Source organism: Chionomys nivalis, chromosome 12 (genome assembly GCF_950005125.1).
Source record: "Chionomys nivalis chromosome 12, mChiNiv1.1, whole genome shotgun sequence".
Taxonomy (NCBI): domain Eukaryota; kingdom Metazoa; phylum Chordata; class Mammalia; order Rodentia; family Cricetidae; genus Chionomys; species Chionomys nivalis.
Window position 1 is genome coordinate 42,426,846 of NC_080097.1, and position 144,179 is coordinate 42,571,024.

Sequence of the window (144,179 nt, forward strand, 5' to 3'; positions counted from 1 at the left end):
GAAATGGGAGTAGATAGTAGAACAGAGGAAGAAGTCAAGCTTCTTTATAGACCCTACCCAATTCTTCAGAAAGCATGGAAGTATGGATGATGTCACCGATTATACAGTATCAGTAGCCTGTCAAGAACTGAGCCTTGACCCATACTTAGGCTTGGGTGTAGCCTACCAGTTGTTCCCATGCAAGATGGCTCCTCTCATGCTGGAGATGTTCTCTGAAGAAGGCAACTATAAAACAGCACTCACAGCAGCCAAAAGGTGGATGCACTGGTTTGCTGACTGGAGTCTGCACTTTCTGTTGCCTGTTCTCCCCCTGTAGCCCTCAGTCAGTCCCTGGGATGGCAGTGGTTTTAGGAAAGAAATAATTTGCTTTCTTGTTTCTTTAGCTATCCCAGGATATAAGGATGTACTCTACAGGGACTCCCCCATCCTTCTGGATTCTAGGCAGTATTCATAGCATGGTCTATCATGATGGAAACGCTTGTCTTGGGGAAGTCTGCATCCTGATCACAGCCCAAAGCATAGAATAAGCACCATCTGCTCGGTCCAGTGTCCATTTTTAATGGAAATTTCATGTTTTGTGGGAAGAGGTGTGGTGGGTTTTTTGTTTCTTTCCATATGACCTGTGTTTCTTTGTTTAGAGATGGTATCTCCCGTAGCTCAGACTGACCTCAAACGAACAATGTGGTCAAGATTACCTTGAACGTCTACATCCGGGGCCACCAAAGTTCTGCGGATCAATTCCAGATTGTGGTGCGTGTTTAGCAAACACTCTGCCAACTGAGTTGAATTCCAGCCATAGTGTGATTTTTCTAGTCCCCTTTATGTGATGCTTTAGAGATGCTTCAGAAAAGGTTAAGGGCAACTCACAGTCTAAAATAGAAACATCTCCCTCAACAGATCTCTTTTTCTTACCTTTGTACACTGAGAAATGTACCATACACACAAAGTACGGTCTATAAAGCATACATAAAGGAATACAAATTCTGGAAAAACACTGTTTCATTTTTCCTGGCTTTATATAAATGGAACTGTGCTCAATTTATTCTTCTGCCAACACTTCTTAGACTCAATAGTGTTTGATACTGCTGATCCCTACATGTTTGACCTAAATGCAATCCACATACATTGCCATCACTGTACAGAATTCCTTTGTATGACCCTAGCACAAACGTGCTTCTCCATTTTGCTAGGCCCACATTTGGTTCTTGCTCTTGTTGTTTGTGCACCTTTGTACTATGGAAGTAGTGCTACCTGTGATGTTCTTGCTCATCCTCCTGGTGAACTCTGCAAGGGTTTCTATGGGACATACATAGAAATGGAATTTCTGGACTGATGGATTGTAAAGCTTTCATATTGTCAGCCTTACTAGGTGTTTTAGTCAGGGTTCTCTAGAAAGACAGAGCCAATGGAATGTGCTTATAATGGGACTTATTAGATTGGCTGCCATGATCAGAAGCTAGATAGTCACACTAATGACTGGCTATAAGCCAGACAGTCAAAAGAAGCTGATTTCTGCTTTGCTCGAGAATCTGGAAGACTGAGAACCAGAGGAATTAGTGATGTAGCCCAAACTCTAAGCTGAAGACCTCAAAACTGCCTGCAGGGTGGCTTTTGTTAATCATTGCTCAAAAGTCTGATGTCTACGGGTCTTCGTGGACATAAAAATCACCAAGGCACTTGCACAGAAGTTGCAGGCTTCCTCTTTCTGCTTTTACTTCCATCCTGGCCCCCAGTCCATTAGACAGCTACTACATTCAAGGTGAGCCCCCAACCCAGTTCCCCAGCCCACATGCCCATTGGAAACACTCTTACACATCCCCATAATTGTGTCTTTCTAATTTTCTCAGTGTCTCTCAACCCAGTCAAGTTTGCAAGCAAGATTAATGATCACACCAGCTAATGCCAAGCCATTGCCCATGCAAGTTTTCTTCTGTTTAACATTCTCTGCCCCAATTATCGTGGTATTTTCAAAATTTTTAATTATTGCTTATCTAAGACAGAAACAAATTATATCATGGTATGATTTTAATACACACTCCATAATTGCTAGAAAGAGACTGGGTATCTTTTATAAAAAAAATTATATATTGGCTTTCAAACTCTCTACTGTAAAAATGTCAGTTTATTCTTTCATCCCATTTTTGTTTGGACTGTTAGGTGTTTGCTGTTTATCCAGGGGCTCTTCCCTCTGTTGGGGACCCTGAAGTGGTACCAGTTAGATGTGCTGCAAGTTTCAATTAGTGGCTTATCTTTTTATTCTCTCTGTGGTCTTCCCGTAACTAGAAGTTATTAATTTTAATGTGCCCTGCTTTTATAATCTTTTTCTTTATCATTGGAGTTTTTGTGTGTTGTGTTTAAGAAATAACAATCCTAACAGTCATAAAGAGATCCACATTTCATAAACTTTTATCTTCTGCATTTAAGACTTCAAACCATCTGGAATTAATTTTTGTGTGCGGTGTGAAGTGGGAATCTATTTTTCACATGTTTTTGCATTTAAAGGACGAATTCCGCCTATTGAAGACCTGAGTTTTGCCCACTGATTTACTCTGTGACTTCTCAATTGCCACATGTGCACAGGACACAAGAGCACTTACATGCTTTTTGTTGTGCTCTGTCGGTGTGTCTGTCTGTCCTTGCACCAGGACTACATTCTTTATTTCTACATGTTAATGTTGTATGTTGTTATCTGACCAGTCACATGCTTCTCACACTGTTACCCATATGTTTCAAGAACGTATTGACTTTTCATGACCTTTTTATTATCCATATAAATTTTTTTTATGATCAGTTGTTCAAGTTCCATGAAGAACCTCTTAGGATTTTGTTTGGAACTGGATGCAACAATTTGGGAAGGACTGGTATTTTTATGGTATTAAATCCTATCCACAAATGCAGTTTAGCTCTCTAGTTTTCAAGGTCCATTTTTGTCTTTCAGTAAAGCTTTGCATTTTTCTCAAGAAAAATGAAATTATATAAGTTAGCACACATATTCTGGAACGCAGATGTGAGCTGCCAATGTCTTTCTGTTCCTATGTATGTATGTACTCCAAAGTGTGAACTGTTTACACGAGTCTCAGCTTTCTCCACTGCCAATGGAATTATTGTAGCTATCATGTAAGTTTGTTGCAAGGATGCACAGATACACAGATATATAGGTGGAACATATATGCGTACACAAAAGTGTTTAGAATAGTGTCGATCCCATTATAAATATGCTTCCTCCTATTATCCTAAATATGTTTGTTTTCTTAACATACACAACATTGCTAGCTGTATTTGTACATTTAATATCTTCTCATATCTATAAACAGAAAACACATGTTCAAAATTTGTGTCAAAATGTGAAATCTAACAAATTATTTTATTAATGCTCATAATTTTGAGTTATTTTGAGATTTTTACTTTTGCATCTAGTAATACTGTTTTTTTTTTCCTTTTTAGATCTTCTGTATTTGATTTCTTTTTCTTGCCTAATTGCTTTGGCTAAGACTTCCAGTATATTATTAAATAGAAGTCATCACAGCAAAAATTCTATCTTGTTGGGGGGAGGGGACTCACAAGTTCCCACTTCTCTTTAAAGATCTACAAGTAGCTAATGGTAGCTGAGGAGGGGAGGGAGAGACATTTTCTTCAGTCACTGGCAAGTTTCTCATATTTCTGTAAATCATAACCTCGTACCTATCCTCCTGAAAGCAGACCTAATGAAATTCATTGCTTCACCAAAGGAGGAAGAAGAAAAGGAAGAGGTGGCATGAAAATAGAAGGTGACAAATTGGGAAAAGCAGGAACGGAGGGGTTCAAGAGAGTGTGATGGAGATGATCAAATACATTATACAAATGAAACTGTTATAGCAATGTACATTGTTGTGCATAAATAATATTTGGTAATGAAAAAACTTAAAGTTTTGATTTATATACTTTCTCCATAATTTTAAGCATATTTGTCAAAAGCTCATTCACTTCTGATGTATTTTATCCAATATTATTTACATGCTTGAAATTTCATTGTTTCTTAAGAATGCTGTTCGTAAGACATAGATTCTCTGAAATGTACAGTGTCATCTAGTATTTAACTGTGCATTCTTTAAAAGAATGTGCCTTCTCCAATTGTTGCAGGTGTCCTGCACATACTTCTCACACTGGTGTTAATTGTGATGCCAAAACCGTCTCCATCACTACTGATTTCTCCATCTCCTCAGCCTCTCAGTCACTAAGAGAGCAAGAGAGGAAACTCTCCAAGCTACGTGAAAGATCTATCAATTTGTCTGTATTTGGGTCAATTTTTCCTCTATATACTCTGAAGCTGACTGTAAGATGCATTGAAAGATAGAAGTGTTACTGACAGAAAATTAAACCTTTATTGGTGTGTAGTGAGTTTTTCTTCATCCCCCAAAGCATTTTAGGCCTTAAAGGCCTTTCCATCTGAGATATAATTATGCCTATAATTACATCCTATGCCAGCTTTATTTTGGCATTTGCCTGCTTATGGTGTTCTTGCTCTCCATTGATTTCAACCTTTTAATATCATTGTATTTTAACATATGTCTTCTAAATGGCATGTATCAGAACTTTGCATTGTTCCAAGTTTGAACCTCTTCTGGCATGCTTTATCTTTTAGCTGAAACATTTAGTCTTTATGCATTTACTGTGATTTCTTATATATTTAAGGCAATGTTTATCATTTTTTTAAACTTAAGAAAAAAGTCTTTCAAACTGGGTTCTTCCTCTATTTCATGTTGCTTATACTAGTTTTAGATGCTATTCATTCCTCATTCATGGTTGTTAAATATGTTCAGTTAAAGTCTAACAGTCTAAGCATAAAGAGGAAAAAATTATAACTAGAAGTTTCTCTCCTGCCCGCCTGTTCCCACATAACCACTCTGGGGCTAACTATTAATTACAAACTGTTTGGCCTATTAGCTCAGGCTTCTTACTGGCTAGCTCTACATATAAATTAATCCATTTCTAATAATCTAGATGTCATCACATGCCCTATTGTTTTACTGGTAAAATTCTGGCATCTTATTCTTCAGGTGGCTGGCTGCTGGCATCTCTGCCAACCCCACCTTCTATCTCCCCGTATTCAGTTTGGCTTTCCCACCTGGTTATATTATGCCTGGCTATTGGCCAAATCAGCTTCTTTATTAACCTATGGTAATAAAACATATTCACAGTATACAGAGAGACATCCCACATCAAGAAATATTGGATATCAAGATGGGATGTTGCTGGCATGGACTTGAGACACGCCCCACCCCCACCCATAACTATACTACAGCAGGCACTTCAAAGGAGGGAGACAAGAATACCTGTCTTCATCTCAAACAACAAGTATTGTGAGTGTTTCAAGCCCTCCATCCTCATCCTGATTTATAAGAACCTATGCTGTCTTTTGAAACCCCACAGATCAGGAATAATGAACATGGATTTTTACAGTCAATATTCATTTAGATTTGGCCATCTTTTGCACTTTTTGCTCACCAGCCCTTCTAGTATTGGAACTTACTTTGAAAAATCATTCTTCCTAAATTGAGGACCCTTAGATGTTCCTTTAGTAGGGCATTTGCCAATAAACACATGATGATTTGATTGTCTAGAACTTTTTTTCTGTGGTCCTCATCCTTAAAAGAAGTTTCCCCTGCATTCCGTGCTTGTCAATCATGCGCCAAGAGAAAATACAAGTCTCATTCCCTGAGTTTCAAAATCTGATTGCTGCCTTTGAGAAACTATCATCAGTCTAGTTCTCACCAATTTGTGGAAATATGTGTTTTCTTCCTGGATGCTTTTGTAACTCCCTTGTCTTTGGAATCTGTTTTTCCCCCACTGGAGCAAACTGGGCATGGGTTAAATGAAGCTGGGCATTGTTGTCATCCATTAAATGTGAAAAACTCTCTGTCTCTGTATTTATAAAAACAAAATGGCCTCTCTTTTTTCTTTTTAGTTTACTTTGATATCTTTTTATATTCCAAGCTCTCTCTACCTCATATCTGTCTCGGAATTTACTTCTCTTCTCTTCCGATACTCACTAATTTAACATTACATAAAAACTTTTTTTTTGTTTCTGAAAGTTTTATTTGGTTCCTTTTTATCCTCTCTTCAATTACCATAATTTTGGAGGAAAGGCATTAGCATACTTCTTGCTGCTTCTTTTACTCTTTCAAGTATACAAACATATTTGCTTTGATTTCTCTATCTATTCCTATATCCTTATTCCAATATCTGGGGTTCTAGTACATCTGATTCTGCTACTGGTCATTGGTGCTAACTTGGACTAATAGCAGTTGGAGTCCTCATGAATTTATAGATTTCTTACTGTGAACCCATATTGGATTGTGAACTACAGGTCATCTACATAGCCTGTGTTAGGGCAGCAGAGATCACAGGGATGAATAAGGTCCCTGACCCCGGATGCTCACACTTCACCAACAGTCTTCAGAGATATGCATAAATAATTAAAATCCTAGCAACCAGATGGCCAAGTGCCTTTCAGAGATTATGAAGACATTTTGCAAGTTGAAAAGTTGGAAATTTCATGACTCAACAGAATCTTCCCATCACACCTAGCAGACATTTACTATTTAACTTTTCCCAAACCTGTGAGGGTGCAATTGTTCCACTCTACATGGATGAATTTCTGTTTGCATAGGCTAACATCTATGTCATTGTCCCTATTTTCTTATTCTTACTTCACAACTAATCCTGTAGGAAACTTAGTTGGTTCCACCCTTGTAGTGGGAGCTGTGGGCTGTGTTCCTGCCGCCCCAGCTCCTGGTCGCCTGGCTAGCTTATGCCCCGAAATAACAACACACAAACTGTATTCTTTTAAACACTGCTTGGCCCATTATATCTAGCCTCTTCTAGGCTAATTCTCATGTAATAATTTAGCCCATTTCTAATCATCTGTATAGCACCCCAAGGTGCGCTTATCGGGAAGATTCTAGCCTACGTCCATCCTGGGTTGGAGCTTCATCACGTCTGCCCCAGAGAGGAGAGCTATCGAGTCTGAGCTCACTTCCTCTTCCTCCCAGCATTCTGTTCTGTTTACTCCACCCACCTATGTTCTAACCTATGAGGGCCAAGCAGTTTCTTTATTTTTTAACCAATGACCTTCCTCCATCACACCCTCAGGATGCATCCCGAATATAAATACTCTTCCGCCTTCCCTGCCACACAGGGTAAGTAACCCTCCCCCACCTCTGTCTTACATCACTGTCACTGTGTCCTAAGGCAATCCCTTCCCTCAACCCTTCCACCCCTCAGGCTTTGTTGCACATTATAGGAGATATGACCTTCTCAGAGCCCAAGACAAGGCTGTCAAGCCTGACGACTTAAGTTAGATTCCTGGGATATGTATGGTAGGAAGGACCTGACTTCCAAATGTTGCCCTCTGTCCTCCAAATGCACACACCAACTTAAAAGAAATAGATAAGTCAAAACAATAAAAGGAACCCAAGGCAGATATATACCCTTCGATTCAATCCTGTTTACCCAGCCTTGAAGGACGACTCATAGTACCCTTTTGCTTTGCTCTCTCTTGTGTTCTGGTTATCTTTCAGCCTCTGCACCATGGACCTGCCTCTCTCTCTGCTCACACCATTCTTTAAGCAATGTGGTGGTTTGAATAAGAATGGCCCCCATAGCCTCAAACATTCAAATATTTGATCTTTAGAGAATGGCACTATTTGAGAGTTAGGAGGTGTGGCCTTATTGAAGTAAGTGTGGGCTTGTTGGAGGCAGTGTGGCACTGGGTGGACTCTGAGGTTTCAAAAGCTGAAGTCAGACCCAGTGGCTTTCTCCCTGCTGTCTCAGATCCAGATGTGGAACTCTCAGCTACGAGAACTGCCTGGATGCTGTCATGCTCTCTGCCATGAGACAACAGTCTAAACTCTGAAACTGTAATTAATCCCCAGTTAAATGCTTTCTTTTATAAGAGTTGCTGTGGCCATGGTGTTTATTCCCAGCAATAGAAGAATGACTAAGTCAGGCAGATGTGATCCTTGAATGTCCTACGCATGCTTGTGTTGTCGCTGAAGATAGAGAATACCCACTTCTAATTATAACTCCCTCTCTTTGCAGTCTTTTACTCTGATTTATAATTTTCTCCAAGACTTAATGTAATATAACACTAAGTAATCCACTTATCATGTGTCTCTGGCTTCTCTCTCCCATTGGAATCCAAACTCATGAGAGCAAACACAATACTCGCTTACGTCTCATTCAGCCACTTTCCCCTGCACAGAAAATAGCACCTGTCTCTTAGTTTGATAGCTACTTACAGAATAAGAGTTGGTCTCTGCAGGCTGAAGGCACTGGGTATGGCTTCGTAAAGAGGGTGGCTTTGGTCAAATGGATGCAGACAAAGCCTCCAGAGTAGTTTTCTAACACTGCAGCTTTGCGGTGGCTGGTGGCTGACCTCAGTCAAGTCTCAGCCCCCCTCCGTCAATGTATGAGCTTCGATAATTCATACATTTCAGGCTGAGACTATCAAAAGGGTCGCCTAAGTCTAAGGAGCAGAAGGACTAGGTGGTAGGCCCCTAGTTTCGTAAGTCACATGTAGACATTCATTTTTCTGATAAGGTTTCCCTCAAAAGCATGTGTCACCAAGAATGAAAAGTTCCAAGACATTGTTCATGGTGGTTTGTTGATGGTGCTGCTCCTTATGGGGTTCTGGGCACTGAACTCAGGGCCTGTCAAGTGCCAAGTGAGTGTGTCCCCCCTGGACCATATCCCTAGCCCTCATCTTGGTGGTCTCTAAGGCACTCGTGACTCACTAGGCATCAGAGAACTACAGGCGTAACCCAAGCAAAGAACATGAGGGCCCATGGGCCTTCCACTTGAATGAAAACACCTGCTTAGCTTACTCTGATTGGAAATGGAATAGATAAAGCCCACTGTCTTCAACAAGAAACCTGGTCCGGAATCCCAAATCTGGCTGCAGCCAGTGGCTGTCCTTAGCAGGCAGGTGTGGGAGAGCTGTAAAATCTCCGCACACTCTGGAGTTTAGTGGATGCAGAACGGAGCCGACAGCCAGGCTTGGAAAATTCAGCAGGTGTCAAAATGCAGTTTGTTCAACTTCCCGGACAAATTAAGAGCCAAGGATTCCAGCCTCACACTAATTAAATCATAAGAGAAAATGATGGAGCGGAGAAAAGAGACAGTGGAGGAGCTGAAAGCTGCCGCGAGTCTGTGCTAATGATAGCTGATTCCGCATTAGCATGAGCGCCTTCGGTTACCCGCGGAAATGTGCTGAAGCAGGAGCTTTTGTCAGGGCAAACGCATCTGCGAATAAACGAACAATATTCACGTCGAAGGAGTCAGCAATTTGTCACCCGCTCGGCCTCTGCTGTTAGAGAGCGTGAATAACTTTTGGAGTGAGGAGATTAAAACCGTGTTCAGACACATGCAACTCTTGGGACCAATGAAAGTTCAGAAGCCTTAGGTCCGTGGATGTGCCGCTCTGAGAGCCCCGGAATTTAATGTTTGCAGTATCAGGGATCAGTCGGACACTCTTCTCCTTCGGACTCACACCCTGAGGGAAGCTGTTTTGGCGGGACTCCCCTCAGCGTGTCCCGGCTGTCACTCTGTAGGTGCTGTGACACTGGGGACTCATCTTGTCACGCACCGACCACACTTCAGGCTACAATGCTCACTGTCTAGATCCTGAAGTTTCTTCCTGGAGTATTATGGTCCATGGTGCCCCATGGAAAGCTTGAGTCTTAGGACACATAGGCAACAGCTAGATCAGGGAGTCTTAACCTGTGGGTCGCGACCCCTTGGGATCAAACGACCCTTCCACAGAGGTCACATATCAGGCATATCAGATATTTACATTACAGTACATAACAGAAGCAAGATTACAGTTCTGAAGTAGCAACAGAAACAATTTTACGGTTGGGAGTCACCAAGGAACTATATTGAAGGGTCTCAGTGTTAGGAAGGTTGAGCACTATGCTAAAGGAAGAAGTGGATGATTTTACTCTGAGAGTGTCAGTGAGGTAACCTGACATCCATCATGCTTTGCTTCTCTGTCTTGCATTTCTCTCTGTGTCTTGCCTTGCCTCTAGGCTTGTTGCCCCTTAATTATCAAAGAGACCTGGAAAATAAGATCTCTCCTTTCTTTGAGTGGGGGAAAGTAGCCTAGAACACCTCAGAAAGAAAGGCAGGAGGCAGCAAAGTCAGTATCCCAAAGAACACATATGCCTACACACACACACACACACACACTGCGCTCATACACTATGGAGTAGCTAGTGCACTCTGTGCTCAGGTCCTCAAAAGTATCACCAGTGTTAACCACTATATGATACCTGTGACCAACTCGTGTGTCCTGGTCCATGAGTCCAGAATGTTGAGACTGTCGGAGTGAAGGCCTCACTGCCTGACTCCTTCCTTCTGGGTTCCTCTCAGGCTTCCCTCCTGCATCTAGAGATGATCACAGCAAGGGCATCAAGGTCATTCTCTGCCCCTGAATGAGTAAATCTGAACAAGGAGGAAAAAATTTCTCAATTCCACATCAGATGCAGCCTTTTGCCCAAGAGTCTCAATTTGTTTTCCTGGCAAACGCTACAGTTTGTAAATAACAGAAAATAAATATATGTTGCTGTTTTTACACTGAGTAGCATGACAGCTGAATGACGCTTAGAATGGCAGCCTGCGTTAGGCCGACAGCTTCCATTTAGAAAGCCAAGGAAAAGGCAGAAAGAACACTCAGCAAATGGATGCTGAGCTTATAGAGCGGCCATTGTCACCCAACCTGTCTACCCTGGGTGCCTACCCCCCACTCTGACTCTCCTCTACACACACACAAAAGCAAGCATAACTCACACCTTCTCCTGACAAAATGTGGGACAGAGTGGTGAGCTGCATCCTGTCCCCTCTCGTGTCTCTGCAGGCCAACACAGCGGCTCCCATGCCCATCCCTGCGCGTGCATCAGTAGTACCAGCTACCTTGTTCACTGTTGTGGGGAAAAAAAACTGACAGAAGGAATTTAAAGGGGGAGAAATTCATTTTGCCTCGCAGTTTAGAAGACATAGCCCATCACAGTGGGGGGTCTTGACTGAGGGAACCTCTCCTAGCCATGGCGGCAGAACGTTGAGGAACAACTATCGCACATTTCAGTGGCTCGGGAAGCAGAACTAAGCGTGGCCCTGTAGCAGAACCAGGCTATAACCCTCCAACCCCACCACTACAGCCCTGTGTCTGCAGGCAAGCTCCATATTTGAAAGGTTCTCCAACCTCCACAGACAGTGCTTCTGACCGAGTGCCAAACCATAGTATGGTTTACGTGTTGGTACATATAGACAAGCATGTGCCTGTATCTGTACATGATGTATGCTCATACATGTGTGAATGTACGTACACAGAGATGCACATGTACACAGGTGTACATGCTTGCTCTCACTTTCCCTGTAACTGCATCTGTGATAGTTTCACTCTTCCTTTGCTGCAGTTTAAATGTGAAATGCCCTCCACGGGCTCCTGTATTGGAACGTTTGATTTATAACAGGCAGAGTTGTTTTGGAAGGTTGAGGAACCTTGAAGAGGTTTTAAAGGTTCCTCACTGGATGAAACGGTCGTGGGCTGGGCCTTGAAGCCGGCTAGCCTGGCTGTATCTCCTGCCCATGTTCCATTGCCTGGAAGCAGTCCCAATGTGGCCAGCCATCTCAGACACACTGTTACGCCTTGCCATGATGGGATGAACCCTTGAACTGTGAGGAACAAAACAGAACAAAACAAAATATACACCGTTTCTTCCCTAAATTGTTTCTGTCAAGATTTTCTCAAATATTTTCTCTCAGTGACAAGAAAAGTGCTGTCTTAGTTAGGATTTCTGCTGCTGTGGTAACGTGATCAAAAGCAACTCGGGGGACAGGGTTTATTTCCGCTTACACTTCCACATCACTGGCCACTGACCAAAGAAGTCAAGACAAGAACTCAAAGCAGGATCCCGGAGGCAGGGTTTGATGCTGAGGCCATGGAGGAGTGCTGCTTACTGCCTTGCTCCCCATGGCTTGCTCAGCTTACTTTCTTGCCTTCCAGAATGACCTTCCCAGGGGTGACATCATGGCCCCCAGTGCACTGAGCCCACCATCTCTCTCATAAGTCACGAAAAGCCATTATAAGCTTGCCCACAGGCTAACCTGGTTAGGGCATTTTCTCGATTGAGGTCCCCTCTTTCCAAATGACTCTAGCTTGTGACTAGTTGATAAAATTCCAGCCAGCACAGTAGCTAGACTATCACACTTGGTATGTCCCTAATGAACCCTGTGCTGTTTTGAAACATGCTCCTCCATGAAGAATCAAGTCTGGATCCATTCACCCCAGGAAGCTTCTCAGGAGCGCCCACTCCCTGGGAAATAGAATGCCACTCATACACCATCATATCTGTTCCCTTATGTTCCGGTCCTTTAAGAACAATGGTTCTCAACCTGTGGGCTGCAACCCCTCAGGGGTTCAAACAACCTCTTCATAGGGGTCACCTAAGACCATCAGAAAACACAGCTATTTATATTACAATTTATAACAGTGGCAAAATTACAGTTATGAAATAGCAACAAAAATAATTTTATGGTTGGGGGTCACCACAGTATGAGGAACTGTGCTAAAGGGTCACAGCTTTAAGAGGGTTGACAGCCACTGCTCTGGGAACACACAGTAGCTGATCAGAGGGCTCGCTAAAGGCCTCTGACCCTGCCACTTGATAGTTCTCACAGTTACTACTTTTTCTGCCCAACTGTGCATCGGTTTCCTCACCTGTCATGTGGGGACAGTGACACTGGCACTGTCTGCTGATGGGCTGTGAGAAAGAGTCACAAGGGAGTGCCCATCAAGCAGCTCCAGAAGCCTGTGGTGGTAAGATCTGTTTCCACACCCCCAGCCAACCCTTCAGCTTCCTAAAGGCCAAGACTTTCACCTCTGTCTGCTCTGTGGAGCTTCACAGACAGCGTACACACAGTTCATGGTTACTGGATAAACGATGAGCAGCTGCTAGGTAAGTGGGAGAATGCTTTAGACAACATGGATGTGGGACTCACTGCACACGATCTCTTTTCAACCCTACCCTAGATGACTCAAATATTTGCCTATGGTTCTTTTGGGGAAGCATGTATCTTTAATACTGCCTAATGGCTCCAGAACCTTTCAAAGCAGAATGTGTCTTTGTGATACTTTATGTTAACTGACTTCTAAGTTTTCATCAAGAATATCAAGTAGCAAAGACACCTCTGAATGTTCCTCTTTTTTTTTTTTTTTTTTTTTTTTTTGGTTTTTCGAGACAGGGTTTCTCTGTGGTTTTGGAGCCTGTCCTGGAACTAGCTCTGTAGACCAGGCTGGTCTCGAACTCACAGAGATCCGCCTGCCTCTGCCTCCCGAGTGCTGGGATTAAAGGCGTGCGCCACCATCGCCCGGCAAGACACCTCTGAAAATGATCAATAGAGATAGGATTCAGGGCATCCCAGTGGGAAGGCAGGAGATAAATGACGAGATTTAAGCTGTATGTCATGGAAGTCCTAGAGCAAGGAAACCAAGGAGCAGTGTTCTCTGGCTGCGCACTCTCAGAGGCTGGTTCCCAGACCTCTTAGCAAGGATGTACTGTTAGTGGGTAAAGAGCTGCAGTGAGCCAGGGGAGTAGCTAGTACACTGGGGAGGAACACTGAGGCAAGAGGAAAGACAGAGTGAGACACAAAAAGAAGGGAAGATAAATTTTAATACTGGGGTGGAGAGAAGTGCATAAATGCGGGATTCCTCTTTTCCCTGCAATTAGATTGTAAAATAATGGAGAGCAGATATGACTGGGAGACGGAAGCAGGGACAGAAAGAAGACAAATATGGAAGCAATAACCTGCAAGATCCTGAAAGATTCTTAAAACTCTTAAACTCACCGTGATGTTTCAAATGCCCACAGCACACAGTTAATGCTATTTACTCATTCATCCTTATTGTTGATACCCATGCTCATTATAGACTAACAATTTGACATCTACACACCAAAGGTATGATATCCCTTTATTGTACTAGAGACCCGTATCCAGGATACACAAATGGGATGAAGCCCAGACATTGATGAGAGGCAGGTGAAGGAGGAGGTGCAGTGGTGGGAAATTCCTTCTCTAAAAGCCACTTGGGGGTCAGGCTGCTTCTTCATCTATGCAGACTGAGGCCCTGCTGGTTGGCAGAGATGCTAGGCTAACCTGGACCAAGAGGACCTACTGTACCCCCCACCCAGTCCTGCAGAGGGTAGGCAGGAACAAGATGCTCCAGCCACACAGGCTGGCTCTGTCTGGCTCAGAGCCAGCCTGATTGCCCCCTTGGGCGGGGCTTCCACTTACCAAGGTCGCGTTGGAAACTCTGCTTTCAAATTGTTTCCCTGGTTCAATCAACTTTCACATTCATAATACAACAGAGATCTGCAGGCCACCGAGCTGAAAGCGTCTGTGGCTTTTCATTTCCTGGCATGATTAGGGGGATAATCACTGTGCTTGGAAGAATAATAAAGCCAGAGTCTGACATGGGATCAAAGCTAAGAGTCCAGCCACACACAGGCCAGGAGTTGAGGCGCACTGACACAAGAGCTTAGGCCTTCCCTGGGGGCAGGAGAGGAAGAGGAACAATCCTGCCCTCTGTGCAGAAGGCTGCAAATCAGAGCCGTGGGCCTAGCATCAGCACCAACTGAGCAATGTGGAAAGTGGCTCCCATCCCGGTCTTCCGGCAGAACACACAGACCAGAGGGAACACCAGAGACTCTTCCACAGGAGAGGAGAGAGAATGGAGATGGGAGGAGCCATCTGCCATCTGCTTAGAGCTAGCCTCTGGCCACTGGGGAGCTAAGGGGTTCAGACAGCAGACAGACAAAAAGCAGGATGTCACTCAGTGTAGACACGCTAAGTTGGAGGTATAAAGGAGAGAATCCTGGGATAGAGCCGAAGGAAAGAAAGAATGTTGTCTCTGATCTCAGGCTGAGGGGCTGAGAGGCTAATCTGCTTCCTCACCAGCCTGATATGGACACAATCCCAGCCCTACCTCTCTGACAGGGCACAGCATGAGAGGTGTGAGATCCTGAGATCCAAGTACAGAGACATTCTAATCATCCCGAGGATCTGCCAAGCACATGACTCTAGCTGGACTTCTGGACTGGCTGAGTTGCAACAAGAGGAACCCAAAGGAGTGAATAAGAAACAGGGATCATTGCAAGAGATGGGGAGGAAGGCGTGTAAGAACCAGAGGCTGTGGATGAGTATAAAAAAACATCTTCTGAGCCGGCGGTGGTGGCGCACGCCTTTAATCCCAGCACTCGGGAGGCAGAGGCAGGCGGATCTCTGTGAGTTCGAGACCAGCCTGGTCTACAAGAGCTAGTTCCAGGACAGGCTCCAAAACCACAGAGAAACCCTGTCTCGAAAAACCAAAAAAAAAAAAAAAAAAGAAAAAAGAAAAAAAACACCTTCTGAACACATCAAGACAGATGCACACATGAATTCACAGCACTCAAAATATCTGTGCAAACCCAATCCAGACTAATGCCAGCATGGAGAGAGGGCACACAGACCCACCCTTACCCATGGAGTATTTGACAACAGTTAGTTGTTAGGAAAGGAAGGATCAGCTTTTCCCCAAGAATGTGGCCACCTATAAGACATTTAATATTAATAATAAATGCTTGTCTGATGGTTCGGGCTTATTACTAGCTAGCTCTTACATTTAAGTCAACCCATTTCTATTACTGTATTGCCACGTGGCTGTGGTGCTACCTCATTTTCTGCATGTCTTGCTTCCTTGGTGGATGGCTGGCATCTCCTGACTCCACTCTTCTTCACTTATATCTCTTCCTGCCTGGCTCTATCCTGCCTTGTCATAGGCCAAAGGAGCTTTATTTATCAACCAATGACAACAACACACATTTACAGCATACAGGATCCCACAGCAGATATCTGTGTAGGTGATCCAGGTACAACAGACTTCAGAGGATGGAGTTTGCTCTATGGTCATCTGAGGGAAACAGGTGGATCCTTGTTCTGCTTGCAAGTCCTAAGGCAGAGGACTTAGCCATAAAGAGCTGCATCTTAGGGTGTAACCCAATTGGTAGAATGTTTACCTCTACGTATAAGGCTCTGAGTTTGGTTCGCATCATCACATAAACCAGGCATGACTATATACAGGTGCAATCCCAGCATTCAGGAAGTAGAGACAGGAAGATTGGGAGTTGAACTACATAAAGAATTTGAGGCCAGTCTGGGCTACCTGTAACCTTGCCTCATCAAACATAAAAGCAAAAGGATTTTCTTGAATCTTCAGTTTTCTCATCCATAAAATGCAGATACTAGCTAAAACATACCTCTATGCATGACAAGTGAGGGGTGAATGTCATGAAGTACCAAGAGTCGGACATTCTAAACATGAAGCCATCCAAGTAATTAGGATGCCCCCGCCTCTTCTTGCCAAAGGCAGGTGAGATGTTTTTATGTACCATTTTCTAGGTTTCGTGGAAGAAAGAAAGGCCAGGATGCTTTACTGTATGGGGCAGGGGCATGAATATTCACCTCCCCACCTCTGGCAATGTCTTCTTTCCTTTTTCCATAGGAAAAGAGCCCCTCCACAGCACCCACAGCCCAACCCTAAGTGTATTCCAGCCCCTTAAAGGCCATGCTTAATTTCCTGCTGCCTTTTATTGTGTGATCAATAACTTCCTAAAATCTTTCAAAATTTGCTTCAAGGCAAAGCTGAGGAGCAACAAAGTAGGGAGGATGACAGCAGCAGAGCCTAAAAGGATCACTGTTCATGGGATGCAGGCACTGCCGGGGATATCAATATTAATAGGAATACGACTGCCCCAAAGCATCAGCCTCGATATTTTGCAGTTCTTGACAAACACCCTTAATGAGTGATGACAGATGAGTGTTTTCTCGGTAGAACTGAAATACATTGCTACTAAGGCTGAGAGATGGGAACCAGGAAATGTGCTGAGGCCCAGCCTTCCATTGTCACTTGCTCGCGCATCTGCAATGGACAGAATGGCCCTGGTATTATGATCCTTGAGACCCAGGAACTCTTCCCAAACTCCGGCAAATAGAAGGAAAACAAACAAACAGCTATATGAACTCTCCATGTAAGCGCGACATCCATTACTATTCTACAGGTGATGTGCATGCCCACCTTCCTCACAAAAGTGATGGGAATGAGGTCTATTTGAAATTGCATCTCTTCCAAACACACCAAGGGACCTACCCATTCAAAGGATCCTTTGTCAGTAGAAATTATATAGTCAGCCATCCTTTTGCAAAATGAATACAGGTGTATTCTCCCTTAAGAGAGCCTAATTTACAAATTCAATTGAATCGAGCAAGTGTTCGCTGATAACTTTTTTCTGTATTCATGGCTCAGTGCCAGCACAGGTGATAAGACAGATATTTCAGTACAATCCTTGCCCTTAGCAAACTCATATTCTGGGGTATCAAATGACTCGGTAGGTAAAGGCTTTGCTGACAAGCCTAAGTACATGAGTTCGATCCCTGGATCAACATGGTAGAAGGAGAAAATGTAGCTCTGCAAGCTGTGCTCTGACCTCTTCAAGTAGGCCATGGCATGCACAAGTGTACACACTTAAACATACAAATCGATAAACAAATGAAATTAAACTTAAAGAAACCTGTGTCTTTTCTGAATGTAGCAGAGCCAAGTGTGCTGATGGGGCTGGGTCCACACCCTAGAGTTGCAGGGTGCTTTCATTAAGGAACAGAAATGACCCGGTGTGTCCCTCAGTTGATAGAGTGCTTGCCTAGCTCTGGGGTTGACCGCCAACACCTCATAAGCCAGGAATAGAGGAACTAAAAGCCCACATTTTCAGTGTTTCTCTCACCTTCATTGAAAATCACCTGCTGGAAAGATCTGACCTAGGGTCACCCCATCACAGGTTCCTGTTCCACCCTGTGAGTATCTTCTGTCCACCGGCCATTCTTGCTCATTTACTAGTTTCTCACTTGTCTGCTAGATCCAACAGAATCTTGGTCCCCATGATCCTCACCACCAGCTATACATAACCCTAATGAATAGTATGAAATTGGGTATATTGAACCTGGAATGGGCCTCAGTGAGAAATACAGGCTGCCATCTCCACCTTCCAGAAGATCCATCTGTGGTGATAGTCTCTTTGTGTTCTAACAAAGAAACTGAAGATCAACTGTAAAGTTGATAACTTCTCAAAAGAAAATCTTTATGTTTTACAAAAAGTTCAAGTTGGAAAGGGGCCTGGATTCCTTATGGGGGCTATGGTGTTCCCCTAAAGTGCAGTAGACACAGAAAGAAATGCTCAACCCTATACCAAGTCTCTAGAGACGGAACATCTTCAGGCTGTCAGTGCACAAAAGGTGCATTAAAAGGTCCCAAGCGCTTTCCCTCTTTTTGCTACTCACACATAGTAATCTGGCTGTGCCTGTCTCTGGTACAGAATGGCTGCAGAGGGTGGATCTTGGTGTTTTCTTATATTGCTGCAATCATAGGAGACAAGTGTGACTTTCTTTCATGACATTGAAAGAAATGGCTTCTGTTGCCTCTTACTAAATTACCCCCCTAGTCCTGAACTGCTATAGCAGGACTTTACAGCAGTTTCGGGCAGTCCTGGCTGAAGAATTAGGATGACCCCCAATGGCTTCATTTGGTTAGTTTTCTTCCTATGGCCAGTCCCTGAATAAAAGGGAGGGGTCCAAGAAGTAGAAGGCAGAAAGCATCCCCAAATAACTAGCTCCATCTCCACCAGGGCCCATGGTCTCTGAAGGAAGATGGATTTCCCAGCTCCTCAGAGTCTCTCAAGCAGCTGATCCTGTCCACAAACTGCCACAGGAAAGCTATCCTCAGCTCCATGAGGGGTTGGGACCTGAGCTTTGCCATGCCTCCAGCTGTTAACAGTGCTCTCTTAGTGCTCACTGCCCGCTCTTCATCGTCCCCAGGCTCTGATGGAAAGGCCTGCTGTAAGTCATCTCAGCAATTCCACCTCAATCTCTAACTGACCACAAAGTATAGGAAGCACGAAGCTCTGAATGACAAGTGACAGAGTTCTAAAAATGATACCCCCAAAGTACAACCCCATGGTACACTGGGAGCTTTGAAGTGAAAGAGATGGGGGCCTTAGAGACCAGGTGTCTCCACCTCCTCCTATAGGTTGGGTGGGAGTCCCACAAGAGCCCATTGTTGGATAGTGGTAGAACCTTTAAGAGAACCTTTAACCTGTGGGAGGACTTTAGGTCCTGAGTGCATACTCTCAAAGAGGATTGTGGAACCTCCATCACCCCCATCTCTCTCTCTCTCTCTCTCTCTCTCTCTCTCTCTCTCTCTCTCTCTCTCTCTCTCTTTCTTGGTTTATGATGCAAACGCTTTGCTCCATCTTGAACTTGGAAGTGCTGCCCTCCTCAGAAGCCAGAAGAATGGGGCTGTATGATCTTGAACTAGAATGTCACTGGAGCAGGAGCTGAATAAACCTTTGCCTTGTTTGAGTTAACTGTTTCATGTATTTTTCTATAGCAATACAGAGTTAACAATCACACTTCTCTTGCTTTCCTGCCTGCCCCAGCCCCCAACCCACATGTAGAAGCCAGAACTCTTTTCCCTGAGGCAAAACTATAGAGCCTAGCTCCTTCCTCCCATCAAGGGAGGATATAGACTCTAGAAAAGAAACCTTTCCCTTCTTCCCCTAGACCCTAAGTTCATAGAGGTTCTGTTTTCAGGAGCAGGAAACAATATAGAGAGGGCAAGAAGAAGCTGAGTAGACAGAACATGCTAGGTCCCCTCTCAGGCTTTTGTCTAAGGTCATTCTACCCACGTCATCCATTCTTTTTTTTTTTATTCTTTTTTAATTAAAATTTCCAACTGCTCCCCGTTTCCCATTTCCCTCCCCTCCTCCCACACATTGCCCCCTCCCCCCACTCCCCTCCCCCATCCCCACTCCTCTTCTCCTCCCCCCAGTCCATTCCCACTCCCTCTCGATACTGAAGAGCAGTCCAAATTCCCTGCCCTACAGGAAGACCAAGGTCCTCCCACTTCCATCCAGGCCCAGGAAGGTAGGCATCAAAACAGGCTAAGCTCCCACAAAGCCAGTTCATGTATTAGGATCGAAACCTAGTGCCATTGTCCTTGGCTTCTCATCAGCCTTCATTGTCCGCCATGTTCAGAGAGTCCAGTTTCAACCCATGCTTATTCAGTCCCAGTCCAGCTGGCCTTGAAGAGCTCCCAATAGATCAGTTCCACTGTCACAGTGGGTGGGTGCACGCCTCGTGGTCCTGATTTCCTTGGTCATGTTCTCCCTCCTTCTGCTCCTCATTTGGACCTTAAGAGCTCAGACCATTGCTCCAATTTGGGTCTCTGTCTCTCTCTCGATCTATCGCCAGTTGAAAGTTCCTGTGCCATTCTCCTTGGCCTCTCGTCAGCTCTCATTGTCCGCCACATTCCGAGAGTCCGGTTTTATCCCATGTTTTTTCTTTATAAAAACCAAAGGCTCTGGGTCTTTGAGTGAACCTGCACCTATGAAAACCCCATATCATGCAAAATGCTTTGCCTTTTGCTTTGGTTGCGATCTGAAATGTTCCCTATGTGCTTAGGTATTGAGCACTTCCTAGATTGTAGCAATATTTTAAAGGCTTTAGGAGGCAGGCTCAGCTGGTAAACGTATGTCACTCAGGATCGGCCTTTGAAGGTTATCCCCACCCCTGGTTCTGCCACCATGTGAACAAACCGTCACTTCCCACCACAGCAGCCACAGGCTGAGCTTTCCTGCATTGATCTCCGTACTCTGACAGATGGACACATCTGGAACAGTGAGTTGAAATAATCTTTCCTCTGTAAGCAGATTCCATTGGATACTTGATCGCAGCAATAAGAAACTGCAGGACATCTTGCTTTCCCTTGTTTCCCTGTCTTTTGTTATGGGAAGCGGTATTGATCCTAAGATCACTAATTTTCGAACCCTATCATAGATGGGTGGGGCTATGTAGACAGGGAACTAGGCATGAAAGTGTCAGAATGACAGCTTCAGTGTGAGTTGTCAGCCTGGTGTAGATTTAGCAGGAAAAGGGAGCCGGAGGTCACTTCAGCTCACTGGCACACGTCCCAAGGTGGAGATGGAAGCTAAGCAGGACGATGACATTGCCTAAATATTCAGATGAAGTGATGTCAGACTCAGGGGCTTTGCAATACCAAGTGTTCTGCAGCAGTTGCTCTCAATGAGAAATACTTCCACCAGTAGCATCAGTGAACCCCAGCCAGCCCTCCCCTACCGTGCATGTCTTTGCAAGGGATGGTTCCCTCACCTTCAGAGAAGCATGCTTCCTAATGCCAACATTAAAGACTAGGATTGGAGAATGAGGCATCGAAGTTCCTGGAACTCTCATGAGAACATCCAATCACAAGCTATTCTACTTTACTTGTGTGTTTTAAATTAATAGCAACAATAGACTCAAAAGATAGCTAAGTCCAAAGATTACTTGAGGTCTTGAGTTCAGTTCCCAGGACCAAGACTGGGTGAGGGGAAGCCCTGATTTGATAGCATTTGCCTGTATTCCCAGCACCAGGAAGGTGGAGACAGGCAGAACCTCAGAACTCACTGGCCAACAAGCCTCACCTATTTGGTGACTTCCAAGCCAGCAAGGAACTCTATCTCAATATATTTATATTATATAATTATTGATATATATTGTTAATTATTTATCATATATTATATTTATGTATATGTTCATCCATACTCACACACATGAGCACACCCACAAACATGCATGTACCCATCTGCACACACATACTCGATAATAACAATGAGCAGCTATAATAGCCAACCAAGCATTACTTCTTATTCAAAACGTTATCAGAGAAGCTTTTGCTAAAAATATGTAATAAGTGCATAACTTAATTTTATTACAAACCAAAAGGAATGATCTTGCCCTGACATAGACATTTGAGTACCAGAAGCATTAGGAGAATGGAATATTCACAGAAAATACTTGGCAAGTAAAAGTCATTTAAAAATTCAAAGACTGTAACGCAAATTCAATGTTTAAAAGGCTATTATACCTAAGAAAAAAAAACATTTTAAACACACAAAACATTCATTGTTCCCACTCAAAGTAAAAATGTTCTTTCTTTGCAAGGACAGTTGTCAAATTTGGTAAGTTTATGTCCAAAATCAACTTGAATTGACTTTATATAAGCTCACTCACTTCCTTCCTTCCCAGCCAGCACATTTTCCCTGCCTGATCTGATTTGGTCTTCTTCTTTGAATTTGTAATTGCTTCTGCTAACTTGGAGTTTTAAATCAATTTCTGCTTTAATGTTCAAATTTTCTCCCAACACTCACATCTTCTCTTTGTATTTCACTACTGAAGTATTTGCAAACAGCTGCAATGTACAGAAATATATATACATATATATTTTAGCCATAATTGAAAATAACAATATTCGGATCTCCTAAAATGCTCCTTACAGAAGCACAAAGATCCATGTGCCAAAATTGCCTTTCAAATGACTTACTCTGATTCCAAATTTATTATTTCTCAGGGCACCATGCACAGAATATTTATAAAAAAAAATTTTAGAAATAATAAAAATATTTTATAGAAATATTCCCCATGGGTAAGTGCAAGGATAATCTGTAACTTGGACTCATCAGGAGCAATGGATAGGATAGTGAGCATGCGCTCGGCATGCAGCATGGTGACCATGCTGACAGCCTCACTCCTTCCTGCTCCTATCGTGTTCTGGGAACTTTGACCTTTCACCTTGCAATGTTTCCTTTCTTGGATTCTATTTTGTGTTGGCGGATGCTTTCATGGAAGCATCATCTCTATGCTGATTGTTATGATATAATTCTCCCAGGAGAGCAATAACACTTTTTATCATTTCTGTGTTTCTCTGATCATTTTTCCTGGGGATTGTATGAATATAGACACTTTCTAAGACAGTTCCAGGAAAATCCCTCCCACCGATGAGCATCACACATGAGCAGTCTCCACCAATCAGCCCCTAAGTGGGGCTGTCCTAAGAGTCACACGCGGTCCCAGATCAGAAAGCCTTCCACTGCTGCAGCTGAGAGGGATGCGGGACCATGCACCACTCCACTTCTGCCTCACTGCCTCTCTTCCTGCCCGACTCTGTGCCCATCTCATCAATTCATGCCAAGGCTCGTGCACACCCCAATGCCCTCCTTGCCTTTTTCTTGGCTCTATTTTACCTTCTTGTTTCCCTCTGTGCTCCCAGCCCCCACACAATCACCGTCCCTTCTACTGCTCCGATTTTCTGAGCAAAATCCGTACCAGCCACAAGAGTGGCCTAATCACCACGATGACAATTTAATTAAAGCCATTCAGACTAAGCTATGAATCATCCATAAATTTCCACTTACTATCCACACGATATGGAAAATATTACTTCATCATACTGAACCTTAATTTTTTGGTCTATAAGATGGAGATAAAAATTCCCAGCTCATAATATGTTTTGAGAACATGAAATGATACAGGGACAGCAAAGAGCAGTTAAGCACTGGGAAAGTGTTTCTTTTCCTCCTTCTCGGAAGAATATACTGTTTGAGAGGTAAAGGAAGAACTTTTGAGTGCAATGATTTGTGTCTGAGACTGGAACAGCAGGCGCTATCCCCAGGAACAGAGTAGCTGTACCTACAAATCTGGACAGGAGGCGGTGTCAGCAAAAGTCTTTCTTCTTGTTCTCTGCAAAACTCCATACATGTTCGATGTGACGGCTCAGAGAGTAAAGGCACCTGCTGCCAAGCCTGGCAACCTGAAATCAATCCTATGGCTCCACCTAGAAGAGGGAGAAACCCCACCTGAACATCTTGTCCTCTGATCTCCATTCAAGCTCCATGGCATGCATGCCTTTTCATGTTTTCCACTCCCCATTCATAGTCTCTCTCTCTCTCTCTCTCTCTCTCTCTCTCTCTCTCAATGAAAGGTAATAAAAGTGATTATTAAAGGTTTTTTAATTATTCTATTTTTTGTGTGTTTATGAATGTTTTGCCTCATGTATGCTTGTGGGTCACCAGTGTGTAACATCTGCAGGAACCAGAAGTTGCATATGATCTATGAGAACTAGAGTTACAGACAATTGTGAGCTGCCATGTGGGTGCTAGGACTTGAACTTGGGTCCTCTAGAAGAGCAGCCAGTGTTCTTTATTGCTGAGACATCTTTTTTTCCCTTTTCTTTCTTTTTCTTTTCCTTTTGAGTCTCAGAAACTTCCTCAGAGAGAAGTCTCTACCATAGGGTAAAAAGGAAGGTTCCAGAGGCATCAAGGTTGATGAGGAAGAAATCAATGGCAGAGGAAAACAAGAAACCCTTCCTTGACCTACCTGCATACATAGGACTGCATATAATAAAACAGAGCATGCTCAGAAAAAAAGGTCCGTGCTCTGCAAATGCAAATTTCCTCTTTCTCCAAAAAAGAAAACAGGCACCATGTAAATGACCTATAGAAGCAATTAAAACTCTTGTGGCTCAGGTCCTTTGAGACTCAGACATTTCCAGCTTCTTCACCCACCTCCATTCTCAAATGTGCCTTTCTCCTTGGTTAAAAGTCTCTGTCTCTCCTATTCATGTTTCCTTCTTTCTATTTTTTGCTCTGAAACACAAAAGATGAAAACTCAGTGGGTGACCGCAGGATTCTTATCCGTGCCTATCACATATCCACTAATCCTGGGCTAGTTCCAATAACTTCCTACCCTACCGTGTCTGCAAATAAGGCTTGCCCTGAGAGGGATAAATCAACCTCACTGCCCCCAGTACCCGGTCTGAAGTAAATGCTCAATAAATGTTTGCCAAATTCAATTTCCCTTCTCCCTGGATTAATTGGTGGCAGACACGAGGATCTGGGCCCTCGGAGATGGCTGTAGTGCCCGTCGGCTTTGTGAGTCATGTCTTGAAAGGTTGGGCAGTAGCTACCCTCTCCTTTGCCTCTGACCTCTCCTGGTTCTTCAGCATGTTTATGGACATAATTACTGCGTGCTATTGATTTCCTGACAGTTGCCTGATGTAACTATTTTACAGAATCAAGCTAATTTCATACATTGAGGCTTTTATGGTCTTTGGCAGACTTGACCCAAGAAGTAATTCCCTCTCCTCCCTGGGCGTTTCTGCCCCTTCTTTGAACTTCACTTCCCTAGAGCCTTCATGCCTAACGCCACTGAAATGCACTGCCTCTGCCTGCTCCTTCCAGTGGTGATGTCATAGGCAAGCAGGGAAGTGTTGGAGGATCAGGAAGGTAGAAGAGTTCTAGATAGTAGGGGATCCCTGTAACTACTAAAGTCTGCCCTATGATCGCCTCTTTCCCCTTACATATCTGAGTTTCTGAAATGCTGCTTTCCTGCATGCATTGACTCCCTCACAATTTACAGAAGGATCTAAGGCACACATCGTATCATTCACTCAGGAGATCAATCCTGTGCTGACATCGCTGTCCACTTCACAAGTATGGAAAACGAAGCTGGGACAGGAAGGCCGTCTTGTAATACAAAGTGTTCACACCTGACCTGCGTAGCCCTCACTTGACAGCATCCTGGAGTATCCTTCCTACTTAAGATGAGGTACAGAGCCAAGAGAGAAAACACGCTTGGCCAAGCCATGCTCCAGATTTCCTGACAGAATGATGTCGTTTATGATTCTCACAGGCTCCGTGTCCTCCACACAGCTCAGTTCACCACACTGTGATCACACGCCCTCCCCTTTCTGCTTTACAAGTCGGCACTACCCTTGAGGGACTGTGTTTAGTCCTCTCTCCACCAGGTAGCTCTCCCTTGGAAGTCCAGCCATCAGTGACCTCTCCTTACTCTGGGCAGTAGATAATACTGTCTCGATTATGAGGAAACAGATATACACAAGTGGGCATTTAAGAAAGATGAGTACCATCTCCATTGTCTCTGAGAGTTATAGCCTTGAATGTGTTGAATAGACACCACATGCCTTTCGATGACTGCACGTTTTCCGACTTCCCAATTGCCCCCATTCCCTCTGAGGAATAATACGACTCCAAGGAACTTGAACTTATCCCAATCCAGAGATGGGATCCATGAAAGCCACCAGAATCAATGCATCCATGTGACTTAATGATGGTCCAATCCGAGTGACAGTAATTACACATAGGGCAGGAAACAGGAAGGAAGACGGGAGTTTAGAAATGAAGAGAGAAAGCCGCTTAAATGTCAAACCCTCTGAGCTGGAAGATCAAGTCTTGCCTGAAGCTAATGAAGCTCTTTTGTCAGATATTTCAGCTACAAGAGGCAATTGGCTTCTCTTTGTCTAAAGCACTGTGAGTCAGGATTTCTGCCCCTGAAGGGATGTTAGCACACACACTTGAATGGTGGTGTTTGTTCTAACGCATAACAACTCAGTAACAGCCTGACCCTCTATTCAGTCTTTGAGTTTTTATATGGGAGTATACCAAAACACAATTAGCTCCATTGATTTTCTTATATGACTTATTGGATTTTTGTTTTATCTGATAACAAAATAATACATGTCCATTAAAAACAATTTAGAAGCCCTACCATGGAAGATTACTACTAACAAACAAGATATATTTACTTTTATTTAATTATGTATGGTATGTTATGAAATTGGAATGGATGTGTATGTGTGTTAATCTTGGATTTTGCTGTAGTCATTTGTGCCAGCAGGCTAGCACAGCAGAAAATAAAGCGGGAAATCTCTCATGAATATCTATGTGACTTCACGTAGGCTATGCCTTGCATGTTTGGATGACTTTACAGATAAAAATAACATAATAAGGGCCAGTGAGTTGGTTCAGTAGGCAAAGGCACTTGTCAAGCAAGCCTGGAGGCCTGAGTTCAATCCCTGGAATCCATGCAAAGGGACAGGAGAGAACTGAATACATCAAGTTGCCCTTTGACCTCCACAGGCATGGGATGCCACTAGCATCCACACATGTACCATGCAGCACGCAAAGAGAGAGCAATAAATAATGATAGTAATTAATTTATAGAGGTGTGCGAAGATTACCGCAGATGAAGGGCACAGTTTGAGAACTGGCATATACCAGGAGCTCAGTTTTGGATTAATGAACTTGAGATATGAGGGCTAATCATCAGATATTTTTGTTGCTGCAGGAACCAGTCTGGGGCATTGAGGATATATAGGCTCATCCCCACCCTGTAAGCACTGGATGCCACCTCATCCCAAACTACTATCACACCTTTATCTTCAGAACGAAAAGTATCCAGACATTAGTAAATGGTCCCCTGGGGAACAAATCATCCTCCTGGAAGCTACGCCTGCAGGATGGTTCGCTGTGTAACTACACCACAGTTTGTTTTAACTCATTTTTGTGTGTGTGTGTATTTAGAATGCACAGATCCTTCTTGGATCACAGTCACATTGCATCTGTGGAATAAATTACTAGAATTCCTACTGCTCATGTATTTACATTAAAATAATTTCTACCTTTCAAAATAGATTACACCTTCTTAAAACTAGGGGACCCCTATATAAAGTCACATGACTGAATGTAGAACAAAAAGTGAATAGAAAACAGTAAAAGGATCTTGAGGTACGTTGACTCCCAATTTCCTGAGAAACCACCACACTGATTTCCAAAGTGGTTGCACAAGTTTGCATTCCCACCAGCAATGGATGAGTGTTCCCCTTACTCCACATCCTCTCCAGCATAGGCTATCAGAGCTGGGCAAAGGCTCATGTCAAGAGTAGTTGACCAACAGAAATTGATGTTGTGCGTGCGTGCGTGCGTGCGTGTGTGTGCCTGTGCATGTCTGTGTACATGTCTGTCTGTGTGTGTTATTGTTGTTTTGGTTTGGTTTTATTTTAAAGAGAGAGAAAGAGTATGAAGTTGGGTGGGAGGAGTTGAGGGAGTGGCAATGATATGATCAAAATGCATGAAAAGATTAAATTTAATTTAAAACTTAATTTATAATTTGTTAGTCGAATTTTATTCCTATACCTAGTTCATATAAGAGCATACCCAGAATAATGCAAACATTTCTCAGATGAAAGTGGCTCATAACTGGAAACATTTAAGAAGACCCAAAGTGTTTCTCAATATCAATGGGTGTGATGTGATAGCTCAAAACAAAGACTACCCTTTCCATTCACAAAATACACTGAACATTATTTACTATGGCTTCATTATTAGGGTTATGGTAGTTTCATAAAATGACTTCCAAAGTTTTATATTTTCATATAATAGGAAATTATTAAGTTTCCCTTATAAATTAATATTTCTTAAAATTTGGTAAACTAAACTACAAAATTAGGGGAACTAAGGAGAAGGCATTTCATCAGCAATTTTTTTTCTTACGAGTTATTCAAAAATATAAACTCTTTAATTTGTCAATTTGAAAGGAGTTCTATCTTGATGCAGAATCACGCCTTATAACCCAAATATTTAAAATCATGCAAAAATGTTATAATGAATACCATGCAGCATGTTTTATTTCTGGTACCTGTAATTACATCCATTTTCCAGGATCTGATTTTGTATTTGTTTTCTCCTTTTTCCTGTTAAACTTTCTAGATCTTCTACTGGCATTTTAATTCAATTTAATTTAATTTAACACAGCTCCTCTGTGTTTTGTTTGGTTCGTTTGTTTCCTTCCATTTTGTTTTGTTTCTCTTTTGATTATTTTCTTTTATAATTCATTTGTTTCTTTGCCTGATGGTTAGTTGATTGAGATAATCCTGCTGTGTCTTTGTAGCCAAGCCCCAGGCTCATCCGGTCCTTGAACTCATAAAGTTCCTACCTTGGCATCCTGACTGCTAGGACTAGAGGCACTCACCTCACCACTATATTCTATATTTAGCTTATTTTGTTGCTTATTAAAATATCTAGATTAAATATTTAATTCTAACTGCAAATCACACACATTTAGTCTATGAAAACCACATTTTTTTTCCGGTATGATCTGTCTGTGGGTTTCATTTCATGTTTTTATTGAACAAAGTTAATAACATTCGTGAATCCTTCACCCTAGTTAATTCCATGATATATCACTTGCCATTTTCTGAGGAATATGTTGTCATCCTTTTAGGAATTACAAACTGTATCTCCTTATATTTTCTAATGCTTTTGCTATGGACATTTGATATTCAATTATTTGACATCACCAACTATTTGGTTTGTGGGTATGATGTTTTTATTTTGAATTATCTCTTTCATGAATATTGCATAATTTTTTGTGCTTCCAATTCTATTATTCTATTATTACCACTATTGAATTTTGTATACCTTTTCTTGGTACCTTTTACCCAGCCTGGTTTTTTTTTAATCTTTCTTTGTCAATCATGGCACATAGATTTAAATCTTATAACAGCATGCAGTTGACACTTTTTATCTGCCCTAATTTGAAGCCCTACATTAGGACTGTTGACCCATTCAGTTATTGTTGTGAATTAAATTTCTGTTCTTGTTACCATGAACTCATTTTATTATTTCTGCCCATGGGACTTCTTTACTACTTCTGATGTTTGCAAAATACTGTGTAACCCTGGCTGGCCTAGAACTCACTATGTAGGTCAAGCTAGCCTCAAACTCACAGAGATCCACCTGCGCCTGCCTCCTGGGTGCTGAAATTAAAGGTGTGCGCCACCACACCCAGCCTTCTTCTGATATTTTTATTCATTTATTTTTGCTTAACAGTTTTATTTCTTTTTTCATTTCTATTTACTAAAGATGTTGCAAATTACTTTTTAAATTATCCCCCCTCTGATAGCGTCGATGGTAGAGAATATATTTTTAAGATGTTGGTGGCCTTCTTAGATCTCAGAAAATAACTCTTAAACTTTATTGTCTTGTGAGCAACTTGAAAAGACAAAATATTCTTTATCCTCTCTCCCTTTGAGATGAAGAAGTTAGGATATTTGAAATTCTTTCTATTGGCCCCCTTTCTCATAACTCTTAGACTAAAATATTATCAGAGCCACATTTTCTTGTTTCGTTTTGTTTTCTCTTTTGAGGACAACCGTTACTTCATGCCACCTTAAGCCATGTTAACAAGAATGATTTAGACTTTACTCCGTGCTCAGTCAATCTTAGTGCTTAGCACCAAGGTCTCTCTTAGACAAGCTTCTCATGCTTACATTCTTTATTGCGGCACACATCTCTATCAATTGGAGTATATCTGAAGTACTTTTCTCAGGAAGAAAATAAGACTGTTCCATGTTATAAACTCTTACGTTTTTAATATAAGTTCCTGTGTTTAGCTCTCAGTCTCTATTTGACTAAATTATAAAATAAATTAAGTTGAATCACAGTTACACCTCTTAAAAATTCTAAAGTCCTTTGTGCAAAGCAGGTTATAAGATTATAATAGCTTGGTTTTTACTTTGTTCAGATTGTAACTGTGCTCTGGTTCTTCCTTCATGAAGTAAAGAAATGTTTAATTTATTTTTTAATTTACAGGAGACAACATCTGAAAGATTGAATTAAAATTTATTTTTATGTGTAAAAAAAAAGATTATAATAGCCCCAGAATCACAGAGGCTCAGTATTTGTCAGAGACCCTTGCAGACTAGCCTAAGGAAGATGGATCAGGAATCCAGGTTCTGTGGCCATTGAGGGACCTCTGAAATACACCACTTCTGGCTGACAATCAGCAGAGATAGGGAGAAAGAGAACGGGAACAAGAGATGGATTGGGATGAAGGAGAAAAGATAAAGAAAACAGGAGAGAAGAGGGGAGGGGATTAGATTAGAAGACGGTAAGTAGCATAGCAGTGCTCAGGAGTCAGACTGGTAGTGGCTTGTCACTTCTGCCCGAGTCCATCGGACAGAACCGTTCACAGTGACCACTTCCTCCAGGTAGTCCCACGTCCCACAGGTTCAACAGACACCCACTCACTCCACAGCACAACCAGCTGAGGAACAAGTGTTCTACTACTTCAGTGTGTGGGAATTTCTTCACATGTAACCACAGTGATTTAGCCACTTAATCACTTAACCATTTAACCACTAAGAAAACCAAGCGGTTTGATGAATGGGCCACAAGATGTTCTATTGTCTTGGTTATTAGCAGAGAAGTTAGAAGGCATTTTAATTAATTTCTTTTTTGTGATTAAAGTATTCGATATTTTTTTTCTTTTTTTCCTTTCCCAATATTTGCATGCGTAATCTCTTAAGTCAAAAACCCAGCCAGGCTTCCTCTGAACACATGTTTTGCAGTGCACTTTTTTAGGGTTGTGACTTTGATCTTTGTGTCTATGTTCCTTGTCCTCATGGTTTATTCCTTAGTAACACTGATGCTTTCTAGGCTGCCTCTCCTTTCTCTCTTGTCTATCTTAGTAGCTCAATGTCACTTTCATCTCTTTATTATCTTCCCTCTGGATATAAGGAGAATCCATTTTTCCCCTTGGATTTGGGTCATAGCCGGCTTCCCTCCCGTGTACATACTATATATTTGCCTGTACCCAGGCATCCTTCACTCATTTGCATCTTCTACCTTCTTTTCCTTCTGTTTTCATCTCCATGTGTCCCTTCTCCCCTGGTTTTTTCCTCTTCCTCCTGCTTTTCTTTGCTTAGACAATTAATAGCATTTTCTTAAATTTAACCATTTAATTCTAAACATGAGTCGCCAGGCAGAGTGGCTGTGAGAGAGGTCATTCGCTTTGCCCCCTTGACCTTACACACTCCTGGGTGGAGTGCAGCTATAGACTCTCTGTGCAACTGCCAACACGTGAGACCCACAGGGCTACCCTGGCAGAAGTAAGCAGAGAATTCTCAACAAAGGCTTAGGAGGCATCAGGGATCTTCCTACAGGACTTGTGGCATGACTGGCACAGGTATCCGGGACAGAAGCACAAGCTCTGTGGTTATTAACAGGTGTGTAACAGCCAACAACGCTCGAGCATCTTCCTAAATACAGAGTTGTAAGGCAGACGTGTGCCATCCGCTGCCACTTCTAGAAATTCCAGAGCAGGGAACTGGGGAGGTCCCTGGGTCCAGGCACATATAACCATGGCACTAGCATCCTCCTAAAACTTCAGCAGAGAGGTATGGGGGAAAAAAATCCCCCAGATAACAGTGCGTGGATCTTCAAGGCAGAGGCAGCCTTTGATGGATCTTATGGGGATTTCTCTGGCATCATAAGGTTGCCATGCAATTTACTGAGCATGGTCTAATAAACAGACCTACTGCATGAATTTACACTAGCAAACTATGAGTTCAATTATCACAATAAAGGGTTTTCAGTCTCCATATTAACTATCTAAATAAAGCCTAAGTCCTCTTTTTTTCTGATTTCTGGATACTGATCATCTACTTTCTTGATCACTAGTCAGGCAGTGTTGGATGAATGAAGCAATATGAATTGATTCTTGAACAGAGTGAGTGACTAAGTATTAGGAAATGAACCAACAGCTAAAACAATGTCATCCTGTCTTAGTGTGATCAACAAAAGCGTTTTCCTGTGTGTTTTCCTTCTTTCTGGGAGGAGGAGTTCCTCACACTGTAACGTGAAAACAATCCCGCGTCCCTCTCAGCTGGAGCTTGCTACAGGAGCTGTAAATGCCCTGTGCCTGCTGCTCAGCTGCTCCCCTACCCGTTCAAGTTTCCCCTTCTGCCATCTCTCAGTCCCCGTGATGTGATGCAGCCCCTGTCATTAACACAGCTCTGCCCCATCTTGCTCCCAGGGTATGAGACCTCTTATCTTTCCCCACTGCAGTGATAGCTAACACATCTTCTCTTTACAGCTACCCATCTCCTCCTCTTAGGGAGAAAAGATGGGAGCAGTGGACTTGCTGCAGATGTAAACACCCCCCTTCAGATGCAGAAACATGAAGAACAGAGCAAAGATTGAGGTCAGGATCAGAGGCCTCCTGTGAAGAGTCATGTGTTCTGTAAAAATGGCAGAGTGTCAGCCCCTGAGTATGTGGATGTGGCAGCTAAAGGCATGATCAAGGTGCCTGAATGACACAGTGACAGGTTCCTCTGACACAAATACCAGTCACAATGTAATGAGGATGTACCCTAACCACCACCAAAGTCCCGGACAGGATGCCCTACACTTTACAAACTAAAGATCAGAAGAGCAGCCCTGGTTCTGATCAAGGTTGCCTCTGCACAGGAACAGGTTATGAATCCAGAGGGCTGGGGACGATGGAGGTTTCTGAGCAACCAGAGGAGGCTCTGACAATGAAGTGGGGAAAGTGACAAGTAGCCCCAGGCCCTGCACTAACTAGCTATTCAACCTCAGACCTCCATTAACCCCTCTCAATCTCGCTAGGTGGCCCAGTGGAATGGGATAATAATAATGGCTTGTTTTTCTTTCCTAACTCTTTCCCCAGAACTCGCTAGCCCACTTAGCCCACTGCTTTTGTGCCCAGCTCGCTTATAGGAGAACAATTTAACAAGCTGCAAATGGAGTCCTCCCCAGGGCTGTCAGCCAACTGGATCTTCAATTGAAGTGGATCCCTACTTTTGTAATCCCTCCTTCTAACAACAGCCAGGTCGCCCTGCTCTAGTCCAATTGTTTTGCATATAAAACAATGTCATCCAAGTTGAGGTGAGAGCTTAGCTGGGAAAGTGCATGCCTTGCAAACATAAGGACGTGAGTCTAATCTCCATAGCCCAGGGGAAATAGCCATGAATGGTAGCATGTGCTAGAAACCTCTGCAGGGGAGAGGGGAGACAGGAGGGTGACTGGGGCTCACTAGCCATGAAGCCTAACCAAATGACCAACTCCCAAGCCAGTGAGAGGCCCTGTCTTGAAAAAAATCCAAGGTAGACACTACGCTGAGGGAAAACACCCAAGGTAAACCTGTGACCTCCACATGTATGTATACATGTATATATACACACCTACACATGCATGTGCATGCACACAAAAATTGATAATAATGCAATCCCACAAACACGCTGCAGAAATAGATACAGTAACATCATCTAACGATGTTACACTGATAACATACAACAAAGGATGACATACACAGTGTGGCCCCATGAAATTATAACAGAACTAAAATATCCGTATCACTAGCACAGTGCATTGCTTGTGTCTTTGTGAAGATGATGCTGGAAACAAGTCTACTGAGCTACGAGTTGTAGAAAGGTAGTGTACATCCGATTACAAGCAGTGTGTGATACCTGACAATAACAACAGTGATTGTCATTGGTTCATGCGCTTGGCATAGCGTCACCATTATTTTACAGTGGACTTATTGTACTTCCTTTGGAAAACTTACTGTAAAACAAGATGTTGTGCTATGCCAGCAGCCACTTCACACATCGGCTTATGTCCCTTGGTAACACGAAGCGGCTATGTGGGAAGGTTGAGACTGTGTGTGTAAACTTGCTGTGAGGCTCACACCGCGAAGCAATCACCTAATTGTGCACCTCTCGGAACCCTTCGCCACTCTGAAATGACTGACAATTGTATCGTGATTATTCCTCCCACCCCGTTTTAGACGACACGTAGGATTGGTCCTCAAGCACAAGTGCGCACTGGAACACGTTGAACCGCACCGATCCAGTGCCCCCGAGACTCAGATGACTGCAGGCTTTCTGATAGCTCAGTACTCCCCTCCTCTCAACAGTCTCAACACTACTCTCTGCATTTCTGGCACTGCCTAAAACCACCATCCTACTTTCTAGTAGGACTGGCCAGTTACTAAACTCCATCTTTATTCCCTGCAGTGGAGACTCTAGCATGAGCAGAAACTCTGTTTCTTTAACATTATGACCCTCTTCTGTCCTTCCTGGTATTGAACTAAGATCACAAGACCCTCACAGTCTACAATCCTTAACTGAGCACAGATGGCATCTGTGATCAGCTACTGTCATGTGAACAGCTCCTAACCTGAAGGATGTTTGAACCTAGGGCTGAGCCAGCCCATCCATCTTCCCTGCTGGCTGGTTCTGTGGCACTCAGATCAACCACACCTGTGGTGATATTTTGTTTTTGGTTTTTTTTTTTTCTGTCAAATAAAGCTTGTCTGGAGATCAGAGGGTAGAGCTAGCCACTAGTTAACCATAGAGACCAGGCAGTGGTGGCATACACCTTTAATCCCAGCACTTGGGAGGACAAAGCAGAAAGATTGGGAGTTCAAGTTCATCCTGGCTATAGAAGAGTGAACAAATCTAAAAGAGAAACAGAGCTCACACCTTTAATCCCCGCATTAGTGAGATGGGGACAGGAATATAAGGTGGGCAGAGACAGGATCTTGGTGCGTTCAGTCTGAGGACTTGTAGATACAGGATACCCCATTCAATCTGAGGATTCGTGGAGACAGGATCTTGCCCCCTTTGGTCTGAGGACTCAATAGAGGTAAAAAGTCTCTCTAGTGGCTGATTCCTTTACTTCTCTGATCTTTCAGTATTTACCCCAATATCTGACTCTGGATTTTTATTATTAAAACCAATTAAAATTGTCACTACTCACTCCCATACGGTCAAACCACTCACGTCACTTCTCCCCCTGTTTTCACCTATAAACAGTTCAGTCCGAACAGTTTTCCTGGACACCACCTGTGACTGGCTGCACAAAAACACTTTCTATCTCAACAGCTGGGGAATCCCAGGCATTAGAGTCTGACAGTTCTGTCTGTGAATCCTCCTCTTCTGTTTCATCTGGCTACTTGTTTAGAGATAAAAACCCATGTGCAGAGTTCAAAGTCTTTATGAAAACAACTCAACGAATTTATTTCTAATGTATGTAGCCATGTCTTAACATGCCAATCCGCATATAAGACATTTGCATTGCCCAGCAACTGCATGCAGTCCCCTTTCCAGTCAGTTGCCAGACCCCATAAGCAGGAATAGTTCTGAACATCATCGTTGCAGCACTGATCTGATTTCGGACCTCGTAGACTCCTAGGAAAGTAAGTGGTCTTGTGGGTCGGCTTCCTTCCCCTGTTGCTTCTGGCCTTTGTCACCACTTTTTCTTCAGTTTGCTTATGGTCACGTCTTCCACTGTGTATGGGAAGAACAGACTTCGTTCCCTCTGAAACCTTGGAAGGGTTGCAGGGCTCCCCACTCATTCATCCATTCATCTAACAAGAACTTACCCTCTACCTCCGACTCCTTTTCCAGAAGATGCTGCTGATGACTCCTGCTGCCGTCTGAGTGTTTAATCAGGATTAGAGAGGCAAGAGGCACACGAGTGAGGTCTGGAGTCACAAGTTTACATTTAAGTCCCTGCTGCGTCCCTCGACAGCTGTCTAATCATTGAGAAAACACTCAACCTGTCTGCGCTTTTGTTCCCTTCTCTGCTAAAGGATTAAGTGAGGGTTGAACAAGGGAATGTTTGCCAAGTGTTTGGGTCGGTGTTTAGTACACAGGAAGTGCCCCGTGTACATGCAGGCTGTTATTGCCAAACATGCACCATGCCCTAGAGCTCCATAAACACTTGCCGAGTCGTAGGCTGTCATTTCATTTTTACCGTGTTGGTCTTCATAGACGGGGATGGTATGAACACACTGGCAGTAACATGGAGTCTTTAGTGTCATGGAAGGAAATCCAATCCCTAAACCATTGCAGAACATCAGGAGAATGGTATCTAACCTAAGGTGGCCACTTCCCAGTTAGCACTGAAAACCCCAGGAATATACCCTTAATCTGAGGTAAACAGAGATGGGGTGCTACTTGCTCTTATGTGTTAAGTGAGAATAATGCTCTATGTGCTGTCTTTCCCATGGTTTTCTAAAAAGGCCAAATGAAGTGATGTATGTGAAGGTCCTATACAGGCAACAGAGACCTTTGTGTTTTCCAGGGTGTCTTATTCTGCTTTCTGCTGATGTAACACCATGTCTGAGACTAGAGACGCCTAAGCGAAGACAGGTTCATTTGGCTCAGAGCTCTATTTGCAACAGGGTAGCTATACCCAGTTGACTTTGTGCATCAGTTCATAGTGGAGAAGTAGGAAGCACAAGCAGGGCGTGAAGAAGGAGCCATTATGCAGAAGAGATGAGAGGCTGTAACCATCTCACACTTGTCCTGAGAGAACTAACTGCCCCCCTTCAGCAAATCTGATTCCCTAGACAGAGTTAACCCAGTTTCTACATAAGACATTAATCCACTCCTAAGGGTGGTGTTCCGCAACCCAGTCATCTCCCACAAGGCTCCCCCATGTTTTAGGATTACAATCCTTATTTATATTTTGACCATTGTAGACTATTACGACTCACTCCTTACCAGTGTTAAGAGTTTTTAAAAGCGTGCATTTTGAACATTTTTTATTACTTTAAATTATGTCTATCCCATGATTTCTTGGTTTCTAATGGTCCCGGCAAACTACCCAGGCCTGAAGGGATTCCCTACACTTAGCCTATAAAGCTCCGACAGGGTCCTGGTCGGAAACCGGCAGCAGAGCCTGGAACCACCGCCAGAATCAGGAGGTCTCAGTGGCAATCAGTGGCAGAGGCCTGAGGTGATAGAAGAACTCTGATGCAATTAGATATTGATTGCAGGGCTTGCGGCTGTCCTGATTGCTCCTTATTGATACAAATATACCAGGCTGCCTATTTGGATAAAGCTGAGTAAGAATTAGGACAGACAGGCAAAGAAATGGAAAGAAGGAGCTTAGAAAGGAGGAGGTAACATTGCAGAAGAAATGGGCCACAGGACTGGGGAACAGCAGCATCATGAGGTACCCTCAGTCTGGGGCTTTTTCCACTATGGTGACTCACATGGCTATGGGGTCTGGTGTGTTCTGTGACCAGATTGATACACCTGGAAATTAGGACTCTCAGTTGAAGAATGGCCACCATCAGATGCCCTTTTGGTGTGTCTCTGGGGCATTTTCTTGGATGGTGATAGGCCTAGGGGGACCCAGCCACTGCGAACTCACCTCACATTTAAGCAGGTGGGCCTGACTATCTCAGAAAGGTAGACAGATGTGAGCTCGGAAGAAAGGCCATAATCAGTGCCTCCCTGCATTCTCTGTTTCAGTTCCTACCTCGTGGTCACTGCCTTGAGCTGTGTACTCCCTTGATAATGAGCCCTGTACTCCCTTGATAATGGATTGTAATCAGTAAGCCAAATAAACTCTTCCATCTCCTGAGTTACTTTAGGTGAGTATATCACAGTATCAGAGGAGTGAGTAGGACACGAAACTAAAAACATAACAACACAGGTGTCATCCTCACAGTCACCCCATCCCTTAGAACTCCCAGATGCAGAGGCCAGGCACTGGCCACACAAGTACAATGACCTTAGCTTGATCTCCAAAAACTCAGGTTAAAAAAAAAAAGTCCAGGCACAGTGAAAAGTGCTTGGAATCTCAGCCCAGAGAGGCAGAGACAGGTAGATCTCTGGACTTACTGGCCAGCCAGTCAGCCTAATTGGTGAGTTCCAGGCCAGTGAGAGACCCTGCCTCAAAAGCAGCATGGGCACAGGTGAGGAAGGACAGTTGAGGATGTCCTGCAGCTTCCACGAGCACACGTACTTTCACGCAGTCTGCACATGAACCATGCATGCACACAGAGATCATACTCATGAAGAACTTCTGGATGATTCTTCTGCCTAACAAAGCTGCACCTGTCAGGGACTGGAGGGGAGGTCAGAAGCCGTAACTGGCTGCCTCTCCCCTGAAGCCATGGTGTGCTGGAAGAGAAACTAAGTCAACAAATCACCTGTGGAAGTCAAAGGACCACGGAGAGCTACAAAACAAAGGGATCAGAGGTCATGATGTAAAGCTTATTGGACCACAGAGAGCTAGAACAGAAAAACAGGAGGTCTGAACATGGACAGAAGTTAGTTCACTACTAAAGGAAATGTGATTCTCCTAAGTGAACCACAAGGCAGTTTATCCCAGAGGAAAGAGGACCAGTTATTCTGATCGCAAGATAAATATTTGAGAACCTCAATCATGCATTTATCTTAACAGGAATAAACCTGATTACCAGAGCAGTGACATCATCCATCCCAGAGACTCTGGGAACCTCCAGTCTGTGCTTCTGAGCAAAAGAGAGGAAAAGAGCCAAATGACAGTTTGCATTTAGGAAAATAATTTGAATATCATGGCTCAAACAAAAGTGACTTTGGGGGTCAGAGCCCCTGAACTCTTTGTTGGGAACCACTGACCTAAATGTCCAGCCATGTCATCACATGCTGGGACTAAGAACACAAGCATGGAAGCAAACACGCACCGGGATCCTCACCTTCTATAGGATAGTGTGCACACTCCACCTCACCTAGCTTGAACTAGCTCCTGCTTTCCCACAGCCCACAGTTAGGGGAACAAAAGTCCCCTGCCTTACCAGAGAAACCAAAGTATGTGCTAGCACACACACACACACACACACCAGGAGCTATTCCTTAATGATCACAGATGATAAACTCACTCAAGTTGGTTTATAACCCCAAATCAACACTCAGAACACTTCCTGGATTTGTGAAAAGCTCAGAAGGTTTGAGTTGTTGACATGTGCACACTAAGATGGGTGTCGTCCAACAAGGTAGCAGATACTCTACCTTCTCCTGCAGCTCAACACATGCTAACGAAGTCGGTCCATGTCAGGATCTGTGACACCTCTTCGTGGTACTTTCACTGCTCAATTGAGATGCTCCCCAAGTGTTGTTTGATGCTCCCAAGAACAAGAAGGCTGCCATGTGACCTATAAAGAAGATTCAGGCATTAGAAAAGTTTTGTTCAAGTAAGATCTATGGTGGTTGTTGGCTGTGACCTCACCATTCATAAATAAAGGACCCATATTAAGCAAGGCTCTTAAAAGAGAAACACGCATAGAACAAAGTTGCATGTTGACTGGATAATGAAACGCTAAGAGCAGAAGCTTGTGAAAGACTAACCACATATTTAACCTCAGGACCATGACTCAGTATCCACTTATTCCACAATGATTGACTTTGCAGAGCGTGACTGCTGTAATTAAGGCAGACAAGCAGTGAGGCTGGGCTTCCCTGTCTGGTGCTGGCTCTGCAGCTAAAGCAAGGGCGTTGGCCTTTGTGGGCTACTGACACCTGAGCAAGAACATCCGCAGCCCCAACTTTCCAAGCTACAGTTGGAGATATGTTATGCTCTGGAGAAACCTGACGCTCGTCTGAAACAATGATTCTTTCCCCACAAGGAACAAACCATCAACAGAAACTTGGGGGCTGGCGGGGTTAGGGTGCCTTTTTCCTCAGAATAGTCACCATGTTTATATTGGGTAAGCCAACCCTTTGAATATCTCTGCAAAAAAAGGGGGGGCGGTAATTTTCTCTTCAGAAGTATCGCATGCTTGTGTTTCTGAGTCTTCTTTTGGTTCTGAGGAGCTTGGGAGGGGAGGACAACACAGTGGAGAGTTCACATCACCAGCCCAAGTGACATTCCTGACAGCAGTGATGGAGCTTCCGTGTTGCTGATGGTGATAGTGCCCAGGAGGCCCCAGGCTAGTGTGGTGTTGCTTTCAGCAGAGCAGCCTAAGCTTGTACCCAGTAGGGATGTACACAGTAGGGCTTTCTGTACAGAATGGCCTACTCGGAGCCTTTGATTACAATGAACAGAAACTAAGCCGGTCACCAGGTCTTGTCTATAATTTCAGCATTTGGAAAGCTAAAGCAGGAGGATTGTCACATGTTTGAGGCTGACCTGAGCTACATAATGAGTTCCAGGCTACCTGGAGCTTCAGAGTAAGACCCTGGTTCAATTTAAAAAAAAAAAAAAAAGAGGGAGGAAGGGAAGGCGGGAGGGAGGGAAGGAAGAAGGGAGGGAGGGAGAGAGAGAGAGGAAGAAAGAGGAGGAGGAAGAGGAGGAGGAGGAGGAGGAGGAGGAGGAAGAAGAAGAAGAAGAAGAAGAAGAAGAAGAAGAAGAAGAAGAAGAAGAAGAAGAAGAGAAGAAAGAGGGAGGGAGGGAGGGAGGGAGAGAGAGAGAGAGAGAGAGAGAGAGAGAGAGAGAGAGAGAGAGAGAGAAGAGAGAGGGACAGGAAAGTGAGAAAGGGACAAGAAAATGAGACAGGGAGGGAGGGAGACTACTCCAGCTAATTTAAAATCAAGTATCAGGTTTTGCTCTACTTGTTAGCTCACAGAATTGGCACAGGCAATACACAAAAACTGAAGTAAAAAAGATAAGTGAGCCAGAGCCCACTTGCAGCTAATCCACACAAACAGGATGCTTCTTACATTGCTGTTGGCTAGAATATTGCACATCTCCTGTCTGCCCCCTGCCTCACTGCCTCACCAGGAAAAGCTTCTGCTGCAGCCAGTGTGACTCAAGAGAGTCAATCCCAAACACTGTTTCTTTGCAACTCTTTCTCCACATTGCAAGTTCCAAATGGGAACGCCCGATTTCTCAGATGTCAGTCACCAAAGCCCAGGGGACAGGATGCCAGGAGCAACCAGGTGCCAGAAGCAGCCAGGCCTAGAATGGTCAGTATCTATGTGGATGCTGAGTCTTACCTCACACCACTCACCTATCCCTAGGGATTGCAAGGTTAGCATTATGAATGGGTAAAAATATAAACATTGGGGAAAAAAAGATACCCACTTCATGTGGATAATGCCTGGGTATATGGGGTCAGCCTGAACTCTAGGGTAACCACAGGTATCTTTCTTAACATCCAGATCAAGGATGGTGACAATTGCAGGGTCAGGGCCAACACCAAGGAAAGGAAACACAAAGAAGCTAGTTCAGTTTGAGCAAGATGATTTGAGAAGCCTGTGACTGTTGCATGGCAGTGTTAACCTTTCTATAGCTATTGTGTGATTTACAGGACTCTCTGCAGACTGCCTAATCATTGAAAGAAAGAAAGAAAGAAAGAAAGAAAGAAAGAAAGAAAGAAAGAAAGAAAGAGAAAGGGGAAGGAGGAAGGGAGCGAGAAAGGGAGGGAGCGAGAAAGGGAGGGAGGAGAGAGTAGGAGAGAGGGATGGAAAGAGGAAGAGAAGAGAGGAGGGGAAGGGAGAAGAGGGGAGGGGAGGGAAGGGGAAGAAAGAGAATAAAAGGAAGAATGCTTTGTTTTGCTCCAAAGTATTGTCCTTGCCATCCCTCTATGGTCAGCACTGGAGTGTTTGGGCAAGACAAGATGACAACGTGTTGCTTAAAGATGGAAAGTTCTAGAATGTCTACCCTCAGAGGAGACAGACAGGAAACTGGGTGGTAAGGCAGGAGGCTCTGTCAAACCCCTGACCTTGTCCTTTAGGAAAGGCTGCATCCTATTTAAAAGCTGTTCCAGAGACAAACTTGTTTCGTTATCTGAAGTTTGGGGTTTTATCTTTTTGTTTTTCTTTTAATTCAGTAAGTGTAGCCTGCAGCCTCCCAGTAAGCAGAGTGTGTCTTTAATGAAGCCAGTAATAAGTTTCAAAGGAGGAGGAAGAACAGGAAATGAGTGCTGCAATCTACTGGGAAAGTCTTCAACTCTCCCTACCCATGTAGCTTTCAGCCCTCTGTGCCCCACCCTTGCTGGAAGTCAGTTCAGCAGCCCAGTTCTCTGTGATTAACAGTAGGGGCCAGGATACTTCCAAATCGCTCTACTTAGACACGCTTGACTGATTACCCATCAGTTAGAGCAGGCACCAAGACTCGTGGTCAGTCGGTCATAAGATGACTTAGCACACAGTAGGCATTCAGTAAGTGCTTTGCTTTTCCATGGCTGTGGTTCCAGGACTGTCAAACCTGGAGTCACAGCCATGTGAGAAATCAGGCATTTTCTCTATATTTGTATATATAATCTTTCCATAGGCTAAATATGAGCAAATCAGCTTTTGAAATTATATATATATATATTATATATATGTATAATTACTCCCATTTATTTTTCAAAAGATTTGCTGACAAGACACTGGTAGCATCTGAAATTTCATCTAGACAAAGGCGGCAGGGACCAGGGGCGCTGGCAGCTCTGTTTTCTCCTCCACGCTCCCCACTGCCTCCTTTCTACCTTCTCAAATGCGCCCACATCCTTGCACATGTGCACCACGATGATAAGACATTTTCAAAGCCCTGGCCTCGGCTCCAGGACGTGGGTGGGTATGAACCTGTGTCTGCGTGCTTGTGTGGCACACACTCACACGCGTGCACCTGGAGAACATTTGGAGCTCCCGGGACAATGAAGCCGAGGCAAAGAGCTAACAAAAGGGAGGGAGAGCGGGGAAGCAAAGAAAGCAAGTTGCCTGACTGCCTCCCTTCAGTTCTGCCTGCAAAATGTGAGCCAGCTAACCAGTTAAGGGTTTGATAAAGGACAGCAGGGAAGGAGGGAGGCTGCCAGCCCCAGGGCCCTGATGGGGAGTGAAGATAAGCATTAATCACACAATGCCTTATGGGAGCTGAAGTTTTTCCTTAAGCATTTTGGTGGGGGATTTATGAAGTAGGTAAATGTGGATGGTAAAGCTAATTTTTACTCCTACTATCTTCTGGGACCTTCATGCTAACTCTTGGTTAGTCAGGTAATCACACCCTGATCCTAGTGTGCACAGTTCAGTCATTTGTATACATGTGCATGCACATACGCACATACACACACACACACACAACATACACACACACACCTTCTCTTACGATGAAGGGAGACTGGGGGTGGAGGAGTAGAATTGTGTATTGGGAAAATAGAAGATAAACAAACATCCTTTTATAGAAACCTAGTTTGTGGCAGGCACTTCTGAACAATGTTTTTCTGGTGTTTAGCCCATTTGTACAAATGAAGGAAACTAAAATGTTGATAAGTTATTTGGGCTTTGTTTCATTTTCAGACCTACACAGCTGGTAAACAGTGAACAAGAACTCAAGCCTAGATCTTTTTTCTCTTTTTTTAAAGATGTTTAGCATGAAAAATATGGCCAATTTTGACAGATGTATACAGTCATGAGACGCTCACCAAAATCAAGACAATAAACATCCCTAATACCCCTGTTTCCCCACTAGCCTTTGCAATCTCTCTCCTTCATCCTTCCCATTCCCTCCCCCACCAGGCCAGGCTGCAACTGGACTGTTTTTCTGTCACCAAAGAACACTGCATTTTTTGAAATTTTCAGCATATTTGGACTCACAGAATGAATGTTTTTATGTCATGTCTCTGGCAGTCAGCATGTACTAATGTACCCTATTTCTAAGTAGACTCTGTTCTCAGATATACCACAATTGAGTTAAAGCACAACTGTGTTAGTAAATATTTGGGTTATTTCTACTTCGAGGTATCACACACACACACACACACACACACACACAAATGTCAGGTGCAAACTCTCCAAACCATCATCATCATTCACCTTCACATTATCGTAATCATCAGTATCATCGTCAGCATCAGCATCACTAACACCATCATTATCACTCCCATGATGTGTGTGTGGGTATACTTTAGTATATACATGTGGAGGTTGGAGGACAACCTTGGACAGTCGGTTATCTCTTTCCACATTGCCATGGGTTCTGATATCTAACTCAGACCACCAGGCTTGTGTGATAAGTGTCTTTATCCTCTGGCCTATCTTGCTGCCCCCTCCACTCTTAGCTAAAACCAAACCAAAACAAACAAAAACAATACAACATAAAAACTGGATAAAGATTAGAACAATTTACTGGAAAGTTACATAGATGGAGAATGACCCATCTGAGAAGGTACTTATGAATATTGGTCATTAGGGACATTCAAATGAAAACCACAAGGAGACAATGCCTCATGAAGGTTGGAATGACTAGAATGGAAAAGACTAACTAACCACTGCAAGTGTCAGGAATATTGTGGGTAAGCAGACGCTCCGGCTCTGCTGGTGAGAACGGGAAAGGATAGAGCTGTTTCAGGGCACAGCTGGGCAGGTTTGCACTAGATAACCATGCTTAGCAAAGGACCAGGTACACTGCTAGGTATTTACCTGGGAGAAATGAGGCTCATGCATGCACCTGATCATCACCGTTCGCTGAAGCTCTCCTTTGGAAGAACAACACAGGTGATTCTGATAGCGACTCACGTTTGGGCCATTGTGCTGAGGGTCTTGGATGCATTGATAGCTGAGAACATCTCTTACCACTAGACTGTACAGTCAGCCCTGTGCTAATGGGCCCTACACCTGCAGATTTAACCAAATGCGATTTGAAATTACTAGAGATAATATGTCTACGCAGAACATTTACAGACTTTTTCTTGTCATTTTCTGAAGAAAAAAAAGTGACAACTATTTGTACAGATTCTCCCTGGTGTTAGCTTTGTACGTCAGCTAGAAATGATTTGAAGTATATGGGAAGATGTACCCAAGTCATATGCAAACCTTGGTTTTTATATGGACTAGTGCATCCTGGGATTTCAATACCTTAGAGTGTCCTGGCTACAGGAATGACTGTACAATTAAAGACTTAACCCATTGATGAGGGACTTCAACTAATGAATCTGTGAGGTTGAGCAATGCATTTAGCCTTTATAAACACTGTTTTGTTCATTTGAGCCATGATTTACAGCCTTCAGGATTCCATACTTTGTTGATCTCAAAGAATTCTTCCATAAACCTAACTCATGGAAAGGGAGAATGCCATCCTGTATCCTGCATCCCGCATCCTGCATCCTGCAAGAGGGCCTTATCAAAGCCCATTGGTGCACCCTTATATCCTTATTGACAGAAGTTCAGTCACACAATTAGGTACACAGGTATGCACACACGTGCACACACACACAAACACTCATGAACACCTATGTCACACATAGGCACTCACACACAGAGGCACACGTATTCTCATATACAATCACACATACACACACACACACACACACACACCTTGAGATTTTGAAATGTTAATCTCTCTAACATTGAGGGCACCACACTTGCCATTCAGCTGCTGGAAACACAAAAGCCGTCTGCTGCTTTTGGCCCACAGGAAGCTGCCTCTCACTTACCAGAATCCATTTTGTCTAAAATGATTTGCTCATTTTGAATAACCTGTAGGAAAAACAAGCCAGGGACAGAATCATTCACCTCTGTCATTTGGAGATGAACTTGCCTTTTGCAGGCTTTGTCTGTACCTGGGGCAGTTTGGGTCAAAAACTGTTTTCAAGTCTTCATTTATTGTCACTCTTTAAAGAATTCATTTTGTGATGGAAAAGGGGGGGGGATTCCATGTTTCGTCCTCAAAAAAATGTGCCTCCACCCCCACGATCCCAGAGCTCTCTTTGAAAGCCCTGTTTACTTCGGGAAATTCAGCAGCTGCTCCCAACGTTCCTTTGATGTCTATTGAATTAATATGTTTCACTACATTATGGAAAAGCCATTTCAGCTAGGGCACCAAAATCTTCTTGATGTTCTAGGGGGGCTTTCTGTTGGATTTTGTGTTTGTGGTTGTTGATTTGCGTGGTTGAATTTTGTCCTTTTAAAAATTATTTGAAGATTTCTGTCTTTTTTTTTTTTACTTTTTTCAAATACTAGCCAAAGGGTGAGCAAGCAAGAAGATTGACAGCTCCATGAAGATAGAATTCTCACCGAGGGGGAGATCACAGGAAGAAGCTCGTCTCTCCCTTCCTTGTTTTCCCTAATTCCATTGCCAGCAGTGACTCCACCGTGAATCGGCACAGATCATCTTTCAGCAGTGCCGTATCTATCAATGGACAATCAACTACCCACTGTGCTCAATGAAGTCTTGCACTAGGTAGAAGAGTCAGATAGATTAAAGCGCAACTGTGAGCTGAGGGCTATGTCTTTACAAGACTGAATGATGCATCCCGCAGACTAGCCTCTGCCCTGAACTTTGTTAATGTCCCACATCTGGGGACAGGGTCTTCGAAGAGGTAACGAAGTAAAAGGAGGTCACGACTCACCCCTAACCCAGTGACTGGCATCTCTGTGAGAAGAGCAGAAAATGGACAGAGACAGACAGAGGTTCACAAAACAAGTGAAGATAGAGGCACATGAAAATGATGTTGCCACACACCAAGGAGTGCCCGTGGTCACCAGGTACCACCAGTAGCTGGAGCAGGGTGGGTTTTTAGATAAAGCTTATGGAGTGGACACAGCTCAGCCAATACCTTAATTTCTATCCTGCAGCATCTAAAACAACTGGTAAAGGAATTATCATTGCTCGAAATTCTCTATTGGTAATAATTCTTTGTTGTGACCCTACACTGTTATCATATCCAAGACATAATTAGCAATTCATGGCTATGTGGTACCCGCCAGTAATGTAAGTGCTCTCACACACTTTAAGTATTGCAGTCTTAAAGAGTTGGTATTATTAATGCCCTATGTTTAAGGTTCTAAGGATTGGTCATACAAATCAAAACACAGATGGGAAGGAAAGAGAACACCATGATAACACTAGGATAATTGGCTTTGACCAATACTGACAGGAATGTATGACCATCCTCCCCATATTATAGATCTGGACACTGAATTGCAGGAGAACTGATTGCCTTGCCCAAACGTACCTCGGGTAACAGACACAGGGTCTTTACCATGGCAGTCTAGCTACAGAGGATGGCTTATGAGGGCTAGACTGTGTCTTACTGGACCTGCTCAGACCCTGAGACCAAGACACAGGGACAAAGAAACACCTGCAAACTGTCCTCCATATCAGTCTGGAGCTAACGATGGAATAGATAGCAGAGGAGCCAGTGAACCACTTTCCTAAGCGGCTGTGTGTCCAGGGACCCTCAACTCTGCCTGCGTGAGCCAGTGCTCCCCAGCTCTGTTCTCCTCATTCTGGAAAGAGTGAGGTGGGTGGTGAGACAGGTGAATACACAAAGAGAGAAGAAAGACTAAGCATAAAGAAAACAGAGCCAAAGAACACCTGGGGAACACTGGCTCATGCAGCTGGAGCTGAGGGGCCTGGACACACAGCTGCTTAGAAAAGAGGTTTTACACAATGTGGATGGGTATCTAAGCTGATCAGGAACTGCCCACCCGGGAAGCAGCTTTCAGGGAGAGGGGAGGTTGACTGATGTCAACTACAGGCAGAGGCCAGACAATGCCAGGTCCTAGGAAGAGAAGTCAGGAAACCTTGGCTATGTGAAAATTCGCCATCTAGTAACTGTGACCTGTAGCCAATCACTCCCTTCTTCTCACGGTGGTCCCTTCCAGTCTTCCCTTACATCTTCTAACTCCAGTTCTACCCAGATGCCAACACCAATCAATGATCCCAAGGATGGCTCAGTTCAGAGTCTTAAACAATGGGTTATGCTGCAAAAATATTTGTGGGAGAGGGGTCCCCTTCTGCCTGTGAATAGGTCCAAGAATCTCCCATGGCTCCTGAAGTAGGGAGTGGACTAGACCATACGGGACTGAACCTTTGAGTCACCTGGGAAGTAATAGATGGGCAATCTTTCCCTTCCTGAACAGAAGAGACTGGGGATGGTAAGAACAAAGACCATATGCTGAGCTCTCTACTAGCTTTAAGTCCAGCTTTGCACACTAAATTAGGCTGAAGTCCTAATATCCCCACCCTATGGCCTTGCAGGTGACACCTGGCATATTGCCAGAGGTTTGGACCAGACTTGAGCTTACTGTCTCTTTAGATGTGTGATTGTGACTGCTATGGCCAGCCTCTCTGGCCTGGCACTGTCTGGCCTCTGCCTGTAGTTGACATCAGTCAACCTCCCCTCTCCCTGGAAGCTGCTTCCCGGGTGGGCAGTTCCTGATCAGCTTAGATACCCATCCACATCGTGTAAAACCTCCTTTCTAAGCGGCTGTGTCCAGGCCCCTCAGCTCCAGCTGCGTGAGCCAGTGCTCCCCAGCTGTCCTGTGGCTCCACTTTTTTCTATGCTTTGCCTTTCTTATCTCTTCATGGGTTCGCCTCTCTTACTCCTCTGTGGGCTCTCAGGCCAGAACATGCTCATGCCCAATGTGATGACCTTCAGTGTCTTCCAGTAAAATACATCTCCAGTATAAAGACCACGCTCGGGGGCATGCGCCCTCATGGTTTCTCACTCACCTGCACCCACATTGTTTCTACCATCGCCTTACTCTTTCTCAGGCACAGGGCCCCCTACTTATTCTCATATTCTCCTTCCTCCCTAATACACTGCGTATTCAGTGCCTTTCCTTTCCCATTGCCCATAATGTCACCAGCCCTTTGCCTAACTGAGTCTCCTCCTCCCCTTTAAGGCACATCTCTGATACCACCTTCTGATGCCAATCTTCCTTGCTTCCTCCTTTCGTACCCAGCCTCCCATTGAACCAGTGCCCAGCAGCTCATGGATCCTAGGGTACCAAGACAAAGCTTCTCTGGCTATTCTCCCAGCTTACTGATGGCAGAGTCCCCACTGTGCTTCTCTGGCTCCTTGGAGACCAAGCATCCTCACCTTTGAATCCCTTTGATGCCCAACTGTGCAGACAACACAAAAGGAGCTCAGGAAATGTGCTGCAGCTGAGATCAAATTCCTTGTCTCTCTGCCTCCCTTCTGCACGGGGTCCTGCTAGGTACATAGCCCATATGTGTGGAAGCCAGATGCTGCAGATAAAGACTGTAGGGGAAAACGCACAAAAGTCTCCAGAGAAACCCACTGAGAAGGAAGCCCAGGATGTTATTGTGCCCCCAAGACTGGGGAGGAAAGAATAGGAAAGCACATGATTGGTTTTATACAGGTACTCTCCTTTGAAGACTTTCCCTGCCAGCCTTATTCCCTGTCCGCGCTGCCAGCCCTTGGAGAAGGGTTCTGAGATTTTTCTTCAGTTCCTCCTTTTCTCCATGGCCCCCGCCCTCTGGTGTTCATGGAGATTTGGCTGCAGAGCCCTTTCCAAGCATGCATCATTAATTCCACTCCGCCGCACATGCGGGGCCACGCATTTGCGAAGGGAGAGCAATGCAGAACTCAGAATCTGGGCTGCCACATGCAAAGACCATCGGAAAGGCAAACCAAAGACAGCCTTTATGTTTTTGTTTTTCAACAGACAGAAGGTCACGGCAAGCAGCAGCCATTAGGCTAATTAGACCCTCGGAATAAGAGAAGGGAGAGAACTCTCCAGTGGAGGAGAGGGAAGGGAGGGGACAAAGACAGTAATTGAAGCCAAATAATGAATATTAAACTCTTGTAAGTAATGTTTAATTAAGTTATCTTACGACAGAGGCTTTTTGCAAATATTTCCATGGGATTCAAAGTAGTACATTAAGTGCCTGGGAAAAAAATCAGTAAGCAGAGAACACAGGCTGCCTGCCTTCCCTCCAGTCTAGGCAGCTGTTAAATCTGCAACAGAGTTCCCTGGGTTGAAGTGTAAGGAAACCACAGAAGTATAAGGCTGCGAGCCCACTGCTCCTGCCCACTCTGTATGACTTCCTCACCACACCACATGGGACAGGCTAGAGTTGAAAACTGTGTGTCCAGGCTCTTGTGTAAGGTCTGCAAACGAGGACACCAGCAAAGGGATGAATGGCTTAATAGACAGCATAGGCTTTGTTTGGAAAAGAAACTGCATGGAGGTTTCTAGTGCAAAGACCAGAGTCTGCTCCTCCTTTTCTGCTGAGTGGTCAAAGGGCAGAAAAGGGAACTGGGGAAGGAGAACAAATATTTTTCTTTTCCTTGAGTCCTGGATAGGATGCTGCCAAGATAGCTAGGGTATGTGTTGGACTGAAGAAGGTCAGGCGACTGATAAACATCTTTCCTGGCCAGTTGTTGGGGGAGGGTAATGGGTTAGAATTGTGGGGAGTATATAAAAGTCTTCTTAAGGGGCTGGGGTGATGGCTCAGAAGCTAACAGTACTAGCTGCTCTTCCAGAGGTCCTGAGTTCAATTCCCAGCAACCACATGGTGGCTCACAACCATCTGTAATGAGATCTGGTGCCCGCTTCTGACATGCAGGCAGAACACTGCATACATAATATATTAAAAATCTTCTTACGTTAAGACATGAGACCTCAGTGGAGAAATGGGGAATGGATATGAACAGGCAGGTCACAGAACAAAACGTGATCTGGCGAGCATATAGGGAAACCAGAGGGAAAGATGAGAAATTAGAAAAATATACTATACAACAATGCGACTTTGCTGGTGTCAGAGTAAATACCTGCTCACCTGGCAGTCCTGTCCTTAATAAGCCAATTAAAGAATCAAATTAATAGTGAAAGGGAAATTGTAACATTGGGAAGAGGGACAAAGAGATCTAGTGAACCCGAAGATCATCTCCAGGGTCACATTAAAGTTCAAAAAGAAGGCCAGAGTTGTGAATATCTCAGCAATGCTGGTCAAAGTGGCCCTGCTCATCATTGGCCCATCACTGCCAGGCTTCAGTCTCATTCTACAGGGTGCTCTGGCAAGTCTCAGCACTGTGAAATCTCTTTCTGGGATCATGTTCCTATTCTGGCTGGCACCAGGCTTCAATCTTTTTCTTCTCCCAGCATGAGACTCCTAGAGGAAATTCCAGTTCCCTGAAATGCCTTATTTCACAGCCTGATAGTCTAAGGGAGAGAGAAAAGTGTCTTTTTTAGAATATTCTGATTCCTTTCAAGCATGCCACTTAGAGTACCATCTCATCTGCACCAGACAAACAATACAATGTTAATATCTGCTTGTGTTAGTGAGGACACAGATGGCCAGGAAGGTGGCGCTGAAATAAACAGACGCCATTAAAGAACAATGCGACACACAAGCACATACACGCACTCTCTCTCACACACACACACAAACAAGAATGGGGACTAAAAGAAAAAAAAAGAAAGACAATGAAAGAATGCTAGGATCCAGGAATTCCCTGCCAATTATGTATTTCGTACTCTCAGAAATACGGCAAGTACATGCAAGAAGGCATTTTTTGTGTCGCAAACTTGGAAACAAATTCACATTCATGACCAAGACAATGGACCTGCCAACCAGACAGTACATAAAACGAAACACTAGCAAAAACATTAGATCACAATGCTAAGTCTTTTCAACATAATTTTAAGAAAAAAAATCAAAACAAAATAATGAAAGACATAGCAGGGAAAGTCAATCATTATTATGCAATTTATGTAAGGATTTTAGGTGTTATATTGCACACATAGTTAGACTCTTCTGGTTAGCAGTCAGAATGCATTATCCACTGCCCATTGGCCCACAGTGCATATTTAGAGACACATACATATGTATTAAAATGAAATGCATGCTAATAACACTGTATGCATGGTAGAAGCTACCTGGGGCAGAGAATTCAAGAAACAATGGGGATAGGGTCCAGGGCTATAAATGGGTACCCATAACACTCATCTGTAAAGCTTTTGCACATTTTAAATGTTTCAGAAGATATTTAAAAGTAACCATCACATTGTTAAGCAGATATAAATACATTTTATTAAGACTGCCAATGCCGTGAATAACCATATTTCATTTCTGTTATAAATCCTACATAGTAGGACTAATGGTGTGGATCTGAAGAGAGCTAACCAGCCAGATCTCCACCAGCTCCAGAAGACTGTGGCAATGGGGAAAGGGGTGGGGGATAAAACCCTGAACCTTCCTGCATGGGCTGGCAGCAAAGATAGAGAGTGCGGCTAGCCGGAAAATCTTTGAAGGGGAGGTGCCTGCCAGAACCAAGCATGAGCTTTCTCGCTCTTGCTTCCTCTGTTCTGGGACATAGGGGCTTCCTTCTCAGTGGGTTTTCTTGTACACTTTTGTGAATCGACCCATTATGTGCCTACAATCTGCATCTTCAGCCTCTCTGCTTCCATTTGTGGAGGTCCCTGTGCTGTCAGGGAGGAGGGGTAGGTCAGGTGTGAATAGGGGTCAAGAGATAAAAAGGGGTGAAACACAGCAGAGGGGGAGATTTTAGGGATTGTGATCTAAGCTTGGAACATCTCACTAATTGTACCCGAGGATCTGGTGGGCTGCTGCCTGCCCGGCACTAATCCACACGGAGCAGTCACCATAACGGGACCATATGAGTGGCATGCTAGACCTCTCGTGAGTCCTGGTGAATGGAAGGACTTGAGGATGGAGGATCTTTCCATGGGGAAACAAAGCTTAATGATTCTCAGGGAAAGAAAGGAGATTACATGGCAATCCTTCTCTCTGTCGCATCACTGACATTATTACACATATATCCAAATGCAGCCACCCCAAAGTCACCAGAAACTTCCTGAGCACTGACAGAAGCCCTCTCTCTTGTCCATAGTGATATTTCATTTGCATTTTAATAAATAAAGCTTGTCTGAAGATCAGAGAGTGAAACAGCCACACTGGTCAGCCTTACAGACCAGGCAGTGGTGACACACACCTTTAATAGCCACAATAGCTTGCCATAGAAACTGAGCAGGACTGGTGCATACCTTAAATCCCAGCCTTATAGAGGAATATAAGACAGGAGGAGACAGTTCTCAGACACAGTCTCGTTTTAAGATTCCTGGAGGCAGGATCGCCATTTTGGATTAAAGTAGAGGTAAGAGCAGTGGCTGGCTGTTTTGCTTTTCTGACCTTTAGGCTGAACTTCAATTTCTGTTTCTGAGTTTTTATTAATTGTGCTACACATGTCCAAGCTTGAGAATATTTGGTCAGTAATGATGAAGAGGGCACAGATCACAGATAGGAGGAGCAGCCACAGAAACCAAACACACCCCCATACATGTGTGAACTTCCTTGTAAGGGGATTTAGACTGGAAGGCGTCTTTCTTAGGAAGTACATAGATAAATGCCTATTTTTGTGCAGGGCTGCTGTGGTGAACTCCACAGCCAGATGTTAATCATCCACTGAGTGTGTTTCTTCCAGAGAGTGATGCTACTGTGTTGACTATTTATTGAAAAGTGAATAAGCCAGGAAGAAAAGCCAGAAATGCTAGCACTGGTTTAGTGGAGCATCCAGGTTAACCCCACCTCTGTAATCAGGAGATGGTCTAGCCCAGGGTCTAACCAACTACAGCCTACATTTGCTCCGTAGCTGGTGATACTTTGGGCCACAAGCACAGCGAAGAGAGAATGGGGTGTTGAGCATAGATCACACAATCCGCAGAGCCTAGAACATGCACTGTCTGCCTCTCTACAGAAAATTCTTTCTAACCCCAAGTCTGGAGGGAAAATGTCCATTGGCACAGTGCAGGCCACATACAAACTACTAAAGCTGCTGACAGCCACCTTGAGATGTCAACAAGTATGGACTCTATTTAACCTAATAAAATGCCAAAGCATAGTCAACCTAAAGGATTTTTTAAACATTATATATTTTGAATTATTGTTCTCAAAGTCATGCAAAGCAAATCTATTTTTAACATTTGCAGCATATCTCCATGCAGCTGGCTCCAGGTGAAGTGCTCTGTAGCTATGTGTGGGTCATGGCTAGTATTGCAGAAAGACCAAGGCCAGGTAATGTAAAATTTGTATAAGTTTCAGAACAAACAAACACACACACACACACACACGACATTTTCCAATTCTAATTCTGTTGACTCTCCCCATTTTCTCCCATGCATACCAACTTTATCTGCTGGCATCCTGAATATGTAGCTCTCTGTGGACGCACAGACCTTTTGGTTTTCATAGCACTGAGCCCATAGACCAGGGTTTTCATCCTGCCCTGAGTCTTTCTTCCTCTGGGCTCTTAAGTCTCATTCAGCACTCTGCTCCTGTCTTTATGGTGTTTAGGCTACTCTATCTGCGGAGATGGAGGTCGGGAGTGCACATCCTCTCCCTGATGGTAACAGTGCTGAGTGCTGCAGACTATCCTTTCTTCTGGGACTTAGGCATGGACTTTGCTCCTCTTCCCTTGCTCATAGATATCCTAAAAGTCCTTCAGCAAGCTAGCAACTGGCTGGCCTGTTGCCAACCATCAGTACCTCTCTGGAGGGAGGTGTGTTGAGAAGGATCTATCTACAGAGATGAGGCTGGGTTGAGAGAAAAGCACTCCTACCAAGTAGCTCAGTAAAGTCAAAAGTAAAGAATTCTTCAGTGCTTAAAAAAGTCCTTTGGGGTAAGACACACAAGCCTACCCAGTGAGAGCCATTGGGAGGATTGGGGATGAAGCCAGAAGCAAGAGGACTAGGTCCAGGGTTCAGAAAGATATGCTCAGGTGCTCTAGAGACCCAGCCCACAGCCAGGGTTAAAAATCCAGAGTCAATAGAAGGCCAAGTCTCCAGGTTCAGGGTCTGAGGAAGGAGATGGGGTTGAGAGGACAGGGTAATTGGGGTGCCAGTGAGGAATTTAATACTTCAAGGTTTAGTACTAAGATTGTTGGCAGCCAGCACCACTCAACACCGGCACCATCAGGGAGAGGACGTGAACTCCCAAACTCCATTTCAACCTCCACCCCACCCTACCCTGCCCTTGCAGACCTCTATTCAAGCACAGACTGATCCTTAGCTATACAATTTCAGGACCAACTAGGGCAAACCAAAGTGAGTTTACATAGATATAAGAGGTAGATCACAGGTGGGTTAATATGAGAGATATCCAAAAAGGTACCACAAGCACCAAGCCTAGATTGAGAGAGGAGCATAGTGTGGGCATATTCTGAGAGAGAGAGAGAGAGAGAGAGAGAGAGAGAGAGAGAGAGAGAGAGAGAGAGAGAGAGAGAGAGAGAGATCCTCACATCGTCTATAAGTACAATCTCATGGTTAAGTTACATTGCTGAGAGAATGTAATTTACAACAATGTTTAAAGATTAATCAAAGTTTAACAATTAAGTGCAAATTCTGAAAGATTGGTGAACAGCTGAGAGCCGGTATACTTGCTTCTCAAAGAATTTCCTTTAATAAGTGAAATTGTGAGGTGTTTTTCTGAGGGTTCCTTGTTTGTGTTTAGGAATGAGTGATCTAATAGAGTTAAACTCACCATTTAAAACCTTCCAGTGCTCAGTAAACACAATTACTTGTCACTTTAACACCCTTATTGGAGAGGTCTTTAGGAGAACCAGCATTATCTGCATAGGTTATTTTGGTTTCATCTATTGTGCTGATGCTTCTGACTCTCAGCTGGCAGAAAAAACAAATGAGATCTCAGCTTAAGAAGCTTCTTCCTTCCCTATACCCCCTTAGTTTTTACTGTCTTTCTATCTGGTCTCAAAAATACAACCCAGCTAACCAGGCTTTATGCAGCACACCAGTAATCCTGTGTGCATAGCCTGTGCTACATAGCTTGCGCTACATGATACCAAGACTTTGTCTCAAAATCAAAATAGTTAGGGTTATAAATCATTAGTGGAACATTTGCCTAGCATATGAGAGACTCTGAATTCAATCCTAGGGCCACACACACACATGTGAATACACACACATGTCTAAGCACATTTAAGCACACACACGTGTACATGCACACACACACACACAAGCACATCTAAGCTATCCCAACTGTTCTGCTCCTGGAGGCAGCCTGCGAATACACTTACATAAAGTTTGTAGGGAACTTCATTGTGCGTGGCTGGAGTGAGGGCCGTCGTGTTGTTAAGTAATTATATGATTACCATAATTATTCGTTATAACGTTCTTCAAACTATATATAAGGTACAATCCCAGAACACCTTAACCAAATGTTCAGGATTCAATGCATTTTAGATTACGAATTGTTTAGGATTTGAAATGTTTGCATAGACTACCTGTAGAGCATTCCAGATCCAAAAATTACATCTCCTCTGAGCAAAATAGGAGCATTGGTCAGCACTCAAAAAAGGTTTGGATTTTGTAACATTTTGGATTTTAGATGTTTTGGATTTGGGATGTCTAACCTATATAAGAAAAAAGCAAATAAAAGCTAATTATTAATTATCAAAGTTGCCTAACCCTGAAGTAACTTTCATGTGTTTTACATATAGTATTTAGAAATCATATGAAGTCATATTGCCATCCATATTGTGTGTGTGCACGTACACGTGTGTGTGTGTGTGTGTTTTAGATAAGCATTCTTTTGAGTTTTAGGAGATCTACTGTAGCCTTTTGCCCTCCTTGTCCTATATGTAAATAGGGAAGGTTGTCATTTCACACAAATGATCATTTTATACACTCCTCTCCACTTTGGTCATTGCATCCTTCAAGTTTCTTCAAATTCATGGGTTTAGAATTAATTTGCTTCTAATGGCTGAGGAATATGAGCAGCATGTGTATATCATAATTTATTCAGCCATATCTACTGACGGTCCCTCCCTTAGAAACAACTTTTCATATATGCCTGTCCTTACTGCTGCTTTGATCTTCTTAGGAGAAATTCCCAGCAGCGGGACTGCTGGGTAGCAGGAGAGATGGAATAAGAGATCTTACCAACAATGACAGAAGCAGTTTCCGTCTGTTTCCCAGAGATGTGAACAAGCCTTCCTGCACTGTATCTACCCCACAGCAGATAAGACTGGTCTTCCTCTTCACTTCTTTGTGTAAAATGACAACTCAAGACTACCTTATCTAGAAGTTTCCCAACTTAAGGTTGTTAGAATAAGAGTTTAGTCTTTTAAAAAATGTTTTTATTATTTTTATTGCACTATACATATTTCTCTGCTCCTTTTACTTCCTCCTCTCTCCCCTTCTACCTTTTTCTGTGACTCCCATGCTTCCAATTTGCACAGGAAATCTTGTCTTTTTCTCCTTCAGAATAGGAGCCTAGTCTTTTACCCACATCTCATAGCTAGAATCAGTTCAAACCCTTGCTGTGGGACAATGGTTTTACTCTGAAAAGATTTGTTTCTTGTACTTGTTTAATAAAATGCTGATTGGCCAGTAGCCAGACAGGAAGTATAGGCAGGGTGGCCAGGCAGGAAATAGAGGCAGAGCAATGAGAACAAGAGAATTCTGGGAAGAGGAAAGATTCAGTCTGCAGTCGTCACCTGGACACAAAGACAGCCAGACACAGAGCAAGCAAGATGTGACTACCTCACTGAAAAAGGTACCAAGCCACGTGGCTAACACAAACAAATATTTTGGGCTAATATAAGTTATAAGAGTTAATACGAAGTCTGAGCTACTAGCCAATCAGTTTGTAATTAATGTAGAGCTCTGTGTATTTCTTTGAGACTAAATGGCTGTGGGACCATCTGGGGCAGAAACATCAGTCAGCACACCCTCTCTGCAGTGCTCGCTGAGACAGAGAGTTAAGAAGCAGCCAGGACTGTGGCTTGGCAGTTCTCAGTTTATGGTGCCTGGCTCCTTCACACTCCTTGCTACTGACACTCTGCTGGACTAAATCATGTGACATGAAACGTTCTCTAGCCCTTATGAGGTTATAAAAATCAGCCTTTGCTTTGTTATGGGGGATGGACTAATACTCCTCAGGGGAAGCTGCAGAAGATTACAACAGCTTCTCTTTTAAGAGACCCCTCTGGCTTCCACATGCCACCCCTCTCATGGTAACTATCTCTGTCTCTGTCTCTTTCTCTGTCTCTTTCTGTCCTCCCATTCTATCTTGATGCTGTTCCCTCCGGGCTTTAAGCGAAAGCCTCTCCTTTCCTTTAAGGACCCACCATGTTCAGATAGCCAGATGTTTTATGTTGTTTCTATCAAATGTTCTCCCTCCCACCTCAAAACCAATGAGAAGCCTCCAGGCCCACTCGTTCTAATAAACGCCATACTAAGAAGGAATTATTATATGTCAGCTTCCTTCCTGGACTGACCACTGCTATACTGATTGTTACAAGTAAGGTAGAGCATTGTTTCAAGATTTTATTGGTTCTTTGGAGTCACTGTTCTGTTAACTGTCACTCACATCCTTTGCCTACTGGTCTGACTGGTTGTTTTAGATTGATTCTAAGAGCTCTTTGTATATTATAGCTATGAATTCCTTATCACTGTAAGTATTTCTTCTATATGTTTTAGCTGACTTCATTCCTATTTTTACAGCTGATTGTATCATTTTTTCTGGATAAAAGGACAAATCAAAAATCCAATATTCTGAAAAATCTCAGATTAAAGTATCCAGCAGGGCAGGTTTATGGTGAAGTGATCTTTTTCCTTGGGTCACAAGTTGGACACATTTTTCTGTAAGCTCATATGGAGTTTTCTCCTCTGTATGGCAAGGAAAAAAATAAACCTCTCAGGGATCCCTTTATTTTCACATAAGAAGGTAGGTCCTATTGAGTCCAAGTCCTGTCCCTGAGTTCTCTTGTAGTCTTAATTCCTCCCTAGTGGCCCTGTCTCCAAACATAGATGGATTTGAGAGGGACATAATTCCATGTCCAGCAGACGGGTTCTATAGCAAAGAACACACAGAGAGGGAAAAGACACTGATGTACATAAAACACTTAAATCTTCACAATAATTTACATTCCAGCTTGACAGGGAAGTACCACCAAATATACCCTGACCCCCTTCCCACAATGAAGCGGTCTGGAACAGCATGTCTCAGTCAATGTCTGTATCTCCTTGATCCAGCTCTAGGTCAGGGCAACATATAATACTCATTTCCCACCACACCCGAAGGGCCATGTGAGACTCTGATATATTGAGAAAAGTATTTTGAGCCATGACCCATTTCTTGTTTCCTGGCACATGGTTCTAAAATCCCTAAGTCTCTGGAGAGATGTTCCTTTGTGTGCTAATGAGGAAACTGAAGGCTGGGACTCCTCGTAGCTTCAGAATGGGGAATCTGGTTTCCAGGGCTCCTCACAGACTCAGGATGAGGGACCTGGTTTCCAAGGCTCCTCACAACCTCAAGATGAGGGACCTGGTTTCCAGGGCTCCTCACAGCCTCAGGATGAGGGACCTGGTTTCTAGGGCTCCTCACAACCTCGAGATGAGGGACCTGGTTACCACGGCTTCTCATAGCCTCAGAATGAAGGACTTCATTTTCAGGAGGCCAACTGTGGGTCTAGAATAGCGGTTCTCAACCTCCCTAATGCTGCAACCCTTTAATACAGTTTCTCATGTGGTTGTGACCCCCAACCATAAAATTATTTTCATTGCTATTTCATAACTATAATTTTGTTACTGTTATGAATTGTAATGTAAATGTCTGTGTTTTCTGATGACCTTAGGTTGTTTGTGCCCCCAAAGGATTGCAATCCATAGGCTGAGAAGCACTGATCTAGAAGATTGGAAATTCTAGATCCAATCCCTGATTTCATAGGAGAGAGGGGGTCAAAGGTTATGATGGTCACCAGTGATTTTTCTGGATCTCAAATGAGCAATTTTTAAAATCAACATATAAGACAGCAGGAAAAATTTCAAGGCATCCAGGTTGCTAAGCAAGGATATACATAAGCAGGCAAGTGAGCAGATATACACTCCCATAACCCTGGGGCAGATGTTCCTGTGCCCACACCTCAGCCTGTGTAAAATATTATTTATTATAAACATATTTGATTTTATTAATTATGCTAAAGTTTCAGACTTGTAGCCAGATTGTAGAAAGTTTTTTGCCATCCCATGCCCCTTAATCTCCCCTGTCTATCTTTCCTCAGACATTCTTTGTAACCAAGTTAGATGGAAGCAGAGATAACCTGGGACTCCAGAGTGACAACTGAAATAAAATGTTCTTATGGGGCTAAGTCATCTGTGCCCACAGCCCATTGTAGATTTGAATTTAACTGTGAATGACCAGGCTGGAACTGGAGAAGCAGCCTATCTTTCTCTCTCCCCCTATAGCTTGCCCAAAGGAAATAAAGAGGACCACTGTTAATTGATCTTAAGTAGCTTTCGCCCTACAGGATAAAGAGTCACAAGAAAGGGGGAGTAAACATAGACAGATAAGGGCAGATCTTTTTCTCTTCCTGTGACAGGCTCGGCTGAACTACCAGTAGCCTCCTGGAAGAAAGACTCATGTCTCCTGGGGCTGTCTGTATGACTCGGTCCCTTGGGGACTGCAGGTCGTGCAGTCTTCCCACCAAAGAGGATGTCCCATCCCAGAGTGACCCCCAACAGTAGCTAATATAAGTGAGGCCTTCTCGGTGCAGTCTGAGACAACAGTGGAGATCCTTTAAGCTGCCAAGTGTTCATGGGGGCTGAATCAAGGCTACCTGTCCAGCTCTACTCCAGCCCCTTGTCTTTCCACAGAGGGGGTTAAAGAAAAATTTTCCAATAGCTCATCTCTTCTCTGATTCTGTGTTCCCGAAACTCCTATCTAGGAAAGCTTGGAATAAGGATGACTTTACCGGAATTTGACCCAAGGACTTGGGGATGAAACAAGCCTTGGACTGGGTAGGGCTGGCCTTGATGTGAGATGTAGGTACAGGCTCCCTGGAGATCTTCTACCTCTCCATGTAGGACATCCGCTTCTTACCCCACAAACTCATCTATGTAAGTCATTTTCATTGCTTTATCACTTAACCTCATCTCAAAAGCCACAAATAGAAAATGAAGGCCCTGGCTCTTTTAGCCAAATCTCTATAAAAGAATGTATGGCAAATTGCTTCCCTGGACTTATTTAACACAACCTTCCAATATTTATTCCCCATTGTGGTGCTTACTCTAATTCAGTTATTTGTGGCTGTTGAACTAAGATGGGGAGATCTCCCAGTTTTGAGAACAGTTCTCCACATCAAGACCACAATGCCAAAGCATTTCTCGAGGCATAAGAGCCAACACATAGCTGCTATGGAATAATCCTTCTACATGCTGTGTGAATATATGTAGCTATGATTGGTTTAATATAATAAGCAAGCTGACTAGCCAATAGCTGAACACAGGATGAAGTTAGCTGGGAAAGGGATAAGGACAGGCAGAGTCAGAGGAGTCACCAAACAGAGAACAAGTCATACATACAACATGGGACAGAGGTAAAAGCCATGAGCTTCAGAGCAGCATAAGACTAATAAAAAATGAGTTAAGTTAGAAAAGCTAGTTAGTACTAAGCCTAATCTATTGGTCAAACATTTATAATTAATATAAGCCTCCATGTGTTTATTTGAGAGTGACTACAGGATAGGAAAATCTGTCTACACATACCCTTGATGAGGAATAGATCACGAACTCAACAGAAGCTGATACTATTGGCTACCATGAAATAAACACTAACCTGCCTGTTATAAGCACAAATTTGAGTCTTGAAAAGTACATGCTGTACCAGGGTTTTACGTCACAGGACAAAAAGTTATGTTGGAACACATGGTAAGGTAATAGAAATAGAGACAATTTGATAAGAAAGAGAATGTATCTCTGAGAATGGGCATGGGCTGGTGATCAGGGAAAAGGCATGGGCTCTAATGCACTGGATTACTAGACTCGTGACCCTTTGTAGGTCATATGCATAGTATCTACCGTATTACATACTTCCTGCTTTTCTCAAGTGTGCTCAGTTTGGTGCACACAGCCCAAACAAACCAAGATGGAAAAAGGTTTCCTGTCTGTCAACCTTTTTTTTCAACTGGTTTCTTCCACTTGTTAATGCTCTTTAAACATTCTAAATTATGTATATTTTGTGTGTGCATGTGCTGGTGTGTGTGTGTGTTGGTGTGGGCTTGCATGCCATGTCAGATGAGGTTTACAGACAATTCGTGAGCATGCTTCTCTCCTTCCACCTTGTGTGTGTTCCAGGGATTGAATTCAGATTTTCAGGTTTAGAGGAAAATGTCTTATCCAACTAAGCCATGTGTCTGTCCTCTCATATCTTAATCTTGATGCTGTTTCCTCTAGTCCCTGGTCTCCTGCAACATGTCCACTCCTTTTGATGCCTACTGGCAAGACAAAGAAGGACGGAGAAGCATAGTTACAAAGCCCTGGTTCCTCCTGCGACCAAACAGTTATGTGAAATTTTGCACGACAGCACAAAAATTCAGTTTCCCATCTGAGCTCCAGGAGGATAGACTTAACTTAGAGCTTTGTTGGGCTGGGAATCATTGATTTAATTTTCCCAAAGCGTTGTTTCAGATACTTTTTTATTTTCCAGAATAAACTGGAAATAAAATACAGAATAAACACACTGTACTCCTAACCCTCGCAGGTCCTTAGAGAAAGTTGAGCGTGGATGTCTCTGTTTGTTTCTGTTGGGTTGGATTCAACAGTGAAATTCTTCCCAGACTCATTTCCTGGGGTTCTACTTCTGAACATTCCAAGTTGTGGGTGTTTCTTAGATGAGCTCTAAATTGTACATCTGGAGCTGGTCTCTCTTCATCGTCTGCCCTCAGTTAGAGAAGTTTATCAGTTCTCTTGGCGAGGTTCCACCATACCATTAGTGTTGGATGCCGGTGTCACACATTGCAAGCCTTTTCTTCTTTGGAAACATCAGAGCCAGATAAACCAAACAGATTCACTCAGTGCCTGGCTCTGAGTTAGGGTTGAGCCTATTTGTGAAGTGCAATTAATTTCATGTGGGGGACAAATGATGCAAGCCATGTTCTTGTTGACAGTGGGTGTCAGGAATGCCATGATCCCACATGGGTGAAAGAGTGCTCACACGCCTACAGACATCCCCATGGATGCATACCTGCACACAGATACCCACATGCTGGAAGATGACGGTAGTAGGAGAGTTGGCTGGAGAGGGGACTTTTTTTTTTTTTTGCAAGGGACACAGAGAGAAATATGGGAAAGACTAAGATGTTGCCACAGACCCGGCATCAAGAGACTGCACGTGTATCCTCTGTGTCCCTGAGGTTCATACCATTGATGAGGTATTTACATACACATGATGTCATCTGGCCTTTCCCACCCTACGGGCATGCACTATTCCAACTCTCAGACCATCCTCCATAGCCCAGCTACTTACTTCTGACCGCAGCACGGCCAAGTTCTCCTTCCCAATCACCTGTCAACCTCTTCTCAATAAGGAGCCTCCCAAACATCATCCTCCACTTTAGCAGCCTTTTCTTAATAGCATCTAATTATGGTTTTGTGTGAGAGATCATAGTCTCTGCATCATCTATCTTCTCATTGAAATATAAAGTTCTCTTTCAACACAAAATTTTTATTATTTGAAAATTTCACAGCATACACTCTGATCACTCTCACTTCCCAGTCTTTCCATGTCCGCCCCAACAATAACAACAAGACACAAAATACAAGTTCAATTTGTGCTATTTGTAGGCATGGAGCATGGTCAAACTTTATTTAAGACCTGCCCCTTAAATAGAACCGAGTCCTTCTTCTCTTGCATCCCTTCCAGAAGCTGTCAGTTGTGGAAAGTGAGGCTTCGGCATCCTTGTCACACTTTTGAAGGGTTCTCTCAATGTCTTCCTGCTTAAGTTGTTACTCTGGGGGTGGGGAGAGATGGGGAATGGGATGGGTTGTTGCAGAGGCCTTCCCTGTCCCTCTTTCTCAGCTGTGCACCTACAGTCATCAATATCACTGCCGTAGTAGCTTCCTTGCTCTTTATAGTCAGCAGGACCATGCATCATGGGCTTCCGCGGTCTTCTGTGTGGCTTCTGACAATGGCACAGCCCATAAACACAGGCCCCCAGCTGTGGTGGGGTCACTGACCCTGGCTAGGCCCTTGGAGGTGGCCCAACCCTTGGACATCAACATGGTGTAAGACAGCTTACATGGCTTACATCAGTATGGCCCCTGGTGACAGTGTGGCCCTCGGACACAAGCATGGCTTCAGGCTGCAGCATAGACCAGTGGCATTCCCATGGCCTTTGGTGATAACACAGGCTATGGATATCCACACAGACCCCAGCTGTTGTTGGTCCATGAACTAAAATTTTCTTTTTTTTTCCTTTCCTTTTTTGAGACAGCATTTCTGTATAGCTTTGGATCCTGTCCTGGAACTCACTTTGTAGACCACCTGGCCTCAAACTCTTCAAGATCCACCTCTCTCTCTGCCTCCTGAGTGCTGGGATTAAAAGCATGCACTACCACCACCAGGCTTATAAATTTCTTAAAAGGTAAGAATACACATTCTCTCACTCATTTTGAATTGCCAAAATATGATGAAGTTCTCTGTCAATGAATCATTGCTAAGTAAGTCAAACTGGATTTGCAGGGCAATCCGACATCCAGATTCTACACTCACAAGACTCCCTGTGTTCCTTTCCCTGTCTGTATCTGCCTCATTACACTGCAATGACCCATACCCTGGCTGCCTTGCCACTTCATGTGCCCAGCTCATGTCACCAGGAAGAAAGACTGCTTTGTGTGTCACTGTCTGCAGCGTAGGGCCCAGTGTCAAGCGCTTGATGTGTGCTCCAGAAGCAGCTCACGGGCACTGCTTCCTGGCTGCCATGATGGGAGCAGCCTCTCCCACAGCTGCAATGTTCTTTCCTTCCTCAGACACAGTGAGATAGAGTCTACCAATCGTGGGTTGAGACCCTGAAAGTGTGAGCTACAGCAAATCTCTCTTCTTTTCAAACTATTTTCCTTGGGTGTTTGTCGTAGTGGTGGAAACTGGCTGATGTGTGCTTGTTTGGACTTCAGGGCAGCTTCAGGAGATGCAGCTCACTGCAATGCATCCTTGCAGGTGGCAAGCCCCTACCTCATGCCATTTAACCACTCTCTGCCTTATTTCCTTGTAGCAAAATCCTAGGGAAGAACTGTCAGATCAAACTGTAGCTTCGTCAGAATTGATTTCTGATAGATTCTCTTCCATCCTCTCCCTTCCCGTTGTGTGACTTCCTCTTTCTTCTACTGTAGAGTCTCCTGGGAGCTTACAGGGGATCCATCTGTGTGTCACTGAAGGAGAAGCAGACTTCGGAGTCTAAGGACATTGCCCCGTTATAATAGCGTATCAGACACAACAATAGAGGAGGTCTGAAGGAGCAGCCCTGGAGATGCTGAGCCTGTCCAGGTAATTCACTTGCCTATTAGAATCATCTCATAATCAAACAGAAGCTCCAGGAATAGGATATTAAGGGATCTAGGGGAAGAGACTGTAAGTAGGCTGGCAGCTGGAGCAGAGGGAGTGCTCCATGGGGTATGCTTGGCCTGCACAGCCATTGGGTTAATAGAATCCTGCAGTGAGAGCCAAGCATCACTTTGGTGCCCAGCCATGAGCAAGGCTACCAGCCTGCAGCCCAGTCATGGCCTCTAGTCCCGCACCTTCCACTAACCTGCTGGGAGAAAGTAGGCTCTTCCCCTGCCCATACCCCAGGCATGCTGTGGGGGAGGATTTGAGTGGGAGGGGAGTTGGACTACCTAGCCCCTCCACACTCACACATCCTCTGAGCCTCTGTAATGACCCCTTTTGGCAAAAGGAAGAAAAAAAATCAACGCAACAGCAAACAGGGAGAAAGGGCAAGGAGCGTGAGCCAAGCCTTCATCTGTTCAGTCAGTCTAAACAGAAATCACTTACCCTAAGCGGCAATCAGTCCCCGATGGCCTCCTTTCCAAATGCCTCGTATGACAATGAGTGATTTGTAACAACATCCAATCAGGCGCACCTAACCTTCCTGTAATTGCCTGTCCTTTTCAGCGTTCTTAAAAGCTTTCCAGTGGAAGAGAACATATGCTCCTTGCCAGAAAAGGGCTATTACACAGAGGAGGGAGACACCCCCATTACCCCGTCTCCCTTCAAGCCCATCTCTGTACCCACCCAGGCTCTGTGGCCCTACAGAAGGAACCTCCCTCTCGACCCTGCTCTCACCCATTCCCCTGCTGTTTCCTGGCTTCTAGAAGCCAGCCCTGAGCTGCTCCAGGCCACCCTGAAGACTCTTGCATTCCCTTCCAGGCCAGAAGAAGGGGTAACTATTGTGTTTTCATTCAGGCCAAATGGTGTCATAAAAAAAAAAAACAAGAAGAACCAGACACGTGGAGGTCCGGAAACATGTCTGAGTCACAGGGTTTGTCCTGAACTTACATGCGGGAATGGAGAGAAGACAGGGCGCACACTTGAACTCTGTGCTGACAAGAATATCAGTGTCACGCTGCTGGCCGAGGGCAGTAGAAGGCTAGGGATACCCCTCCATGCCACAGCCCACCCTGCAAATGGCAGAGGTGCGGCAAAGACCTACACTCTGAAACCTACTGAATCATGACCACAAAAGTGAGGGAAGAGAGCCATGAGCCAGCAAGAGGGTAATAGGTGCTAAAACGAAATGTGAAAACGTGGAAATTCTATGAAAAACTAAGTTCCAGGAGCTTACTAGCAAAAATTCAGCTATATCATTTTTTTTTTACCTTGAAAGTCTAGAATGATCTCTCACTCCCCCAAAACAAACTATACTCACTTAAAATCTCCTCATGTTTTTTTCAACCCATGGGATTCATTCTACAGATATATCTTAGCACCATTTTTTTTATTCTTTTTTAATTAAAATTTCCACCTGCTCCCCGTTTCCCATTTCCCTCCCCTCCTCCCAAATATTGTCCCCTCCCCCAACTCCCCTCCCCCTATTCCCACTCCTCTTCTCCTCCCCCCATACCATTCCCCCTCCCTCTCGATACTGAAGAGCAGTCCAAATTCCCTGCCCTGCGGGAAGACGAAGGTCTTCTATCTAGGTCCAGGAAGGTGAGCATCTAAACAGGCTAAGCTCCCACAAAGCCAGTTCATGTATTAGGATCGAAACCTAGTGCCATTGTCCTTGGCTTCTCATCAGCCTTCATTGTCCGCCATGCTCGGAGAGTCCAGTTTCAACACATGCTTATTCAGTCCCAGACCAGCTGGCCTTGGTGGGCTCCCAATAAATCAGTTCCACTGTCACAGTGGGTGGGTGCACCCCTCGTGGTCCTGACTTCTTGCTCATGTTCTCGCTGGAGAGGTTGTGGAGAAAGGGGCACACTCATCCATTGCTGGTGGGAATGCAAACTTGTGCAACCACTTTGGAAATCAGTGTGGCGATTTCTCAGGAATACCACTCTTGGGAATATACCCAAGAGATGCCCTATCATATGACAAAAGTATCTGTTCAACTATGTTCATAGCAGCATTGTTTGTAATAGCCATAACCTGGAAACAACCTAGATGCCCTTCAATGGAGGAATGGATGAAGAAAGTGTGGAATATATACATATTAGAGTACTACTCAGCGGTAAAAAACAATGACTTCTCGAATTTTGCGTGCAAATGGATGGAAATAGAAAACACTATCCTGTCCAGATCTGTGAAGCTGTAAAGCATTAACAAATGGGTTTAACATATTCATGTTATAAATTATCTTAACTTTCGTTATCCAGAGTCTGTGTTCAAGTTGGGCCAGTAACCAGTGATGTGCTCTAGGCCATGTCCCGTGATTTATTTCATCTTCAGCTTTGAAATGGGGGCTGAGTCTGGTGACAATCAAATTAGATGACTCATAAAATGCTCCAGTACAGACGGACAATTGTTTTTAAGTCACGATCCACAATAAAGTGATATTATGACACTTGAGGCCTGGGAAATGCCTCAGATTGTGAAGAACTTCCTATATGAGCCCGAGACAGCAGTTGGAGCCATAGAACTCACATCGAAAAATCTGGAGGTGAAGAGGCATGCTTGTCATTGTGACTGTAGCCAGGCGGTGACAGGAGGATCCTCATGGCTCACTTTCCAGCCAATGTACCTGAATCCGGCAGGTTCCAAATCACTGAGATGATTTGGACAATTTCACATCTGTAGCACAAATAATAAAAATCCAGAGTCAGATATTGGGGTTCAACCTGGGCTCCCACAAAGCCATTACGTGCAATAGGATCAAGAACCCATTGCCATTGTTCTTCAGTTCTCAGTAGTCCTCATTGTCCATTATGTTCAGCGACACCCTTTTTATCTGAGCAGCTTTCAGAAGGTGTCCCCCACAGTCGAAGTGATTCTTCCCAAATCAGCAACGCTAATCATAACAATTTTTCAGCTGAGGTTTCCTATTCAGGTGATTCTAATTTGTGTTGAGTTGATATTAAAACCAACCATAATAATACACCCACCCACAGACAAGTGTACACATATACAAAGCCATTGGAGATGTTGGTTCAGCCCATTCTGGGACTGAAGATGGTAGAAAAGACATCTTCAGATGGCTAGAGACTGGCCAAGGATAGTCTGTGTTTCAGAGGTACCCTCAAGGGGAGAAACAAAGACAGCTAGTGGGCAGACATCAGGAGAGTGTCTGGAATTAGGGAATGGGCTGGGAGTCACCCAGGCAAACCTGTGGAGAGTGATGGGAAGGGAGGGGTAAAAGGAGGAGCAGATAGGGAAAGAGGGCATATGGGCCTGTTTCCACCCCAGAGCCAGCAAGTGGCCTTCTCTCAGACTGGTGATCCTACCATTTAGGCAAGTGAAATCAGGCAAGAAATTTTTTTGCTCTGGTCTGAGAATAGCCGAGGGGGATCTGTCCTCTGAAGTCTTGCAAACTAGGAAACACTTCCCCAACTAGGCCCCTTGTCTGTCCTGAGCCTAGGTCCTAATCTTTCATTCCCAGCTCTGTTGTGCCCCACTGGAAGAGGGGTTGTGCTGGAACTTTCTAACAGATCCAGAAGAGACAGTCCAGGAAACACCATCCTCCCTCCGTCTTTGCGCATCACTGAGAAGGCGCAGGAATGGTTTTCCCCACCACTCAACCCAAATTATCCTCTCTGTGTTGAGCTGCATCCTGTTGCTCTTTCAAGATACACCACCTCCATGAAGCCTGCCCATCGTGTCTCTCAGGCCAGAAACCAGCTCAGCCTGTGCCGATCTCCCACCCTGGATACAACTGCACACTTCTCGCTATGCGTTTGGTATACTCAGCCGTGCTGAAGCTGTCTACCTGGGAATGCATCTGTTGTTCCTTGTCCCCAGACACACTTAAGGGCTCTGTGGGAGGGGCCAGCATCTTACCTCTCCGTCCTCTCCCCTGGTATTTGAAACAGTGGCTTAGTTCTGCTGAGAGCTTAAGAAACATCTGTGAATTAATTGACTGATAAAAGGCACTGAAATTTGCAAGCTATGCTGTCTTTTAATCATAGCCCTGGGAACTCCAGATGGAATTCTGTTCCTTCCTATCCTTCCCTCTCGTGGGAAGTTGACAGTTTTGGTCCGGCTCTACTTTCAGCACAGTCCTTTATCAGGTCTCGATCTCATGCCTGTGGGCAGCATAACCACCATTGGAGGCCCGAGGCTCAACTCCTCAAAGATGGCAGATACTTGAGGGCTTGGTACAAAAATCCAGAGGGTGCCTGAGGGAGGCTGCCAAGGTACGTCCCGGGTCCAGTCACAATGCTACTGAACCTTTGACACTGTCCCTCCACTGTCTCTTATAGGTATTCTCTGTTGTCACCTACTCGATACAGGGGAAGCCCATCCAGCTCTACTACAATGCTCACTCTTTCTTAGAGTAATCACGTGTCTACCAACGCTCACATCCCTCTTCTTCCATTCCCAGACTTTACATCGCTCTGTGGCAGAAAATATGGTTTTCTCTATTCTGTATCTCCAGAGCCATGTGTGCTTATTGGAAGGAACCAAAACTCATGAAATGTCCAAGGGAAAGGAAAGAGGAAGAAGGAAGTGTATGAGAGGGAGAAAGGATGGGCGAAGGGACCCAGAGGCCTCAGGAGTTACCTTTTACTCAAGCTCCAAGTACAGACACGGGGCAGAGTCTGCCCACCTGCACAACAGCATCAGACTCTCCCGCCACTTCTCAGTTTTCTCGTCTTTAGAAACGGGGATGAGAGAGAGCAGTACGAACCCCAGGGTACTTAGGAAGTTTAAATAAATTACTACATGCAGAATTCTTCTTGTGCTACCTGTCAGAGACTAAGCAATGCATCACGTTAGCCATCGTCTTTACCATTCTCATTACAGCCGGAATGGATCTTCTGGGCCATCCGAATCTACACCTGGTTGCAAGACGCTCTCGTCTTGTTCTGGGTAGGCTCTCCCTCCAGCTAAGGGGCGAGCCTACTCTTTCCTGTGCATTAAATAGCCTCCTGTTGTGTATACTTGAATGTGTGATTTATTGGGTATGGCTGCATGGGCTTTATAGTTCCTTCTTGGGGACAGCCTGCGACTGACTGCAATCCCAAGGTCCAGAACGCCTCATTTCTTTCTTGTTGTCTGAAATCAAGGAAATGTTCTATCTGAACAAAGTTTCCAGATAACTGAACCTTCCAAACATGAACTTTTCTTACTTTAGCTACTGTTGATGATGCCATTATGGCTACTCCCTACTTGCTGTTGGCTCTGCTGGTGTCCGGTATGGTGCCAAGGAAAGGGAGCCCCTTACCATTTGCATGTCCATAAATCTCTCTGGACATCACTCATTTACAAAAGTGGTGGTACCCATCTCTACCCACAGCAGTTGTTCTCAGGATCCAAGAGCACAACGCCTATGGCGGTACTGAAGGAACTGCAGAGGGCCCCAGCAATGTATCGTGTTGTGCAGAGAACCCAGGAAGCTATTCAGGCTACAAAGTCATTTGCCCCTACACTAAGTGTCCTGGTTACTCTGTGCTGAGCTGTAGTTTCCTCGAGCTCTTCCATTGCCCTTAGCTCTTCTAGGAATAGCCTACTTGACTCTTAGCCTTCCTGCTCTTGCAGGATTCTCCGATCCCATCACCACCATTTCTGGCTCACTGCCACACCAAAGGAGTTCATTGCCTAACTTGTTAAATAGTAAGCACCGTACTATTCCTGAAAAGACAGAGAAATCAGACATACATGGGGCAGACTGACTCCTGAGAAGCATCCAATTCGGTGCTGTAAGATAAAGAGGCTGAGCCTCAGAAAGAAGGAATAATTTATCTATTATCCAATATGTGATTAGCAGCAGAGTTGGGACTAGAATTAGATTGTCAACCTGAGCAGACCTTGTTTGGTTTGAAAGAAGTTGAATGAAAGGCATAAGGCATTGCCCTTTCTATTGCTTTTCTATTCATTTCTAAGTCTGCATCAAGATCCATGAGACTCCATCATGTAGGGCCAGAAGTGATGAGACCAGAAACTTCTCTGGAAACTGAAAGACCAGACTGAGCTGTGAGTGACAGGATGAACCTGTGGAGCTCAGGATGCCCTGACCAAACACAGACCTTGGGTTTACTCCCATCTGAGCTCTGCATCCATCCCCTCTCTGGTGTACAATCTCAGTAGTGGCCCAACCACAATTTCTTCCATTTCAGTCTGTGGACCAACAGCATCCTTTGAGAACCTACTGGAAAGGACAACTGTGAACTCTACCCCAGACCTGCTGTATCAGGCTCTGTCCAAAGTGCCCAAGTGACTTGCAGGCATACCACAGCCTGATGACTGAATTTTCCACTTCTGTTCCCTTCTTGTTCCATCCTCAGGTGCAGTCACCCAAAGATTCTGAAGGGAATCAGGAGTTTCCTGGGCTTCCCCTATTTACAAGGTGGTCTCTGCCTGCTATCAGAAACCATTCCCCTGCTCTCCTGATGGCTGAGGTCACTGCTCACAGGAAGTTTTCAGGATGAAAAAAGGAAATTACACTGTTCTACCATGAAGAAAGCCATTACCAGACTTCTCAGCGAGGAAGGAAGAGTTCAGCTGCTCACAGACCCAGATAAGCATCTCTTGACTTCCTGGGGCTGTTCTGCTCCTTACACAACTCTTCATCTAGAGAAATGGCCTGGCTGTCGTGTGAGTTTAATCATTTCCCCCAGCTGCGTGGGCAAATGCCAGGGGGATGCAGGCAGTGGGTGAGAGCTGTTCCCTCCCCCAATGGCTGTAGCTTATTTGGTACCCAAAGGACATCCTTCTTAAACGGATCTGTACATCATAGTCTGGAAATGAGGTCCAGAGAGGGAAGATGTCCTCTAGGAACTCTGCCTTTGAGGGCTGGGAGCTCAGGGCTCCTGGGACTCCAAAGGCTTCTCTCTGCTTGGTACCTGGCCTTTTGTAGTACAACCAGAGCAAGGATGATAAAGCTTCGTGTTCAGAAATAGGTCAGTAATTTCATATGAGCTATCAAGAGATTTTTTTTCAGACAATTTAGGCTCATCCTGGTAAAACCCAATTCATCCCCACCCCTCCATCAGCTGTTCGGCTTGGCCTCTTTCTAGAATAGGAAGGCACTCATCTATTGTCTGGAATGGAATGTACAGGATTAATTGGTTTGGGCTGTGTGTGCACATCATTAGAACAAAATCCAGATGAGGGAAGCACAGTGCCTTTTCCTGTCCTGGCCCGCCCCTCCCCCTGTTCCCGCCCCCACCCCTGCCCTGATGTCACGCCCACAGTGCTGAGAACAATTCTTGACCTGCAAGATGCTCAGCAGACCTAGGTGAAGAACCTGGTAAATGAAACTGAAGGTCTTCTCTCAGACAAGCCAAGTGACAAAGTGACAATATTTCTTTACTCCCAGGTAGAACTCATGGGTTAGTCAGGGAACCTTTCAAAAGTTGGACAGGTTCTACCACAGGCTGAGTATGAGTGATGCTACCTTTCCAACACAGGCTGTCCCCACCCAGCAAGGGTACTGGAAAATTAGCCTTCCTTTTCTCTCTGCTAAGCTGTCACTTGTCACCTGAAGTAGCATGGAACTGTCAGCAAGGGGAAGTTAGAAAGTGCTCTGCAGAAGAGAAGGCGTGAGGTGCAGGCACTGCAATCTGTCATGGGTCAGGGAAGGGGCGGGGGAGGCCGCCCTCCTCAGTTTCAGTATGTCACTCCCTGTTCCCATCACCCTCTCCTGATTCCAGGTCCTCATCCCAGCTGGAGGATGTCGGTCCGAGAAAGATGCCATGACCTTGATCTGGTACAAGTATCACAACATACATGAGCCCCAAAGGCAAGGTGATTTCCGAAGGTCACTGAATTCAAGACGACAGAGACAAGGCCAGCCCTTTAGTTTTCTGAGTTCCACCCTGGGCCCTTGTGCTCCTAAGAGCTGTGTCCCTACTTCCTTAATCCTGTTACACTGTACTTCTGATTTCCTCCTGGCTGGAGACGTAAAATAAAACAAGATACAGGAGCTTGCTAAAAACCGTTTGTAAAATGTAAAGATATAGGCACTATTCCTATTTGCTCCACATTCTATGTCATTAAGGAAATACAAATTAAAAACAGGATTTAATTGCACGGCTTTCAGAACAGCTAAATCCAGAACACTCCACTCACTAAACACTAGCACAGGGCAACTGGCTCTCGTTTACTATTGGGATGAATGGATAATGGGACGGCCGCCTCTTTATGAAGACAAATTGGCAGCTTCTTGCAATGTTAAGCAGAATCTTGCCATAGAATCCAACAGTCACACCCCATGATTCCACCAAGCTGAGTTACAAACTTGGGTCCACGTCAGAACGAGAATGTTTATAGCAGCCTTATTCATAATTACCCAAACTTGGAAGCAATCAATATGTGCCTCTATCAATAAACAGATCCTGGGACTCGGATACGATGAATTGTTATATAGTAATAAAACAGAAACAAGCTATCGAGCCAGACAAAAGATGTGAAGAAACCTTAAATACACATTACCAAGGGAAAGAAGTCAATCAAAAAACACTACATGCAGCACAAATCCAAGTCTGTGACCATCTAGAAAGATGGGTTCACTGCTCAGGCAGTAAGCTGATTGGTGGCTACCAAAAGTCTGAGGGACGACTTCTTGAAGCAACAGAGGCTTTCCAGGGGTAAGGGGATCCTATGTGATACTCGGGTGGCGGGTACATGATGTTTTGTATTCTGGAATCATGTAAAACTGCCCAACAGGAAATGTTAATCCATGCAAACAGCAGAGTTTAATGGTTGGTAGGTAATGTAGCAATATTGGCTTATCAGTTACCACAGACTCAACACACCAGTGCAAGATGACCATGGTGAGTGCTGTGCTAGAGGGGTGATTATATGGAAATGCACTGTATTTTCTGCTCAGTGTTTCTTTCAATTTGAACCTGCTCTTAAAAGTAAGACCTCCTTTGAAAGACTAAAAGCAAAATAGATAGCATAGGCACTGGTATGTCTGTAACATGCATGAACTTTAATACTTGAGTCATTGAGGAGCAAGGAGATTGACTGACATGGCTGCTCATCTTGGCCCAGCACCCCATACCTAGCTGGGAACATGTGTTGTCGCTTGAGCCCACACGCATGACTCTCACACCTGTGAAACTTGAACTCACCCATCTAGCCGTTCAATATAGAAGTTGCGATCTGAACCCATCCCGGACAGACTGCTGCCTCCCATTTATGCTCTACGTGTTCTTTCGAGGGCTCTGTGGCTAAAACATCCTTGCTACATTATAAGCTGGAGTTAGGATTCCCAGCACCCATGTTAAGTGTTGGGTGTGTATGGTAGCCCGTGCAAAATGGCAGGACTTGGAAGGCAGAGAAACAGGGAATCCCTAAAGGAAGCTTGCTGGCTTTATTAACTGAGTTGGCAAGCCCTGTGTTCCACCATGGGGCTCACTCTGCTTCTACATAAGTGGCTGAAAGCAATCAAAGAAGACACCCAGTATCACCCTCTGGTTTCTACATGTGCACCTTACACGGACACAAACAGGCAAACACACCTAGCCCTCACACATACATACACAATAAAAAAAAAATACTGAGCGAAAAAAAAAAAAGAGCAATGTCCCCTATGCTCCATCAGTTGGCAGAGGGCATCTTGTCTTTTCCCTAAGGGATTTCTCAGTGGCTTCTATTTTCCAGAAATAGTTCTTAACCTCCCCCCACCAGCTGTACCCTTCCCCAGGGAGACTGACCCCTGCTCTCCTGGTAAAACATTGGTAGATAAGCCCAGGTTGTCCCACATCAGAAAGAAACCTATGGAGGAGGGTTAGGAGAAGGATTTCCCACTGAAGCTGAAGCCATACTGGGACACAGCCACTGGGCTGACAGATCGACGACAAATCACAAATCGGGTGCAGGCGTGGACAGTAAAAGGCTCATCATCTCACTAGAGCCATCTTTATTCACCCTGTATTTTTCCACACATTTCATTTCCCAGCATGGATGACTGCCTGAAGCATTCATGTGAAAATAGCAGATTTTTGCCTATGTGTGTTATTCTGTCTCCTCCCAATAATGCAGTTTATTGGAGTCTCAAAAATGACATAAACACTTGGCATATCCAAGCGGAAGAAGCAAAGAGGAAAAAGATAAAATATCCACTGATTCCATCATGGAGAGAAGAGTTAAGCCTGCCGTCTTTGGACAGCAGTGTAGTCAACGGTGTCATGGCATGTTAGAGAGGCCTGATGCCATTTTACAAATAGGGAGACTGAGTTCTAGAGAAGCCAATTTTCTCAATATCTATACATTAGGATGTCCTATGTATGTTCTCCACGGCATGTCTTCCTCATCAAGATACAGAAGGATGGAGAATTTTGAGTGGAGCCTATGAGTAAGACATTGAGTACAAGATAGTCACAGTAGCAGCTCTGAGAAAGAGTGTCTTCATTGAGGTCTTTTGCAATCCTTCTCTTGGCACCCACAGTGTCAAGTAGGATTAGAGGAAGGACCTAAAAGGATGTACAATAAATAGTATAACATGAGCTCCAACTGCCTGCACAGCATTGGGCTAGAGTCAACTTGAGTGTCCAGAGTATTTCTATGAAAGTCTTTCTAATAAGAACCCTGGGGTCCCAAAGCATACCACTGCATAGAAGAGGTATACTCATAGACCATACTGGCTCCTGGCTTATCATTTGCTAGGCACAATCCAAGTGCCTGAATGTGTGTGATGTTATCAAGTTAACACACTCTAGAGTCACCTAGGAGACAAATGTCTGCATATGTCTTGGAGAGAGTCTCCAGATTGGTTAAGTAAAATAGATCCGGCCATTTCACTAAGGCTACCAACCCAGAGCAGTGAGTCCCTGACCAGATGGCAGGCCTCAAGGTCCCCGCCAGGGAAAGCGGGCCCCTGCTGCTGGGGCTGCAGTCTCTGCTGTGATCTGCTGGACCTGCTCTGCCTGCGCCCTACTTCCCTTAGTCCCTGGCTCATTGGGGCATCCAGGAGTTCCTGTGTAGGTGCCAAGAAGTTTCATCGGGACGGGTGAGTGTGTGCTATCCTGGGGCGGACTGTCCAGGTAGAGAGCACAAACACCCCTCCCCCAGCTCCTGCTGCAGGGCTTGCTCTCCTACACACCCGCCCCCACCCCCACCCCCAAACCTGCCTTGTCTGCAAGGTCCTTAGCTGTGGAACAGTTTCCTGCCATTTCACTAAGGCTACCAACCCAGAGCAGTGAGTTCTTGACTAGAGGGCAGGCCTCAAGGTCCCCGCCAGGGAAAGCGGGCCCCTGCTGCTGGGGCTGCAGTCTCTGCTGTGATCTGCTGGACCTGCTCTGCCTGCGCCCTACTTCCATTAGTCCCTGGCTCATTGGGGCATCCAGGAGTTCCTGTTTAGGTGCCGAGAAGTTTCATCGGGACGGGTGAGTGTGTGCTATCCTGGGGCGGACTGTCCAGGTAGAGAGCACAAACACCCCTCCCCCAGCTCCTGCTGCAGGGCTTGCTCTCCTACACACCCGCCCCCACCCCCACCCCCAAACCTGCCTTGTCTGCAAGGTCCTTAGCTGTGGAACAGTTTCCTGCCATTTCACTAAGGCTACCAACCCAGAGCAGTGAGTCCCTGACCAGAGGGCAGGCCTCAAGGTCCCCGCCAGGGAAAGCTGGCCCTTGCTGCTGGGGCTGCAGTCTCTGCTGTGATCTGCTGGACCTGCTCTGCCTGCGCCCTACTTCCCTTAGTCCCTGGCTCATTGGGGCATCCAGGAGTTCCTGTGTAGGTGCCGAGAAGTTTCATCGGGACGGGTGAGTGTGTGCTATCCTGGGGCGGACTGTCCAGGTAGAGAGCACAAACACCCCTCCCCCAGCTCCTGCTGCAGGGCTTGCTCTCCTACACACCCGCCCCCACCCCCACCCCCAAACCTGCCTTGTCTGCAAGGTCCTTAGCTGTGGAACAGTTTCCTGCCATTTCACTAAGGCTACCAACCCAGAGCAGTGAGTCCCTGACTAGAGGGCAGGCCTCAAGGTCCCCGCCAGGGAAAGCGGGCCCCTGCTGCTGGGGCTGCAGTCTCTGCTGTGATCTGCTGGACCTGCTCTGCCTGCGCCCTACTTCCATTAGTCCCTGGCTCATTGGGGCATCCAGGAGTTCCTGTGTAGGTGCCAAGAAGTTTCATCGGGACGGGTGAGTGTGTACTATCCTGGGGCGGACGGTCCCGGTAGAGAGCACAAACGCCCCTACACTAAGGCTACCCAACCAGAGCAGCGGGCAGGCCTCAGCAACCCCCGAAAGGGAGCGCAGGCACCTCCAGCTTGTACTGCAGTGTCGCCTGTGTTCTACTGGACCCCGCCCGACCCCTTGCATTCGGCCTTCTTTACGCGGGTCATTGGAATACCACGCATCCATATTTTGGTGTTGAGGAGTTCACCTGGAAGGGAACGGTTCCTGCCCCTACACTGAGGAGATACACCTAGAGAGTTAGTCACAGCAAAGACTGGTCCAAGACATCAGGCCTCTCCTGGCTCCATTTGAAGGAAAAGATGGGCAGGCGCCAATGCAAGAATTCCCCCAACAACTTGAAAGGCAACGTGACATCACCAGGATCCAGGAATCCCGAAATGAGAAGTCTAAACCCTAATACAGAAGAATTAGAAGAATTCGACTCAAAAGTGAATTTTATGAAAATAATAGAGGACCTTAAACAGGAGGTGAAAAACTGCCACAACCAATTAGAGATTACAAACAAAAAGGTAGAGAAAATGAATAAATATCTCAAAGATACCCAAGAAAACCAAGAGAAACAAGAAAAAGTAATCAAACAGGTAAGGGAAACGGTTCAAGACTTGAAGAACGAAGTGGAAGTAATAAAGAAAACACAAACCGAGGGAAGGATGGAGATGGAAAATTTGAATAAACGAACAGGAACTACAGAGACAAGTACCACCAACAGATTACAAGAGATAGAAGAAAGAATCTCAGACACTGAAGATACCATAGAGAAAATAAACACTCTCATCAAAGAAAACAGCATAACCAACAAATTCTCATCACAAAACATTCAGGAAATCTGGGACACAATAAAAAGACCAAACCTAAGAATAATAGGGATAGAAGAAGGAGAAGAAGTACAGCTCAATGGTCCAGAAAATATATTTAATAAAATTATAGAAGAAAACTTTCCCAGCCTTAAGAAAGATATTCCTTTGAAGGTCCAAGAAGCATACAGAACACCAAATCGACTGGATCAAAAAAAAACATCTCCTCGTCATATAATAATCAAAACACAAAACATACAGAATAAAGAAAGAATATTAAGAGCTGCAAAGGAAAAAGGTCAAGTTACCTATAAAGGTAAACCTATCAGACTTACACCTGATTTCTCTATGGAAACCATGAAAGCCAGAAGGTCCTGGATAGATATACTGCAGAAACTACGAGACCATGGATGCAAGCCCAGACTACTATACCCAGCCAAGCTTTCGTTCACTATAAATGGAGAAAACAAAGTTTTCCAGGATAAAAACAAATTTAAACAATACGTAGCCACAAATCCAGCCCTTCAGAAAGTAATTGAAGGAAAATCACAAACCAAGGAGTCCAACAATGCCCACAATAACTCAGACATCTAAAGACCCTTCACCAGCACAACTTGAAGAAGGGAAACACACAAACTCTACTACCAAAGAAAAGAAAGAAAGAAAGGAAAAATGACCGGAGTTAACAACCACTGGTCATTAATATCACTTAATATCAATGGACTCAACTCACCTATAAAGAGGCACAGGCTAAGAGATTGGATACGAAAACAGGATCCAACATTCTGCTGCTTACAAGAAACACACCTCAACCACAAAGACAGACATCTACTCAGAGTAAAGGGCTGGGAAAAGGTTTATCAAGCAAACGGACCTAAGAAACAAGCAGGTGTGGCCATACTAATTTCTAAGAAAGTTGACTTCAAACTAAAATCAATCAAAAGAGATGGACATTTTTTACTCATAACAGGAACAATTCACCAGGATGAAATCTCAATCCTGAATATATATGCCCCTAATATAAAAGCACCCACTTATGTAAAAGAAACGTTACTAAAACTCAAGGCAGTCATCAAACCACACACACTAATAGTAGGAGATTTCAACACTCCTCTCTCACCAATGGACAGGTCAATCAAACAGAAACCTAACAGAGAAATAAGAGGATTAAGGGAGGTAATGAATCAAATGGACTTAACAGACATCTATAGAACATTCCACCCAAATAGGAAAGAATATACCTTCTTCTCTGCAGCTCATGGAACCTTCTCGAAAATAGACCACATACTCGGTAACAAAGCAAACTTACACAGTTACAAAAAAATATCGGTAACCACCTGTGTCTTATCAGATCACCATGGATTAAAGTTAGAATTCAACAACAATGCTATCCCCAGAAAGCCTATGAACTCATGGAAACTGGACAGTCAACTACTGAACCTCACCTGGATCAAGGAAGAAATAAAGAAAGAAATTAAAGTCTTTCTTGAATTCAATGAAAACGAAGACTCAACATACTCAAACCTATGGGACACTATGAAAGCAGTGCTAAGAGGAAAATTCATAGCATTAAGTGCCCACTTAAAGAAAACGGAGAAAGCACACATTGGAGACTTAATAGCCCACCTGAAAGCTTTAGAAAAAAAAGAAGCAGACTCACCTAGGAGAAGTAGAAGACTGGAAATAATCAAATTGAGGGCTGAAATCAACAAAATAGAAACACAGAAAACAATCCAAAGAATCAATGAAACAAAAAGCTGGTTCATGGAGAAAATCAATAAGATTGATAAACCCCTATCCAAACTAATCAAACGGCGGAGAGAGAATACGCAAATTAACAAAATCAGAAATGAAAAGGGAGACATAACCACAGACTCAGAGGAAATTCAGAGAATCATTAGATCTTACTACAAAAATCTGTATGCCACAAAATTGGAAAATGTTATAGAAATGGACACTTTTTTAGATAAGTACCATATACCAAAGTTAAACCAGGACCAGGTGAACAATCTAAATAGACCTGTTAGTCGCGAAGAATTAGAAGTTGTTATAAAAAACCTCCCCACCAAAAAAAGCCCAGGTCCAGATGGCTTCAATGCAGAATTCTACCAGAACTTCCAAGAAGACCTAATACCTATACTCCTTAATGTATTTCACAATATTGAAACAGAGAAGTCATTGCCAAATTCCTTTTATGAAGCTGAAGTTACTCTGATACCAAAACCACACAAAGACACAACCAAGAAAGAGAACTACAGGCCAATCTCACTCATGAACATCGACGCAAAAATACTCAATAAAATACTGGCAACCCGAATCCAAGAACACATCAGAAAAATTATCCATTATGATCAAGTAGGCTTCATCCCAGAGATGCAGGGCTGGTTCAACATACGAAAATCTATCAATGTAATCCATCATATAAATAAACTGAAAGAAAAAAAACATATGATCATTTCATTAGATGCTGAAAAAGCATTTGACAAAATTCAACATCCCTTTATGATAAAGGTCTTAGAGAGATTAGGAATACAAGGGTCGTTCCTAACTATAATAAAAGCTATTTATAGCAAGCCGTCAGCTAACATCAAATTAAATGGAGAGAAACTCAAAGCTATTCCACTAAAATCAGGAACACGACAAGGTTGTCCACTCTCTCCATACCTCTTTAATATAGTGCTTGAAATTCTAGCAATAGCAATAAGACAACATAAGGGGATCAAAGGGATTCAAATCGGAAAGGAAGAAGTTAAACTTTCATTATTTGCAGACGATATGATAGTGTACATAAGCGACCCCAAAAACTCCAACAAAGAACTCCTTCAGCTGATAAACACCTTTAGTAGCGTTGCAGGATACAAGATCAATTCCAAAAAATCAGTTGCCCTCCTATACACAAAGGATAAGGAAGCAGAGATGGAAATCAGAGAAGCATCACCCTTCACGATAGCCACAAATAGCATAAAATATCTTGGGGTAACCCTAACCAAGGAAGTAAAGGATCTATTTGACAAGAACTTTAAGTCAATGAAGAAAGAAATTGAGGAGGATACCAGAAAATGGAAGGATCTCCCTTGCTCTTGGATAGGGAGGATCAACATAGTAAAAATGGCAATTCTACCAAGGGCAATTTATAGATTCAATGCAATCCCCATCAAAATCCCATCAAAATTCTTCACAGATCTTGAGAGGACAATAATCAACTTTATATGGAGAAACAAAAAACCCAGGATAGCCAAAACAATCTTATATAATAAAGGATCGTCTGGAGGCATTACCATCCCTGACCTCAAACTCTATTACAGAGCCTCAGTATTGAAAACAGTTTGGTATTGGCATAAAAACAGAGAAGTCGACCAATGGAACCGAGTAGAAGACCCTGATTTTAACCCACAAACTTATGAACACCTAATTTTTGATAAAGGAGCTAAAAGTATTCAATGGAAAAAAGAGAGCATCTTCAACAAATGGTGCTGGCAGAACTGGTTGTCAACGTGTAGAAGAATGAAAATAGATCCATATCTATCACCATGCACAAAACTCAAGTCCAAATGGATTAAAGACCTCAATATTAGTCTGAACACACTGAACCTGATAGAAGAAAAAGTTGGAAGTACTCTACAACATATGGGTACAGGAGATCACTTCCTACGTTTATCCCCAGCAGCACAGACATTAAGGGCAACATTGAATAAATGGGACCTCCTGAAACTGAGTAGCTTCTGTAAAGCAAAGGACACTGTCACTAAGACAAAAAGGCAACCCACTGACTGGGAGAAGATCTTCACCAACCCTGCAACAGACAAAGGTCTGATCACCAAAATATATAAAGAACTCAAGAAACTAAACTTTAAAATGCTAATGAACCCAATAAAAAAATGGAGCACTGATCTGAACAGAGAATTCTCAACAGAAGAAATTCAAATGGCCAAAAGACACCTAAGGTCATGCTCAACCTCCTTAGCAATAAGGGAAATGCAAATTAAAACAACTTTGAGATACCATCTTACACCTGTCAGAATGGCTAAAATCAAGAACACCAATGATAGCCTTTGCTGGAGAGGTTGTGGAGAAAGAGGCACACTCATTCATTGCTGGTGGGAATGCAAACTTGTGCAACCACTTTGGAAATCAGTGTGGCGATTTCTCAGGAAATTTGGGATCAACCTACCCCAAGATCCAGTAATACCACTATTGGGAATATACCCAAGAGATGCCACATCAAATGACAAAAGTATCTGTTCAACTATGTTCATAGCAGCATTGTTTGTAATAGCCAAAACCTGGAAACAACCTAGATGCCCTTCAATGGAGGAATGGATGAAGAAAGTGTGGAATATATACATATTAGAGTACTACTCAGCAGTAAAAAACAATGACTTCTCGAATTTTGCGTGCAAATGGATGGAAATAGAAACACTATCCTGAGTGAGGTATCCCAGACTCAAAAAGAGGAACATGGGATGTACTCACTCATAATCGGTTTCTAGCCATAAAATAAAAGACATTAAGCATATAATGTGTGATCCTATAGAAGCTAAATAAGAAAGTGAACCCAAAGAAAATCATATAGTCATCCGCATGGAGAGGGGGAAGTAGACAAGATTCCAGGGCAAAAACTGGGAACTTGCGGGTGAGGTGGCATGGGGCAAAGGGGAAATGGGATGAGAAATATGAGAAGGGGAGGATGGGAGGAGCTCAGAGGATTGGGATGGTTGGGATATAGGAAGGATGGATACGGGAGCAGCGAAGTATATATCCTATCTAAGGGAGCCATCTTAGGGTTGGCAAGAGACTTGACTCTTGAGGGGTTCGCAGGTGTCCAGGAATATGTCCCCAGCTGGTACCTTGGGCAACTAAGGAGAGGGAACCTGAAATGACCCTATCCTATACTGATGAATATCTTGCATATCACCTTAGAACCTTCATCTGGCGATGGATCGAGGTAGAGACAGAGTCTCAATTTGGAGCAACGGTCTGAGCTCTTAAGGTCCAAATGAGGAGCAGAAGGAGGGAGAACATGAGCAAAACATCAGGACCACGAGGGATGCACCCACCCACTGTGACAGTGGAACTGATTTATTGGGAGCCCACCAAGGCCAGCTGGTCTGGGACTGAATAAGCATGGGTTGATTCCGGACTCTCTGAGCATGGCGGTCAATGAAGACTGATGAGAAGCCAAGGACAATGGCACTAGGTTTCGATCCTAATACATGAACTGGCTTTGTGGGAGCTTAGCCTGTTTGGACGCTCACCTTTCTGGACGTAGATAGAAGGACCTTGGTCTTCCCGCAGGGCAGGGAATTTGGACTGCTCTTCAGTATCGAGAGGGAGGGGGAATGGAGTGGGGGGAGGAGAAGAGGAGTGGGGATAGGGGGAGGGAAGTGGGGGGAGGGCAATATTTGGGAGGAGGGGAGGGAAATGGGAAATGGGGAGCAGGTGGAAATTTTAATTAAAAAAGAATAAAAATAAATAAATAAGTAAAAAAAAATAAAAAATAAAAAATAAATAAAATAGATCCACCTTAACTGTGTTTGGCACTGTTGCCCATGCTGGGGATTGCTTAACTAAAATAGAGAGACCCATCTTAACTCTGCGTGCCACTGTTGCTGGGGCTGGGGTCTTGAACTGAGCAAAAATGAGAAAGCAAGCTGAGCCCCAGCCTTTATCTCTCCCTGCTTCCTGACTGCAGGTGTAATGTGACCAGCTGCCTCCTATGCTACAGCAATGACTTCTCCGCCAAAATGGACTGGCAGTTAAAATACTCCCCCTCCTTCTGCAAGGTGCTTTTCATCACAGAAGTGGGATGCAATGTTGTATTAACACATTGAAGCCTCCTGAGAATCCTACATAGCTGGCTTTGTCATTCTCCCTGGTGGAGGCCAAGAAACCAAAGAACTTGATGAATAAAAATGTTCTCTGAACTTGCACAGTGAGGCTAGATTTCATCCTTAAGTCTCATTCCAGAACTAAAGCATAGCACATGCCTCATTGTCCTCTGAAATGTCCATAGGCAAAGCTATGAAGCTCTGTCAGCGAGGCTACCAAGTACTTTGCAAGGGTTTTCCACACACCACCTAGTTAGACCTGCAAACACTCCTGCAGAATGCCCAGGTCAATGATCACTACCCCACTTAACAAAAGAAGAACCCAAAACTGAGGAACTGAATGCTCCTACATAGCAAGACTGAGAAGGGGCAGAGCACAGGTGGGTCACCAGGATAAAGACCTTGCAACTCTACATGCCCTTTATCCCCACTGAATGTGGAAAATGCTCTCAGAAGAAAGTCCCTCTGTCTGTCTTCACCCCTACTAAGCACAAGGCCCATTGTTAGAGTTGGAAGGGTCAAAGAAGGATTCATAACTAAGAAGACTTCCTAAGTAAGAAGACTTCCTAACTAAGAAGGGTTCCTAACTAAGAAGACTTCCTAACTAAGAAGGGTTCCTAACTAAGAAGACTTCCTAAGTAAGAAGACTTCCTAACTAAGAAGACTTCCTAAGTAAGAAGACTTCCTAACTAAGAAGGGTTCCTAACTAAGAAGACTTCCTAACTAAGAAGACTTCCTAAGTAAGAAGACTTCCTAAGTAAGAAGACTTCCTAACTAAGAAGGGTTCCTAACTAAGAAGGGTTCCTAACTAAGAAGACTTCCTAAGTAAGAAGACTTCCTAACTAAGAACACTTCCTAACTAAGAAGGGTTCCTAACTAAGAAGACTTCCTAACTAAGAAGGGTTCCTAACTAGGAAGACTTCCTAAGTAAGAAGACTTCCTAACTAAGAAGGGTTCCTAACTAAGAACCAGTTCCAGCATTGCTGTCATTTCCCAGCTTCCTTCCTGAGTTGGTCTGATGATGTCACACCCTGGTTGGCTTCCTTTGCACTGGTATTGGGTGAGTGACAGAAAAGGAAGCCTGATTAACTTGTCGCCCAAATCAACCTTTTCCCCCCCTCTTTTCTTCTTTTCCTCTTCACCTTTCAAGACATGCCTCCTTGCTCGTCTTTGTCACAGGCCTCTTCCCCCAGCCCCCACAACCCTTCTCCATGTTCTCTTACAAACTGTGCACTTAGAAACAGAGTCCTGGAAGAAGTCATATGGATCTGTCAGAACACTAAACTTAACCAACCCAGAGGAGGGAGGGACATGGGCGAGAGCTTTCATCCAGGGATTAGGCCTGCAAAACACGGGGCCACCCGTGGGCTGCCCTTCTCTCTTGCTCATCAGAATGGGGAACATAACCTCAATCAGCCGCATTCGTCTGACACCATTGTTAGGAGGCGACTTGGAAAGGCCGTAATCATGTCCCCTATTGTCTGGTCCCTCACAAAGCAGAGCCTGGCAGTGTCAAAGCTGCACTTCTCTCTGCAGAAAACTCGGAAGCGTGTTGAAATACGTGTCTAGACACACGAGCATACACAAAGCCTCCCTCTCTTGTATTTATATGCACATATGCACTCTCCCCCCGCAGAAGGGTGTTAACCCGATGAGGAACAGAACACCCTGTCCAATCTCAACCCTTCTCATAAAACAGCCATGACAAAAATGCTTTGCTTCTCTTGCTCCCCAAATCCCTTCTTGGGGGACATCCAAAGACGCTGTATTGATAATAGAAGGCTAGAGCTCCTTCAAGATAATCCCGGAAGATGTATGCTCTATGCTTATTAGAATGATGAAGGGTCATCAGGAATTTTCTCACTGCCTCAGTTTCTCATCTAAGCCAAGAGACTCGAACTGCTGGCAAAGCAGCTCTAGCTGTCCCTCTTGCCCTTTCTGAAGCAGTGTTTGGGAAAGAAGCAGAACCCTTTTAAAATAGAGGTGAGCCCTACCCGTACGATTTTAGAAAGTAAATAAGTGATCTACGAAGCTTTCCCTTTTGCGCAGAAATGCTTAAGCCCTTATAAAATGTCATACCCTAGGCAATTTTGTTGTTCAATAAGATGCAAAGCAGGAGCCAGATGTAATAGAGTGAAGCAAATTATTGTCTTAACAGCTGGAACCTGGATGCCTCTTAGGGGAAGAACAGTGTTTGCTGAGAATAATGTCTCATAAGAGACACAGTGTGATGGATGTATTGCTCTATCAGCATGGCTCGTCCTGCTTGGCTGTATCATGTCCTTTGTAGAGCGGCCCACCATACTCTAGTCATCAGTATTACAGGGAATGCCTACTGGCTGGGCACAGGAGACACCGGGAAGAAAGGCAAATCCTTCCTGCCACAGCCGTGGTAGACCAACCATCCCCAAATATGACCCACCAACTGTCAGCCTATGCATGAACAAGCCCAGCTGTAGCATGATTAGTAAACTACCAGAGACAGAAATTGGGGTTCAACCTGAAGACTAGAAAAGCAAATCAGCCAGCTGCTACTGGTTGTTACCTCTACCTCAGTCTGAAAATGGCGATCCTGCCTCTGGGAATCTCAGAATGAGACTGAGACTGGGAGCTGTCTCCTCCCATTTTATAATCCTCTCTAGTGCTGGGATTAAGGCATGCATCACCACCACTCAGTTTCTATGACAAACTAGTGCGGTTACTGGGATTGAAGTTGTGGTCACTACTACCTAGCCTGTAAAGCTGATCAGGTCAACTGTTTTACTCTCTGATCTTCAGGCAAGCTTTATTTATTAAAAATATAAATGAAACATCACTACACTCAGCTCAGATCAGCTGAGTATATCCAGAAGGACTATCTGAGATGGTTTAAATATAGCTTAAGATTGTCTCCCACAGAAACCCACAGAGACAGTTGACCCGAGCTCATGGGAGCTAACGGACTCAAGACAGACAGCTAGGGACCCTGCATCAGACCAACCTAGACCCTCTGCATGTGGGTGTAACTTAGTCTGTTTGTGGGGACCCTGGCAGTGGGACCAGGACTCGTCCCTTGCACATGATTTTACTTTTTGGAACCTATTCCCTGTGGTGGAATGTCTTGCTCAGCCTTGATGAAGTGGGGAGGAGCTTGGTCCTGCCTCAACTTGATATGCCATGTTTTGTTGACTCCCCTGAGAGGCCTTACCCTTTCTGAATGGAAATGGAGGAGGAGTGTTGGGGGGGATATAGAAGGGAGGTGGAGAGAGAACTGTAGGAGAAGAGGGAAAAACTGGTTGGTATGCAAAATAAATTTTAAAAATTAATAAACAAAAGAGAAGAGAGAAAGGAGAAAAAATAGATTGTCCCTCACAAACACTTGTGCTGAAGTTTAATTGTCCTTGTGAATTTTGAAACATTGGAAACCTAACAAGACATGGTGTTTAGAAGTAGAGGATATTAAGATTTGATATCAGGACATTCCTCTCATGACTGAATAGTGATTGCTTTAAGAGAAAAGACATAGCCATAAGAAAAACGTGGGTGAGTATTCTTCAGTTCTTGCCATTTGATAACTTGTGCCATGACGGAACTCCGCCAAAAAGAAAGCTATCACCAGATTCAGGGGCATGAACCTCTCGAATGTGAGCTAAAGAAACTGATTTTCTCTGTAAATGCATAGTACTTTGGGTAGTTCATGATAGCAGTGCAAAGCTAATAAACCATTTAGTTGAACAAGTCCAGTGCACACGCCAGGGGCTCCTGTTTCTGAACCCTGTAACATGGAGCCAGACTCCGACAGTACCAACTTGACCTAAGTTCCCACTTTACTGAGTTTGTCCTCACAAAAGTGTTCTGGAAGCCAGCAATACTTATGTGAAGGTGTGTGTGTGTGTGTGTGTGTGTGTGTGTGTGTGTGTGTGTGTGTTCACACATGCGCGCGCGCACACACACACTTCTCCTAGGCTTTCTGGAAGCCTCCCAAACAGGGAAATTTTTTTATCGTGAAACTAATGAAACTTAAGCTTCAAAGACCCATGCTACCCTTCCAAAGTTCACTATTCAATTTTATATGCACATTTCTGTATTGTTTTCCTTTAAAGATCAAACAAGCTTCAAGCCTCACAAAGTTTGGATGCACCCCTACTCTAACAGTGCCAATCAAACATCTGGCTCCCAAACCAATAGCTCTTACTTTAACCATATGGGTCTGTGCTCAGGAGCCCCCCTCCCAGCCCATCCATGCAGAGCACGGTGCCCACAATGTCGTCTTATGTCTCACATATCTAACAACACCTAGAGTCGCCCTCCTTTCCTGCTCACAATTAAAACATTTTAAACACACATCCACAGGTAAACAGAAACAGATGCAATCCTAGAACACTGCCAGTGGAGAAACAAAAACCCCCGAGTGGCAGTTCCTTCTGCTTTGCCTGCCCTCCCATTCTCTCTCTTCTTCATCTTTTTACCACTCAGTACAATACATCACTTTACTCACGAGACTTCAAGCGCATCTGCTATGTAACAGATACCCAGCTCCCAGAGTAGCCATCCCAGAGACACATCTCCCAGGCAGCTCTCCAAACGGTCCAGAGGTTTAGAAGTAATATATTTCTTCCTCTCCCCCATCTCAGTCTGCCAATCACATTTTTCTTTCCCTTTCTCTCCCAAACATGCCTCCGGCATGTTCCATGCCCTGTGTATTCTATGCCCACATACATACACTCGGGCCTGTATCATGTCTCCCTCAATTGGTTCCCCTAATTCCATCCTCACTTACCCAGTAATTTATCCCCCACACTGAGGCAGAGTGATTGTTCTAAAATGAAAACAACCTAATGCTCCTGTAAGAAAACCTCTTCAGTGGTTATCCCCCAACCACTGAGTACTGACAACTACGCTTAGTGCCTGAGACCTCCCACAGACCACAATTCTACTCTACCCCAGTATTCTCATATGTCCTGGGCACCTGGTCTCACAGATCCCTGCCACCTCACTATCTCTTCTTCATAAGGTACCCTAGTCCCCTTCTCTACTCACCAATCATCTAGAAAACCCACACCCACTCTTCAAGACCTAGCTCAAGTGAGGCCTCTAACGATGCCCATCCACACCACTGATGTAGAGGGGTAGTTCCAAGTAGCTTCCTTTAAGCTCTGATGTCACCTGCCATTTGTTCGTTGTTTTTGAAGATGTCACTAAGAGATGCCTGTATCACTTTAAGATTAACTTGGACCCATCACATCGCAACTAGAAATGCAAAACATTTTCAGAGTTCCATGACCTCCTAGAAAGATGAGCTCTCCTGGGTCGCAAGTTATTCTGTATTACTGTCTTAATTGTCCTTAGTAAATTTTTAATATAAATATTAATAATAAAACAATCAGTGAGTATTGTAGACTATTATATATGTGTATACATATATATGTATATATATGTATGTATATATATGTGTGTGTGTGTGTATGTGTGTGTGTGGAGAGAGAGAGAAAGAGAGAGAGAGAGAGAGAGAGAGAGAGAGAGAGAGAGAGAAATGGTAGGAGACAGGACCCAGGGCCTGTTAGGGAATTACTCTAGCACTAAGTTACACTGTCAGCTGTTGTAGATTATTCTTCCGGGAATCCTTAGGCCCTTAGGGCATTCACACCAGGAACTTTCTACAACCTCATCTTCACATCAAGGAAGCAACAGATCAACACCTCTCATTGGCTCCTCTTCACACCCTTGCTTCTGCCTCCCCTCTCTTCTTCTATCTCCTCTTCCTACACCCCTTTTCCACCAAGATCTTTTTCCTTCATTACACAGAACCCTTCCTCCTTCTGGGCATGACAGTGAAAGTCTGCTGTGGGGTCACAGACAAAACGCACACACCTTGACCCACCACCTCCAGACTTCTACCCTCTCATCTTAGGCTGTCTTCCCATGACACGAGGAACCAGAGGGTGCAGGGAAAGCTACAGAGTGATGTGCATTTATTAATGCACACAACACCCAACGCATGTCTTCCATGGGTTCAGTGCTAAACATGAGAGACAGAGAGAACATGACCCTGGATCTCAGGATACAGAGTCGATGAAGGCACAGATGATTTAGGAAGAAATCATGTTTTCTTTTTACAGACATCACTGTGGTCTAGAAAAGGGATGGAGGAGATTAGTGGGTTTTGTCTTGTTACTGTGACACTACAGCAGTGTATGGTTGCCATACCCAAAACGAACAAGTGTTCTGCTTAATGAAGGGAAAGCGGCCCAGGCAAAGGGGAAGCCCCTGTTCTTCTGACTTCATGGACTATGTTCCTCGTGCTGGAGACTGGCCTCTCCCTTCTTCAGCCACCTTCAGTGGTGGTTCTGTATATTTCTGTGGGAAGTAAATGTTATTTTCTGGTACATCCAGATTTCATTTGTCTGCTGGCCAGTGAAAAGCAGAGCAAGAGAAAAGAGTGTGTAGCACAAAGTGGCTTCCAGCTTACACCAGGCATAAAAGGATAATGTTACCCAAAGAAAGAAAGGAAGAGATGGGGTGGGGGTAACTAACTTCCTCATTTAATCAAGTTGAAACCCAGATTATATGAAGTTGGAAAAACAGTTGCCTTGTTCTTGCACCAGCCTTTTGCTCCGTCTGGGGCTATAAAACCCTGTGCGATTTTATCTTTCCATAAACTTTTATTGAATCTGATGTTCAAGGGGCCATGGAGGATCATCCAATTAAACTCCCCCCTCTAATCCCACTCTTAAACCCCAACACTAAATGGAGGGGAGATTAAAAGCCAATAAATATGACAAATGAGAGTTGATCTGCAGGTTGATAAAGGAAATGGAGTCCGGTAGGGATTTGCCAGGGAGAACCAAGGTCTGATGCTGGACAGCATGGGCGGATGGGGAGCTCTGTTGCGGCAACAAATTCAAACATCTGAAAATACTAAAACTCAGATGCCCAGGACAAAGTTCTACTGAGCAGTGCTCTGGCTTAAGACTAGCTGCCCAACCAGAGCAAGGCAAAGCAGAGGAAGGGGGCTGGAGTTAGTACAGATTCACAAGGGATGAAACACAGCACTAATCTTGCTAGCTAGGATGCTACACAAGTGATGCCAGGGTGCCCTGCACATTGTCAAAAGGACAGCTATATTTATACTAGCTGTTCATAGAGCCCTAGGCACCTTCCAGGGCCTCAACTGCGTGCTGTGATCCCCCCCGCGATGGATGCAACCCAGGTAGGAAAGGGGTGCTACCCCCTTGTATCTATTAGCAAACCAAAGTTCAGAACAAGCCAACAGTTTTCCCATAGCCCTTCATTAGGTAGCAGAGGGGATGAATAAACCCTGTCTTTCTTTGAAAATAGTCTCTGCTTCCTAGAGTTGTGTTAAGGATTTAATGAGAAACGAAGGCAATGCAGACTTTACATAGCCACCCAAGAAGTTCATTTTCTTCCCTCCCTTAGATCCACAGCCTGCATTTTAAGTATCCGAGACGGATCTGCACCTTGTCTACCATCACCACCACCCCCAAATGCAATCTTGAAATAGAAGGGGCCTGATCATTTATACCAATTCACTTAATCACATTTTAGATCTCCACGAATGCATTCTTTGCCAGACTCTTTCATAAATATGTATCAAACTAATCCTCATATCAGCCTTAAGAAATAGGAATTATTTCCTCATTTTAATTAATGCATAAACAGAAGCTTACAGAATCCAAATGATTCTCCAAGATTCACAATGCGGGTGACTGACAAGAATGAATTTCAGAAATAAGTGTGCCTCCAGGTCAAGGTCTGTGCTCCTTCCAACAGCACCCTACCCACATTAGCATCCAGGCCAAAAGGTGATTAGGCAGAAATAAGACCACATGGAAAATTAAGATTGTGGGGCCTGTGCCATACAAGACACGCTGCCATCACCAGTTCTGTGAAGAAAGGCATGCCAAGGAAAGATGAGTGCCAAGACAACCTTGGTGCCCCGGGCTCTCACAGACAGTAAAATGGATAACATCAGAAATTGGACAAAGAAACAAGAGTACCAGTGAACTCTAGTCTAATTGCACTGTGAGATTTCAAGCAGGAAAATCTGATGCATGGAAAGGGCTGGGTGAGGGACCGGGGAGGTGGGTGAGTTAGGAAAGTCCTTGCCATGCAAGCAGGAGGATGTGAGTTCAACCCCCAGAACCCACGTTTGAAAATGCTGAATATGGTGGCATGCATTTTTCAATTGCATTACCAGACAGGTGGATCCTCGGGTTTTTATGGCTAGCTGAATGAAAGACTTCACCTCTGAGAAACAGAGTAAAGAGTGTCCTGGGGAATAGTACTCAATACTGATGTCTGGCTTCTATATATGGGCATCTGCACAGACATCAGCACAAACACACATGCACACTGCACATGCACACATACACGCACACGCACACACACACACACACACACGGCCAAGACAGGATGAAATCAAGAGAACATGGATTATCAAGATAAGAAGTAGCAAGAGCTCAAATACAAAGTCCCATATCACATATCACACATCATTCCAAGTCCCATATTGCTCCCTACTTCTCAGAACATTGTCTTGGCCAAGGAACTACAGAACAAGTGCCCTTGTGAACCCACAAATATGTCAAGACTAGCCAGCCCAGTGTGCAATGAAGGTAAGTGCTTCCAAAGTAGGTAGACAGGTGTAGCACTGAGCTCCAGGCCAAGCAAGCCAGCCTGGCTGCGGCCCTCCAGTTGATCACTCTGAGACCCAGACGTTGCTTACTAACTCACAGGTGCATTTGCTCCCGTGGAAGATGAACAGGATGAAGGGGCCACACCTTCTCGTGCTTATCTGTCCACTCATTGTGCCTTCATTCTCTATGGACAGAAGCAAAACAGAAGGCTGAGAGAAGTGAAATTTCCCTTCATGCTAACCGGGTGCAGTGAAAATGAGTTCACTGAGTGTCTACCAGGAAGTACCCATCACCAACTCCAAGAGGTAGAGATGTTCCCCCCCTCCCCCGAGAAAGTCAAGGTTCTAATCTTGGTGCTAGCATTTAGTGAGGAACACTGAAGGAAACTGCCAGTTTGCTGTGCCCCTTAGTTTGCTGGTATACAGTATAGAAGGAATCCACTTATGGGTAACAACTCCGTGTTCATGGAAGAATTGACTGTGACTTCCACAGCCAGTCCCTACAGTCTTCCCAGCTCATCTGGCTGCATGGCATCTCAGAAAGGAAAAGAAATGAATTTTCTTTATACACCCACTGGACACCAAGTTCCTCTTGACGCAGGATCTTATTTTATCACACAGACATATCGTCCCTCCGATTAAACTCATTTTAACAGGAAAAATAACCTGGAATAACTCAAAGACACATGGCTAACTTGAAGTTTCAATTACCTGATTCCAAAGACATAAATGTCCGTTAGTATCTCAGTGAAGCTCGGACCTGGCTCATCAGGAGACTAACACAGCGAGACACCAAAACAGACACAGCGTTGGTAGTAAATTTATTTCTCTTGCATCTGAGTGTTGCCATTTTCTAAAGATTTGAGACCCTCTCTGCTGGTCTTTGCTTTCCCCCTAAAGAACAAGCCCTTGATAGACTGGCTATAATCTACCTTAGAATAGGACCATCTCTTGTCCCTAGCGTCAGAACTACACAGTTGAAGGTTCTGACTCTTTATACAAGTAAATATTCATTTCATCACATTTAATTAGCACAGAGAGACTAGAGGTATCTCAGCATGGCACCCAGCTTGCAGGAGCCTGTGCCTCCCTTGGATTCAATCACAGCACTGTCTTCCACAATTAGCTTCCTTTCCCCTGATCTGAAGGGTCTGTGCCCATAAATATCAACCAATTTTATTGATATTTGTAATTAAAACCACCCAACGGGTCACACTTGGTTGAGCAACTTTGCAACACATACATTCATAATGGGAACATGAGCATATTTGTATGTGACATTTGATAGATAATAATCCCGGGCATTTCTCATTTTCAGAACATCCTGTGGGTACCAGCTAATTAATCCTAGCGTGTCTCTAGGGACGGAGCATGTACTTCAGACATACCCCTTTGATTGTCTTTGTGCCTGAAGTTTTAAGGAAGCCAAGTACCAAGAAAGTAAGTGGCAGGGATGATGAGATGGCTCAGTGGTTAAGAACACTGTTGCTCTCTCAGAGGACCTGGGTTCAATTCGGAACACCCACACAGAGGTTCAAAACTGTCTGTATCCCCAGACAGTTGGATCTAAGGTATCCAATGCGTTTTTCTAACCTCCATGGGTACCAGACACACATCTGGTGTGCATACATACATGAAGGCAAAATACTCATACTAATAAAATAAAAAACCAATAATCTTTTTTTTCTTAAAGAAAGTAAATGTCAGGCTGAAGATACTTTTAAGTACAAGCCTGACCTTGTCACTTTCTCAAGCTTCTTCTCACTCCTTCTCTCTGCTTCACTGTAGGGGAGTTTTTAAAGAAGTGGCATTGAAAACAAGCAACAGTCAGATAAGTTGATCATACCTCTAACCCAACACACGGGAGGTCAAAACAAAGGGATTGTTGGGAATTTAAGGACAGCCTGGGGTACCTAATGAGTTCTAGGTCAACTCATTCAACAGAGTGAGACAGTGGAGTGGGGCTCTGGGCCTCCCCAGAAGTTCCAAGGAATCATCTAGAATTTTCACTGATGATACAATGGACAGTCAAACAAATGATGTGAGCAAAGGAATAAAGTCTGGCTCATTCCTTAGTTCACACCTCATAGAGAAGAAGGGATGGATGCCATCACCTAGAAGTACCATGATTCTACTTCCCTGTTGGTCCAGTGATGGTAAAATGGTTGATTGTAGTCACTCACTTAAATGGATTCAGAGATGCTTAGGACTGGCGAGACATATCCGTGTGTCTGTGACGGTGTTTCCAGAGAGGATTGGGAGGCACTGACGGGAAGACAAACAAGCCCTGAATGGTTAACAACATTTTCAGCACACAGATTCCCTGACAGGAAGAAGGGAAATCAAAGAGTGATATCATGTGAGCCTTCAAGATGCCATTTTGTCCTGAGCAACACATTTTGTTGTTGCTGACATCGGACTCTGGCCTTGAGGTCTTACAATATGGGCTCAATGCCAGCAACTGTCTAGGGAGTGTTTTCAGGTTTTCGGTGCTGGAGCACCTAACTTCCTTGATACGGAACCTCTGCCTCTAACTTGTAGATGATCCGTGTTGGATTAACTAGCTTCTGCCATGTAAACAAAGCCCCTGAGGGGAAGAAACCTCTTACAATAAATATATGTACTTTCTATTGGTTCTGTTCCTCTGAAGAACCTAACCTAACTTAGGTATCTACATCCATAGGTTGCTTGGGTGCTACTTGTTTGTTCCCTGGGCATTGTGCGTACGTGTATCCATGAGTCACATGGAGAGCCAGAGCAGAATGTTATTCAGAGTACACTGGTAGAGCAGGGATGGCCACCACAAATGGGCCCAGCTTAAGCTCAGGTTATCATGTCTGCTCCATGTCTCATTCCCTCCTTTCAAATCTCATAGCTCCAATATACTCAGTGAGATTTAAGATCTTTCTCCCCAAGTCCCCAAACAGCATTTTTAGCAGAAACAATCAGCCTGCAAGTGAGTTAAAAGGAAGTTGTTGTATCCCAAAGGGTAGCCTTCCGAGTGTCTGGGCAGCAGGCTTATTTCTCTCATGACCTGGAGTAATCTCATCATTGACAAATCCCTTAAGGATAGAGGAGAATTCCAGGTGGGGCGCAGGCAGGAGAAACAGGCAAAGAGAGGTAACTCAGAGATAGATGAAAATGTACTGCTAGAGGAAGGACATTTTTATGGTGTGCAGACTCATGCCACACCTGCTCCCCCAAAATGATTTAAGACTATTGTTGTAACAGGCACATATCCAATAAAGCCATTAAAACGGAAACAAGGAGTGTAAATGTCTGCACTGGGTGACATTGAAGAAGTCATGATTCCCATTATCCCAAGAGCTCAAGTGGGAACAGTGGGTTTAGAGAGTAGGGGGCAGATTCATTGATCATTGGGACAACTAACTCAATTATTCAGGGACTAACGATCCAATTTGTGTTCAATCTGGGCCTCTGGCATCACTTCTCTCTCTCCTCTACTGACTAACTAGGAATAATTTTTACTATCCAACATGTAGCCATGCAAACATAGCCATGAAAGAGATGGAATCAGCGCTCAAGCAGCTGAGGAAGAGTTTATATATCACCAGGGGGAGACTTTCTGCCAAGTGCAAGAACTTCACAGAGTTGCTAGGTCAGAGCTGTGTTGTGATTGCTTGAACAACCACGAGACAGGGCATGTAGCATCCGATGCTATTTGTTAGCAATTTGAGTCATTAAAAATGTCTTTGTCATATAAAGACAAAAGTCCACCCTCTCTGAGCAATCAAGCTGTAATCTCAAGCTTGGTTTAACTTCAAAACTACTTGAGATCCTTTGCAAAAAGAAACTGTGGCAGAAGTATAAATTTCTATACCACTGGGCAGAGGGGGGACCAATTTGAATAATTTACAAAACTAAGCACATATGGAGGGGGATTATGCTCTCAGGTGGGCCAGGGACCAGTTTAAAAACATTCTCATAGACAGCCTTCTCAGCAACCCCAAACTGCAAACCACCCAGACATGCATCAACTGTAACAGAATACCTGAGGCTGAATGATGCATATTAAAGAGAGGTTTATTTGGTTCATGATTCTGAGGGCCGGGAAGTCTAAACATCACAGTGCCAATGTGTGGCTGGATCATAATGAGATGGATGCACATAAGTAGATGCACAAGGGACTGAACACACAAGTGATCTCACTTTATAACAAAGAGATCTCAAGAGATCCATCCTGTTCCACGACAACTTCATTAATCCTTTTAAAAGGTCATGGTGCCCCTATGACCTAATAACCATTAGACCCTGCCTGGTAAAGACTCCACCACATCTCAGTTCCATTACTATGGCTCTATGTGAGGTCCTGTAGGAGGTAGAGCCTAATAGAAGCAAGGTAGGACAACACCACCATGCCCTTCAGGAGAATAATAAGACCATGGCCTCTCCATTCTATCTTCTTCTACACACCTACCCACCAGGTGGTGAGCAGCTTCTCCTTGCCACATGCTTCCTCTGTGGTTCGCCACCTTGACACAACTGGGCCAAGAGATGTCAGCCTGAAAGCTCTGGGCTCAAGAGCCAAAACAAAACTTTCCAACTTAAGTTGATTTCTCTCAGGCAATGAAAAGACGGTACAATTTCTATTGTGTTCAAAACTGATAAACTCAAACCAAACATTTGGAGATGAAAAATTACAGCATCAGTTGGGGCTACTGCTTACCTGTGTGGTGCGACTGCAGACAGAAGGGCAGAGTGGAACCACTGGGCTCTGTCTTGGATGGCTCAGGTGTTCACTCTGATAACTCGCTGAGCTGTCCTTTCTGTTTGGGGCACTTAGCTGTGTGCTCTTTATCCATCACGGTTTAAAATGGATCTGAACTGCAAGCTGGTTTTGTGGCTCTTCTGCACATCTGAAGCTACTCTAGGACTAAATGCCAACAAAGGAGTAAGAGCCAGGTTTGTTGAAGCAAAGTTTCTACAACTGGGTCCCAGGGATCCATTTTTTTTTTCTAATGCTCAGAGGTAATTTAGTTGGATGCCTTTGTGGGAAGGCCATGGGGAAATTCTTCACCAAGGCTGACCATCACAGAATATTCTCCCAGGCCTAGAAAACCCCAACTTCCTGTCCTAATTACCACATGGGCCCCCTCTGGACTCATTCCAGTAGATAAGGGGTCTCTCCATGCCGCTGTTTCTGAGTCTGGTTCAGTTGCTCTCTCTGGCCCTGGCCAGCATCCTTCTGCACAAGTCCCAGCAAGACCAGCGTTTGCTGGTCATGAGAGTTGGAGAAGGGTGAAGAAGGAAAACCCTATGACTGAGGAATGAGCTGAGAAGTCCTAGTTGAAATGAGTATCAAGAAGGTCATTTGTCCTCACTCCCTGCTTCTCAGTTAACTACAAACAATGCTGTGTGACAAGGGCACAGCCTTGAGATGACCCACAGAGGAGATAGACATGTAGATGTGCTCATTCTTCCTGGTGTCTGTTCCATTGTCTCAGTAAAAAGTGACAGCCCTCCCCCTTAGGCTCATGTATTTGAATGCCAAGTCCCCAGCTGGTCTGGGGAGTTATAGAAACTTTAGTGGTGGGGGTCTTGTTGGAGGAAGTACATCATACGGACCTCCTAGTGGGTCCAGCCTTGCTGGAGCAAGTATGTCATAGGGACCTCTTAGCGGGTGCAGCCTTGCTGGAGGAAGTATGTCATTAGAGGTAGGTTTTAAGAGTTTATATTGCTACATCATTTCCACTTTGCTATCTCTGTTTCTTGCATGTAGCTGAAAGTGTAATCTCAGCTTCCGGCTCCTACCACCATGATTGCTGCTATGCCCATCCCCACCCCCCATGATGGACTTTCAACCTTCTGTGCAATCACATGTGTCAGCTCCATAGGTCAAACAGATTTTCTTTTTTTTTTTTTTTGATTTTTTTATTATTAATTAATTTATTTAATTATTAAAGATTTCTGCCTCTTCCCCACCACCACCTCCCATTACTCCCCCTCCCCCAATCAAGTCTTCCTCCCTCCTCAGCCCAAAGAGCAAGCAGGTTTCCCTGCCCTGTGGGAGGTCCAAGGACCACCTACCTCCATCCAGGTCTATTAAGGTGAGCATCCAAACTACCTAGGCTCCCACAAAGCCATTACGTGCAATAGGAACAAGAACCCATTGCCATTGTTCTTCAGTTCTCAGTAGTCCTCATTGTCCATTATGTTCAGCGAGACCGGTTTTGTCCCATGCTTTTTCAGACCCAGGCCAGTTGGCCTTGGTGAGTTCCTGATAGATCATCCCCATTGCCTCAGTGTGTGGGTGCACCCCTCGCGGTCCTGAGTTCCTTGCTCGTGCTCTCTCTCCTTCTGCTCCTCCTTTGGATCATGAAACTTCAGTCCAGTGCTCCAAAGGACACTGTCACTAAGACAAACAGATTTTCTTATACCCATTTTGAAAGGAGGAAACTGAGGCCCACAGATTCTGTTTTGGCTATAATGCCAGCTGTTCTAGTAGTCTCTGCACACAAACCCATCCTAAGAGCAAAAAACCAAAAACCCCAAATCCCCAAAGGCATACTATACAGTGGGTAGATACCTGCTCTCTCCATATAAGAAGAAATTAGATAACACAAAGGAGCCAGACCTTCAACCATCACAGTGGCCTCCATGCGTAGCTAGAGGTGAGCTGGGTTTTGATTTGAGGAAGAGCCCGGGGACCACATGTGCAAGGAGGCCAGGTTCCACCTGCATGAAATACATCCAGGAGAAACAGAGCAAGGCATAATTAAGCCTCATTATATAAGCCCTGCCATGCCTTCTAGTGAGAGGAAGGCCAAAGTTTCTCATCTCCAAGATCCATGCTGCATATGCATCCCCACTTGAAGGTCACCCTCATTAACATTGCCAAAAGCAGGTCTTGCTCCAAGGCCAATGGGAACTTCACCTACTTCCCAGGCATAGGAGACCAATGGATGGTATACTTCTGGTGAATACTGTTGCAGGGTGTGCATGCCTCGTCCCTGGATGCATTTTGTTCTCTCCGAGTGCTTAAATGTTCTTCCACAGTCGAAACTAATGGGATCAGGTTGTGATTCAGATGACATCACATTGGTGACTCACATCTTGCTAGATGGATAGATTCCCCCTCCCCTCTGCATTCTTTTCAAGGTAACCTTGACTTGTCACACAGCTAAGCAAGATTGCCAGGAAGTAGATTTCTCCCCCAGAGACATCGGCTTGGCCGTGACAATTAACAGTGGTGGCTGTGGAGAAGAGACTAACAGAGGGCAGGAGCCAAAGGCTGGAACTGAGGGGTGAGCTGGTGAGTAGCGTGGTTCCAGCCAGCCCTCCTTTAGGGATGGAAACACCCAGTTGGCTATGTCAATGTGGACCGCACAACTCTGTTCCCTAGCAATGACCTTTCTCAGCAACCTTGCTATTAAACACCCTCTGCTCTTGGGAAGCAAGCAGGTCCTGAGGGGGAGTAAATAGTCGGCACAGCTGGAAAACATTGCAACAACAGAGCAGGGCTGCAATTATGCCATCGTTTCTGCCACTAGAATTTCTTTAAGGAAATTTTTCATTGGGAAAATAGAGAGCAGAGAGGATGACTCATTCTCCTGTAAGACGACGCGAGCCCCAGAGTGCACACATCCAGGGGCCAGACTGACACAACTAGAAGTGCTCTGGTCATTGGGTTCAGAGGTTTATAGTCTTTACATTGGCCAGCTCCTTTGTACCAGCTCCTTCATCTCTCCGCCTGAGCTTTCTGGAGGAGTTCCCTCCTAAAACCTTCAGGAGCAGATGTGGGGCCACACAACATCATGTAACCTAGGTGATGGCAAGCAAGCCTCTCCATTGTTTTTTGGTAGCCTTGTATTAGTTACTTATCTTATCTCCATAGCAAAATAATGGACCAAAGCAACTGACAGGAGGGAGGAACGGTCCATGTGACAGGGGAATCCATAGTGGCAGGAACTTTAGATAGCTGGTCACTTGTCATTTGGCATGCACCATCAGGAAGCTAAAAGAAAGATAAACGCTGATGCCTGCCTTCTCCTTTATATCCATTCAGATTCCCAGCCCATGGGATGCTGCCACCCCCATTCAGGACTAATTTCCCCACTTCAACTAACCTAACTTACAAATTTCTCACAGACATGTTCAATGCTTGTTTTCCTTGCTGTTTTTAAATCAGATTAACCATTACATGTCTCATTCTAGCCACAAAAGCCAATGTGGTGACTGGTGGGCCAGCTAGGGGTGGGAGCAGTAAAAGTCTGAAGACTGAATTCTGTTCCTGAAAACCCTCACAGTGACTCCCACAAGTGGTCCTCTGACTTCCACACACATACCTGTGGTGGTGTGGGATTTCCTCTGTATGCAGTGATTACCATTGATAAATAAAGGAACGTCTTTGGGCCTATAGCAGAGTAATAGGGAAACAGAGCTAGGCAGTGAAAAGTAAACTGGATGCTGGAAGTGAGAAGGGTGGAGTCCCAGATACAGACACTGGGAATTTTACCTGATAAGCCAAAGCCACATGGCGATACACAAATTAATGGAGATGAGTTAAATTAATATGTTAGCCAATTAGCTAGAGCTAATGGGTCAAGCAGTGATTTAACTAATATAGTTTCTGTGTGATTGTTGCAGTTCTGGGTGGCCAGGACAAACAAGCAGCCTCCTTACTACAAATTGGCACCCATGTGGCCAACTAAAATCCACTTAAAAACCTGAGAGGGCTTGAAAAGGAATTCTAGACACTAATAAACAAAGTTTCACCACATTTATTTTCCTGAATGGGCATTGCTCGCTGGCAGTATGCTGTGGCTCCTTTAAGAGAGGATTTTCTGATTCAGCGGTAACAGGAAAAAAAGCCGCACTATTTTGAAATGCTGGCTTTCTAGGCAATGCTGCCATCACAACCTCTGGCTCTTTCAGGAGACCGAATGTTTGGATGGGGTTTCTGAGAAGCATGCTGCAGCTTACTTGATGGCAATGTGGACCGGCTGTGTGCCTGGAAGTGGGGCAGTGTGTGTGGCTTTTGGAAGGAGCGAGCGGCTCTGCCATGTTGGAATGGGCAAGGCAAGCAGAAAGTACTGTATATACTCTAGCAATGTTGCACCTTAGATTCTTAAGCACTTAGCATTTTAAGAAGCACTCCTGGACAGTAAATAATTACAGATACACAATAGGACAGATTCAGACTTAAAAGACCTCTACATGGGTCACAGTGTTAGATAAATGTACATAGGCTTGGGAGAGAAAAGAAAGAGTATAGAGAATTATAGAAGGAAATATAAATAGTTTTTAAAAATTAGAACAAAGTCTTTAAAGACACAGAGTATAGACAGTCATAGATCAAATGGAGTAAAGAGAAACAAGGCACATAAAGATGGAAAAGTAAAAGAATCCTGATTATATATATTATTGTGATTTCTTTGAATTTTTTGACTGTAAAGGAGCTAAGTACAGAGAGACATTGCATTGTATTGACTGTTAAGCTAAACCAGCATGTATATTACAATGGTATCTTGACTTCAGAATTTGAGTCTAAGAATATGTTGCTTTGAAAAAGAGGTTCTTCTTTTGTTTCCACAGAGGATGAGAACCTGTGGAATCCTTCCAGACTGATGTGGTTTGATGCACCAAGAGCCCTTGAAAGGTTGCTGTGAATATATCCCCCAAAATACTTCACCTAATAAACAGCAGAAATAAGTTTGAAGGAAAACTATACCCATATTCCCAAATATTGTCTATAAATATTTGTTTACAATTAAAGGGGGCTATGCTATAGAGATTTGCATTGATATGTATCTTGGTTTATTGATACAAATTTAAGGTCAATTTTGTTGTACTGTATATATGCATTTCTGATCTTGATTAAAATATTATGTTTGTGCAGCTAATTTAGAAATGTAATGTATAATGAAAAATATACGTTATTAGATAATCAAGCTTGTAGTCATGTCTAGATGTACAGAGATGTATTTCAGATGGATAGGGATTCTTCAAATCTTTCAAAGACTACAGAATATGGTATTTAAAATGTTTTAAGAACTTAGAACTTTTCATGACAATGAGACACATTTGCTCTGGCAACATCAATCTACTTCAAGAGAAAGATGAGCATCAAAGAGGCTCCTTATGGAGTTGGTTAGCCATTTGGGCAAGAAACTGCTCTTGCCTGGACTGCTTGATGAATTGGACATGCAGGACCCACAGATAAATGACTGCTGAACTTGCCTAAAGGTTAGACAATCCTTCAGGGTTCCTGCTTCATGAAAGAGATTGCCAGACATTCTGCAAGACACAGAATAAAAGTGAATGACAAGATGCCAATATAGGTGAAACTGTCTTTGAAATTTCCTGCCTCATGGAAAAGTCTGCAGAGTTACACATGGGCTCCCAAAGTCACCCTTGGTCAAGACTAAGCTTTTCCTCCATCTCCTTAGGGAAAAGAATAATACCAATTTGCCATCCCTCCTCTGAAAATCAGAAATGCAAAACACTTCAAATACAGAAGCATGTTGAGTGTCAACCTGACAACACAGACTGAGAGAATAATGGTTCAAGGCACACACATTTTGCCTCATGCATAAAATTATCATAAATGACCTTTAGGTCATACGTAGATGAGATATGTGAAATGTGAATGAATTTCATGTTGCAAATTATAGTTCATTCCCAAAATATCTCATTATGTACATGCAAATATTTCAAAATGAAAAAAGTATGAACTACAAAGTATTTCTGGTTGTAAGCATTTTAGGTGAGGAGTGAACTTGTACTTGGGACTTTCATCTAAAGAGCTTCCTGTGGCAACTCCAGAAAACATCAGCCTCATTTCCCAAGCAGAGCAGGGAATGCATGGCAAAATGAGCTCCAGGTGGTAGGGCTAAGAAGACAAAACAAGGAACGTGTTTGGATATTATAAAACCTCTGACAACATCAGGGAACCTATGGATTTCTGTGCCCCGAGTCCTGGTTCTGTAGGTCTCTCATCCGTGGATGACTCCTGCCACTCAGCCCCTGCTCTGCCCCAATAGGATCATCCATAGGTGATTTTGCCCAAGCCCTCCCATCAAGTCTCCAAGGCTTCACCACTGCTTCATTATCTCATTTGGCCTGAGTCACTATCTCCTTGCTTCTCAAGAAATACTTTTCCTTCAAATTTCCTACCTGTCTCCATCAACCATCTGTTCCAATAACTGAATACCACAACCTGAGTTACCCATAAAGATCATTGTTTACCAAGTTGACAGTTCTGGGGCCTGGGAAATTCAAAGACGAGAGGTCACAGCTGATAAAGCCCTTCTTGCTGGTGAGGATTTTCAGAACCAAAGTGGTACATAGCACGAAAGCTACTTCCAAGAGATGCAGCCCAACCAGCATTTATGATAGACTTCCTCTGAAGATAACTCACTAAGACATTAATCTATCAGGGTAGAAATGGATTAGCCCACTCTTGAGATGAGGGAAGAATTTTCTTGATGAAACTACCATTAAAAGCTCCACCTATTTTTGGCCTCTCTGTGAATCTCACAATGAGTAAATTTCTACATGAATTCAATAGGTACATTCCATCCATAACACCATGCTTTACTGTGACCCATCTCTCTGCCATACTACACAAAAACTTCCTCAGTTCCTCAACTGGAACTGCTATACATTTTTTCATGCATGCATTTCTAACACTTTTTAATTTTAATTTTAATTTTTAAATTTCATTTTACATTCCAATCTCAATTCTCCCCTCAACCCTACTCCTCCTTCTGTCCCTCCTTGCCTCCCTCCCAGCACACACACCCTCCACTTCTCCCATAGGGTAGGGCCTCCCAAGGGTAGTCAAAAAACCTATCACATTTAAGTTAAGACAGTACCAAGTCCCTCCCCCATGAACTAAGGTTGAGCATGGTATCCCACCATAGGGAATGGGTTCCAGAAAGCTAGCTCATGCACCAGTGAAAGATCCTGGTCCCACTGCAAGGAGCCTTTCAGACAGTTCAAGCTGCAGAACTGTCTCCCACATGCAGAGGGCCTAGTTTGGTCCCATGGAGCCTCCACAGCTTTCAGTCTAGAATTCATGAGTTCCCAAAGCTTGGTTCAGCTGTTTCTGTGGATTCCCCTATCAATATCTTTACCTCCCTCTCTTCAACTGGATTCAACAGAGTTCAGCCTGGTGCTTAATTGGGGATCTCTGTACCTGGTTCCATCAGTTACTTGAAGGCTCTATGATGACAGTTGGGGTATTCACCAATCTGATTACAGGGGAAGGCCTGTTCAGGCACCCTCTCCACTATTGCTTAGGGTCTTAGCTGTGGTCATCCTTGTGGATTCCTGGTAATTTCCCTAGCACCAGGTTATTCCCTAACCCCCTAATGGCTCTCTCTATTGAGATATGTCTTTCATTGCTTTCTCACTCCATCCCTCCCTCAACTCGACCATCCTATTCACTCATGTTCTCATTCCCAGTCACCTTCCCTCTCCCACTATCCCTCCTACCCCCAGTTTATCAGAAAATCTTATCTAATTCCTCTTCCTAGGGCAGTCCATGTGTCCCTCTTAGGGTCCTCCTTGTTACTTATCTTCTCTGAAGCTGTTGGTTGTAGTCTGGTTATCCTTTGTTTACATCTAGTATCGACTTATAAGTGAGTACATACCATGTTTGTCTTTCTGAGTCTGGGTTACCTCACTCGGGATGTATTTTTCTTCTAATTTCATCCATTTGCCTACAAATTTCATGATGTCATTATTTTTCACAGCTGAGTAATACTCCACTGTGTAAATGTACCACATTTTTTAAAGTCCATTATTCAGTGGAGCGGCATTTAGGTTGTTTTCAGGTTCTGGCAATTACAAATAATGTTGCTGTGGACATATTTGAGAAAGTGTCCTTGTGGTATGACTGAGTATCCTTTGGATATGTGCCCAGGAGTGGTATCACTGAGTCTTGAGATAGATTGATTGCTAATTTTCTAAGAAACCACCATACTGATTTTCAAAGTGGGTGTAAAAGTTTGCATTCCCACCAGCAGTTGGGAAGTGTTTCCCTGACTCCATATCCTGTCCAACATAAGATGTCCTCAATATTTTTGATCTTGGCCATTCTGTCAGCTGTAAGATGGCATTTCAGAATCATTTTGAATTGCAACATCCTGATGATTAAGAATGCTGAGCAATTCCTTAAATGGCCATTTGAGATTCTTTTGTTGAAATCTCTGTTTAGACCTGTGCCCCATTTTTAATTGGATTATTTGGTATTTTGATGTCTAGTTTCATGAGTTCTTTATATATTTTAGAGATCAGCCCTCTGTCAAATGTGGGCTTGGTGAAGGGTTTTTCCCATTCTGTCATTTTGTCTTATTTACCATGTCCTTTGCCTTACAAAAGCTTTTCAGTTTTAGGAAGTCTTATTTATTGATTGTTGCTCTCAATGTCTGTGCTTCTGGTGTTATATTTAGAAGTTGTCTCCCATGTCTATGCGTTCAAGACTACTTACCACTTTCTCTTCTATCAGGTTTAGTGTAATTGAATTTATGCTGAGGTCTTTGATCCTTTTGAACTTGAGTTTTGTATATGGTAATAGATATGGATCTATTTACAATCTTCTACTTGTTGACATCCAGTTATGCCAGCACCATTTGTTGAAGGTACTTTCTTTTTTCCATTGTACCATTTTGGCTTCTTTGTCAAAAATCAGGTGTTCGTAGGTATGCATGTTAATATCAGGGTTTGATTCCATTGGTCCACATGTCTGTTTTTATGCTAATATCAAGCTTTTTTTTTTTGGTTTTTCGAGACAGGGTTGCTCTGTGGTTTTGGAGTATGTCCTGGAACTAGCTCTTGTAGACCAGGCTGGTCTTGAACTCACAGAGATCCGCCTGCCTCTGCCTCCCGAGTGCTGGGATTAAAGGCGTGTGCCACCACCGCCCAGCTAATATCAAGCTTTTAAAATAGTTTTTATGACTATAGTTCTATAGTAGAGTTTGAAGTCAGAGATGGTAATGCCTCCAGAAGTTCCTTTATTGTACAGGACTGTTTCAACTATTCTGGGTTTTTTGTTTTTCCATATGATGGTGAGTATTATTCTTTCAAGGTCTGTGAAAAATTGTGTTGGAATTTTGATGGGCATTACATTGAATCTATAGATTGCTTTTGGTAAGATTAACATTTTTACTATGTTCATCCTACCTATCCAAAAGCATGGGAGATCTTTCCATTTTCTGGCACTTCTTCAATTTCTTTCTTCAAAGACAAAGTTTTTGTTGAATAGGTCTTTCACTTCTTTGGTTAGTGTTACCCCCAAGATATTTTATGTTATTTGTGGCTATTGTGAAAGGTGATGTTTCTCTGATTTCCTTCTCAGCTTCTTTATTATTTGTATATAGGAGGGCTATTGAATTTTTTGAGTTAATCTTATATCCTGCCATATTACTGAAGGTGTTTATCAGCTGTAGGAGTTCCATAGTAGAATCAAGGGGTCACTTGTGTATACTATCATATCATCTGCAAATAGAAAAAGTTTGACTTCTTCCTTTCCAATTTGGATCCTATTGATCTCCCTTTGTTATCTAATTGCTCTATCTAGAACCTTGAGTACTATATTGAGTAGATATGGAGAGAGTGAACAACCTTGTCTTGTTCCTGATTTTAGTAGAATCACTTTGAGTTTCTTTCCATTTAATTTGATGTTGGCTGTTAGCTTGCTGTAAATTGACTTTATTATGTTTAGGTATGTTTCTTATAGCCCTGACTTCTCCAAGACCTTTGTCATGAAGGGGTGTTGGATTTTGTCAAAGTCTTTTTCATGATCTGAGATGATCATGTGTTTTTTTTTCTTTTAGTTTATTTATAAAGTGAATTACATTGACAGATTTTCACATGTTTAACCAGCCCAGCTTCTCTGGGTCGAAGCCTACTTGGCCGTGGTGGATGATTTTTCTGATGTGTTCTTGGATTCAATTTGCCAGTATTTTTTGAGTATTTTTGCATCAATGTTCATGAGGGAGAGTGATCTCTATTTCTCTTTTTTTGTTGCATCTTTATGTGGTTTGGGTATCAGGGTAACTGTAGCCTCATAAAAGAAATTTGGCAATGTTCCTTCTGTTTTTATTGTGTGAAACAATTTGAGGAGTATTGATATTAGCCCTTCTTTGAAATTCTAGTAGAATTTAGTGCCAAAGACATCTGGTCCTGAACTTCTTTTGGTTGGGAGATTTTTAATGACTGCTTCTATTTCCTTAGGGGTTATAGGTCTATTTAAGTTGTTTATCTGGTCTTTATTTAATTTTGGTTTGTGATACCTATTCAGAAATTGTCCATTTCTTTTAAATTTTCTAATTTTTTATAGTACAGATCTTTGATGATTCTCTGGATTTCCTCAGTGTCTCTTGTCATGTCCCCCTTTTCATTTCTGATTTTGATAATTTGGATATCCTCTCTTCCTTTAGTAAGTTTAGATAATGGTTTGTCTATCTCACTGATTTTCTAACCCCTTGTGACTCAGTCTTGATGTGGTGGATGGCTACCTCTCTATGACAGCATATTTTTCCCTTTTGTTTTCTTTTTTCTTTCTTTTTATTGATTTTATTGAGCTATATATTTTTCTCTGCTCCCCTCCTTTTCTCTCCCCTTCCCTCAACCCTCTCCCATGGTCCCCATGCTCCCAATTTACTCAGGAACTCTTGTCTTTTTCTACTTTCCATGTAGATTAGACCCATGTATGTCTCTTTTAAGGTTCTCATGGTTGTATGATGGCGTTCTTTAATGGAAGCTCCTTCCCTGGCCTAGCCATTACTAGTGCAATCAGAATCTTGACTCTAATTACCCAGTCAGGCTCCCGTTTAACATACAGTTTCAATTCTATCACACTGTGGATGACAAATAGATTGCCTGAAACTGGATGCATGCACACTGTGAAAGATTATTGAATTTATAGACTATGCCCAATGTTCAGGCCACACTGAAGCTCATAAATGAGTTCTGCTATCAGTCTGCAGTATCTCCTCCATAACTGGTAGGAAGCTCCAGTCATGGCAATGAAGATAAAGTCTTGTCTGCTTAGATTCCAGTTTGCTCTTGCAAAGGGCTATGAGCCTTCGCCCAGATTCAAAGGGTCCCCTTTCTTTTCAGGACCATCGAAGATTCAGTTTCTGACCCAACAGGTTGGTGCTGGCCTTTGTGCTTGCCAAAGGTCCTTCATCAAAGGGATGAATCAGTATCATCTGAGCTCCTCCCCATTGCTGGCTGCCTGTTTTATTTTGTTGGGACAAGTAATCTGATGCCAGAGTACCATCTCTAGGAGAGAGGTCTGTCTGTGCATGGGGAAGACAGCCTCCTTCTTTGCCCATGTCAGTAAGTTGGGGGCATTTTTAGCTTGGTGTTTGGAAAGAACTCTCACTCTTTGTCAGATGTCAGGCTAAAACAGATTCTCATTTTGTACAAAATTAATATTTCCCGTATGATGCATAAACAAGATGCAAGAGTGACACAGCCTATTGTGTCTCACTGCCAGGCAAACATGAAATCAGTTGTCATAACCCTGATAAACCAATAGTGACTACCCCTTTCCCTTTTACTTTTTGAGACAGAAGCATTTGCAGCCCAGACTGGTCACTAATTCCCTATGTGACTGACAATGTCCTTGAACTGCTGATATTCCTCCCCACCTCATCCTCAAGTGCTATGTTTACAGGTATGCATTAGCTCTCCTGATTTACATGGTACTAAAGGTCAAACTCAGAACACTGCAAGCTAGGCAAACATTCCACCAAACAAGCGACGTCTCCAGACCCTTCTCTTCTCACTGATAAAGCAACTGCACAGCCATTATACCTGCCTATTGTAGCAACTGTCCTGTACACTATCACAGCATTGTATCCCATTTTACAGTAGACAAGACCAAGGTTCAGTGAAGTAGATTCATATTGTCTGCTGATTATGCGATGCTCAGTGTCAAAATTAAAACATGAATTCAGATCTTTCTGTCTTCATACCCTGATTACCACACTGTCTTATCTTTGTAGCTCCTTAAATATCTTTTTTCCCCTCAAATTATAAAGCCTCCAATAGTTCTCATATCTCGATTCACTCCTTCCTCCATCTTCTTCCTCATGACACAATAGAAGTATAGCCTTTCACCTGTGATTCCACAGACATTTACAGGAACCTGGCAAGGAATTAGCACTGGCCAGCCACTGGAAGACTTACAAGTTAGTAATCAAGACCTCCAGTCCTTGAGCTAATGAATCTATCCATAAATATTATCCATAGTAACACAGTGACAGAAATGTTTTCATTTCAGTAGGGAAGTCTTGACACCATGTCTTAATGCAAAAGAAAGGCCTGGAAGGCATGGAGAGTTATTCCAGAGGAGTTATTTGGTTTATGAGTTGCCTTTTGGATGTTTTCAAATTTTTAATTTATAAATAGTCCTTTCATCTACCCCTATTTTCTCAATCTTGGAGACCAGGCTCAAAAAGAGTTCCCTCCAAGGGAACATTCCCTCCAAGGGCAAAATGGGCACTGCCTTGTACCTTCCCCCTTCTCAGCAGCCCCTGCCAATGGCCTGTCTTCTGATTACAGGAAGGGCTTGCTTCCTTCTGTTTTCTAAGCAGAGCCTCCTCTGTCCCTAATAACAGGGCTGTTAAAATCAGCCGTTCCATTTTCTAAAGCCAGAGCCACACCAACTCACATCAGCAGGTCAACCGCAGAGCCACATTTAGCAAGGGCAGGTAAGATTTAAGGAGAGAAATGTTGCAGAATGGGAAGTGGGCAGGCAGACAGCCACAAGCTTGACTTGGTAATGTTGTCCAAAGCCAACGCTTATTATCAGCATAAAGCTCCTTAACAATAATACCTATGCTCACGTTAAAACTGGTCCTTTCCACCCCTGGAAGGATTCTGTTCTTCCCCGGGTTTATAATTTATGTACACTATGGCCCACCCCATCTCACTTAATTTTGAAATACAGACACCATTCTTGTTTTCAGAGAAACATGGTTGAAATATGGAAAGATATACTAGCATTTAGAGCAATAGCCCTGGTTTTAATGCTAGCACTCTCTACTAGGCCCCAGTGATTATGAAAACCTACATTTAATATTACCTGGGGACGTTTAGCTCACAATTTCATGGGCTCTAATAAAGAGACTCTGCTTGGCAGAGATCATTGCAGAAATCCACACTTGGTCCAAAGGTGGAAAGCAACTGAATATAAGGTGGTCAGCCCCAATGAATATAGATACAACATGCACCCTAAACCTAGAACTGGAAGGGGGACATATTGTAGGAATCCAAGGGACAGGCTGTCTTCTGTAATCTAGTTAGTGTCTTCTATACAAGGAATCTGTACCTCTGCAATCCCAACAACATGATAGCCTCAACAAAATGTGCCTACTGACAGCCTCAGTTATCATGGCAATGCAAACAAGGGAAATCTCACAAGGCCCTACCCCTTAGTAGGGAGCTGCAGGCAATTACTGGCTCCTGGGAGAAGAAGAATCCATCTTCTCCAGAGACTGGTCCCCTGGTATGTTATCCAAGCAACCATTCATCCCCAAACATATACATAGAAGCAACACCAAATGGATGTAACAGGCTATATTTATATATGCACGTGTGTGAACACACACACACACCATATATATATGCAAAGTGTCATAAATTTGAGAGGGAAGGGAGAAGTTGGAGGGGAGAAATGGAAACTATATAAATATAGTGCTCAAATATGTAATTCCTAAAAATAATTTTAATATATATAGAGAGATGCATCTTGGGACTGTCTTTTGGAATGTATCTGATATTCTGGTGGTATCCTGGATGTCCTGGTGGCAGGCGGGTAACCAAGGAGAACTGTTGACAGACACGTGTCCTTCTCTCCTGATGAGAGCTGTTCATTATTTAAAGAGGTGCAGTAGCAACATTCAAGTCCAAATGAACGGCTGCAAATCAGCCACTTGGAAACCAAAATCATCTGTGCAGGGAGACAGCCTTCACATTGTTAGCCCAACAGTTCTACACCGCAGTTCGACTTGTTATCAAGGGAGAGAGTGTTTAAATAATTCATCTTGGTGGTTTTACCAGGAAGCTACATAATTCAAAACTTCAAATTCTACTGGCCAGCACATTCTCAAAATGTGTTCCAAGGATTCTATTAAAAAAAAAAAAAAAGACTGTCTCTTAGGGGTTGGGGAGCTGGCTCCATGGTTAGACAGTTCCTATGCCAAGTGGAAAGACTTGGATCTCCAGAACCCACATCAATGCCAAGTGGGCATCATGCCCACCTGTAATTTCAGTTTCAGAATGTGGAGACAGGGGATCCCCAGAGCAAGCTGGCTAGCAAAATCAGCCATATCAGTGAGCCCTAGGTTTGACTGAAAGAAGCTGCCTCATGGGAATAGGGTAAAAAGGAGATAGAGGATGATGCTTGTCATCAGCCTGAGGCCTCCACATGCTGACGTCCACATGCATGAGCGCAAAGGTGTACAAGAACTCACACACATGTACCTACACACATACAAAAACATCCATATGCATATACAGGCACACACACGCACACATACACGCAAGCATGCATAAAGGAAAACAAAATCTCTTAGAGGTTAATTTATGTCCCCATGATAGTTACATTGAAGTTCTAGCTCCCATTAGCTATGCAGCAAAGGCTGAGACTGGGGTCATGGTTTGAGAAAGGCTGGCCCTGCTGGTCCCTTGATATTAGGGCTCTGGCATTCATAATATGAGAGAACGGACTTCTGCCTTTGAATCCACAAAGTTTATGTCACTTGATTATGGCAGCCCTAACAACCTAACACAAGGTCAAAGAGAAAGACATCCTTTAAAAGGGCACTGATTCCCCAGTATCCTCCAACTAAGGGCCTGGGAGATAAATGAGATAGACCATTACAGACATTTAAGGCAGAATCTCAGAAGCAGGCTGTGAGGAGCAGACAAAGTTCTGAGTGAATATGTATATCATTGGCATGTGCATGGCTGCATCAAGGAGCCTGATGCCTCACACCCATGAAGGTCTTCCCCTGGTCCGAGTACAGATCTTGGTAGTGTGTGCAGAAAGTACCAACTACAACATTCTCCTCAGGATGACTGCAGTCTGAGACTGCCCCTAGAGGAAACCCACCGCTAAGATCAGCTAACCTGCCTTCTAGTTCGTGCTCGGTAGACCAAGTGTGTAGCTTTCCCAAGCTAAGGCTGGTGCATCTTCATCAGAGCACATGACACACCCATCCCAACCTGTCTTGATGTTTTGATTGTGAGCCTAGCATTTAAGGACTGAGCTCTCCAGTCCATTAGTTCCAACCTTCCTGTATGAGGGTCTGTACTTTCTTTATTCCCAATCACCTTAGTCAAGCCAGTTCCAGGGTCATGCAGGTCACAGCAGTGGACAGTTATTAAGTGTTTGACTGTTTATTATTACTGTGCATATATGTGCAAGTGCGCATGCCTGTGGTGGACAGAGGACAACTTCGTGGAGTCAGTTCTCTCCTTCCACCTCTACAGGGTGCTTCCTTTCCTCTTAGGGTTTCTATTGCTGTGATAAAATCCCGTAACCAAAAGCAACTGGGGAGAAAAGAGGAAAGGAAGCCAGGTCGGCAACCTCGAAGCAGGAACCATGGAGGAGTGCTTATCACTGGCACATTCCTGTAGCTTTCTTAGAGCACCCAGGATCTCAAGTCCAGAGGTGGCACCACGAATTAGCTCTCCCACATCAGTCTTCAATTTTTAAAGTGTACCACAGGGACAACTGAGTGGAAGAAGGAGATTCACATGTCTGCCTCGGGTGGCTCGCCCCGGGCAGCAAGGAAAAACACTGCCTTGTGGTGCTGGGTGGTCAGGCACTATTAAGGCAAGCAAATGTATGGTGTCGTATGAGAGAAAGAGACAGACTAGTTCATGTCCTGTGAAGAGAGACAGATCTGGAGAAGAGAAGACAATTAGCTACAGGCTAGGGTGGGTGGCTTCTTCTCCACCTGGGGCTATGGTGATGTCCGGGCCTGGACTACTGCCAAGACCCATGTCTGTGTCTGTGGTTCTGCTGTGGCTGCAGTCTGTGTTGATGTTCACGGCTCCCGTTACCACCAAAGGCCAAGAGGACAGGGCTGCACAGAGTTGGCCCTGCCCCCTCACTGGCTGCAACACTAGGGAGAACTAGCCTGCCCTCACCAGCTGTAGCAATCGGGAGAGCAGGTCCTAATCCTCATCTTGGCAGCACAATAGAGTTGACCCTGTTCTTAGGGGCATGGCTGAGCTAGCCCCGAGCATATGAGAGTGAGAGAGCTGGTCCTGGCCCCTCATCTATCGTGTGGTATGGGTAAGAGGAAGATAACTCCCTGCTTTGCCCCTAGCCATCTGCAGGGAGCAGGGGAGCTGACCCAGGCCCTCACCAATAGGAGCACTCAGGAGAATGGGCTCTGCGCCTTGCCTGGGAAAGCTGACCCTGTCAACAGAGCCATGGGGTGAGCCATCCCTGAGAACGTGAGAATGGCAGTTCTTGTTCCGTCTCTAATTTGCCATATGGTGGTGTTGTAGCTGAGGGAGAGATGCCCCCGCTGCTGCCCTTCACCACCTGTGGCAGGTGGAAAAGCTGACCCTGAAGTCATGAGAACTGGAGGAGAGCTGTCCCTGCCACTCACTGGCTACAGCACTCAGGAGATCAGGAGATCAGGCCCTGTACCTCATCTTGGCAGCCCCGTAAAGCCAGCCCTTTTGGTGGGACACAGATGAACCAGCCCTGAGGGAGTGAAACAGGGAGAGCTGACCTTGCCCCCCTCATCTGCCATGTTGTGGTGAGGGCAAGGGAAAGATGTCCTCCCCCTTGACCCTTGCCACCTGCAGAAAGCAAGGGAGCTGACCCTCCCGCTCACCCATTACAACACTCAGGAAAGTTGCCGCTGCACCTTACCTGGGCAGCACAGTAGAGCTGGCCTGAGGGTGTAGATGTGTGTCAGATGGCCCTGATGGTATGAAAGCATGATAACAGGCCCTGCCCCTTGCTCCACACTGCATAAAGTGAACCAGATGGGGCAATGATCACCCTGGTGATGAGGAGGGGGAAGAGCCAGCAGGCTGATTAACCCTGCAGCCACCCAGGCCCAGAACCAGGCTTATGAGCTGACCACCCCAACATATTCCCCATCTATGATCTGCTAGAGCACATGAATGGGCCAGTCCTGCAGATCCAAAACTACAGGATCTCCACGACACAGGGAAACAACAGGATACCCAAGAGGAGCCCTGGTGAGGGCCCAGTATCAACAGTGTAGCAAAAGCCAGGGGCCTCGAACCAGACCAATGACTCTTTGCAATGAACACCTGCAAGTAAAACTATGTGGACTAAAAGGTCTACTGTGCAGCTCACTGTGCCTGTGCCACACCACAGCTTCCATGTTGAGATCTTTCTTTCTTTTTTCTTCTTTTTATTTTATTTTGGGGGAAGACTGCAAATGCAGAAGGTGGATAGGAAGGGACGGGGAGATGGATGGAATCAAGATACATGACGTAAGAGCCACAACGAATAAATAATTTTTAAATGCACCACAGGTATGCCCACCAGCTAATCTGCTGTGTGTGTGTGTGCCCCTATGTGTACATGTGTGTGTGTGTCTGTGTTAAAAATAGAAGAGGAATAGTTGAGGAAAGAGAGAGGAGGAACAAGAGAGGGATAGGTGTGAACCTAAGCATATGTGGAAAGTGTTAGATTGCCCCAGATCTTTGAACCAAGATGGAGTCACTTAAGGCATCAAGTTGGATGACTCTCGTGGGATTCAGACCCTTTGGGGAAGTGGAAACCAAATGTTGTGGACTTCTCAAAAGTCTACTAGTGCCTTTTCTCAGAACTTGAGCACAGGCTCCTGCTAGCCTAATTGTCAGAGCACTCAGCTCATAGAGTTTGCTTACTGCGGTCCCTTTGCCACCCTATACCCCAAACTCCCCATTTGGCACGGCTGCTCTTCCCTCTCTGGATGACAGCCCAGCAGTTCCTACCCTGAATAGATCTTTGCCTTGGCCTCCTCATGGCTCTCATGGTCTGGTCCCTTGGAAAGGACTTACTGAAACCGATTATTTTGTAATCTAATTTTAGAAAAAGAGTAGAACAAAAATAAAAACATCTAAAGTAAAAAAATAGAAAAATAAGAGTTCAATTTTCATAAATGTGTAATGAAAGGAAGGGAGGGAGGGAGGGAAGAGAGGGAGGGAGGGGAGGGAGGGAGGGTAGGTGTTTCTTCTAGAGATGAATCACTCTTGAGGACTTCACCCTCATAAATAGGATTAATGTGCCTTTATAAAGGCTCTAAGGGATTTGTTTGACCATCTTTGCCCTTTCCTTCAGACACAGCAGGAACATGCCAATTTTGAAGTACTAAATAAACTCAGACAAGGTACCAATAAATTGGTGCCACCATTGCTTACATTCAAGTCTCCAACAAATGTCTATTATCTGTAAGTTTTCCAGGATTTAGGGCATTCTGTTATAGCAGCCAAGATGGACTGAAACGTAGGCATGGGCTTGCATCTAGCCAGGGTCACTAGTGTCCAGGTGGTTTCCCTACTTCATCCTCATCCTCATGGCTATCCCAGCATCATTCACACCTCCTGGTCATTCCAGGAGACTGAGCTTTTTATTTGATTTCATAGTGCTTCAGATAATGTCTAGCTATACAGTCGAGGCTGGCCTTGAACTCACATTTCTTCTGCCTCAGCCTCCCAAGTGCTGGGATGACAGGTGTGAGTCATCATGACTGGCATACCTGCTTCTGTGATCTATAACGGTGCCCTCTCCAAGGAATCATAAATGTGTAACCTTCACAGCCACTCCCGATCCACCAAGCTATGTAAACTCTGTCTAATTAGACTGAATATTTGGGCTCCCCATTTCACCTTCTAGAAACGATGTTCTGCATCCTTCAGTACCCTGACCTTGAGCCCCATCCCCAACACTTTTTTTCATTTCAAATGATAGATCTTCTCACTTATATAGTTCAAAGTTTCATTTTTTTCAATCCAGATGTGAGCAGGCATTGATCAAAAACTAAGGAGATCACAGAAGCACTACTGAGATAGGAAACATCTATTAATGTTTTTAAATGCTTTCCACATCTCTGAATGCTACTCTCGCCTCCCTCCTCAGTGTTTTCCCAAATAAACACTGACATCTTAATTTTTATGACTTTCATATATATGAATGTATGCATATATATGCATGTATGTATGTTTAAGAGAAGATGTATAAAAGATTGATTTAAATCTTTTATAGATTAGAATGAGATGTGACTAACACATAGAATGCCATAAGAGAGGGTCATTAAGTTGGGGCTATTATATTTATTAATAATGGATGCTTACTAAACATATTATTTTATTACTTTCATTTCCGCAGCTGAGAAAATGAAGGATCCAGAAGTTGAAGTTACTTCCTCACTTTAGCATGTCTATACTGTGAGGGATGAGTCTCAGAATTAGACTTCATCTGCTTCTAAGCCCTGCTTCCTTCCACTGTAACACATCCGTCCTCTTGACTATTCCCTCAAGTGCTTTTACATTCAAACATCCAGTGGATTCATCACACTTTGCTTCCAGGGTGTTAGGAAGGATCTTCAGGTGATGTTTTTAAAGAACTTCGAATTTCCCAGGTGAAAATTCTCATTGAAAACAGCTATATTGTCAGCTCTTAATTATTGGTGACGGTGCTAGGCAGGGATAGACCCATTGGACAAGATTCATAATTAATCCCCTCATTTGAGTGAAGAGTCTCCGCCGGCTTCTTCCACTGCAGCTCCTGTCAAGAGCAGCCCACAGGGAGAACCTTATTTCCTGAGGGACTCAGCTCCCAAGATCTAAGCTGCAGAGAACTGCCCTAATCAGGTATCTGCATTAATGTAACCTCCAAAAGTAAAAGCCAGAATAAAGGAGAGCAAAATTACCCACACAGAGAATGGTTTAATCTGAAAAAGAAATCTCAAGTCATGGTTTTGTTTTATTTAAGCACAAGAAAGATACTCAAGTGTATGTGATGGGTGGAAGCCTGAACTGTTTGTTGGGTTTTTGTTTTGGTTTGTTTTGGTTTTGTTTGTTTTTTTTTTTTCTCTGCATGCCTTTGTTTGGGGGGGGGAGGAAAGAACATCCTGTTTATCTACCAGAAAAATCTAAAAGAAGATAATAGACCAAAGCTTCCATAAAACACTTGCTTTTGAGCTAGCTTGGTTGTTTGTCCACTTATTTGTGTTTATTTGGAGAATAATCTCCATTTTGAGCTCGGAACTCTACTGGGAAGTGTCTCACAATTTGTGTGCAAAAGTTCGGTCCCCAGCTGGTGGCACTATTTCAGGAGGTTGTGGAAATTTTCAGAGGTGCTGCCCAGCTGGCGGAAGTAGATAGGACCTTCTATCTACATAGAACATAGAGGACCTTCCTGGTCTCTTCACATTTGCTTCCTGCCTGTCATGATTAGCATTCCTCCATCACCCCTTCCCTTCATCCATGACGGTCCACCTCACCATGGTTTATCAACCAGAGAGCTAGCCAGCCATGAACTGAAAACTTTCAAACCATGAACCAAAATACATGTTTTCTTTCTTTAAATTGTTTGCCTCCAGTGTTTGTCACAGCAACAAGAGACTGGAGTAGCACAGTTCCTGAGAAAGAAATCTCTGCACCTATAAAGCCAGGGGTAGTGAAAATGACCAAGAGCATCATTTCTTGCTGTGCAATAAAATTGGTATTTCCAGGGCCACAAATATTAGCTAAGCATCTACTATGTCGTAGGTAATGATGTTATTAATATCAATAGCTGGGTATAAGAGCAGCCACATGTGGAGGCCTTGAGCATCAGAGCTTACAGTGTTTAGACTATGCTGTGGATACTGTGGACAAACAAGTGACAACAAGCCAGAAGTCACAGTAGTCCTGAAGCCACACACCTCCTTCCTTCTCCATTGCTAGTCTCTGCATTCAGCCCAAAGAGTAAGAATTGAATATGGTAGTCTTGTTTCTAGGAGAACTTCCCAGTCTAACCTGCAGACCCCACTACTGGAGATGGGCAAGGACAAAACTTATCAGAACTGACTATAGTCCACAACACTGATGCACATGGATGAGAGCGGAGCACAACCACAACAAAGCAGTAAGGTGTCAGATATGACCAAATACCTGCTGAAGGAAGTCAGACAGAACCAGCTTCTCCAGTTTTACCAGACCCATAGCATCCAGAAGAGCCTCACCAACCAGCCGGTCTAATTGTCTAGAGCCAGAAGACCTGTGACTGAAGCTAAATCCACACCTCTGGTCTAAGAACATAGGCTCTAAGAAGGAGGACCCGGCAATGACCTTGACCTGTATCTATAGGAAGCTGTGAGTTCACCATGCTGTAAGAGAGTCCTCTGGTTGTACTGTGGGCACTGGTATTCCTTTCCAGCCTCTCCACTTGAGCCCCAGCCTCCTCAGAGTCACTGTGACCAGTGACATTTGCCTTATTAAAGAAAGGAAAAGACAATTTTGTCATCAAATTAGAGAGTGAGATAAGGGTTCACAAAATCTGTCTTGAAGATAATGATGATGATGGTTGAGGGTGCTTCTGGGGAAAGATAACCAGGAATGTTCTGAGACTGATGGAAGAAATCCTTGACAACCTTAAGAGTCTCCTAACAGTATTTTCTCCACACACATAAACATCATCACTGGCACAAGCTGGCCCTGGAATCACCTACAGGCAAGACGTTATAATATCCTCAGCATCCTGTCACCTGAGCCTTCACCACATTGTGCTCATGGCCCTCTACATGCCTCTCATAGTGCCCAGTTGCCAAAGACCATGGAACAGGAGAGCATGTTTCATGAATCTTGTCAATACCAGAAATGTCCCTCTGGATCCTGACCCCTCCTCAGGCTGGGCTCCATCTGGACCCTTTATAAGTCTACACCAGTTGACCAAAGAACCCCAGGTACTAAGATGTCTCACAGTCATAGGAGAAGGTTCATAATGCTCTTAGGAGCGAGCACTCCAGAGCCTGGGTAATTTCTGACCTTATTACCTGCTTCCTCTGCTATGCTAGCTCCTCCCTTTCTATAGCTCTATGCTCAATGCCTATGGATAAACACTTTTGCATGCACATGCGTACATGTGTACATGTGTGTGTGTGCGCACATGTGTGTGTATGTATGTGTGTTTGTTTATTTTTTAAAAGTGTATGATATTGGAGATTGTAAAGAAAGAATGGGCTTTCTGAAAAGACAATGCTGCTAGTGCTTGATATAAGGACAGAATATGACAGTCAGCTTTTTGAGAAGACCAGAATGCTTTCCAAGGTTCTGTGGGGACAGAGACGTTCTTGGAAGTTGCTGATGTCTGTTTCCTCCTCTTCTGCATGACCTGTCAAAGCCGCTCGGGACTCAGTTCTGGGATAAATGACACCAGGTGATAGTAAAATGCTACCTACCGTTCACATCCAGTGCCCTGCCAGCTCTTGCACAGAGCAGGTGAGCCTCAAGAGAACATGCGGTGTTCAGAGGGGACCATGTTTCTGGGAAATGAACACCAGAGATATCCCACCAGTGTTCTGCAATGTCTAAGACTCTGTTAGGGAAAGGACCTGTGTTTGGACTAACTAAAGTTTGTATTGTATTGTATTCGTGGGGGCTTAGAATAAATGAGATTTGTTAATGGCAAGAAAACTCTCCTTTTATTTCATGTTATAGGTTGAAATCTATGCCAGTTAAATCTGTTCCATGGCTTTGTGGGAGCCTAGGCTGTTTGGATGTTCACCTTAATAGACCTGGAAGGAGGTGGGAGGTCCTTGGACTCCCCACAGGGCAGGGAACCCTGACTGCTCTTAGGGCTGATGAGAGAGGGGGAGTTGATTGGGGGACGGGGAGGGAAATGGGAGGCGGTGGCGGGGAAGAGACAGAAATCTTTAATAAATAAATAAATTAATAAAAAAAAATCTGTTCCATCCACAGCCCATACCTGGCTCACATCGGTCAGTTAAATCCCACCAGCAATGACTCTGTTGGGTCTGATCTCAAGAATACTGGCCTCCCACGTATCTCTTACAGCCTCAGCCTGGCTAGTACCAGACAATCCAAGCCAGAACTGCCTTCACAATTCAGGAACCAGTTCTAGGATGGGTGCTAGTGTTTCATGGGTTAATCCCTTCCTATGATGTGGCTTTACCTTTTTAGACTCAACGTTTGGTCATGAATACCAGCCAAAAGCTAAGGCCCTAGGCTCTGTGCTGGCATTGAATGTTCAAATGCAGTTTGCTGTGTCAGTCACCGTCCCTGCCTCAAGACTGCAGACTTTAGTCTCAGAAGAGCCCTCTTTTGTCCCTGTACTTGTCATCTGCAAGGATTGAATTTGATATGTGATTACAAAGTAATGAGACTGGCTTTTAAACAAACCACAGAGCCTGTGACTCTAGATGAGCACTGGCCTTCAAAGATGACACCGTGTTAGGCTGGCTGCATACTGACTCCAAAGGGGCTGCCACCCCAGTCCCTAGGGATGAAATTTCCCTATGAAAAACACCTCAGGGATAATCAGCTAATTACAAGAAGAAAATAAGATCATTCCCTCTATACAGTGGCTCCTGTCACTCTCTGGTGTGGTTCACTGTCAATGTGTCAGCCTCACCTGGAGGCTTGTCTTTCTTCAGAGAATGTGTCTTGTGCGTCTTTGCATACCCTAGACAGTCTGCACAGTCTTGGCATACAGAAAGCTCTTCGTAAATGCTTGCCCATGCCCCTCCCCCCTCTCAAAAAAACCCAAGTTTTTCATTGGCTCATTATTATTCTCTTCTCACTCCTATCATTTTCCATGTGACACTCAGGGGTTTATACCCTCTCGTTTTCTTAAATCACAACAAAAATTCCTTGGGAAGGATCTAGAATCTACCACGCATGGAGAGCCAGAAAGACCTGTGTCCGTCAGACTAAGTTGGGTTGTGTGGTCGTAACCAACAAATCCAGAGTCTCCATGGCTTAAAACTGTACAGATTCACTACTATCTCTTTATATAGGTGCAAAGTGTAGAAAGCGGGGAACTAGGATGCTCCACATCACCATTATGTGGCTGTGGCTCACGAGGCAGCCAAAGGATGCTACAATATTCTCCATCAACATGGGGATTTGCACGGTAGAAAAAGAAGCAACAGTTGCAATTATATTCTGTCTGGTACTAATGCAAGCTCTTTTTCTAAAACACACTGGCTGTCATGTCTCTGGCCTTATGACCCCATTCTAAAGAGAGGCAAAGAAAAAACTTTGGTGCTTCCAATTGCTTGGAAAGAAAGAGGGATAAGTTAAATAGAAGTAAATACCAAAATTTCCTAAAACAGAGTCTGGAAGCCAGTAAGATCAGATCAAAGAGCATATTAATTAAGCCTGTGGGATTGACCCTGAATGGTCCCCAGTGGATCCTGCCCACCTCCCAAATCAATTCCCTTATTACTTCTACTTTAAGTTTGCCCGTGTCACTTTCTTTTTGGTCAAGGAGACATCAGCAAATGTGGTCCAAGCTGGATTTAGGAAGTGCTTGCCCACTAGGGTTCTTGGAATGTCACCACCACCACCACATGGAAAGCCCAGACTTTCTGGTAAAGAGGCCACGTGGACGAACAGCGAGGCACCTCAGCTAGGATCCCTAGCCAGCTGGAAGGAACACGGGCGAGGCCATCTTGATCAGCCAGCTTGCAGATGAACTGACAGACTGACCACCAGTGTGTGACTGAGCCCGGCCAACATTGTGTGGAATAGAGATAAGCCATCCAAGCTAAGCTGGCCCAAACGACTGAACCACAGAAGAGGGAGGAAATAAATGGCTCTTGTTTGAAACCACAAAAATTTGGAGTGATTTGCTGCCAGCAGTAGATAGCTGCTAAAGCAATTCAGATCTGAAAGAGGAGTTAACACTGTAACAAAACTCCAAAAACGTGTGGCATTGGCTTTGGGATACGGCAGAGGATAGGAGCCGCGGCACTAGCAAATAGACTAGTAGGGGAGGCTGGGGAAAGTGATGTATAATCTCTTAGTGCATCTCTTCGTGCATGCTAGAGAAAGGGCAGCCCCCTGTTATGGAGTGGTGAAATAATTGAAAATAAATGTTGCCTACAGAAGCTTGAAAGAGAGAAGGTACTTAATGAGCTTGTCGATTAAGTTGAGAGACTCTTCCAACCCAGAGTTGAAAGCATCCATTGGATGCTTCCAGCTGAGTGTGATAAGAAACTGCCAGAACTAAGCAGGAAGCTGTTCAGCTTTCAATCAGGTTTTTGAAGGAATACGGAGGGCCCCAGAAGTGCTGGTTTTGAAAAAAAAAAATTCAACTGCTCCTCACATCTAGTTTTTCTTGTCAGTGTTTCTCAAATAAGAAGGAGTCTCAGCATAAAGATCAAACAGGAAGGGTATGTTTGTGAAAGGCCACCCACTGTTAGCTTCAAAAAGGCAGGGGTTAGACCCTTTCAGAGAGGCGCAGAGACATCTTACATTCTTAAGGGAAGTGGCCCCTGGAAGATGGGTCTAGCTGTGTCAGCGAGGTTTCCATTACTGCAACAAGTAACTGTGATAACCAACTTAAAAAGAAGAAAGGTTTATTTTGGGCTCAGATTCAGAGTCCACAGTCAGTAAAAACTGTGGCAAGGCAGCCCATTGTGGCGACAGTGCCTGGCAGAGGAAGCTCATTAGCCCATGATCAGGAATGAAAGGGGAAAGAATGGGCAGGACCCCATTCTCCCGACTTCAAAGGCCACCTTAGCTGCTAAGGGGTCCTGCAGACCCGACCTTCAAAGGGCTCCATCATCTCCCAATTGTACAAAGCTTAGGAATAAGTCTTTGGGGGATGTTTCGGTTCATGACAGCAGCAATTCCCAAAGAAACGGGTCTGTCTCAAAAGAAGCAAGCAGTCCATGAGGATTTGGAAACAGAGTGAATTCCTCTGAGATTCAAAGACAACCCACAAGTTTCCAGAGAGTTTTAGCTGTAAAGGCTGGACAATATTGCACTAAAAGTAAAGTCACAATTCAAAGTGAATAGAGTCCTCTAAATCCCCACTTTCTACATGCAGGAATCGGGCTAATAAGGCTACTTAGCTACAGACATGGACCATTTCCTATGGGAAAGAAAATACAACTCAGAAAGGCAATCAAGAGCTTAAAAGAAGGGCCTAAGATCCATGAGAAACGGACAACTGATGAGGTAACCCCTGCAGGTAGAAAAACCAAGCCCAAAAGCCCAAATTAAGGACTTTTTTTTTTTTTTTTTTTTTTTTGACCCACGTGAAGAAACCCAATAGGGGAACAACTGGACTTTACAATTGCTGGGCAATTTTGGGAGTGTCATCCTCTCCACTTTAAGTGGGCACATCTTATCAACTCTATCAAATGCCTTTTTCACTCACCACCGTGCTTCTAGGGAGAAATACACTTGCCTTTTAAGTGCAAAGCCATTGGATGAAGAGCAGCAGTGACTAAGAAGCCACATCAAGAGGTCTTACCTACATTGCAACTTGAGGTAGACACATAGTGCAATGCTATAAAAGGGGTTGAGGGTCTTGGGAAGGGCAGAGGGGTGCTTTATTGAGGCTGCAGGTAGACTTGATAGACAGCTTCTAAGCATAATTTCTTGTTTCCATCCATATTGAACAGTCTTAGAAGGCCTGACTTTATCACTCCTCCCACTAAAAGATGAAGCCCAGCCCATCCCTTGCATCTTAGATGACTTCATGACTTGCTTTGACTAATCAAATGGGGCAAGAGGCTCATTGTATGACTTCTGAGCAGGATCCACTGAAACCTTAAGAGCTATTTTCTTTTGTTATTGTTTTTATTGAGCTATACATTTTTCTGAGCTCCCCTCCCTTTCTCTCCCCTCCCCTTCTACCCTCTCCAGTGCCTCCCATGTTCCCAGTTTACTCAGGAGATCTTGTCTTTTTCTCCTTCCTGTATAGAGCCATGAAAGTCTCTCTTAGGGTCCACTGTGTTGTCTAGGTTGTCTGGGGTTGTGGACTATAGGTTGGTTTTTTCCTTTGCTTTATGTCTAGAAGTCACTTATGAGTGAGTACATATTATATTTGTCTTTTTGGGTCTGGGTTACCTCACTCAATATGTTTTTTTTTCTAGATCTGTCCATTCACATGCAAATATCAAAGGATAAGGTCAACATGACAAAACAGCAACCTACAGAATGGGAAAAGGTCTTCACCAACCTCACATCGGACAAAGGACTGATATCCAAAATATACAAAAAATTCAAGAAACTTGACATCAAAAGAACAAATAATCCAGTAAAAAATATGGGGCACAGACCTAAACACAGAACTTTCAACAGACAAAACTCAAATGGCTGAAAGACACTTAAGGAAATGCTCAGCATCCTTAGTCATCAGAGAAATGCAAAACAAAATAACTCTGAGAGTCCATCTTACACCTGTCAGGATGGCCAAGATAAAAACACTGATGACAGCATATGCTGGAGAGGATGTGGGGTGAGGGGAACACTCTTCCATTGATGGTAGGAGTGCAAACTTGTGCAGACACTTTGGAAATCAGTATGACGATTTCTCAGAAAATTAGGAAACAATCTGCCTCAAGACCTAGCAATACCGCTGCTGGGTATATGCCCAAAGGATGCTCAATCATACCACAAGGACATGTGCTCAACTATGTTCACAGCAGCATTGTTTGTCATAGCCAGAACCTGGAAACAACCTAGATGTCCCTCAACCAAAGAATGGATAAAGAAAATGTGGCACATTTACACAATGGAGTACTACACAGCAGTAAAAATAGCTATCATCTAAAGTGGCAGATTATCTTACTAAGAAAGAAGGGACTGTGTGACAGGAAACTAGACACTGAGTCAAAGCCTTAGCTGAGGGAGTTAGAATGCAAATGTTGGAATGTTCTTGGTGCTGTCTTAGGTCATGTGCACAAGATAAATAGCTACAGCCCAGCTACAAGAATAACCCCCAGCAAGAAGAACCACCAGCTAATCCTAGTCCAATTTTTTAGAACTGGGATCAAATAAAGATTGTTGTTTAAGTTATTCATTCCTGACTTGGTTTGCTATGTATGCATAACAACTTAAATATTAAGAAATGGACAAATAAGCCAGTTAGAATATCCGTTCTATAAAAGACAGCCATGCAGAAACAAGTAAGTCACGTCTTATTTGACTTCCTCCTTTGTCTGTGTTGTGGATGCTGCTATTCTCTTAATCCAAAAGCCAGGGTACCTCTTCTTTTGGGGGTCCAAAATCTCTGGATTAAGACACATGTGGGGGAGTTTATCTGTTTCTGCATGGACTACAAGCCATTATGGAATAAAACTGTTGAGACTGTAAGATAGCACAAACATACATGGGAAATGTAAGCCACTGAGCCTAGAAGATGCTGTAAACAGTAGCTTCCCTCTGTACAGGTTGGCAAGCCGAGGGATGGTCATGAGAGCCCCAGGCATGCATGCTCCAGCCTCCAAGCCTTGGAGGTTTTTATTTTCCATGCATGGATTACTCAAGGTATCGTTCATATTCTTTAACTCCCTACATTTGCTTTATTGTTTATCTGTTTCTTGTTTCTCCCACACTACCCCCCCCACACACACCAACATATAAGCTCCATGAGGTCAGGGATGTTCTTTGTTTAAGGTTCTGGAACCTTCTTCACGCCATGTAATTACTGTAAGCAGTCACTCTATCACTTAGCAACAGCCCGAGAGACAAGGATTTTCATCTGTCTTGTCTAATAGTGCATCCCCGATCCCTTGAGCAGTTCCCGCTGATGGCAGTTGTCCAGTAAATGTAGCCAGGAGGAATAAAGGAATAAACAGAACTGGGTTTCCCCAGCATAGTACAAAGATCATCTCAAACATCGCTGAATTGTTTATGTGCTGTCAAATACCTACATTTCCCTAGCATTCTGCATGTCTGTCTTTTATGCCTCTAGTTAAAGCAACTTCCCTTTACCCTTTTTCTTCTGAAGAAAACTACTGGCCATCTCTGGTTCCTAGAAAAATAAAGGGCATTTTGTTTTCATGTTCCCCAGTCTCCTTAGATCCAGCTGAGAAGCCCAAGCTACCCATTCTTTCAGGCGACCCTATTGCTCTTTCCAGGATACTTACCATGGGCTCCCATCTAGTCTTGGACCCTGGCATAGCTCTTATTGAACATAAGTCCCTGGCTACACATAAAAAGATGCATATTAAAAAAGTAATAAATAAAAAGGGAACAGAGCTTTTTCATAGTCTACAAATTATGAAGGCAGAGAAATAAGGATCTCTGACTACTTGTATCCATTAAAGAACATTGCAGAAAAGAGAAGTGGCCTCTTGGACAGACCATATCACAAATGCTTCTATCTGTCCCAATGCCTTCCCTTGATATAATATAATAGGGTACATGCACACATATATACACGCACACACACTTACGCATGCATGCTCACATACACTGAAATGTCACCTGTCCTTGTAGTTGAGCTCTCTGGTCCTGTTTGCATTTGCCACCAAATGGACCCTTTCTACATAACTACAGGATCTGCTTGACTTTATAACCTGGCAGGTCTGACAGAGCCCAGTTCATAATTTGGAGCTTCCAGATGCATTTTTATTTGTTGCCCAAGGCCAAGTACTCTATCTCTTCCAGGGTCCAATGATATGCCAAGAGCTATTCCTCAAAGGGCGCACGTGTCCCACCGCAGGTGGCACAATGCGACTTCAGAGTCCCAGGGATCCCTGTAGTGATTGTCCCACTGAAGCGTGTATAAATAAGTCACCCCACCCTTTACCCTCCTCCCAATAGTTATTCCCTTCATTTTATTTTTAATCTCTAGACTCTAGTCATAATATTAGACACAAGATATTATAATATTAGGTTCATTTTGCAGAATTTCCACAAAAACACCACAAACTGGGTAACTTCATCCACAGACATGTACTAGCATCTTACAGTCCATGGATCTGGAATCTGTGGCCCAGGTGTGGGCAGGTTGGTCTTCGCTGAGAGTTGCCTAGGAAGATCTGCCCCCAGATATCTCTCCTCAGTTCTGACAAGCTGCCATCAGCCTTTGAATTCTCTGATATCCAACTCTTCAATGCAATATCTTCCCTTCCATGTTTATGTCTGTATTCAAAACTCCCCTCTCCAGAAGGAAACAGGCAACAACTGGGGTCCTGCTCTCATTTCAGCTGGTTACATCTGCCATGATCTTACTTACAGATAAGGTCACACCTTGAAGCAGTAGAGGTGAAACTATCATCACAGGAATTGGAGAAAACAAACATCTTGGTTTGAGGCATCTTGGAGATCCTTGGATTTCTATATCCTTTTCCTGGGATGGGGGCAGCTGCTGTCTAGATTCATTGTCTGCCATTGGTTGTTGAAGTGGAGGTGCTAGGTTGGAATGATTAGGAAGAAGTCCAAGAGCTCCTCCACTGAGCCACCCTCAAAATAGGCCTTGCTCTAGCCAGACCATCTCCATCCCAGAAGGTCAGGGTACCATTAAGGCAACCACCACTTTGACCATCAGCACAACTGTTTCCTATGGAGACCCTTCTTGTAATCTGACAATATTTCAACATATTCTCTGGTTATAAAGGGAATGTTTCTATGTTCTAAAAGTTCATCTATTGAAATCTCCTATGCGGTTAAGAGTTGGGGCCTTTGGAAGTTGGTTAGGCCTGAAGATGAACCCCGGTCATAGGGTTAGTGCCCATAAGAGATGAAACGTGAGAGAACTCTTTCTCCCTTCTCTCTCTTTTCTCTACCATAGAAAGATTATTAACAAAATTCCATTAATCCCTTCAAATGAGGGAGCCAATCCTCACCAGATGCCAGAGCATTTTGTTGCTCTCAGAGATCTAAGTAGACCACCAAGCCAAATCAACATGCCAAATTAAATCATGCTTTCACATTCATTGTCATTGGCTGTCTCTCTCTATAGCCAGGGATCAGGAGATCAGCATCAGATATTGGGAAGATAATTGGATTCTTTTTTTAAACTCAGGAGAAGGAGTTTCCAAATAGGAGATTTTGGAGATAAATAGGCAGGGTTACAGGAGCAGAACAAGTTGGTCATAACCTTTGCAAACAAAGACATGGTTGCAATGTGGTCATAACAAGGTGGTCATATCAGGTGGTTATAACAAAGATGGTCATAACAAGGCGATAGAACAATCTTTTAAAGCAGAGGCAGGATTCCCATTTCCTGGAACAAGCAGTACAGAACCATTTGAAGTTAAGATTACAGATGGGGCATAGTCCAATACTTGAGAAACATATTTAACTATAAATGGTAGTATGTTTTTATTATTAAAATGACTTTCAAGTCTAAGAGGCAAACTGGTTCATTAATCTGGCACTTTGACTTTGGATTTCCAGCTGGCAGAACAGGGAGAGATGTCTGCTGTCTAAGCCAGACACCAATTAATGTTGATGAGTGACTTGACAGGATCTAAAAATCACCTAGGAGATGAATCTCTGAGCATCTTTCTAGAAACTCATGGGAGTCTCTAGATTGAGCCAACTAAAGTAGGAAGTCCCACCCTAAATGCTCTTGCATGTAGGACACTACCCTTGAATTGGGAGTCAAAAAACCCTTCCTGCCTTAAGTGATTTTGATCATGTATTTTTCCCCCAGCAATTGGGAAAGAAACTAACAAACCATGGTAACTTGTTATGGGGTAGTTGACTAAATAAATAACCACCTCCAAGTTCATGGCTAGACAGGATTTAAGACAGGCTTATGTCGTGGCCTCACATGCTTTTAAAATGGCACGGGAACTTCCTACTACAATCATATAGAACTACGGAAGAGCCAACATGGCTTGGAGACCCCAAATCCTTTCCTCATATTGAGCCTATGGAAATGTGCATTTGAGGGAGTTTCCTGCCCCTAAATAACATTAGAAACAAGCAGCATAACCTGATGAGAGCACCGAGCTAGGCATCCAGAGACCTAAGACCTGACTCAGACTCTGTCATTCAAGACTCGGAGGCCCTCGGCAATTCACCTCACCTCTCCGACCCCATCTATAAATCAAACAGAGTGGCTGAAGCTCCTTTCACGACTAAGAGGTCTATTGCTCGAACCTGGCTGACTGTTAGCTTGTCTGAACAGAAGCGAACACATGGGAGTCGTCGGGAAAGCTTTCAAACTTCCCTTTTCTTCTGAAAGCAATTATGAGAGATCGGTCAGAAACTCCTTTGGTCCGTATTTAAAATTCAGGATCTTGAGGAGATTTTTAAATACGATGTCAGGAAAACATTCATACAGCACTAACCAGCTCACAGTGGGGTATAGTTTATGAGTCCTACGGTTTGGATATAAATTGTTCCCCCAAAGCTTATGTGTTTACGCCTTGGTCCTCAGACGGTAGAGTTATCGGAAGGTTGCAGAAGCTGCAGGAGGCCAGGGCTAGTTAGAAATGTGTTCTCCAATGGTGGGTCTCATCCCAGGTCTGTCTTCACCCATCTTGTCTGCTCCCTACCACCATGCGATGAGCAACTGTCCTCCCTACATCCTTCTATCATGATGTTTCTTCCTTGCCACGTAGGCCCAAAAGCAATGAAACCAACCAACCCTGGAAGGAACTCTCTGAAGCTGTAAAACAGGATGAGGCTTTTCCTCCCTGCAGTCATTTGTCTCGGTCCCTTTGTCACAGCAACAGAAAGCTAAAACTGAGATCTTTAGCAGTTCTAGGTTGACTGGGCTCCGCTGCATGGCTCTCACCGGGTCTCATGCCCATGCAGGTTGATGGCAGCCGGGGTCACAGAAGGCAAAGCCTCAGTCTGGTGAAATATCCAAAATGCCACTTATGCAAATTGGCAATTGAACCTTATTTGTTTACTTTTTATTGCAGTGATGAAATATCTGTCAAATGCACTTAATAAAGAAAGCTTTTTGGGTTTTTTTTTTGGGGGGGGTTCATGGTTTAGGGTAGAACTCATCCTCATAAGGAAGGCATGGTTGCAGTAGCATGAATCAGTTGATCACGTGACATCAGCAGTCGAGAAGAAGAGAGCAATGAATGCTATGGCTCAGTTTACCTTCTCCTTTCCATCCCGTCCAGGAACCGAGGCCATGGCAGGGTACTGTCATTTTAAGAGTTGGGCTTCACAGTTAACTCAGTCTGAAGCTTCTTTATGTACAAGTCCATGCTTTTGTTTTCTGAGTGGCTTCTAATTCCTATCAATGACTATCAACAGACACCCCCGTCGGATGCTCAACTGCTCAGATTGGGGATAGCTGGCTGGGGGCCCCCAAGACCCCAGTCAGCAGAAAGACAGCCAGGAGCCTACCCTTGTGGCCCCAAGCACGTGTGCTGCAACCAGGGTCTGTGTTGAAGTCTGTGGTCCATGTTGCCACTAGGGCCAATACAGAGGCCCGAGATCTAGGTCAGAGACAGCAACTTGGTTGGACTCTGAAGGCCATGCCAGAGCAGGGGCCATACATATAGGAGTGGACTGTGCTGCCTTCTGGGGTCATGTCATCTGGGCCCAGGCTGCTGCTGAGGGCCATGTCTGGGTCTGTGGGTCTTTAATAGCCAAGATCTGGGTTGATTTATGGGGCTCCTGTTACCACCAAGCACCATGAGGGTGCTCAGAATCAGATCAGTCACCTAAAACCAGGTTGGTGTCCAAGGGCCAGGATGCACCCAGATCTGAACAGCCAGTGCCACTACAGAGAAGCTACTCAACGTCATGGTGATGTCTGTGGCCCTACTGCAGCCAGGATCTGTGTTGATGTCTGATGTTCCTATTATCATTGAAGGCCATGCAGACACCTGAGACTGAGGGCCATGTTGGTGTTTCAGGGTCATACTGTCACTAGGACAGTGGTGACATCCAGACCCAGCCACTGTTGAGGACCTTGTCAGAGTCCACAGTTCTGCCATGGCTGGGGTCTGTGCTGAAGTCTGGGTCCTGCATTGCCACCAAAGGTCACATAGAGGCTCAAGGTTAGGGCCACAACCATTCCCATCGGAGTGGCCAGTCCCTCCACCCAGAGCCAGGATGTCTACCGGGCCCAAGTTGCTGCCGAGGGTCATGTCTGGGTCTGTGATCTGGCTACAGTTGGAGCCTGTGTAGATAGCTGTCTGTGGCCTGTGTCACTTGAGAAGACCCTAGAAATCATGCGATATGAAATCAGAGGGCCATGTTGAGCCAACCACGCCCTTTGCTGGCCCTGGTAAAGCTGGCCTTTCCTCTTACTGGACACTACAGTTAGAGAGCTGGCCTCTGCGCACTGAGAGATGGCTCCCAGCCCTCACCACAGGCCAGGGTGAACTGACCCTGAGGGCATGCACGTAGGGAAGCTGACTCCACCCACTCATCCAAGGTGGGTGGCCCCAGGGACTCTGACTGACCAGCTTGGCTATTATCCAGGCCCACAGCCAGACCTTGGGTTCACCCACCCTAGCATCTACCCCATCTAGGACCTGCTAGATGCTAAAGGGACTGGTCCTGTGAAATCTGCAAGATCTCCAAGACTCGTGGCTGCCACAGGATACCCTAGAGGAATTCCAGTATAGACCTAGTGACGGTAGTATACCAGAAACCAGAGGCCTCCAGACCAGTGACTCATTGCATTAGACATTAGCCAGTAAAACTGATGGGACAAAACGGTATACCATAAGGCACACTGAAGCCTCCACTGCTAACAGAATGAATGAAAAAGTGTTAGAGAAGCAGGAAAGAAGGAGAAGCAAAGGGGTTTTTCTGTTGTGCTGGTTTTTGTTTTTATTTTGGGTTATTTGGTTTTTGTTTTCTGTTTTTCCTTTTGTTTGCTTGCTTGCTTACTTTGATTTGTTTCCTTATGGAGGATATGGAAGGGATGAGGGGAAGATGGGGGACCGGGAGATGAACCAAATTGGGGTGCAAGTTGTGAAGCTCCCAAAGAGTCAATAAAGAAGTAAGAAAAAAAGATGACCATCAATATTAACCTCATAAAACAGAACCCTCTGAGCTGGATTGTGAAGCTCCGTTTAGTTCCCATGTGCTTTGGACTCTTCTAGCATGGAAGTGGGCCCCAAATAAAATCCTCCAAAGAATAGTGCTCCAGAGATAGATCTAATCTACATGGAAAGTAGAAAAAGACAAGGTGTCCTGAGTAAATTGGGAACATGGAGACCTTGGGAGAGGGTTAAAGGGGAGGGGAGAGGCAGAGAGGGGAACAGAGAAAAATAAAGAGTTCAATAAAAATCAACAAAAAAGAAAAGAAAAGAATTCATGCTCAGTACTCCAACAACTGAGCTACACATCCAGCCCTTTCACCTACCTTAGCGAGCCCCTTGACAGTGTCTCTATTACACATATTAAAGCCATTGCTCGATAATTCTATTCTAAGGGGTAAAGCGTGTGGGAGTCTAGAAAAGACAAAGACAAGTGTGTGAGTTCTTTAAGATTTATTTTTATTTAGTTATGTGTCTGTGTACACATGTGGTTGCGCATCCTGTGCAGGCAGAGGCCAGAAGAGCATGCTGGATCCCTCATAACTGGAGTTACAGCTCATTGTGGGACCCCCAGCCTGTTACATGAGTGCTGGGATCCAAATCCCATTTCTCAGGATTGCACAGACACGCTCTTAAACACTGAGCCATCTCTCCAGCCCCCTGTTCATGCCGATTGTATGCATAGCCCCGAACTGGAAACCAGGGAAATCATCACCAACAGAAGAAAGTTTAAACAGACTATAGCATGTGACCAAACAACTCGTTCCCCTTAACAAGGACTAATCAGAGAGCACTGTACATTGATGTATGGAGTCAATTCCTGCTGAAAAAATTACTGTGATTAATTAATAAAGCCAAGAGAACTCCTGAAAAAAAATAGTTCTCTAGACAATGGGAGTAGATACATATACTCAACATAAAGTCTGAGAAGACCCACTGGGCTACAGGCTGAAGATTAGCTGTGTCTTCAAGGACTGCAAGCATGAGGACCCACAATTGATCCTCAGAACTCACACAAAACAGTCAGTCATGATGTACACTTGTAATCTCCGTGCTGGGAGGAAGTTAGAGGTTTTCTGGGACTCACTGCCAAGTCAGTCTCACCTTCCTGGTGAGCTCCAAGCATCAGGGGGAAAGTAGATCTGAAAAACAAGGTAGAAGATATCTGAGGATCTATACTCAGCGTTGACCCCCGGCTTCTACACACATGCGTACTCACACACTCAATCATACATGCCTCTACACACACACACACTTGCTCTGGGAAGTCACTTGCACATTTTCAAAATGGCAGCGAAGATGACATCCACCTGAAGATGGAACTAACCCAGAAAGTGCTGTGAAACTCAGAAGGATCTAGACTTCCTGGAGCCCAAATCTGACCAGCTGTAAGGAGGTGCCCGCAGCGCCTTCATGGTGTTGGAAGACTCACCTGCTCCTACTCTGGGAAAAACTTTCACAGAACAAGTATTCGAAGTACAGCATGGGACCTAGTTGTACTAACAAAAGTTTTTGCTTCGCATCTGAGATTTACACGCAACTGAAAACTGGGTTTTTTATCAACCAGAATAGCAAGCCTGTAGCATAAGGGGCACTGGCCCATCCCCAGAAACTCCTTACAGAGGGTAGAGGGTGAGCTCTTGTTTCCCCTCCTCAGAGGCAGCCATGGAGGAGCCTGGAGAGTTAGGAACACTTCCGGAAGAGGATTGTTCTGCATTCGAGTCTGAATGTCTAACACTGAGTAAGGGAAGAAAATGAGGAAGGAAAAATTTCACAGATCCCACACTTTCCTCATCCATTCTTTTGTGGTTAGCTACCTAGGTTGGTTCTGTAATTCGGCTATTGTGAGTTTTTCAACCATAACGAAAAACAAAATTATGTCATTTGCAGGAAAATTGGTGCGAGTGGAGATAATGATACATGAGGACAATTAAGTCTGTCTCAGAAAGACAAATATCATATGTTGTCTCTCATCTGTGAGTCCCAGGTTTTACAGAGATGCATAAAATAAGGCATATATGCAGGACGCGAAAGCAGAAGTAAACTTCTAGGGGACAAAGGAGACAAGATGGGGGAGAATCGAAAGGGGGAGGAACAAGATATAGAGTGATTATGCCAAACATACATTATAGATAGGAAAACTTTAAAGAATAAAATTTAAGAAAATGTTAAATAAATAAATAAAATTGTGGGGACAAGAAAAGTGAGGTCTAGGGAGAGTAGGCTCACACGACACCTTCCTTCTTCTGTGACTTCTTGTGGGATGCAGGACACTGGCCTGAGACAGAGATGTTCTTGTGCCAACTAAAACCAGGCTGAAAACAGGGAAGAAGTGATACCAAGGGCTCAAAACGCAGCAGGTGACCCATGAAACCAAGGGAGGCATTTTCTGCATTCTGTGCTCAAAGTCTGGACTAGATCACAACGCACAAATGACAGCACATATTTCTGTGGACACTTGTTGACCAATGGACCTTTAAAGATCTATTTCTTGAAGTCAGTGAGGGGACACACTGCTGCTGTCCCATTGCTTAGCAGGGACTGGGCCAGGTCAAGGACTAGGAGCTTAAATTTGAATCTCTATCCTGAACACTCCTCAAAAAACTCAATCCTAAGAAACCATTTAAGAGGTTTTCACCCCTTTCATTTGACAGGTTGAAAAACTGAGGTGCAGAGAATTAAAGTTGTTTCTGGGTGGAGGTGGCTCACGCCTTTAATCCCAATGCTCAGGAGGCAGAGGCAGGTGAATCTCTGTGAGTTTGAGGCCAGCACATTCTGTAAGAGCTACTTCCAGGACAGGCTCCAAAGCTACAGAGAAACCCTGTCTCAAAAAAAAAAAAAAAAAAAAAAAAAAAAAAAAAAAAACAGAAGAAGAAGGAGAAGGAGGAGGAGAAGAGGAAGAGGAAGAGGAAGAAGAAGAAGAAGAAGAAGAAGAAGAAGAAGAAGAAGAAGAAGAAGAAGAAGAAGAAGAAGAAGAAGAAGAAGAAGAAGAAGAAGAGGAGGAAGGTTGCTGAACACCACACAGGTAATTAGTATGGAAGGTAACTGATCATCTAAGTCAGACATGAACTTTGACCTCTCTGAGTATCAAGGTTTCCCTTTTCAAAACAACATGCTTTTAAAAATCAGAATCTGAGGGTTGGGGATTTAGCTCAGTGGTAGAGCGCTTGCCTAGCAAGCGCAAGGCCCTGGGTTCGGTCCTCAGCTTCAGAAAAAAAAAAAAAGACAAAAAAATCAGAATCTGTCTTTTTCCTTTTCTTTCTCCTCAAAGTTAAGACTTCTACCTCCTCAGGTCCTCTACCGAGATAAATCATCCTGACCTACTTCATGTACTATAGACCCCATGCTTTAAGGGCCTCTGTCCTTGCCCAGGCCAGGTCTTCACCCAGTGCCCCTTAACCTTAGAAGGGCATTGCTAACACTAGCTTAGTGCTGGGGGCAAGCGAGCAGATGACTGGATGGAAGGGCATGATGGATGCCTGTGATGGTGTCGGTCCTCCAGAAAAGCTGCAAGGCAGCCAGTGCTAGGTCAAGAACAGAACCTGTAAAAGGAAATCATGTGTTCTGTAAACATTCATAGGACAGGAACAGTTAGCAGGAAGCCTAGGCAATGAAGCAAGCACAATTAATGAATTTAAGAAATTTAGTGTCCACAGGACACTCTACCTGAGAGAATCCATAACCTTCCCCCCTCTGTCTCTCTGTCTCTGTCTCTGTCTGTCTCTGTCTGTCTCTCTCTGTCTCTCTCTCTGTCTCTGTCTGTCTCTCTCTGTCTCTCTCTGTTCGTCTCTCTGTCTGTCCGTCTCTCTCTCTGTCTCTGTCTCTTTCTGTCTCTCTGTCTGTCCGTCTCTCTCTGTCTCTGTCTGTCTGTTTCTGTCTCTCTCTCTGTCCGTCTCTCTCTCTGTCTCTGTCTGTCTCTCTCTGTCTCTTTCTCTGTCCATCTCTCTCTGTCTGTCTCTCTCTGTCTCTGTCCATCTCTCTCTTCTCTCTCCTCCATCTTCTTTCTCTTTCTTGGTATATATGTGTAGCAATACTCCCCAAACTCCAAAATCTTCATGTGGGGCTGGGTACAAAGCTCTGAAACATATTATAGAGCTTTCTAATGTTTGTCTTCCTGAAAGGCCATAGACTATCTAATCCTGTTCCCCGGATGAGCTCTCAGAGCTTAGGAGGGATCTGATTACATCCAAATGTCAGCAAAGTAGCCTAGCAAGGGCTCTACCATCCTGCAGCTGTGGTGGGAACCACCCCAGCTTCATCCTATCTCCAGCATCATTTCCTAAGGAGGCCAGCCCGGAGAACACTCTCATTATCTAATCAACTTAACTTGCATAATTATTTCCCTCAAAGTACAATTAGCAGATGTGCCTCTGGGATTTAAAATATATAGATAGCACTGCCTGATGGACGAAAATATTAAATCCCTATCACAAAAGGAAGACGAGACTAGGAAACAGAAGAGACAATGAGTGAAAGAGTTAGGAAACAGTAGAGGCCGCAAAATAGGGGCAAGGAGTGGAAAGAGGAGCAGAAAAAGCAAGAAGAATCAGGGAGAAGGGGAAGAAATGGGAAGACAGAGAGAGGGATGTCTGAAGATAAAAGGACAAAGCCTAAGTCAGTGAGTCTTCCATCTAGATCAGACCTACATGGGAGTCTAAGTGCCCAATAAAAACCGACTCCAGAAAGTGTGCTCAACTCAGGAGTAGCTCTGGCCTCATGTCTTTCTCATGTCTGCATTGCCTTATATTCTGTCACAGCAGAAGAAAATGCCCCTAATACAAGGTCAGTGCCCAAAAGAGGCAGACATGAAGTCAGTAGCTTGAGAACCCTGGTCTTAATGCTACACCCAGGGTCCTGAAGAAAGCAGATCTAACCTACTGTGCTCTCTACAGAGACCACAAGGGAACTGTGGCCCGAAACACATCACAAAACTTCATTTCTGCCTGTGAAGTCCCAAGAGAAAGAAGCACTGTAAGTCTGATTGGTTTTCTGGGAGCTCTTTGCAACCCTTGTACGTGGCCGTAAATTTTTCATTCATCATGTTATGGAGGCTTGTCTTAGTCACTTTCTCAGGGCTGTGGGGAAACGCCCCAATGAAAGCAACCTGAGGAAGAATAGTTTGTTTGGGCTTGTAACTGTGGAAGGACATATTCAGTAGTGGCAGGAAAGGCCTGACATTAAAGAGGAGCCAGAGGCTAACTGGTCACATGGTGTCCATATTCAGGATGTGGAGAGTAACGGGGTTCAGTTCCCTCCATCTGCCCAATTCAAGATCCCAGCTAGGGAATGGTGGCACCCACAGTGGAGCAGTCTTCCCACCTCAATGAGAGTAAGACAAACCCCCAACACGCTTGCCCTGGGTCTGTCTCCTGTTGATCCAGATTCTGTCAAGCTGACACTTAACACTAACTACCACAAGGTTCCTTCCGGTAAGGCCTTCAGGCTTCTGAAAGGATTTAATGAGCCTATCTATGCCGGTTGAAAACTCTGGGGCCTAGAGCAAGGATCGGTGACTAAAAATAGAGACTTTGTTCTTTCCTGCATTTCTTCTCATGTTGGCAACTGAGCAAAGAAATAAAAAAAGGCACTCCAGTCACCCCTCAGCAACTGAGATCTAAGAGAGCCTAACAGAAGAGCAGTTCATGCTGACTTTGATAGTTCCACCTTCTGCTCTTTGACAAAACATTCAAGAAAAGCAACTTAAAGGCAGTCAGACTGAAGCTCACAGTTTCAGAATTCAGTCCCATGGTCAGCTGACACAGAGCATCACAGCGGAGTATGACGATGGGCAGAGTTGCTCCCCCAATGGCCTTCTTACTCTAACCAGACCCCACCTCCTAGCAGACTATTTGGCTATGAACTAACATCTCAGAATCCAGTCCCTTCTATAATGCCACCAGCTGGTGATCAAGCTCTCAACTTGTGAACCTTTTAGGGGCGTACATCACATCTAAAGCATAACACCGATTGATGGAAGCCTGATTTCAGGCTTCCTCTCTTGACATGATGAGAAATTATCTGTCTTTTATACCCAATCAGGCTCAGCCTATACACTCACTAGCACAAAGCAGTAGATATGGCCTTATAGACTAAATCACTAAGGAAGGATGAGATCTTCATGGGACCTCTCCTGTGCTGGGCACTGAGGACCATAATGGTTGGTATAGTACAAACTTTTTCACGCAAAAATATACACTAGGCTTTCTGATTAAAATGCTAAATTAAACACTTGTGATCCCTTTATTGTGAGTCACTCTATGATAAATGTCATAGGGGGATAGAGAAAGACAGGGGTCCCTGAAGAGAAACGATTTCAATGCCTATTTTCACAAGAGCGTGAGTAGGTAAACAGAGTGGGAACAGTGCACTGCTCCAGGGTCCTGCAGAGAGTTTCAGGAGCTGTGAGCACTTACAGACAGAAGCAGAGGATGTGGCAGCCTGGGAAACGTTGATGTCAATGTGCAGAACAATGGGTGGATGGGCTCTGTCGCACCCAGTAGGGTCACAGACACTACCACTCAGGTACTAGAGCAGAGGTGGGGCCTCTAGTTTAGATTGGACTAGAAACTTCAAGACGTAGGTGCATGGTCTTCCACAAGGCTGTCTCATGGTCAAGTCTTAGGTTAAAAACAGATGCCAGGCTGGGTGGTGGCAGCTCATGCCTTTAATCCCGGCTCTTGGGGAGGCAGAGGCAGGCAGATCTCTGTGAGTTCATGGCCAGCCTGGTCTACAAGAGTTAGTTACAGGACAGGCTCCAAAACTACAGAGAAACCCTGTCTTGAAAAACCAAAAAAGAAATAAATAAACAAAAATAAAAACAACAACAAACAAAAGCCGGTAACATTGTGTCTTGAACAAGAGACACACAGAAGAACTACCTTAGTTCCCACCTTCCACCAGCTCCAAAAATCAGAAGAGCTGGATATAGAAGGAAAAATAACAGTGAGAGAAAAAGATTTTCATCTGAAAAAAAAATTAAATTCCCATGTCTCCTCATCTACAATAGAAAAAAAATGATCTACATTCTTCTTGGTATTTGATCACTCTGCCTTGAAGTCAGGTAATAAATTCTCCCCCCAAATACACACTCCTGCATACACACCTATGCTCATACATGCACACACAACTTCTGAAGATTTTAGAATCCTTGCTCTTTTTCCTACTTTTTGATTTAATATCTATTAATTGTACAAAACACACAACTTCTGAACATTTTAGAAACTTTGCTCTTTTTTCTATTTTTTGATTTAATATCTACTAATTGTACAAAGCAATGGGTTTCATGTGACACTTTCACACGTGCTTATGACATATTTTGATTTGATTCTCTCCCTTACTTGCCTCTCTTGCTCCCCTCCCTCAGCCCCCTCTTCCTTCACTTGCACTTTCTAATTTGGATGACAGCCTTGCAGGTAGAGAACAGAACTGAACAGGGGACAAATAAAGCTGGAAGAAAATGGCCAGAGCAGAACAAAACTTCAACAACAAAAAACCTTTTCAAATTCTTTAAGATGTGGAAACACAACACACATGCAAAACGAAGTAGGATGCAATTATAGAAAAGGATAGGATCTGAAAGTAAGGCTTCAACAGCATCACTGGAAGACCGAACACAAGAGATCTCCCCAAACGAAGACAAAGAGGAAAACTAGGAAATAAATTCCCAGGACAAGTCAAAAGGTCCAAGAGTTATCTAGTATACATTGGAGATGGGGGAAGGACGTAAAGCAGAAAGTGGTCATCCAATACATGCTCCAAAAACATTTTCTATGATTTGAAATTGAAACGCATGAGCTCCTTGATTGAAATGGCTCAGATTGCCCAACAAAATAAATGAATAAAACCTTCCCATCAAGGCTTCTTGTGAAATCGCAAAACCACAGGACTAAAGATAATCTCTTAAACACTTCCAGAAAAGAAAAAAAAAGTCACATCAAAAGACACAAAATCAGAAAAAAACAATTGACTTCTCAATAACCACATGTGACATTAGAAGACAAGATTCTGAAAGAAATTTATTTTTCACTCGGAATTAAATTCCCAGCTGAACTATAATTCCAACAGGAGGACAGAGTAAAGCTATTTTTAAGCCTACAAGGCATATTTGGATTCCTGGGATGCTATTGGCCATGTGGCAGGAGATAAGATAAAGAAAATTACACAAACAGAAAAACACAGGTCTCAGGATGCAGGATTGCAGTGGGGAGCGCAATTGAGTAAACCTAGGAGAAGAAAGTAAAACACAAGGGTCCTGCATGGAAACTTTGCAGTGGGCCTAAGAGCAGTTGCTTCTGATGGGAACAGAGGCGCTCTGAGCTCTAAGGAAGAGCAGCATGAAATTAGCTGGTCAGTTAGAAAGTCCTGCATAAAGAAAGGATATCTGTTCTGGAGGCCCACGTGTCCCTCAGCAAACCAAATTCAGACATCATGTCCATATTCATCTGACCCACAGCCAAAGAACTTGCATTAGCTCATTTTGTAAAAAAATTTTATTTTTATTTATTTATTATTTATATTTATTTATTTATTATTTATTTATTTATTTTGCTACTATGACAAAATCCCTGACAAGAACAGCTTAGGCAAGAAGGCTTTCTTTCGCCTCCCAGTCTGAGAATATAAGCCACTGGGTGGAGAAGACATAGCAACAAAACCCTGCGACATCTAGTCACATTGTGTTCTCACAGAAAGCAGAGAGAGATGCCAGGGCTCCACTCACCTTCCTTTTCAGTCAGTCCAGGAATCCATCCCATGGGATGGTAAACCCACATTGAGGGTGGATATTTTCCTATCAACTAAACCTCTTTGAGATTTGCTCCTACATGATTACAAATCTTATCAAGTTAGTGATGAAGATTAAGCATCACAGAACTAAGTTTTTAAACTACAGTCCAGGACGAAAGCCTCCTGCCTGAGATCTGCCTTGCATGGTGCTAAAGCACCATGCAAGCTTCCAAGGAAGGAAAACAATCAACAGTCCTGCCCAGGTAGACATCTATGAACCACACAGTGCAGTAGTAGCCCGCATACCTTGATGGCAACCAACAACTTTATATGGGAATTTAAGACTCACTCAACAAGAGAGAAATCCTGCCTGGTACTGGAAACCAAGCAAACTACCCAGGGCTAGAGAAGTCATAGATCTTAGACAAGACTCATAACCACCATTTTGCCAGACCACCACAATCACTAACTATATTCTAAACATTTGTTCCCACACCCATAGATAAGTGTAGCCTTCACCCCACATCAGAGAAACTTCTTTTTGCAACAATCCAAGACCATTATAGAAAACCACTCCCTGCCTCAAATTTCCCTTCCCTCCATTGATGCAGGCTATCAAGTGACTCTCCTAACAAACCAGTAATAGAGTGACTTTACTTTCCATCCCCACATGAGGCCTCCCTCAAACCTGGAATCCACCGAGCTCTCCCACGATCCACTGAGTTCGCTTTAATAAAACAATAGCATCTTAAGTCCCCTTTTAGAATTATCAAGTAACACTGGAAAATGCCCCAGGAAGATTATACTATACCTGATATCTCATGGATTTGAGATTGCTCTGAAATACCACCTCATGTAGCCCCAGGTATTCAACCCCCCGGCTGAGGGACTGAGAAATGCCAGCCCCTCCAACTGGCACACAAGGCCCTCGCAGTCTGGCCCATAGATGGCTCTCAGTTCCACTTGTCACCCCCTAAGCTCATGCTCTGTCCCAGCGATACTTTCTTCTGTGTTCTCAGTCTCTAGAAGAGGATCCAGTTTTTAAATCGACTAATTATACTCTGGTTTATTCTGGTTAATCTGAAATTGTCTCCAACTGAAAGGCCTTTCTCACATTAAAATCATGCATTAAAAAAGCACCATCTTGGCCAGGCGGTGGTGGCACACACCTTTAATCACAGCACTTGGGAAATAGAGGCAGGTGGATTTCTGTGAGTTCAAGGCGAGCCTGCTCTACAAGAGCTAGTTCCAGGACAGCTAGGGCTGTTACTCAGAGAAAGCCTGTCTCAAAAAACCAAAAGACACCATCTTCTAGTCTGGTTTTTATTAAAGTAGCAGGGTTTTTTTTCCCCCAGAATCGGGGATTGAACCTATGGTCTCATGTGTGTGTTTGACAAGCACTCTGCCCCCCCTCCAAATTCAAATTTCTTATTTTTTTTAAAATTTTTACATGTTTGTTATTCTTTAAAAATAGCAAACCTACAAGAACAATAAAATATTATTCAAAGTACCATATCCTATATTTAACATCTGTTTTAGCACCAATTCAGACTTCCATCCTTAATCCATCTCTAACTCAGGGCAGCAAAGTTCCTATAGAATGTGGTTCTGTTCATACACTCATCATAAAAAAAATGTGCAATGGGCATCTTGAAGAAGAATAAGGTCCCTCCAGTCCTCAGTAAGAGGAGCCCACCTTTCCCACATACACCTCTCCTTTCACTGGCCTCAACTTTCATCACAAGATCCTGACATCCTTCTGCCCCCCAATTTTATCTGCCCTCAGCACCCACTTGCCCCACCTGCTGCCCAAGTTCTCCTCTGGGGTAGAGACTCTGCAGGTGAGACTGTGGGCCTTTCTAATTACAGGGGAATTGACAGGATGGGGTGGAGAGATGTGTATTTTTAGCCGTGGCGAAGAGAAAAGAGATCAAAAGAGAACATGCTCTTTCCTCCGAAGCTCCTGCCCCTGAGCTCAGCAGGCTCCTGGGGTCTTGAACTTGAAGTTTTGAGGATGAAAGCAAGACAAAGCTATGGGAGGAGTGGGGGGATGGTTAACGCGACTGTTCTAATATTTGTTTAGAAGAAGTTTGCAAAACTGTGAAATGTGTTTACTGCTCAGTGTTGGGGAGCTAACAAGAAATAGATACACAGACAGCACGATGCTAACTGCCTTTGACACCGGTGATAGCCCTTTGGTTAGAGCAAATTCACCCCATGCCGAAATGGATTATTGCATGCATCTGTTGTCTTGAGAGCCTTTTCAAATATTCTAATACTCGAGTTAGCTCATCTGTCTACTTATTGATTTATTTGAAGTCATTGGTGTGGAGGAGCATCAGACAGGAAGGACCCATTGAGGATGTAGGTCTGAGGGTGGGGGAAGATAAGGCTCGTTGCTGAGCTACAGATTCAGCCATAGGCCCTTGCAGCAGGTGTAGAATTGTCCCCAGGCGCCAACCTGAAGTGACAATTCACTCTCATCTGCCTTTGTCACTTAACCTCATTACTTTTCTTCTTTTCATATGTGTGTGTATGCATGTATGTCTAGGAAAACTGAACTGGTGGAATATTGTACAAAATTTGCTAAAACAATGGATACCCTTATGACCAAATTGTTCAACAATAGCTGTCTGCATGCTAGAGATGCCGAGAACCAGGTAACTGTGGACCA